At 37.6% G+C, this 144,179-nt stretch overlaps 1 protein-coding gene across 1 annotated transcript; it reads left to right on the top strand.

Moving 5' to 3' along the window:
* The first annotated feature begins 7,635 nt into the window (after positions 1–7,635).
* GABRA2 (gamma-aminobutyric acid type A receptor subunit alpha2) lies at positions 7,636–112,269 on the top strand. The gene is made up of 10 exons (XM_080642530.1): positions 7,636–7,821; positions 8,831–8,908; positions 11,512–11,627; positions 53,958–54,025; positions 68,712–68,932; positions 70,856–70,938; positions 75,576–75,719; positions 76,715–76,867; positions 98,994–99,196; positions 109,048–112,269. Exons 2-10 carry the CDS (start codon positions 8,838–8,840, stop codon positions 109,342–109,344), a joined length of 1,356 nt encoding a protein of 451 aa, XP_080498656.1. The 5' UTR covers positions 7,636–7,821; positions 8,831–8,837; the 3' UTR covers positions 109,345–112,269.
* Positions 112,270–144,179: the final 31,910 nt, after the last annotated feature.

Here is a 144,179-nt window from a genome sequence, read left to right on the forward strand (position 1 = left end):
GGTGTGAAAAGAGCAGAGCTGAGGTTGGAGATATAAACAGGGGTCACATATAAAATACAAAAGATGTTGCACCTTATACTTTTATCGAGAAGGATTTTAAATTTTCCAGTGACATTATCAAATTGGTTTGAAACATTCTTTGTTGGCCCTGGAGAAAAAAACAAACAAACCAGAAAAGGCTGAGATTGGAGTCAGAGAAACTAGTTAGTAGGCCACTTCGTATTGGTGCTGCAGTGGTTCAAGTGAAGACAGCTAAGGCTATGGAATTGCCAATGGGGAGAATGGATCAGATAATGGGGGGTAGGGAGGTATTTTCTCAGCAACAGCAAATTGTGTGTGTGTGCGCGCGCGCGCGCGCGCGTGTGTGTGTGTGTGTGTGTGTGTGTGTGTGTGTGTGTGTGTGTGTGGTGTGGTGTGAGTGTAGGAGGGCAGGGTATTTAGGAAAATATTTTAGAATGACTCCCAGTTTCAGGATTCTGGTGGGGGATGGTGATAAGATACAGAACACTAGCACAGATATCTTTTGAGGAAAGAAAGTGTCTAGGTGTACAGAACTGTTACAGACAGAGCTTGGAGTTACCAGTATATCATTGAGACGGCCCAAGGTCATGGCATTTTTGACTCTGGTATCAAGGCTCCCAATTTGTATTCCAAAGTGCTTAACTCTACAAAGAAACCTGCAATTATTTATTGTGAATCTATGAGCAAGTTACTCCGACAAATACTAGGAGGTCTCTAGCAAGGATACATGAGCTACATATTATTTGAAATCATTTGATATCGATACATAATTAATTTGCCATAATTGTTCACATTTTCTTAGAAATAATTGGTTTCTCTTTTCTCTTTCATGTCTCTCTGACTGCTCATGAAATACTCATAGCCTGATTACATTTTTCATCCATGTCATCACAATACACATACCCTGTCTTCCACGCAGGCTAGCAGAGCTTTGGTGCTAAAAATAATGCTCTTGGACTAATCCTTCAGTGGGAACCAATCTTATCCCCCCTGAGAAGTACATAAATGGGCCCAAATCAGATTCCGGACTCCCTCTATCTTCTGATTTTGTTACTATTATTGGATTCTTCTGCATGATTTTGTATGATGAAGTGTTATAATTTTAAAAATTATCCATACAATGTAGATTTTTTTTTCATTCTGAACATAACCATTTTCTGGTCCTAGGAGCTTAAGTGGCTCTTTGTGCCACAGAAACTACTTAATCATGTTCTTAATAATAAGCCACTTAGTGTTATATGGTAATAACTAGATTTGCAAATTATTAATTCAAGTAAAAGCTCCCTATATTGCTATTTTTTCCTTAACCTGCATGTTTCTACTTAGTAAAGGTAGTATTACGCTGAAACAACTTTTTAGAGCACATATAGGCCTTCATCTTCATTTGTTTGAAGTTAGCAATGTAGGTTATTTTATGCCTTTCCAAATTGCTGTAAGCTCTTTGAAGGTAGGGAATGTGCCATAATCATCATTATATCCAGAATGGCACCTAACAGGTTATCTATAAAAATAGTCAATAAGACTAGTTGAATGAATACACTGCTGTTACTAACAGATTCATACTATCCTGAAAACGCCGGCATTTTGTCCGGAACATCGATGGCGAGGCCGCACATAAGAAGCCAGGGTTTGGCTATCATGATACAGTATGTAGTTAAGCACAGGAAAACTGTGGAGTCATGCTGCTTGGGCTCTGCCCCTGGCTATCCCACTGGAAGACGGTGCACTTGATTAAGCTTTCCGTGCCTCAGGTTTCCCATCAGTGAAAGGGGAATACTAATCTAACTCTTACTTGTGAAATTGCAATGAATATACAAAAGGTATTTGGAATGGGATCTATGTTGCTGTACAAAAGAAGACTATAGGTTTACCTTTATTGTTTTCATTGCTGTAATTATTATTTAAGGTGCTTGCCTCACTGGTAAAAGAGCCACCAATCATGGAGAAGCTTATCCTTAAATGAAATTTATAGTACATTCTCCCATGAGAGAGCTTGTGGCTTCTATTATGGAAATTGTTATTGTTTTAGAAAGCAATTGAATAACCTGGAAATAAATTCTATCTATAATGTCAGAAAAGGGAGGCAAAAGCATTACCTCTGTATATGTGTTTGATGTAAGTAGTTAGATTTTAAAATCTTAGAAACCACCCAGATACCTTGAATGCATTATATATTGGATTTGCAAGTTGGACAAGGATTTGTAAAGTTACTTTATAAACAGAGTTACTTCATTTGAAGGATGTAATGTGCAGAGTTTATGTGAGCTTGGTATACATGATATATTTAGCTCTAATGAAATGTGACCTAGATACATTAATACAACAGAGCAGTTTTGGAATTATTTGCTTATAAGGCTAATTACTCCCACTTTCCAGCTGTTTCTTCTTTCAGAATCTTAGAGCCTAGTGGACATGTTAGAATCATCCATCTAAATTAACTTACAGGGAAATATGAAGCTTGATCAAGACATGTTTTAGATTTGAAAATTACAAAATGGATATTTGCTCCAGGTTTTTTTTTTTCTTTTTTAATGCTCTTTGGAGAGGGAGGGTTGAAGGGAAAAGAGGAGAGGAGAGAGAGAGAGAGAGAGAGAGAGAGAGAGAGAGAGAGAGAGAGAGAGAGAGGAGAGAGGAGAGAGGAGAGAGAGAGAGAGAGAGAGAGAGAGAGAGAGAGAGAGAGAGAAACATCAATGTGAGAGAGAATATCAATTGGTTGCCTTCTGTATATGCCCCAGTAGGGCAGAGAACCCACACTCTAGGTATGTGCCCAGACTGGGAATCAAATCCTCAACATTTCTGTATTTAGGATGGTGCTTCTACCAACTTAGCCACACTGGCTAGGGCCAGGACTTTGTTTGTTTGTTTGCTTGCTGTTGTTTTAATGATAATTGTGAATGTGTGAGAACAAACTTGCACGCCAAGCATATTTTGATATTAGAAAGCATTCGGAGTAAAAGTACAGGATAACACTTAATTCTGTGAAAAGAGGGTATTCTATGCTTTAGTTCCTAATTTTTCATTAGTTTATATTCTCACTTGAATGAATGACTCACATAGGAATGTATCTAAATGTATATAAGTTTATTATATGAAATACATGCTGATATTTCAAAATGTGCAAAGCAGTGAGATGCCATTCTTGTTAAAGTAGGTCTGCTACTTCAAAGTATATAAAAATCACTATGATCAAATTTTGTGGTATTGAGACTAAATGCATTTTGTAGAAATGTGTCCTATAAATGCTATTCTTATTTAAATCCCTATGCCTATTTCTATTAGTTCAGATATGTGACTATCTTTCTACAAATATCTGTATATTTGTGTTTGTGTGTATATAATATGCATGTATTACTAGTATATATACACTAGAGGCCCGGTACATGAAATTCATACATGAGGGGGGAAGGGGTGTCCTTCAGCCCAGCCTGCATCCTCTCTAATCTGGGACCCCTTGAGGGATGTCCGACTGCCCGTTTAGGCCTGATCCTACTGGAATCGGGCCTAAACGGGCAGTCGGACATCCCTCTCACAATCCAGGACTGCTGGCTCCCAACTGCTCACCTGCCTGCCTTCCTGATTGCCTCTAACCGCTTCTGCCTGCCCGATCATCCCCTAAACACTCCCCTGCCAGCTTGTTTGCCCCTAACTGCCCTCCCCTGCAGGCCTGGTCACCCCTAACTGCCCTCCCCTGCAGGCCTGGTCCCCTCCAACTGCCCTCCCCTGCAGGCCTGGTCACCCCTAACTGCCCTCCCCTGCAGGCCTAGTCACCCCCAACTGCCCTCTCTTGCAGGCCTGGTCCCTCTCAATTGCCCTCCCCTGATAGCCTGATCGCCCACAACTGCCCTCCCCTGCTGCCATCTTGTGGCAGCTATATTGTGTCCAAATGGGGGCAGCCATCTTTGACCACATGGGGGCAGCCATCTTGTGTGTTGGAGTGATGGTCAATTTGCATATTACTCTTTTATTAGATAGGATAGAGGCCTGGTGCACGGGTGGGGGCCAGCTGGTTTGCCCTGAAGGGTGTCCCGGATCAGGGTGGGGGATCCCTTGGGGCGTGGGGCAGCCTGGGTGAGGGGCCTGTGGTGGTTTGCAGGCTGGCCATGCCCCCTGGTGACCCAAGCTCAGGCCCTGGTATCTAGGATTTATTTATCTTCTAAAATTGAAACTTTGTAGCCTTGAGCAGAGGCCAAGGCAGACCAGGGCTGCTGAAGCTTGGCTTCCTCCATTGCCAGGGGCAACTCAAGCCTCCTGCTCTCTCCAGCTCCGTGGCTGCTGCCATTTTTGTTGGGACTTATTTATCTTCTATAATTGAAACTTTGTAGCCTTGAGTGGAGGCCTGGGCTGCCCAGGGTGTGCAGGAAGCTTGGCTTCCTCCATTGTCAGGGAAACCCAAGCCTCCTGCTCACTTCCTGGCTGCAGCCATCTTGGTTGGGTTAATTTGAATACTCGCTCCTGATTGGCTGGTGGGTGTGGCTTGTGGGTGTAGTAGTGGAGGTATGGTCAATTTGCATATTACTCTTTTATTAGATAGGATATACACATATTATCTTATAGAACTTAAAGATTCATGAAGTTTCCTTGGAGCATTAGTGCCAAGTCCCTATACAGCTGGGCCTGAAAAGGGGAAGCTCTACAAAATATCTGTTCAAAAACATGAATAGTTTTATAATGAATATTAAAAATGTACAACATTACAGGATGTCTGGAAATCGAAATCTGACAAAACCAAGATCCCTCAATTCTTCATATTTCTTTTTGTTTTTGATCCTCATGTGGAAATCTCCTTAGAGATTCAGGTGTTGGGGATAGGAAATATATGTGTAACTCCTCTCCCCCTCTCCCCCTCCCCCAATTTAATTCATGGGAGAATAATTCAAACAAGTTAAAACAGAAGGTTTTGCACTGCCCTAGCCTGGTCAGGAATGGATTTGTCTGCAGCCAATTAGTTGTCAATTCTTCTACAGAATTGGCTGCCTTAGGACATGCTCCAAAAAAAATGTGGGTAGGAAGAGCTTAGTCACGACCAACAGTCTGGCTTTCAAATCACAGGCAGTTCACTGCACTCCATCACAGAGAGGGGAGAAGAAAACGAGGCTGGATCTATCAGATGTCTGTGGAAGCTGGACACTCCGAGGAGAAATCTGCCTGGACTAGTGACACAGTAAAGTATCAGCATGGAAACAGCAATACGTAGATGTCCACTGCCTGCACTCGCTTTTCTGATTTCCATTCCCTTTAAATCACAGCTATCTGACATCAATAAAACTACAAAGTGTTTTGTGAGAAAAAACAAGGTCATGGTGTTGTAATGCACTGTTTTGCGAGTCTCTCTCAAATAGGGGCATATCCAAATATATAGACTGTTTAAACATACAGGTTAAAAAAAAAAGTAAAAATAATTGAAAACAGCTTGTGAAGTTACATGTAAGTGGATCATATGGCAACGGAACTGCGTATTTAATAAGGGTGCCAATTGGATAAGGCTAATTCTTTAGGTATGATTCATTCCAACAGATAAAAATTTTGAGATAAAGCAACTAAACTAAAATCCATAAATTGGCATTAGAATCCAGGGCAAAACTGTAGTGGTAAGTATGAGACTAATCTATGTTGATATTGACAAAAATTGTGACACTCATGAAAGATAAATTTTGTTGGCTCATAGCAATTCAAGTTGGGAAGGAACCATGCACTGCTTAACTTCCATTATCAAAATATAAACGACGTGGCAGTAACCTAAATGGTGAAGTGATAAAGATTTTAAGGAAGATTGACTCATAGAAATGGAAAACAGGAACTACAGTAGCAAGTGAAGTGATCACACCAAGGAGAAGAAGCTTAGATCCCCTGGTTGCAAGGGCATGCTTTTTATCTTTGTGAATTTCAATTACTCTCTGCAATGGGCATGCCGGGAAGGAAATGTTAGCAATGGAGGAGAAAGGTGGTGTTCCATTCTTTACAGAGCATGTACAGAGGAGAGTAAATGTTTGTTTAGGTTGTAGCGTATTAAATACGTATTTAGAATGTGGTGATTAATAGGTTAAAAAAGAACAGCTTGAAATATTTACAATGTAAAGGTCTTACCCTCCTCACCTAATCTTTAAAGGAAAGCTGAAATGTATGTGGAATAGCAGTGTCTGCTGTTATGAAAACTGTACCATCTAGGAAAAACATCAGAATTTTTGGTTCAAAACTAACAAAATGGAATAGTTTGGCACATATCGACTTTGAATGTAATATGACAGAAACATATCAGTATACTTATCTTTTTCTTTTTCCTTTGAAAGTGTCCAACGTTTGTAACTACTTCTCGAAGAGATAAACAACCGCTCTGCTTTGCCTCAGTAGGATGTGCATAACATTCTGTCTTATGTGCCCTATAAAGAGGAAAAAAGGAAAATCCCTCTCTCTCTCTCTCTCTCTCTCTCTCTCTCTCTCTCTCTCTCTCGTTCAAATTGCACGTTTGGATTTTATCGCCTCAGATTAAATAGAGGAGAAAAGAGACAGAACAAACACACAATGCTGAAAGTGTGCCATGGGGACTGGAATTACAACAGGTCCCCTTTATCCAGGGGGGAAAAAAAAAGCCCAGAGGGGAAAACTTCACACTCTGCTCTGTTCTGTTCCCCACCCCGAGGAGAAGAATCCAAGAACTGCAGAAGTAGTAGAAACACTGTTTGTCTAATTTTGCTCGGGGTCGGGGTGGGAGTGGGGGTGGGGGTGGGGGATGTAAACTTTTTAGAGCTGTTTATTGATTTTGATCACCAGATAGGGAGGGTGCCTGTGAAAAGAGATTGGGGAAAATAATTGCTGAGAGTGAACGGGAGGTTTCCCAAGGTGTATAATCTGCAAATGGACTTTCCTGACCACCTTGAGGGAAGTCTCCAACCCTCAGAGCTTTGAGGTGAAAGCTCTGATGGCAGGAGTGTGAAGGAATGAATGATGTATCTCGAGGGCTTAGGGAAATCAAAGAAACTTCCTGCTGTCTGATTCCACGAATATGCCTTGAACTTGGTCCTGCGTGGAAGCGCTGATGACTAAGTACAGGCGTGATTAGTCCCCTCGCCCTCCAGCGAGAGCGGTACCTCTTTACCTCTCCCCCGCAGCCACGTCGCCCCAGAGCCAAATGTTGGGGGGCTGGCGACAGGGCGCGGCTCCGGGGACCTAGGGACCCACAGACATTGCATTAGCGACTCCTCACCCATACCCACTGGCAGCACCCTAGGAACCTCGGGTCTTGGGGGAGCCCGGTGGGCCGCCGCGGGGAGCAGTCTGTGGTGGCCGTGGGCTCCGCTCCGCCCGCGCGGTGTGGACACCCGCGAGCAGCGCTCCAGGCGCACCGAGGCTCCCGCCGCCGCCCGGGGCTGTGCCGCTGCAGGTACCGGGGGAACCGTTACCCGGGATCGGGGTGAGGGTGGGGGTCCTCACTTGCCCTGATGTCCGTTAGCCCTCCTCCGGGGCCTGGCTCCTCCTCCTCCAGGCTGGGGCTCGCGCCCGCTGCTGCCAGCGCGCACCGCGCCGCCTCCGCTCGCGCGCCCCCCGCCCCGCCCGCTCCTGCCAACGCTTCCCCCTCCTCCCCGTCCTCCTCCTCCGCCCATCAGCGCCACTACGGACGCCTTCGCCGTCTACTCCTGCGCCGCCGCCGCCGCTCCTCGCGCTGCTCTGGCTCCCACCAGCCCTCCGCTCCAGCTCGCTGGGCTGCCGCAGCCAGCCTCTCGCGCTCTCTTCTCTCCCAAGTTTCCTCTCTGCTCAAGATCAGAGCAAAGGGAGGAAAACACGCAAGTCCGCTTGTGGTTTCAGGTAAGGTCGCACACGTTGATCCCAACAGGGACCCTTTCCCTGTGCCTTTGCCCCCTGTGCATGCCTCAGCTCCCGCACTCTCTCCTGCGCCCTGGGAACCGCGGAGGTTCGGGTCGCCCCCTCCTCCCGAGCCCATCTAAGAAACAATTTCGGAACCCATCTCCAGAAGCGTATTGGCAGGTACAATGCGGTCCGAGACGCCCGCACGGCTGCCCGTTAGCCTGGCTCTTTCACAGTCTTCAACTTTGCACGCCGTGTCGAGGAGCCTGCCAGCCGGGCTGGACCCGGGAGCCTGGCGCTCCTGCCCGCGCTGTGGTCCTGGGCTCCCCGAACAGCTGGCAAACGCGGCGTTTCTCAGCAGTTGAGCCTAACCCGGCTGCCTCCAAGACCTGGTCTTTGGCAACTGTGGATGGGCAGGGAGGGCGATTATGATATTTTATTTTAGAGGGAGTGAAGAAGTGAAGGTGCGAGGGCTGCAGCTCGCTGTAATGGAAAGAATAACAATCGGAAAAGTGGGCTGGCGGCCCCCCTGGCTTTCCTCGCCTTGATCGCGGGGGTGGTCTTGGTTAAGGGGATGGTGGCTTCAAGTGCCCATCTCTCCTCCCCCCTTTCATTCTCTCCTCCAGCCCATACATACTCTTCTCTAGCTTATATGTCAATTCAGGGTCCGGTGTGTTATTATTCAAATGTCTCTCTGTGTGAGCACAAAACAATGTTTGGTGAGGCTGGGCAAAGTGTGATTACTTGATCATCTGTCAAAAATAAATAAATAAATAAATAAATAAATAAATAAATAAATAAATGGGGGGGGGGGGAGAAGTAAGAAGAAAACACACAGAATACAACCCTCGCTCACCCAGTGATCGTACCATACACTCACTCCGCTGGAATAGCCTCCGTAGCTTTATATCCAGTTGCCACCTGAAATGACAGTCTTTGGGGGCTCTTTGGATGGTGGGGCTGAATTTAATTCTTAGTGTATTTTGGTTTCCTTTCATGGCTTTACAAGAGCTGCAATGAAGATGAAATTGAACATCGACAACATGCAGTTACTGCTTCTTGTTTTCTTGATGTGGGACCCAATCAGGTGAGACATTTATTACATTCGACTCTTTTATTTCAGGGTTAAGGTGTGTTTCTTGAATGGCATCGGGGTAGGGGTGGCTTTTGAGAAGCTGGAGTATTTTGCAGTATTATTTCTAATGAAAAAAGATTGTACCGAGAAACTGAACTAGGTAGTGGCAGAGATGATAAAAAGTTCACTGCTTCATGTTTTTAGCTATAAATACAAAAGTGAACAGAAGCATTGTCTTAAAAAAAATCATTGAAGGAAACAATACCCTTTGAATGGCATGTTCTTGCAAGGAATTGAAGAGATTCAGTTATATGCATATCATAACACCATCATTCATTGAAGAAGTCAACAGTTTTCCTTTAAGCCACACAAAATGCACAAACTAAAATGATTTGAGTGTTAACTGAATTTTTTCTTCTTTCCTTCTTTCTTACATTCTTTCTTTTCTTTCTGCTTCTCTCTCTCTCTTTTTGTTAATGGTCTCGGCTCTCTTAGTCAACACAGAAAACCTAAAATTTAGGTCCTAAATGATATGTGAGCCTTAAGCCTCTAGGTGGAGGTAGTATACAACTTCACAATCACAAATAAGATAAAAGCTTGATTTATTAATCAACTTTTTACATTATTCATTTGGATATCTTTTGTTCTTAAAATGGTTACTACCATAAAGAGTACTGATTTTAAACATGTAACTATTTTTTTGGCCTATGTTCTACAAACATGAAATAATTTTTATTGCTTTCAGTAACTTCATTTTAGCTGTAGTCTTTTCTGATTGTTTATCACCAATGGGCATCTTTTATTTATTGCCTTTAGTATGCTTTTAAAATAACAGGGGACTTAAAATATAAGATTCATAAAAATGTTCATGTAACCATTCCTTTTATTTTAGAAAAAAAAAGCCTTATTATATCTCTATTTCCCTTAAAATTTTTCATTTTCCTGTCCAAACAGTTGTCCAAGTATGAAAATATTTTCTAAAATTAAGAAAAAAAATCTCTTTACAAGGACTTACTTTAATTGTAGAATATCTCATTAACATCTTTATTTTAATTGGAGAATATCTCATTAACATCTTAATACAGGGTTTAGAAAGAAACTGTAACATGTGATTAAAAAACACGTTTGACTGAAAATCTCAGTGTGGAACTTTGTGACTATCTCAGTGATTGGTTTTAAAATTAGCTTAAGGCAATATAGAAGCTTGAGGCTGGAGGGTATGAACTAATTTGCTTACATAATTTTAAAATGTTTATCTTCATATCGGTGTTTTAATAGCTTTTCTGCTTTCAAGACAATATTTTAAGTTGGTTACCAATTTTTGATGTATTGTGACTATTTTTAACTATTAGCTGTATAATCATTTAAATGCAAATGGACTCTGTGAATGGTATTTTACACAATACACCTTGCTCAGCATGCAGATTACATAGAATCTTTTATTTTAAAGGAGTGAACAAAGGTGGTCAATTAATAATCTTTAAAAATCCTCAGCTTAACCATATTTCTCTCTATTGGCTTTCTGTTCTCTATTTAACCAGTAATGCTCATGCCATTATTTTATTCTATTATATAAAAGATTCTCTATTTATTTATTTATTTATTTATTTATTTATTTATTTATTTTTGACCAATAATTTAAATCTCTGATTCATTCTGGGAAAAACATCAGTGAAAAGGGACATTCTGTTTTATACATCCTTTGCTTCTGCACCAATCTGCTGGATGTCACAAAACCAGGTCTCTGGCTTTCTGATGGACAAATAATGGAGAAAAATCACTGTTTTTAACCCTCTTTCCTCTGATATTTCGAGACCACTTGTTCTTTCCACAAATTTACCACACACAGGCTTACAAAAGGAGCTGGACATTTGAATCTTTGGGGTACCCCTATTGCCGCCCCCGCTCCCCTCTCCCCCAAGTCCAGGCAGGAGGATCTCCTCTAAGGCTCTCTGCTGCTCTCTGTGTACTGTGATCCTTTCAGAGCCCACCTCCACCTCCTGGCTGCGCAGAGCCTGGAACCCAGCCAGCAGAGGTCCCCTGATGTCTGTATTGCACTTGGCCATTGGGTGGAGGTATACCCAAAGTAAGGCAATCATCTTGCTTTAAAAGAGAAAAAGACATAAAGAGCAAAAGGAAGACATTCATGAGGAAGACAGAGAAATTTAGTGCCTCGAAGGAAGCAATGTTTTTCTCAATTAATATTCGAATCACTGAAGAATGATTTCAGGAGACCCTTTGATTATTGTAGTTGGAATAACATTATTAATAGTGTCTGCATGTGATCATCTACAATTATAACGTATTCTAGAGAATGGATTTTAGGGGGAAAAAAGGGATAACCCACACACAATGCTGAGTAGTAGATATCTGGAAAAATTTTGACATCAAACATTCTAATAATCTGGTATTTAATAGTAGTACACATTTTCCACAGCATGTTTACCTTCCCCATAGACATATTGGCATTTATAGAAGTGAAAAGAAGAGGAAAATGGGTTGCACTAATAGGGATTCTTACAATTCAAATCAAGAAAGAAGAGCATGTTGGTATTTGTAGAAAACATATATGTATTTATATATCTATATATCAGTTTGTAAAATTATCTCTTTAGGTTGGTGCTGGCTAACATCCAAGAAGATGGGCCAGAAAACAACATCACCATTTTTACAAGAATTCTAGACAGACTCCTGGATGGTTATGATAATCGGCTTAGACCAGGACTCGGAGGTAAAAAGATTTTTACTTTCTTTTTAAACTCTCATGAAATAATGCCTTTAGAAGTTAAGGTCAGTATGTATATTTTGATACATTTTATGTATAAATGCATTTCATGTATTACAAAAAGATAGTTAATAGAAAGTAAGTCCTGTCCTTCGGCGTGAATAGCTTTTAAATTAGTTCCTTTACAATAGTTAAGTTTTGTAAACTTAAGAGTATGCTAAAGGGTAACATTATTGGGCAGAAATGCTTGTAACATCTTTGGTTTCCCTCACCACATTTTACAGATGCCTGTTTTAATATCAGTACAGATATGCAAAAATAAGTTGTATAAATAATAGAGTAGTCTGAGTTGTATTTCAACACATACTCTTTTTAGGATTCTCTGATGATATTTCTTATGCAGCATGTGGCATTTCTAAAACGCAGCACAGGTTTGGCATTCTTGAAACTTTCAAAGACATTTTCCATATATGTTAGCTGTAGGCCTACATTTATTGGGCTGTGGCACAGTTTGACTTGAAATGTAAACATTCATTTTTCACCTCAGAAAAACAATCTATTTTTATTCATGAAGGTAAAGAAAATTAGGCTCGGCTAATATGTTAAATTTTAATTATCTTTCAGCATAGCTGGATGATACTAAGGAGAAAAGGTGAGAGTAGGGATTCTGAGTCAAAATATTGTTATTCATCCCTTCTAACGTGAGATATATATGTCTGCCTGTACACATTTGCTGCGTGTTTGGTACTTATGAGGATGTTCAGTTTAACAATTAATTCAAAATTAAGACGAATTAGTTGAACACTTGATATTCATCAAAGATTTATATAGTTAGCCTGGTTATTACCAGGTTGGCAACTTAGCAATATTAAATCCCTTGAAAAGCAATCGACTAAGTGCCTGCATGTTTATGTAAATATTTTCTTTGAAAAAATGTAGGTGGTTGTTAATTTTATACATATTTAGCAACTGAATGGTTTTTAATTATCTAGGAATCAGAAAAAGCCAGAAAAGAAACAACTTGTTTTTAAACAAATGCCATTTAATTGCTATTTGTTTTTTATTTGAATCCTGAGAAGCACCTTGCATTTTAAGAGAGAAGTGTCATAACCAGAAATATGACACATTGTATCTCTCACAAATAATTCAGTTGACTAATCTACACTTAGTTTTCCAAAAGAAAAAGAAAAAAAAAAAAACAGAAAGGAACAGAATATTTCCTTAGTAATTAATATGTCTAATGTTCATGAATATAAGGTACTACTATCCATGTTAGCATACATGACCATGAGCTATTGCCAAACATATACAATAGAAATGTGCCTAGCATAAGGCTTTCACAATTCATGATAGACATTTGAGAGGTAGATTGCACTAAGGCAGATATTTTTCCTAAGCCATAGATTTTATTATTGTTAAGTAAATTATGTGTTATCAAAAATATTTGAGCTAGACCTTGGCTTTTGTCTCTGAGGCTCTAGGAGAAAGAATTACACAGTGGTTGTATGGTGGGTAGTAGAAACTACTTGTTGCAGGACATGGGTTTTGCCATTTATCTCTTTATATTTATTTTGTAATATCTCGTACATTCATTTTTACTGCTATTGTCAAGACTCAAATATAGATCCCTGTCACCATATTATTTGTGTTTATACAATGGATTAAATGGATCTCCTTACCTAGTGTTTTTGTTCCCTAAACTTTATCTGATATTATACATACTAGAAGCCGGATGCACCAAGATTGGTGCTAGAATGGGCTTTCCTTTCCCTGGCTGCCAGCACCGCCTTCCCACTCCGGCCCAGCCCCTTTCCCCTCAGGCCCTGGAGCCGCCTCTTTCTGCTCAGGCCCCGCCTCCCCATGCTACCCAGAGGCTCTGAGAGAGTGGGGTTGGGGCAGAATGCCTGCGTCCCGCCCCCCATCACTCAGTGCCTGTGTATGCAAATTAACTGCTATCTTTGTTGGGTTAATTTGCATATCACTCATGATTGGCAGGTGGCGTAGCGGAGGTACGGTCACTTTACATGTTTGTCTATTATTAGGTGTGATGGTAATATTATCTGTCTTCTTTTATTCTTACAATGCTTTTATATGTCACTCTATCCTCTTGGTCAGATACCTTGCTTGGCTCCCATTGCCTTCAGGAGATGGCGGTGAGGAGGAGTGGAAAGAATATGGGCCTTAGAGGCAGATAGATCTAGATGGAAGTTTTTGTTCCACCCACACCCAAAGTGAAGCCTTGGCCAGATAGTCTCTGCTTTATTTTATTTAAAGTAGCCACGCTATATGTCCCTTTCTACTTCATAGGTTTGATGATAGGATCACATAAACAAAAAGTATACATAAAGCTGGTGCCACACACTAGCAGTTCAACAAAGATCTATTCTGTCTCTCCTCCCTTAGATATCTAAGTTGCCAATCAAGGTTTTCTGCAGTCTGCTTCTCTGGTTTCATTTTTTGTTTCTCCTCTCATGTGTCCTGCACTTTAAACGCATCAATTCATTTTCCCTTGATAATCCATTGGAGTCTTCTCCCATGGCCTTTGGTCATATTATCCACCTCTCACTGAAATTATTTTTCCTCACCCTCTCTGATAATCTCAATTTTACCTTTCCTATAAAGACCACCTCAACACTAGTCCTCGTTAGTAAAGATTTTTCATACCTAAATTGAAGCACCCAGATTCAATTTTCTCTCTCTTGAAATTCTTTAGCAGTTGTTGGCTCTATATCTCATTTGGTACTTATTATGTGCTATCTTGGGATTATTTATTACCTCTTTATGTGTCTCTTGTTACTTTAACAAGATTGCAAGCTCATTGAGGCAAGATATTGTGTCATAAATCCTGTGTGCCTCAGCAACTAAATATTGATTTGCATATTGTGGCCGTAAAATAAATGTTGATGGCTTGATTAACTTTTCTGTGACCAGTTAATCATCTGTAAAATGGAGCTACTCATATATGGCTGACCATGTTGAAGTGATCTATTGAGCATCATGCTGCAGAATTGTGGTGTTGCTTAGTGAAGAGAACTTTAGACTGCGGGGATTCAGGAAAAATCCTGGTTCTGGTACTGAACAGTCCTATGACCTTTGAACACTGAGCCTCTCTGAGTCATATTTGTCCTGTATAGAAGAATATTACTAATAGTATTATTTACTATTCATCAAAACTCTTAAGAATATTACTATTAGTTTTGATGAATAGTAAATACAATGACATATGCAAAGAATTTAGCACAGTAACTAGAATATAGTAGAGAGTTAATAAATAATAATAACTAAAAGAATGTGAAAAACTTTCTAAATGTACTGTTGTAAATTTAAATTATTATTATGGTTACTTCTGCATCGCAGATTCTTAGCCTGAATGTTCATATGTCATTCCAAATAGAAAGTTCAGGGAAATTACTGTATCATTATGTCCCAGAAATTAATAAGGGAAAAATGGGCTTGATTCTATTTTAATATATCAAGCTGAGCATCTCTGTTGATGAATAATTTGGGTAATTAATCTCAATTATTATTTTCTTTCCTTTGTGAGTTTCATATAAATGAATACATAAGAAAGAGCAATCAGTTTTGGACCAGGAGTTAGAAAAATTATTCTTTTCACCTGGCTGTGCCACTTACTAGATCTTATCTCGACAAGATACGTAGACATTCTGAGCGCTGGTATTTTCTGTGGGAATGTGGACATAATTGTATTTTATTCTGAGAGAAGGAAGGGAAATTGGAATTCATATATATAACAAAGGTTTTGTAATATATTGAGTGATAAAATTTTAAGATATTTAACGGTTAATAATAGGTCTTCTTTAAAATTTAAGTCAGATCATGCCACTCAACTGCTCAAAACCCTACAATGGTTTCCACTTCATTCATAATTAAGCCGGGATTTCTTGTGCTGGCCTCCAAGGGCCCGCAGGATCTGCCTCTCTGTTCTTCCTCTGACCTCCCCTCACACAGCTTCTCCTTGCTGCTGCTGCTGCTGCTGCTGCAGTCACACTGGCTTCCTTTCTGTTCTTGAGTGCACCAGGACACTCCTGACAGCCTTTTCCCTACATAGCCTTTGATCTCACCTTCTCAATGAGACCTATCCTGACCAACCACATAAACACAAGATAATTTATATCTTTATTAATATTATGTCAATTGCTTATTTTTGTCTATTTTGCTAGAATATAGGCTCAAGAGGTCAGGGATTTTGGCCCACCTGTTGTTTGGTTCACAAGCATTGGTAAGCACTCAATTGAACAGATCTTGAATAAATATTAATTGTATTTATTTATTTAATTTTATTTTAGTATGCTACTGGGAAAAGAATCAACTATAGGACTTATTCTTAAAATAAATGGAGTGATTGTCATTCAATTACCACATTAGACTTTCACTCTTAATATCAGCATATTTAAGGCCGAATTCTTGGTGAATTGGAATCTTTGTTCCACCTAATTACTCAGACTCCTGATTTAATGTGAGATGTAATTCTGCCGTGAACAAGCTGTGATTTGGGATGATTCATTTATCGTAACTGTGACTTAATTTTCTCATCTGTAAAATGGAAAGAGAAGTTCTTACTCTGTGTATATCTCACAGGACTATATGGGGCTCAAGTAAATTAAAATTCTTAAGAAAGCATAATGTGACATACACTTGATAAGTATTATATTGTTAGGAATAGCAGAGTTCTTCAAGGAGATTATCATCTATCCTTTAAAATCCTGACCAGAAAATATTGGTATGTGTTGTGCATTTTTTGGTTTACTTCCTTGTGAGCCTGGAAACTTGAGATGGGTTTGCCTTTATATCTTATCTACCAAGACCACACATTCAGATTAGTTAGAGTGAATAACTGATTCCATTTTTTCCTTTTGTCTTCATTTTAGTCCTTGGAGCCAACAATTCATCATATGGCTCATCTATTTTTATTCCATAAAAGGCTTTCCAATTGTTAGCTGAATGAAAGGAGCAACATTTGTTTTTTTGGATGAATTTTATGGGGTCATTGGAAAAATAAATGTGTAGACAGACCTTGTATATTTTGACAGCTAACATCCACAATGCTAAACAGTGACAACTATTAGAAATGACAAGGCTTGGTATCTAAATTACAGATTCAGCCTGGAAAATCTGGATTGAGTACCATGCTTAATTGCATTTCAAAAGCTGTTTTGAGGAACCTTTTCTTCCCCCCACCCCTTTTCTCATTTTATATTCTGAAACCTTGAAGAATCTTTCAGCTTAAAGCCATGAAAACATAATGTACAATCATAAACTTAGTGGCTGAGGGTGAATTTTCAACTTCACTCTTGGATACTTATCCTCAGGCTATAGGGAGATGTGTGCTAACATGTTCTATGCATTTTACTACTCCCAAATTTATAAAAATAAAGTATAGGCTATTCAGTGGCAAAAATAATATAGAAAAATCTGATCTCTTTCAGAACGTAAGAGGAGTCTGACCTCAAAATAGCATCTTATTACTCTATAAATAATGGTTAAGATCAATGCCTCTGGATACCAACATCTTTGGGCTTCAATTGTGTTGCCACCATATATTAACTGCAAGACTTTTGCATGTTACTCAACCTCTCATTGCTTTTGCTTCTTTATTTGATGAGAGGAAATTATGTGACATTGGTTTTCTTGGATTTAATTTTTTAAAATCTAAATCCTTCATACAGTTTCTGACATGCAGACTAAAACCTCAATACATATTGATATTATCGCTGTTATTGTTGGTCCCATAACATTACTCCTTCAATGAATGCAATAGAGGGCATCACCCAATGTTTCACTTAATTTATAACAGCTGTGACTCCTAAAAAATGATAAAATTGTAGCTCATATAACCCACTTTTAAAGAAAGGAGATGTTTGTCTTTCTTATACAATTAGTTGCATTGGGCACACACACCTCTGTATATTTATGGAATCTCTGTAAACAAAACCAATTACAAAAGAGGTATGACATATTTAGTGCCTTTTATAATTATTATCGTGACATGTAACAATTTGGCATCATCAATTCATGATAATAAGTTTACCTGTAGGAGCAAAGTGATATTTACAGGAAAAAAAGCTCATGATAAGACATCAGTGGTGATTTTAGAGACATAAAACTCATATGATTCTGTCAAGTATCAGGTGTATGCCTGATACTTGACAGCATCATATGAGGTGAGGGGTGGTTGAGGCATCTGGAGGGATCTGCAATCTCTCTAAAGAATTGAGGAGGGAAAAGGGGAAAAGTGGGCTGCAGGATGAGCACAAAGGAGGAGATTGAACTGTCAAGAAGTTCTAATCTCAGATGGAGGGAATGTAAACTCCAGGTATTGGGTTCTCTGCTACTTTGAAAAGCTGTGATATTTGGGATTCACCTCATTCAGCAGCTGTGATTGGGGCTGATGCTCTCCAAGCGGCATGAGAAAGCTAGATTCTGGTCTATCTTCCCATCTGATTTAGATTTCTGTGATTCCTAGAAGTGTTCATGGGATGATAATTTTCAGAATAAGCCTTGGCATCAGAAAATTTCAGAGATATTTTTCACTCCCTACCACCAGATCTTCTCTACTCTCTTGAGTTTGCCTAAAGGTCATGGGAATGCCGCATTTGATTATTTGATGAGTGAGAAAATGGAAATGAGTTAGGGTGATTTCACACAAGGGTGTAAATAGCTTTCAGGAAATGTGTAAATGACTAATATCAAGTCATTTGTCATTTCCTATTTATTTAAAATTATTTTGTGAAAAGCATGAAACATAGAAAGCAGAAAGGTACTCGCTGCCTGAAGTGGGGTGCTCAGGGGGAGGCTGAAACTCTGGGCCTGCCTTCCAAAGTCAGTTCCTTCAGTTTTGTCGCCTGGCCTGCGGCTCTCCCTCTGGCACTGAAATGATATGGGCTTCATCACAGTGCATGTTAGGTCAAACACACACACACACACACACACACACACACACACACACACATACGCACACACACATACGCACACACACACATGCATTCACAACAACATGGGAATGTTATGCACATATATTTGGATCCTTTCTAATATTTCAAGGCAAGACTAAGGAACATGTTAGTGTTTCTGCACACCCTCACTAACGCTGTGTGTTGCTTGCCCACTCCTCATCAGAGAAGCTTATGAAGACAGACTTCTTCTGAAATGTTTAGAGTGAGGTAATTTTGCAGAACATTTTCTCAGTTTGTTGTTTTAACTAGATATGTAGCTTGCAATTATTTCACAGGAAAGGCAGAATGCGTACATGGAAGCAATACTATGCCTTAGATTGCTTGGTGGAATTTATATTCCCAAATAGCATCTCTCCAGCAAAATCCAAGTAACGCGATTGAAGTATGTGACCCAGAGAATACTACCTATGTTTTAATGATCTAACACTAAGGCTTTGTTTTTTCCTTGGAACATTTTTGTCTAATAGCAGTTTGTTCTCTCAACCATGGTCTCTAGAAAGGTGTTGCCCTCAGCCATAATTCTGAGGGGTTGTTGCTTTTGCTTTTTTAGGTACAACATGCCTCACCCACTGTATTGTTTGCCCTCTAGCATTTAAACTCAAGTGCAACCAAAGTATTTTTGTTTTTCCTACTCTTTAAACAGACAGTGGATAAACTGGACCATAAACATGACTGATCCATTTGTGTTAGTATTATTTTTTTTTATTGCTACAGCTCAATCATATTGTAGAAATCTATGTTAGTAGTGGGGATGGCCAAGTAAACAGCTTGGCCAGTCAGTAATTCATTACTCTTCAATGTATCAGCCCAGAAGGAGTCAAATGAAATTATTCTAGCATTCTGTTCCCTAACACATGTCTTTTGAGGACTTCCTAGGTTCTAGACATTTGTAGGATATAACAATGGAAACGTGTAGTGATGGCCTCCAGGGGATGACCTTCCTTGGAGGACAGATAAGGTAGATGCACTATAATTGTTAATACAACTTGAAACACTAGAGCACATTGTCCCATTATAAGAACATCCTATTGAAGTTTAGAAAAGTAAGAATTCACTTTTACTTGTGCCATATATAGTTCTGTTCCTATATGCAGTGTTCATTTATTCAACTGGTTCTTACTAAGGTCCAAAGATTGGCTGGGTCCTACTTTAAATACTATGATGAACAAGAACCAATCATTGCAGAAATTTATATCACACCAGATTTTGGCTCTTTCTGCCTTTTGAGTGTCCTAGACATTGGTTTCTTTTTTTCCCCTTCCTAATTAAGAATATTGTATAATCATCCCATATTTCTTTTATTGAACTGTAAGTTTTATCCCAGAAAGGGGGCGCGATTTCTGGTATATTTACTGCCAAGCTGAGAGTTATGCTCTCTATGGAACTAAACAGCAATCAGGGGTGCTGTAAGGGGTGATGGGAGTGTTTGTGTTGTGTGGCATTCCCAGAGGTAAGAAAGTAAGTGTTAAACCCAATGGAAACTTCTGGATACTACTCAGTTCTCTTTTTAAGGACAACTTATTTTCTGCCCTTCCTAATTGGTTTTCAGCTGCAGATGAGTTAAATAATAACTAGATATGTCCTATGCAATAAAGAAAATAAATGACATGAGGTGTAATATAATAAGTATTTGGATTTTTAATATTCCTGATAAAACAGAATTCTGAAAACTTGTTTTTAACTTGATATACTTCCATCCCTTAAGGTACATATTTTATCATTTAAGAGTAAGGAATGAAGAGAGAGAAATTAATGTTTAAATTCAAAAAGATTTCATATAGAAGCTCATCAAATTAGGGAAATCAACTTATAGTCCCTTAGAAATCCCCATTGGGTTTTCTAATTTTCAGTAACTTACCATAGGTAGCAGTTTTTAAATCTTTATTTTTATTATATGTTTTCAAAAATTAAAAAAAAACTAGCATGTAGGAAAGTATGAGTCCATATTTACCTTAATTTGACATAAGTTTTGTAAATTTTTATCTTTTTACATTTCTACTTGTTTTTTTTAATATTTAAAACATTAAAAACAAAAAAATGATTTCAGATAAAATGTTAAAATATAGTATTCTGTTATAAGAATATTCTTTTTATAAACAACTTTAATAACATTCAGGATGTTAGCTCCCTGTTAGGGAAACGAATGCAAAATGTAGCACAAAGATTGTTCCAGTCATGTGTATGTGGTCATTCTATCTGTATCAGAAGATATTATCAGTTAGCATATTATGAGTTCGATTTAAAGCATAATAAAAAGGTAAGGTTTTTCTTCTTCTGATTTAGTATTCACAGAAAAATATATGTCCAAATTAAGATACTGCTCTTTTCAATTATTTGATGGAGATGGTTAGTAAAGTCTACTAGATTTTAGAAATATTTCAGAAATATGATCTAATGAGTGGTACAGTGAATTTCTTCTATGAGTAGAGGAGTAGAGATATGTCATGAGGTTAAGAAGGTTGAAGAAAGGATAAGAACTATAAATGTCTCCTAATAGCATTCCCAAGTCCATTATCTATATTATGTTTTATAGCGGTACCAAAAGTATTTTAGTCAGTATTGGGGGAAGCCTTTGCCTTTCATTAAGAAAGTAAAAGGACCAGGTGCTTTTAGAATGGTGTGTGTTAAAAGCTTTTCAGGGCAAAGGCATCTCCAGGCCTGAATTGGAGGAGTGGTCGGAGGAAGGGAACAATGTCATGGGACACATTTAGAGAGACATGAAAGGTTTCCACTTGACTCCTAGGTACTCACAAGAAGGTTTTAGATTTGAAGCGAAAAGATGCTGAATTACTGCTCAGAAATTTGGGTTGGGGAGTCCAAAATTTTTCAATTATATGAATTTTTTAAAAGTTTTTACTATAGAATTAAGCAAATCTGCCATAGTCAGAGAATTGTGGTAAATGGAACAAATTAATTTTTGTTACCATGATTGCATGGAGCAGCTCTCCAATTTCTTAAGATAGAAAATAGTGAACTAAAATGCCAGGCAGATTTACAAGGAAGATTAAAATTTGGATACCAAGAGGGAAGAAGTCTTAATTAAAAGAAAATGGAATTGCGAGGCTGGTGTTCAGGTCAGGTAGAGGGGAATATAGGAGGGTAGATTTAATTAGTTATCTAGGGCATGTGAGAGAATCATCATCAAAGGAAAAAATGTGAGGCTGAAGACTGTGCTTTGTAGAATAGCAAAAGAATGGCCCAACACATACTAGAGGAGTTGGAGCTTTAGGATCTTAAGAGAGTAAATGGGGTAGTTTAGGTGGTGAAATGTTATAAAGGGTGAATGTAGAGCCATTTTAAAGGATGTTGTATTAGAACTTTACAGTAAATACCTAGATCACTAAAAACTAAAACTGAATATTCATTTAGCATTGTGAGTAGCTTTTGCCTGAATAACCATTACAGTTAGAAGATCAAAGATAACGAACAGGAAATAGTAAATAGAAACATATTACGAATAGTGTTTATAATAAAGTATGTCACCATTTAAAAGAGATTAAATATCAAACATGACTTGTTATTCTTAAAACGTATAAACCAGAATGACAGTGTCAGAAGTCTTAAAAGGAGAGTATCAGGAAGATGAAGTAGTAAGAATATTGCTGTAGAAGAATCCATTTCAACTTGCGTTCTTTGAAGCTTCTCAGATAATCTGAAGGGCTCTTGAAGGTGTTTTTGGCTGCCACCAAACTGGTCTTATGACTCTTAGCTTTAGCACGGAGGGTCATGTAGGCTTCCTTTTTTTGCTAATATATTTTTTTAAATTGATTTCAGAGAAGAAGGTAGAGGGAGAGAGAGATAGAAACATCAATGGGAGAGAATGCGTGTCCCCCACTGCAGATCGAGCAGGCAACCCGGGCATGTTCCCTGACCAGGAATTGAACCATTGAGCCACACTGGCTGGGCAAGAGTCATGTAGGCTTTCCAAGGGGACCCAGTCATTAACTCAGGACGGAGATATTTACATTTTGATGCAGTTCTGCTTGTTACACGGATTTTGCCAGGCTTTGTCACTCTCCTTTAGCTGCTGCCACACTCAATCTACTCTTTGCCCTTTTTGGTGACATCTTCTAATAGAGGCATGTCACACTCAGACATCTGACTGCCACCAGTCACAGGGGGCAGTTGCAGTTTCCGTCACTGTCCCTGCTGCCTCAGAACAGCTGGGAGATGAAGCAAAATCTATCAGCGGATGAGGAAAGTGGGCAAGTGCCTGTTTAAGTGAGAGGGTATGAGAGATAGTCAGGCGGAAGGCACATGTCTCTTCATCAGATCCTTTCCCTCTAGGGAACAGTTTTGTGACCTGTCATTTTCGTAATTTCCCCCACCACTCAGAGAGGGCAGTCTGACACTTCACATATTTCTGTCCGAAGACATTAAAAGAAGGCACAATAATCTCACTGACTTTTTTTTTAATATATTTTATTGATTTTTTACAGAGAGGAAAAGAGAGGGATAGAAAGTTAGAAACATCAATGAGAGAGAGACATCGATCAGCTGCCTCCTGCACGCCCCCTACTGGGGATGTGCCCGCAACCCAGGTACATGCCCTTGACCGGAATCGAACCTGGGACCCTTTAGTCCGCAGGCAGGCCGACGCTCTATCCACTGAGCCAAACCGGTTAGGGCCCCACTGACTTTTTATAGTGCACAGGGAAGCCAATGGGGAACAACGGAAGCCTTGCTCCCTAACATTGGGGTAGAATAGTAAATATCAGTAATAGGAGAATATCATTGTAGCCTTTATCAGTTAAGGATGTGTTTGAAAGAAACAGAAAAAAAAAATCTATCTACAGTGATTTCAGTGGGAATCAATTTTTCTCACAAACAAGAAGTCTAGAGGTAGGTGCTGTTAGTCCTGGCTGAATTCTAAAAGACAGCATCAAGAACCCAGACTCTATCTCTCTATGTCTTTTCCCTTCGTGTTTAGTTCTGGCTGCTGCAGCTCTAGCTGTCATCTCCATGACCCAGCCTGGAGTAAAAGGAAGAGAAGGCACCAGCTCCATTAGTTCATTTCATCAGAAAAATACCCCTTCCCAGAACTTGCAGCTGGTTTTCACCTCTATCTCATAGCTATTTCCTGCTAGGAGAGCATCTGAGAAAATAAGTGTTTTTCCTGGACTTGGGCACATTTCTGCCCTAAACAAAACTGGAGATTTCTTACAAGGAAGATTGGTTGGCTATTAAGTCAGTTACTTGCAAGCAATACCTACCAGATCTACTAATGCTGACAGAAAAGTTACTTAACCTCTCTGCGCCTCAATTTCCTGCTTTGGAACATAAAAAATATCAGTGACAATGATAACATGATACATCCAGAGTATTTAAAAGTTGAATTGCATATGATTGTTACAATGCAGATTTTGATTTGGTTTGTCCCTCTGGACCTTAAGAGTCTGCATGTCTAATAGGCCCCCAGATGCTGCTGATGCTGCTAGTCCTTGGGCCATACTGAGTAGCAAGGCAGTACTCAGCTAAGGCTACCAAGTACCAGCCCATGGTGCATTATAGAGAATGGAGTGGAATGCAGAGAAGAGGCCCTGTAAGTGCTCTGTTTGATGTCAGAGATCTAGCTCCTCTTGAAACTCACTTCCCTTCTCCTGATTCTCTGTCCCTTTACCATTCATCTGTTTCATTCTTCGGTTCCTGTGTATCTTCTCTCTTCTTATATGTGCTTCCTAAGCTTCTGTAGTTTTAACTCTTATTGCTTTTCACTTGAAGGATTTCCCTAGGCAAGTGAATAGAAAATAAGGTTCTTATTCATTCCTTAACCTCAAACATTAACCTATATGGGCATGATCTCTCGTCCTGATGCTGTTTTCTGATGCAAAGTTGCTCCTTATTGCCCAGATGAACACCCTTGTGTGACCACCCATCATTTTCAGGATCCGCTCCGGAGAATTTAATGTAGTGTATATAGGCTCTGGCCTCTGTTCACTTTTCTGACCTCATCTTTCACTACATATCACTATCTTACACCAAGGGGACTGAATTCACTGACCTTCTTTCAGTGTTTATCTTTTAATGCATCTGGCTTTCGCTAGGCTGTGGGCCTTTCGGCAGCCTATTGCTTCTGTTGGGAACACATTTTTCTTTCTTCTGGTTCTAGCTTAGATGTTATTACTTTCTAGCAGCCTTATATGACTAACATATGCACCCCCCCTCAACACACACACACACACACCACACTTCTATTGAACAAATCACCCATTACTACATTTGGCATCAAATCATTGTGCTCTTTTGTACCTCTGTGTTCCACTGATTGGACTCTAAGATCTCTAAAGGCAGACATTTATTACTCCTCGTGTGTTGCTCTAGCCCAGGAATGTGTAATGCTTCTAAGAGGTAGATAGTAATCATGATATTTGTCGAATAGATGAATAGACAAATGATAAACTATGTTTTTTCATACATGAAATTTATCAAACTTCTAGAAAGTAAATTTTGCCACCTAAAACTGCTTTTCATCCTGTAGTTCCCTTGCATGTTAGTGACATCCCTATTGGTCAAGTTACAAGAGTTAAAAATCCATCTGAGAATAACTTTGCCAATTATCTTCACTCCTTTCTAGTCTCCTGATTCTAGTTGTGCTATCCTCTTATGGACATCTATCTGATTGGCCAGCTTGTTTTTAAATAAGTAATTAACTTTAAAAATTTAGAAATGAGGATTTCTGTCTTCTAATAATCTGGTGACCCCAGGCTGAAATTCCTGATAGAAACAGAAAATGAAATTAAATTGATGACAGAATTTGAAACTAAGCAACAGTTTTCTTATTAAAGGGGTTGTGCCCTCTACATTTAGCTAGAAATCTCATTTAGTCCATGTCAAGTTATCTATCTGGCCATTAAATAATAGTAAAGACCTCCATACCCTTAAAAAAAACAAACCCATAAAACATTCGAGTACATAAATTTCACTCTATCCTATTTTCTATGTGACCAGATTTTTATTTTTTAATTACATTTGAGTAGGTAATTCTTTTGCTCAACATACTTCAATGACTTTCATTTTTCCAGAACATAATCTCCAGTATGTGTAACAATGTCTAGAAACCAGAATAAGGGGAACCAAACCCTTATGCTTCTTTTGGGCAGGACAGATAAAGGGATGCGTTGAGTTGACATTATAGAGACTGAAGAACTGGGGAGTGTGCCTTCATTTTTTGAAGGGAGCTGGGTTTTACCTGATGATTGGCTATAGGTGTTTGAGATTAGAGTTGCCAGATATTCCAATAATTTTTCAAAAGTCATTGGAAATATTGATTTTTTTTTTATGGGACGGTTCTTAATTTTTAAAGGCTAAACAATCCTAACCCAAATGAAAACAAACAAAATCTTATCTCAAACAAGACACACTTGAGCCTTATTACTTTGTAGCTTCTGGCCCTAAACCAATATTTCTCATGAAGGTCATGAAGGAATCATTTGCATAACATGTTAAATACAAGTTTAACAAATCCTCAAGTATTCCATCAGTTTGGGTTTGGGTTTAGGAATCTGCATTTCATCAAATATTCTTGATTTTGGTTCTGGTTGTTCAAACACTGGACTAAATCATCTGTCTCCAAGTTTCTGGATTGAAATGATGGTGCCTTCCTCCATTCTCTCATAGTACTCTACTTGTATCCATTTAATTCAACATGAAAAGGAAAGTGTATAATAAGATCAGTCTGTTACTAAGTCAATCTCACTAGCAATTTCCTGGATAACCTCAAAAAAAGGGCTTTTGCATCACTGTTCTGAGTTGGCTTTAATTTTTATAGTGTCAGAGACCTACTTTTGTTTACCAGGTATATTAATCTGAATGAACTGGCTTATGAAGCAGTAACTGCTCTTGGCTTACAACAGTCAAGTTTATCTCCCTCTCATTTATCTGGCTCATGACCCACACTGTCCACTGAGGTTGAATGTGTGGGGTTTGGGCTCTCCTACGCATCGTCTTCACGTGGAGTCTCAGGCTGATGGACATTCACGTCTAAAACATTGCTGGTGACTGTGGCAGGGAAAAGATGTGGCCATCTTATCACTCGAAGCTTCTTCCCAGATGTGACCTAACATCATTTCTGCTCACACTCTGTTGCTCAAAGGAAGCCATGTACACATGCTTAGCTTCAAGGGGCAGGGAAGTCAACTCTACTGTTTACTCAGAAGTAGAAGAACTGGAGATATTGGGCAACTTAGCAAACAGCACCTATCTCTCAGGGTGTAATGTATCTTCAATAGTGACAGATAATATACTAGAATGTTGGTGACCCTGGTCGAATCTGGTTCCAAAATATATGTAATTCAGCAACAGTGTTTTGTGTGTAACTTACATAGCGTGTTTCATGAAGTTGTTATGCTATTTTGACACAACTGATTTGATGTATCTTTAAAAGCTTCTTTCCCAGTTACCAGGAATAAAGAGCTTTGGCATGTGGGCTGGGAAGCCATAGCCTGAACTGCAGATATTTAAGAGGAGATAGTCTTTGAAGTGTTAGTCTGAAATCTCAGACCTCTGTGACAGTAATTGGTGGGGAGAGTGAAATTAAATGGCTGAGGTGCAGAAGCCATGTCTTTCTAGTTTGTTACTGTGTCTCCTCAGTGCCCGGCACAGTACCTAGAATTCACTACTTACCAATTGATTATGTATGTGAATCCAACAATCATATACTTAAAAATACATAGACACATCTGTACTTTGCATGCCTACTTATTTGGGGTGCTCAGTTTAGGCATTTAACAATCAGTTTTCTCTTTCAATTTTAGTGAATTGTACTTCTGGCATTCCTTACAATGAGTCATCCCTGTCAGAAACTGTGTTGATTGATATATGGTTTCAGTGGTCATGCTGAGCCTTAAATTCAGTACCACATAAAATTAGAACCATTAGGATGAGTTTGTAATTAATACAGTGAAATGGACTAATTCAGTAGCCCTCGCTGTTACTGAATTGGGGACTTTGTGAGTAATGGTTGTTGAACAAAAGAATGTTGTTTGTAGGGCATATGCCACTGCATTCTAATCTCAAAATGAAAGCTCTGGAAGAACCTCTACATGCACATGATAGAAACCAGTAGAAAAAACTACAAAAATGTATTTCAAAAGCCTGAGTAGCATAAGACTAAAGTGTTTTTCAATGTTGAGATCATGCAGAACTATTCATTTTATATGGACTCTTTAATTTTTTCAGTGGTCTTTCAGAGGTTATCAAATTGAATATCCTATATAATAATCCTATATAATAAAAGGATACTATGCAAATGGACTGAACAGTGGAACAACCAGTCACTATGATGCACACTGACCACCAGGGGGCCGATGCTCAACGCAGGAGCTGCCCCCAGCCTGCAGGCCCCAATCACTTGTCTCCCAACCTCTCAGTCTCCCCCACCCCCCCCCAGCTGGCAGGCTCCGATTGCCCGATGGCGAACGGGGAACCAGGGGTGGGAGTGGTGGGAGGTGGGGCCGGCTGCTAGCAGCCGGGGAAGATGGCCCTGATCTCAGGCCAGGCCTAGGGACCATACCTACATATGAATTTCATGCACTGGGCTGCTAGTTATAACATAAATTATAATAGTCATAATGAATTAACAATAATATCTAACATGGTTTGAGTGACAGGTATTGCACTAAGCATGCTACCTATCTATAATAATAAAAGCATAGTATGCTAATTAGACTAGACGTCCTTCCGGACGACCTTCCTGAAAAAACCGGGTCTGCAGGGGAAGCCTGGTCCTGGGTGTCAGAGGGAAGCCGGTGCCAGCAGCCAGGGGAAGAAAGGACTACTCTTGCATGAATTTCATGCATCGGGCCTCTAGTGATTTAATATTTATTAGTGGTCCTATGAAGTAGGTAATTCAATGATCCTCACTTTACTAGTAAGAAAATAAGAGCTCAAAACCAATGATTTGCCCATTGTTTCACAATTATTTTGTGATAGAGTGGGCATTCCAAGTGATGTATTTTTCTCTAGGACTTTTGTCTGATCAATCAGGAATTAAGGATCCCCAAATCCAACAAAAGTCCAGTATATTGCACTGTGCCTTTAAGGAAGAGAGATTATCCAGGTGGGGCTGACTGAATCATATGTGACCTTTAACTCTGGTTGTTGAGGTTAGAAATGAAGTCCTAGAGATTTGCAACAGAAAAGGATTTTGACATGAAGGAAAGTCTCCATGGCTGGAGGGGGCCATGTGGGAGGGAATGTGGACATCAGACATGAGCCATGAGAGGCAGCAAGGAAAAGGGGGACCTTAGCTTTACAAGGAACTCTGCAAGCCACTGAATTTGGCCAACAACCTGAATGAAGTTGGAAGCTGATGCTTCCCCTGAACCTCCAGAAACGAACACAGCCCAGCTGACTGCTTGATTTCGGCCGCAGATTCTGAGCAGAGAACCCAGCCAGGGCATGCTGGACTTCTGACCAACAGAACTATGCATTAGGAAGTGGGCATTGTTTCTAGCTGCTAAGTTTATAGTAATTTGTTACACAATATAAAGCTAACACAATTCCCATTGCTGGTAAAACATACACCCGTTTTTTAGTGTTTAACCTGTGCCAGGCACAGTATACTTTACAGACACCATTTCATTTATTTCTTATAAAAGCACTGTAAAGAATGGACATTATGAAGCCCATCTGTGAACAAATTGCAGCACATGCAATTTGAGTAATTTGCACAGCATCACAGAATTATTAGTGTATAACTCAGATGCAAACTTAGATTTCTCTGATTCCAAGTTATGGGATCTTACAAACCCCTTAATTGTATAGAAATGGACATTATGTTGAGGTGATAATATGCCATTTGTAGGATAAGATATGACAGGATGTGACACGTGAGCTACAAAATACCTTTTATGAGCCCTTAACAAGATATAAAGAAATTTCAATTTATTTTTATATGACAAGATTACCAGCTAGGGTAATAGTTTATATGCATTATATGTGAATTTATTTTCCTTTAAAGTTTTTATGGAAGAGTTTAAATGTATTCAACAATTTTTTACTTATCAGTTATGGTTTCAAATTGTCATTAATCTGAATTAAATTATATATTCAACAATGACTGACTTTTAAAGTGCATTACTGATACATTCATAATGTTTAATTTTATTTTTATCACCTTTGCCTACATTGAATAAATGGCTTTTAAAACCATTACAATATTGTTAATGTTCTTATATCTTTATTAAATACTTTAAAAATAGTCTCAGAATATTAACTTTATAGCTGAAAGGCTAAATTATTACACATTAGAAATGCTAGATAATAAAGTTTATTTTTTTCTTTAAGCCTTGTCTTGCTAAATTGTTCTTTAAATTAGTTATAAGTTATTACATAGTCTCACATAGGCCATTATCTTGTCATATTTTTTAGTTAGTAATAGAGTGTTTGTGACTTTTTTTCTCTCTCTGATGACCTCTTTCTCCTTCAATTCACGTAAATATTTATTGCTCCCATTTCATTCTTGATAGTGGTCTCATTCTTCTGTTCCCCAGGATTCAGATGACTTCCTGTGTGCATGTCTTCAAAGAATTTTCTCGGCTTTAATACCTCCCGCCTATTCTACTTCTGTAGTTGTAAACATCTGGTTCTATCCATTGATGCCTATCTATTAGCTGTGTGTGTGTTTTTTCACATTTTTTTTTCTGTATTGATTAAGGTATTAACATATGTGTCCTTATCCCCCCATCGCTCCCCCCACCCCACTCCCATTCATGCCCTCACCCCCCCTGGTTTCTGTGTCCATTGATTATGCTTATATGCATGCATACAAGTCCTTTGGTTGATCTCTCCCCCCTTACCCCTCTCTCCCCTACCTTCCCTCTGAGGTTTGAGCATCTGATCGATGTTTCCCTGTCTCTCCACTATTTCTTAACACTTCTTCTGGCACTTATGTCCTTGTGGGACTATGGAAATAATTTATTCTTTCATTCCCACGTTCACTCACTGTCCATCCCTTCTCATCTATCTTGTTAGGCTAGATGAGATGAGATAAGAAGAAAAATCAAGGTTGGCTTAGAGGTTTTTGACATAGGTAAATGGGTGGAAACTGCTGATATTAACCTGAATAGAAAAGATCTGCATTATTGTTACTTTTGTATATGCCTTAGCTTCTTGAGTAGGTAAGAATTTCTTGCCTATAGGAATTATCTTCTTGATTGTCTTTTCCCCACAACACTTAGCACAACATCCTGCAGTGAGTATCACTGAATAAATGTTTAATAATTGAATAAACCAGTTTAACTTTATCATCATTTGTCCTTTTGCCAACCATTGTTTTACTGAATATAAGTCTGTTAGACTTGAATTTCTCTCTTATTAATAATGACCAGCATCCATATAGCATATGCTTACAACCAGTGATGAAAAGTTTAAAGATAATCTCAAACCTTTTATTCAGTAGGTTTTTATGGTTCTGTTATCATTCCCAAAGAGCCAGAATGCATTTTACCTCATTTCATTGCTCCCAGAACTAGTAGGACAGTTCTAGTTGTTTTTTTCTCTCCACCTCCCCCTCATTTCAGGGATGTGAGTGGAGCTTCCCCTTCTCCTACAGTTCTTTTATGCTCTCTTTTATTATTTCATTGTAATGGGAAAGTAAATATCACTATATGAGTACTTCCAGATTGAAAGTAATTATTTTGAAAAAATAGAGTTCTGAAAAATGGAGAGCTCACCAAAAGTTGTTCAAATATTAGTTGCTTTATTAAGAAAATAGAAGCAGGCATTTGTAGATATGTTATTTTAGCAACACATTACCGAGAAAAGAAAGATATGACACTTGTCAATCATCTTATGTTTGGCTGGTTTAGAAAGACTGACAGTGCCCTTTTCCTGGGTCATACGGAGTTAACTATAATGAATATCATGAGTATCCACAACTGAAGGCAGGCGGTACAGTGTCAGAGAATGCTAGGTCCCATAGGGTTTTGCTTCAGAATAGCTCCTTAAAATCCAGTGAGTGATATTTATTAGGTTTGACAACATAAATGGACAGTCTTTGGTAAATGTCTGCAGATCATGTCTGTAGTTTGATAGACTTTGGGTCAGGAGGGAAATGTTTTGGTTAATGATCTACTAATTATTTTTAGGACCTCATGCACATTATGATGTTTAAGTTCACCCAGTTTTGATTTCCCATTTCAAAATGAAGATAAAATTGCAGATCCCAGTGTTTGATTAAAGTGCAGATGTGTTTTGATGATTGAATGAATGGATGGAGAAATGAGCTGTGTTTGATAGTTACCCATTACCTGTGAAAGCAATTAATCATTTCTTATGTATAGAAGGGGTCCTGACTTGGGTTAGTGAACAAACCATGCAGTGTACAGATGATGTGTTGTGGAACTGTGTACCTGAAACCTGCATAATTTTGTTATCCAGTGTCACCCCAATAAATTCAATAAAAAAGAACATCAATGCGCCTGAGATAAATGGATCCATTACAGATGGTTAGACAGGAATTCAAATGGACAGATTCTAACACATGACCAAGCTAGCACATCAGATCCTCATAACTGGTGTTGCATGTAGATAAAATAACTCTGATAGAAGAATGTGCAGAGAGTTTGGTCTGAGATGAAATCTAGATGAGCTGCATTGTAAACATTGGCTCTGTGTGGACCTGGAGTGTGCTAGTGAAACCATTTCTATACTAGTACCAACCCAGCAAACATGTGAGCCTGGAATCCCCAACTAGCCCAAAACTATAATGATGATTAAAATATTCTTTTTATTTTTTTATAGATTTCAGAGAGGAAGGCAGAAGGAGAGATAGAAACATTAATGATGAGAATCATTAATCAACTGCCTCCTGCATGCCCCCCACTAGAGATCAAGCCCACAACTCTGGCATGTGCCCTGACCAGGAATCGAACTGTGACCTCCTATTTCATAGTTTGATGCTCAACCACTGAGCCATACTGATTGGGTGTAAAATATTCTGAAATAAATGTCTAATCCGTTTAGCAACATCTTCATTGGCTTCATAGCTGTCTCCAACTGTTACAAAGAAGATTATGAGAAAATATATATTTTAATATTGCCTATCTTCATCTAATTAAAAGCACTATATGCAGAGCATGTTTTACCTAAATGTTGCAAAACCAAGCATACATACATATTGAAAGCTCTGTACTTTCAAAGTCAAAGACCAATTCCTCCTGAAACAGCATAACATATTAAATAACATTATCCCCTAAGGAGCTGAGTGTAGGGTTTGATAGTGGAGTTTGGAAATCAGAAGCTATAAAATATTTCACCAGAGAATCATCCTTGCATCATGGGACATCCTAAAGCTCAGAGACAATCACACAGAAAGAAGAACTGCTTTAATAGCAAGAATTATTCAGTTAGAGTTGCTATTGCTGCCCTAAATGAAGCCAAGATCATTATCATCATCAGTTATTGAGAGCTTACTATGCTCCAGGCACCATTTTAACTGCATCTCATATACTAACCCATTTAATCCTCCTACTGATCTTATGTTGTAGAACTATTTTACAGAATGAATGGTCCCTGAAGACAGACATTTCGGTCTGTTTTTTGTAGTGTTCTCAGACCCTAGAACAGTGCCTGGCACATAGTATGTGCTCATTAAATAGTAGTTCAATGCACAGTTGAGGAAACTTGAGGCACTAAGAGGTTAAATAACTCGCCTAATGTTATGCAGATAGTAAGTGACAGAATTCAGATTCAAATTGAGATCTTTAAACTCCACACATTCCAATCAAGTGCAAACTCACCATTGTGGGTAAAAAGCATGCATAATTATTTCTCTTTAGCTGTTGAGCATCTATGAAGCCAGTAATACAACCTCTTTATTCCTCTCTTAAATCCCTACTCACACAAAACTAGACATAGAAAGTTCACGTGTGGAGATCAGAATATCAGTTTCATTACTGACAATGTTAGGCTCGGTAAGATAATGTGGCTTAGATGTGTGCTTATAGTTAGGGCTCCAGAATTCTTCACCCCAGGGTGTCTTTGGGCGTGCAGATGGACACACATACCCTTGGTTACTTTTTTTCTACATTTATGTGTGTAGAACCCCAATAGTGTAGCCAGAAAGAGACACTCTCAGATTTGTCTCTAGGCGCCCGGCCTTTGCTCCATTGTGTGATCACAGGGAGCAAGAAGTGAAGGAGACACTGCTCTGCTGGGGACAGACAGACCACCCTTACACCAAAGAGAGCAGCAGCACTGCGCATGTTCAGTTCCTTCTCCCAGTTTTGTCACAAAAGTTACTTCTTTATCTGGGGAGGTATGACTAGGTGAAGAATGGGGCTGGAAGTGTTTCAATGTTGTTCCCTCTAGAGAGGGAAATCTATATGACAACGTGAGGACTTGGAATCAGGGCTCCTCCAACTTTATATCAAACCTCCACTGGGAGGAACAAGCAATTATGTCTTGTTCCTTTTCCCTTCCTAGGAAAATAGAAGATGCTCAATCTGAAACTGGTTTGTTCCTCATTGTCCTGTGACAACCTCTGCAGACCCAGGGTTCATGTGGATCTCAGAAGTGATTTTGATATGCAGACTCTCGGTTCCTCACAGGCATACTCATTCTAACACTGCTGCCAGAAACCCTGTTAATTGCTTGATAAACATCAGCGAGAGGAGCTGTTAGATACTATAAATTCTCAAAGTTGAAAAGCAGTGGTGCTTTCTGCTCAGTGAGTCTCCCGATAATTGCAGAGACGTTTGCTGCCTGGACATGGGTGTGAAGAGGCTGCAGCAAACAGGTTCTTGAAAGGGAAATATCAAGAAAGTCAGAAATCGAGAAATAGATTGGCTTGGCAAATCCGTGATGAGGGACTGGACAGGAGGACAAAATCAGAAGTCCTGGGCAAAGCGCTGACAAGCAGAGCCAGAGAAAGCTGATTCTGATTCTCAGAAAACTCCAGCATTATTAAAGTTTTCTGAGGAGCACAGTAGAGCAGTGGTTGGAAAAAATCGATTTCAGGAGTGTAAAGGGTGACTTTGGGAAGAAGTGGAATTCTTTCAGGAGGATTGCTGTGGGTGGGAGCACTGAGCACCCTGATCCAAATAGCAGTTTGTAGGGATATGAAGTTGGCACCTTAGCAAAGCAAGAAATGTCACATTTTAGCAGGTTCAATGAATATGGAGATGAGTGCGCATGACTCTTGAGATGAGTGCATCAGTGCCATTATGAAAATAATGGAAAGAAATGTAAACAAAACTTCTGTAACCACATTTAGTTCTAAATGGCAGAATAAGCTGATGGAGCATGCATTTAGAGCCTTAAAAGGTTTTACTATTGAACTGCCATTCTAATTGGCCTAGTCATATTTTAAAGTAATGCAGAAAATTATAAATAAATGAAAACAAGGCATAAAATGCATAGCGTATTAGACTATAATGTATTTTCTTGCAGGCGTGCTCTGGGAGTGCTGTGCCTGGCATAGACCTGATTATTTGAGGATTCTTATGCCCCGGGGAATCTTTGGCAATGGGAGAATCAGGAGTCCTACATGTAAAATGAGCTACTCGGCAGGAATTGCTTAAGTAAATGCTTTGTGCGCTTAAACATTCTTCTCTTGTTTTCTTTAATTTAATCATAATTTTGATTTAAAAAGAAATTTGAGAATACATTTAAGAAAAGTTATTTGCAGTGAAAGTATCTAAGGGTGTGGTGGTGGTGGTGGAGGGGGGGGGGGGCGGGGAGTGAGGGGAATTGAGCATACCCTGACCCAAAGGATATATTTTCTCTTCACTGTGCTTACAAAGGAAGGGACAACTGCTGTTTAAGGAAAGACCCTTTGGAAACACATTCTGTTGGAATACGTTTAAAACAGGATAGATGTTTAATCCTAAAAAATATTGTTTAGAGCATTTAAATGCCAGGAATATATTGACTGCTTTATACACTCTTCCACATTTAGACCTCAAGAAGTGAACAATTGCAGTTACAAGGACTATTTAGGTTAAAAAACTAGTGGCAAAAATAGCAAGAAACTGGCATTGAAGCATTTAATATAAATTGCCAGTACTGATATGACTCACTGGACAAATGAGAAAGTGAAGTGTTGGTGTGGGTGGGTGGAGCATGTCTTGGAAAAGAGTAGACAGAGATATTTTTATCACAATGTACATATTAAGAGTCTATTCAGTTCATGGCTGCCTGCAAAGTGTCTATAAAGTGAGTTAGTGTGTATAATTATATCCAGGCCTCTCTTCATCCTAAAGAATTTTGGAATCTAAATTCTAACATAGATGGGGCAAAGTGGATGACAAATTTACATTTGAAATAAGATAATATGCACACAGGTATACACTGGCCCCATGAGTGAGGGAAGTTAGAAGGTTCCTATGCTTCATCAAGGTGGGACTGAGTGATTTCATTCATGTGACCATAGCTGAATCCAAAATGAACCACTGAAAGCAGCTGAGGATCCTTTGGTGGGCTGGTTTACATTAAGTCCAAACTAGTAGTTTGAATGTGTTGTGTGTTTTTTTAAATCACTTAGCTGAATTTATAGTGCTGAAGTAACCAAATGGTTTGGGTCTTACAGTAATCGAAGATTCAAGAACAGATGATGAACATTAGAGAAATTTGGGAGTAATTCCCAGGAGATATTTGAGAACAGAATGTGATGAGATAAATTAAAAGGATAACAAATTAAAATTCACCCATGTTCCCTGTGTTGTTGTTTTTCTTTTTCTATGGAAATCATGAGCCAGTTTCTTGTTTTAAAAAAAGTTTCTAAATTATGTTTATCTTGAGACTTGCACTTTGCTTCCCAGTCCACAAGGTTAAATTCTTTCCTACACATTGTAGACTTTATGGTTATGCAGAGCTATGCTGTGAAACTTGCTAGAAGTCATTAGTTTCAACATGTTGCAGTGGCTAACATCTCAAGTCTTAGAGTCGGACGTGAGTTTCCATCTTGGCCCTGCCACTCACCTCCTGTGTAACCTTGGACAACTAACACACCTTTCAAAATTTCAGTTTCTGCATTTGCCAAAAGGAGGGGTGATACCTAGCTCACAGGGTTTTAAAAGTTTATATATGCAGAATACTTAGCAAAGCACTGGCACATAGTTTATGCATTCAGTAAAAGAGCTATTTTTTATTCATTCTTTCATACGTTTACCCGTTTATTTCATAAGTATTTACTAAATGCCAAGTACGTGTCTGCAATTGTTCTTATCCATTAGAATATATCAGTGAACAAAGAGATATCTGCCCCTAAGTTTACATCTGAGTGAATGAAGGAGAAATAAATCTAGTAAATAAGTACATTATATGGTATGGCCGTGAGTGGTGAATACTGTGGAAAAAATGAAAATAAATAAATGTAGAGAGGGGAAACAAGTAGTGGGGAAACTGGGAGTATGATGAGTATTTTCCAGTCAATATAGATTCATCAATATTGAGATGTTGACATTTCCATGAATATTTAAAGAAGGTTGAAGGACTTACCTACATGGATGGCTAGGAAAAGAGCATCTAGGTTGGGGAAGGGTGTATCCAGTTCAAAGGCTTTAAGGTGAGGGTGTGCCTAGAGCAAGGAGGCCAGGACCATACAAGGATAAATTAGTAGGGATGAAGTTATGTAATGGCCACAATAGGCCACATCACTTAGGGTATTATTGGCCACCCTGTGAGGTCAAGCTTTTACTTTGACTGAAATGGGGAATTGTTTTTAGAGTTCTGAGCAGAGGCATGGCATGATTCCATTTCCTTGTCCTATATCATAATCCTACATAATAAAAGGGTAATATGCAAATCGACCCTAACTGCGGAACTACTGGGGATGACTGGTCACTATGCCGTGCACTGACCACCAAGTGGTAGACACTCATTGCAGGAGCTGCCCCCTGGTGGTCAGTGTGCTCCCATAGGGGGAGTTCTGCTCAGCCATAAGCCAGGCTGATGGCTGCGAGTGCAGCAGCAGTGGCAGGAGCCTCTCCTGCCTCCTCGGCAGCGCTAAGGATGTCCGACTGAAGGTTTAACCCCCTTCTCGCCCCCACCAAGGCCCAAGCCATCAGTCAGACATCCCCCGAAGGCTCCCAGCCTGTCAGAAGGATGTCTGACCATCAGCTTAGGCCTGATCCCCCGGGGAGCAGGCCTGAGCTGGCAGGTGGACATCCCCCAAGGGGTCCCGGACTGTGAGAGGGTGCAGCCAGGCTGAGGGACAACCGCCGCAAGTGCACGAATTTTCATGCACCAGGCCTCCAGTTTTGCAATACTCACCTTTTGTACTGTGATGATAGTAGACTCTCCAAGGGTAAAGATGGCACCTGGGAGACCAGTTATCCATGTGAGAGCTGGTGACAGCTTGGACCAGGGTGGTGGAGGTAGAGATATTTATAGGTGGCAGGATTTGGAGTATCTTTTGATGACAGAGCTAACAGATTTCATGTTGGAATGGATGAGAGTGTGAAAGAGGAAAGTCAAGGATAATTACAAGGTTTTGGCCTAAGAATCAGTAAGGATTATAATAAATGTAATGGTTATTACTATTATTTTACAATTTGTAGCTTCTTATTTTGTACTCTCAAAAAAGAACAGCGGACTCACTTGTACTTCTTTGCATCCTCCACAGCAGAAAGCAAATGATATGCATACAGGAGGTGTGGAATAAATGATTGTTGAATCTTTGAGGGTACAGGAATAACTTTACTGCTCAGAGAAAACAGTAAGGCATTAAAAAATAATACGGCCTTGCAGAAAAAAAAAATATTGCTTTGCTGCTTAATCGAAGTTCAGCCCTTCTATTTATCCATCATCAAATGATCCAGGCACTTTGCTATATAGCTTTTCTCTAAAATCAATGTGGATGCCTACAGCCTTCTTGATTGCAGAAAACGGTCTCCTTGTTAAGAGCCTTAGTAGTGATCTGGCTTCATTGTTCTCTAGCCACATAGAGACAAGTACTGTGCAGTCAATAAAAATGGCAATGGGTGAAATTATCTGACTAAATGAGTCCTGAAAAGTCAGTCTAAAATTTCTCCTCCATGGAAAAAAAGAGATCAGTTCTTTTTATGTGGTGAATATCCTTAGGCAATTACTGAGAACCATCACAGTACTTTCTGGAAATTATGTGATTCGTTTCTGTATTGGATTTGTATTCTTGTGGACATTTACAGATGGCATACATAAAACCTTCCACACTGAGAGGAGAAACAAGCATTGTTATTTCTGGGAGGACCAAAGGAAAAATAAATTATGACGCTCACTCATTATGTCTGTTTTTGCTTTTTTTTTCCATTATAATTTGTGAGTCACAAATATAAGCAAAATGTCAAGCCCCAACAGCTGTAAATAGAGTGCAGAAGTGTTGTGTCGGTTCCAAACAGAAGAGCCACAGATGAAGAGTATCAGGGCACAAATGCAATCCTTGACTTAGCTATAGCTGTCCCCGTGGCTATGAACTGGGTGTGTTTTTATTGCATGAGGTGCAGTGTCTCATTTATCAGTGATTCCATGCCCTTACAGGGAAAGGCCGAGTCCCATGTTCTGAGCTGAGTGAAGGCAAACATGGGTGAATATGTCTTTGATCTGTTAGCGGAGGTTGTACCACAGCTACGTCGTAAAAATGCCCGGAGAGCTAAAACAGCCGTTTAAAAGACTACCAGCAATGTCAGGAACAAGTAAGGGTGGACAAGTGGTGATCATTTTCTTATAAAACCCCAAATGTATCAACTTACAGGTTTATATAACAATACATTGAGAGGAAGCACTGCTGGAAACGGAATTTAGGACAGCGAAGAGTAATCAACTGTTCATAAAAGTATATCAAAGCAAAGAAAGAAAGAGGGTAAAACTTAAATGCAAATCCAAAAGGAATAAAACAACCTGAATACGTATATTAAAATATGTTCTGTAAGAGATATGATCAGAGCTGAGAAATTTAAGGTATAGCATATGCTAATAAGAAGCAAATCCAATTTTTTATTTCAAATATGGTGGATAATCACTTTCCTTAAAAGGTCAGTTTTTCTTGTGTAAGCCTTGAATGTTATTACCTCTACATATCTTTTCAAATGTCCTGACTTTAAAATTTTGATTGTAAAATAATTTTTTGTATCTTTACTTGTTCTTTAATAGAAAATGTCTAAAATAAAAATTACTGTTCTAAAAAATATAAAGATATAAATAGGATTCAGAGACATATTTAGAACAAAGTAAAAAATGCAGTTTGAGAAATTGGACATTTAAAATGGACATTTCTTGACAAGATCTAAGTGTAGCTTCCAAAACAATATGCAAGACCACCAGAGAATTCTTCCATCATTTTAATCTCATAATTATCATTTTTTTATTCTTTTATTTCATTCCTGTGCAGAATGAAACATTTCTTGTAGTTTCTTCTACTACCGGTTTCTGAATTAACATCGAGGTCCTAGCCTGATGCTGTAATATACTTTCTTAGAATTTTCTTCTAAGTAATAATCTAGATCTTCTAAAATTTCTTCAAAGGGACTATCATAAGTATTTTTATTCATTAAAAATAATAGCTATAATTTGTTTTTAGGTTGCAAACACGAGGCCTGGATTAAATTGAGTTAAAGTGCTAGAAGGGAAAGGTTCTGAAAGTAGATAAAAAAATAAATTAAGAGAAGTGCATATTAAGATAGAAAGATGGCTTGGTCAGCCTTTCTCTGACTCCACAGCTTTGAATTCAGTGCCACCTCTCTCCTTACCATCACCCACCATCTACCTCCTCATACCACACCTCAGCATTTTCATTATTTTTGCCATTTAAGTACACTGCACAGGCAATAATATATTTACTTGTTGTTGTTTTTTCTCTATGAGACACGATGGTGACATATTACATGTTCTTCATCGTTTATCTAAGTATATTACTTAGTGTAAACACACTCAATATGTTTTTGTTTTGAAGGAGGAAAAACAGGAAAAAAGAAAGGAAATGTATTTATTCATTTTCAGTATCATCCTACATGTAGCCCTCTTCTGAAGTTCCAGATTTGTTAGAATAATATGTCTTTTGACTTAAATATAGGGCAGTGCAACACCAAAATTTCATATTGGTATGTATATATCCACACAGAAATATATTTATCTACACCAATAAAAGAGAAACATGCAAATTAACCATCACTCCGCTATGCTCACCAGCCAATCAGGAGGGAATATGCAAATTAGAAGGACAAAGATGGCAGCCGCCCAGCTGCTCCAGGCACAGAGTGGCCAGGCAGGGCAGGACGCCTACTATGAGAGGGAGGGCGGAAGGCAAAGGGATCTACAGGAGCAGCACTCCAGTGCAGCGAAGACAAAGACTGCAGACTCTGGAGTCTGCAGCGAAGACGAAGATGGCAGACTCCGGCCTGAGTCTGCAGCAAAGACGAAGATGGCAGACTCCAGCTGGAGTGAAGGCCTGGGTCCTGGGTGCCAGAGGAAAACCTGTGCTGGAAGCCACGGGAAGAAGGCCTATTGCACGAATCTCTTCTAGTACATATATATTTATACACACATATGTATATATCTGTGTGTATACACATATACATATATATATACATATAACATGTAAAACATATGTATTTATATAGTCTAATATATTTATTAAATACTGTATGTATATGTATGTATATATGTGTGTCACATTCTCAAACGTAAATGTTTTATCCTAAAATTGAAACAGCCTTATATTTTGCATAACTAGCAATGATTATTAAACTGAAATGTAAGTTTCTTTAGTATTACTCCATATTATTATCTCCCCAAATATATGACTTGAGGTTGGTACATGACAGGTATGTAATCAATCTATATGGTTGGATTTTACTGGCACTACTCAAGATAACCAACCAGTCTTTGTGTTTTGAATGCATTTTATTATTGAAATAGTTATGAGCATGGGGTTTTAAGTCAAAAATAATATTTCAATTCAGCTATATGTTTTATTAGCTGTTTAATTTGGATAAGGAGTACAATGAATATAATTACGCAGTTTATAGAGTGATCATGAAAATAAGTTTGGATCATATATGAACATTTAATCTACTAGACACATAGAATATAAGCTTAATAGGTAGTAAGTTCCTTGTAGTATCACACAATGGGAATTCAGCAGATAGGATAAGTACTTAAAGGTTGCTACATAAATTTCTAAAATTTCCTAATTGCATGTTAAGTGTAGAGAAATCATAACATTTTCCAATGTGCATACCCTCAGGAAATACCATCCAGTGATAGGTGATAAAGTTAATTACTTTAGGAGAGTTCTTTTTCCTTTTATGTTATTTTAAGCTAAATTTATTTTTAGGAAGAAAGTGATACTATCATCAAATTAGAATATCAACAAGATCCATGTGAGAAGAGAGTTTCTTTTTGAGACTGTTCCAAGAGATTCGGTGAGATAGCAAAATTTGTAATATTGCCAGCAAGGCTCTCCATGCTTTTAATCATGGAATGTTGTAGATGAAAAATGCTGGATTGTTGAATGTGAGAATTAAACTCTACTTGAAATAAAATCAGATGATCTTAAGTTCTTAGCATCAAAATCTAAAATTTTGCTTTAAAATTTTTTCCATGTATGATTAAGTTATTCAGTAATTTATCATCAACATAATTTGCCTAATTTAGTTCAGATTATTCATAGATGTCAAGATACTTTGATTTTTTTTTTCATATTTAAGTGTGACAGGATTGGCATGGCCTTACCCTTGTTCAGAGTCTGATACCCATTTAGAGTTGAACAAAAAGGAGCTTAAAATGAATTCCCAACTTAAAAGCCACATTCATAAAGAAAATATATGTGAACTACATCATAGACAATGATTGATGAAATTATTTTTAGGATGTGGCTTTGTATCATTCTATGATTATCTATGTTACTCACATAAAGCAAATTGCTAGGAGCTGTCTGTTGTATGGTGAATAGAGTGGGGGACACACAACCACTTAATAACCTCTCATGCTTTGAAAGTTACATAGTGTTGATTATTTCATTTGAAGAAGTAAATTTTTCTAAAACCACCAGGAAGACTAATTAAATACCCCAGGTATGGTAACTACCAGGAAGACTAATTAAGTACCCCAGAGAAGAAGTGTTATTTGAGTTTGTTTGTTTTTTAAGAGTGAGGATTAAACTAGAGGAAAGGGCAACTACAAAGAAAGGAAGGGTGAAGGAGAATGGCATGGAGTGTGATATGGCTAAGGTACACAACATAGAATGGCACCAGGAAGAAAACACAAAGATGATTATGAAGGGTCTCATATGCCATGCTGTGAACTTTTCACTTGATCTATAGGCAAAGGGGCAGCAGTGAGAACAATTTTGATCAGAAAAGCGACATCACACAATTTATAAGGAGAGAACACTTTAGCAGTATTAAGGAGGGTAGATAGGAGTTGGTAAAACTAGAAGCAGGAAGACTAAAAGAAGCCGTTCTAGAGGCTTTTGCCAGTGAGGATAGGGTGGAAAGGAATATTCAAAAAAATGTAGGAAACATAATCAACAGAACCCAGTGAAAAATTAAAATGTAGAAATGAGTAAGCGGTTCAGATTGAGTGTAAAATCTTGACAAGTGACAAGGTGTTGGTGCCTTTCACCAAGACCAGGCATAGAGAAGGCAAGACAAGAAATGTTGAATGATTAAAAGCCATGGCCTTATATGAGAGCTTTTGAAATTGTTTGGGGTGTATTTTAAAAGTTAATACTTTATTACATTTAAATAATTTTCTTCTACAAAATAGTAAAATGTAAAAAAAATTATTTTGCAACATCAACAGAAATATTATTGTCGATAGCAGTATTCTGCGATGATGGTAAAATGGTCATTAAAAAAAAGTCAGTTAATGTGCTTAACTTGTATACCATTTTTTAATATAGAAAATGAATACAGTAAGATTTTTTTCCATCCCTTGATATCGGTAATATATATGAATTACATATGAATTATATTTTAAGTGCATTAAGAATCCTCAATTTATATTGATCTATAACATAATTTTAATCTTAAAAGATAAAAGTTCATTTTTATTATATATTGGATATAAGAATCTTTTCTTATTAATATGTATTTAGGGAACAAAATGTAAATTTATATCAACATAGTTTTTATTTTTAAATTCTTATAACTTGCTAAACTAGTTTGAAGAACAGCATAGGATTTCTAGTTGGTGGCTGGTATGCTCCAAATTACCAACTAACCCAGGGATATTAGATCTATAATAGCTTGTGCCCAGACTGAACTTTGGACGCAGTGTTCTGACATCCCATGTGCTCTAGATGCCATCTTTAACAACTTGAAATGGGGTTGGGTCACTAGAATCTCCTCCAAGAGAATATAATTTGTATTAGCAGAAGTGGCCTCTTTGAGAACATCTTTACTCTTTCCCTTGTCAGAGTCCCAGACTGAACATGAAGCAACTGCTTGATGAAACATTACCTTGAGGGACATCAATTGATTCTGGTACCGCATACAGCTTCCCTTTGAGAGCATTCTCTCCCTTGTCTGTCAGTCTGGGAATGTCTCGGGACAGTACTTAGTAAGCCCTTAGTAGCTATTTGTTAATTGAGCCAGTGGTCCCACTAAATGGATGGGACTCAATGTGCACTCAGTCTTGTCTTCCCTTTCCCCACTGATTTCCTTTACTAGTACTTTGGGGAGAAGGTGTGTCCTCAGCTTCCTCACCAGAATAAGCTGGATCTTCAGGTATTGAAGGAACACATTCCAAAGAGAGAGAAGGCACTACAGATCTTCTACTACTGATGGTTCTAGAGGACAGAACAGTCTCAAAGCCTGTTGGGAATAGATAGACCTTGAAGTGACTTCAAAGTCAAATTCATTTGTAACCAATAACAGTTACTGTCATGATGGGAGTGTTTAGTTTCTCCTTTAAGAGTTTTTTGTATCCTGTCCAAAGCATGCAGGCATCTTAATTCTTGTTCAGGATTCTCAAATGGAATATACTATGAATATCAATGCATTTACATTAGTAGGAAAAAAACACAAAGTAAACAAGGAAAACTATAAGAACAAGCAGAATATCTAAAGATGCAAAAATTAAAAAAAATCAAAGACCAAAATTTAGAACTATAATGAAAAATGATTGTAACAAAACATAGTGCATAATGGTTTTATTATTTTTCTGAACTCTTCCTGTATAATGGACAATTTATTGACCATCCAAATGCAGAACGAATGGAAGTGTTGTTCAAGTCTTTCCTTTTTATCAAACATGTATTGAAGGGTTTACGGGAAGGAAGATACTGAGTGAGGTGCAGCAATTCCTTTGTGGTAGAATAGTGGCAAATATGTTATCAGATTCAAAGTTTTCAACTTTTAATAGGGAACACAAAGTGCCATATACACAGAAGTCACTTAATAAATATCGAATGACTTTTATGAAATAGACTGATGACAGTGGCACATATAAGTGTATGGGAATTAACCCAGGTGATTGACGTTTATAGTTGGTGTTTGGTTTCCCTCAGAAGGAGACTCTGTGATATGGATTATTTGGGATTACCAGGAGGCACTAGCAGAAGGGGTGGGAAAGTGACACAGGGAAGGGATGGGAGGCAGAGCAGTGTATACTAATGAGCAGGTTACTGACAAGGACAATTGAGGTTTAATCCCACTGAAGATCTCTCAGAAATGGTTCCTTATAATACCTTCAACTACCGTCAGTTATTGGTTGATTTTTTTTTTTCTATGAGCATAAACTTCTCTGCACTTCTGGTCTACCCTGCACAGCCAGGGAAAACCCTCAGGCAGAGAATCTCTAAGGGAAATATTACATAAATTCTGTAAGGGAACTCATTTGTATTATATTTGTATGACAATTATTATTTTTATTGATTTCAGAGAGAGGAAGGGAGAGGAAGAGAGAGATAGAACTGCCAATGATGAAAGAGAATAATTGACCAGCTGCCTCTTGCATGCCCCCTACTGGGGATCTAGCCCACAACCTGGGCATGTGCCCTGACCGGGAATTGAACAGTGACCTCCTGGTTCATGGGTCAATGCCCAACCACTGAGCTACACTGGCTATATGAAAATTATTAAATTACTTAGATGAAATGGACAAATTCCTAGGATAATGAAAAGTACTAAAACTAACTCAAAAAGAAATAGCAAACCTAAATAGACATACAAGGAAAGAGACTGAATTAGTAACAAAACAATTTCCCACAAAGCAAATTCCAGTTCCATATGGCATCACTGATGAATTTTGTCTAACATTTAAAAGAGAATTAACACCAATCCTTCACAAAATATCCTAAAAATAGAAGAAAAGAGAACATGCCTCAGCTCATTCTATTAGTCCAGTATCACACTGATACTAAACAAGACAAAGATAGTGCAAGAAAACTGTAGACCAATATGCCTTATGAATACAGACACACAAATGCTAACAAATCAAATCCAGCAACATATAAAAAATTACACACCAAAACCAAGTGAGATTTATCTTAGCATGCAATGTTGCTTTAACACATGAAAATAAATTGATGTAAAGTGTCACACTAATAGAATAAAGGGCAAATGCTTTATGATTTTCTGCATACATGCAAAAAAAGTATTTGACAAAATCCAACACCCATTTATGACTTAAAAAAACACCCTCCCTCTATAAAGTAGGCATAGAAGGGATTCAATTTTTATGAAATATCTAGAATAGGCAAATATATAGGAATAGAAACTGAATTAGTAGTTGCTAGAGCCTGGAAAGAGGAAGGACAGGGAATAACTGTGAATGGATTCAGGGTTTTTTTTCTGATTATAAATTTTTTCCTGAAGTTAGTGAGTAGTGATGTTGCACAATTCTATACTAAAAACACTGAATTGACACTTATAAATTATGTATTTTATATAATGTGAATTATGTCTCATGACAGCTTTTATAACAAAATAAGAGTCTATAAGGGTGAATCAGGGGAAATAGTATTTTTATGGAGAGATAAGGTTAACTTTAAGAATAGTAACAGCTTTAAAAGGAGATGAGAAGTGATAGAATTATAGATATTTTTTAGACTCAACCAGACTTACTGTTTAAAAGAAAAATGTTGTGGGTGAAACCAAGATTTGTGACCGAGGGTTAGAATAACAACAAAAATTATAGGGAAGTCTGCAAGTACAGTTGATTTTGGAAAGAAAAATAAATTTTGTTTGGAACATGATGAGTTTGAAAAAATTAATAGATAGTCAAGTGGAGATGTCAACTAGATAGTTGGATATAGGAGTCTAGATTTTAGAAGAATGCTCTGGACTGTAAATAAAAATTCAAGAGTCCATGACTACATGAAAGGAACCATCGAGTACTAAATAAAGAGACCCCCCAAATGAATGTTGGTACATTCCAATATTAATAGGTTGGTGGCATAGCAGTAAAGGATTCAGAGAAATGGGATTCAAATAAAATCAAGAAATTGTGGTGTTTCAGCGACCAAGTGAAGAAAGTATTTCCAGGAGAATTAATATTTTCTTGTTATATTCTTTCATAGCATATATAATTCTTGCAATTGTATACTTATTTGCTGTTTGCCTGATATCTCTCTTTACTAGGCTATGGAAAGCTGCATTGTAACAGAGGCCATGAATACTTTAAGTGACTCTGTGAGAAAGAATGAGAATTTACCTATTCAACAAAAAATCATTAAAAATATACATTATGTCAGGGGTTGTTCAGTGTTGGACTTTTATCTTTTTGAGCAAATAAAAATTCCTGTGTTCATGGAGCTTATCTGCTAGTGGGAGGATATAGACTAGTATTACCTTATAGAAATTTCTGTGACCATGAAATGTTCAACTGTGCTATCCAATATGGTAGCCAAAGTCATATGTGGAGAAAATGTGGTTAGTGTGACTGAGAAACTAAATGTTTAACTTTATTTCAATTAATTTAAATTTAAATAGCAATGTGTGGCTTGTGTCTATTATATTGGTAGCTATAGACAGCAAATAGTAAACATAATAAGTAAATGAACATATTAGAGTTAGGGGGAGACATGGAATGGTTGCAAATCTCGGTAGGATGGTGAGGTGGACCGCACTGAGGAGAAAACAGAAAGCCCACTGCTATGTTCAGTGGTGTTGAAATCTTTGTCCACTCATGAAGAGCCACTGGAAACAAGTGCCTATTTTCCAAAGTATGTCAATCATTCATAAAATGTTGTACAGAAAGACATGACTTAATTCCTGCTAAATGTTAGAAACTTTTGCTTGAAGGTTTGATTGCTAGTGTATTACATTACCCAGTACAGTTCAACTGTTTATGACTTCATCCAAGTATTTTTTGACAAGCATTTACAGAAAATATTTTCCACTTATTTTTTTCAGGTATGCACCATCCATTTACTTTCTAGTCTTCTTTCATTTGTTTTATGCAACTGCTTATTTCTAGGCTCTAAATATCCTCTTAATAGTAATACAACAGTAATTTAAAAATACCACTTTAGAAAAAAAAATCTATTCCCTTGATTTCTATGCTTTCCTGTTCTCACTGTCATTTTTTTTTTCCTTTTGTCTTAACTACTGCAACATCTTTCAAACTGGATATATTTTCTTTAATCTCCCCTGATTCAGTTTTCCCACTGTTATAAATGTTACATAACATTTCTAGTACAACAGCCCTGGACATAACATTCTCTATATCTAAGTTCTTCGGTGAATGCTCTGCTGCTATATAGGGAGAGAGTGAGAGAAAGGCAGCATTCTCATTGCAGGCCTTTTTCAATACAACCTCCGTCTGTCTTTATAGCCAAATACCCCACACTTCTGCACACATTAACCATGTTCATAAGCCAAACTTAACTATTTTAAAAAACTTGTGCAAAATATTTTTTAAAGTACATTTGATTGTTATTACCTAGTAAAGATTAATCTCCACGACTTAATTTAAACCTTCCTTGAAATTATTTATGGGTTCACTTTGAGTATGCTTCAGGGCCATTTACTTTTTTTGAAGTATTTCAAACATTCAGAAAAGTACAGAGAATAATATGATTGATTCTGTGATCAGCTTTATCTAATCTTAAAACCTTGACAGAATTAATTAATGTCAATTTTAGAAGGAAAATATTAGAAATATATTAGAATCTCCTTGGTACCTCTCGGCAGATTATTCCTCTTCCTCTCTCCCAGCTAGCTGTCACCCTGAATTTGATGATTGTTCTATGGACCACACATTCTTCTATGTTTATCACTTGCATTCCTTATTTATCCTTAAGTACTTGTTAATAAACTCATGGTATTTGGCCTTGGAAAAACTCTCTAGAACCGTGGTCGGCAAACTGCGACTCGCGACCCACCTGAGGCTCTTTGGCCCCTTGAGTGTGGCTCTTCCACAAAATACCACGGCCTGGGTGAGTCTATTTGAAGAAGTGGCGTTAGAAGAAGTTTAAGTTTAAAAAATTTGGCTCTCAAAAGAAATTTCAATTGTTGTACTGTTGATATTTGGCTCTGTTGACTGATGAGTTTGCTGACCACTGCTCTAGAAAATCTTCTTATTTTTGCATATAATGCTTTTGATATTTCTAAAGCCAAAAATTTAGCTGATAAGCAATTATTTTGAGGTAACGCATGGTGGATGTTTCCATTAAAATCCTGTTACTGTTCAGCAGTTACATTTTAGTTCCTACCGACAGGGCTTCTTTTAAATACATTTTCCCCTTTTCCTTGACTTTGTTTCTTCATTGAGAACCTATTTCCTAGGCTTTCAACCTCCCTCTGTCAATGGCAGTTTGGTCTCAGCCTTTACAAATGACAGTGCCCTTTCTTTACAAGCAGTGACAGCTATTCAGGGCCATTTTGTATGTTGATGGAATATTTTGGGGAGAGTTATATGTTCTGTATGAACTATAATTAGAAACAACTTGTTTTTTCAAATATAAAGCACCTGATATGTAGCAGGTGGGCTGGCACTGGTGACATAACAGAACAGAAAAGCCACAGCCTCTGCCTCTAGCACATTTAAATCCTAGTTGGGAAGACAGACAAAACACAAACAAAACAAACAAAATGAAGGCATACAAATAAGGTCAAGTTCTAAAACACCCTGTGAAGAAAACATTGTCAGGGAGAGAAAATGAGAGAAAAGGACTTACATTATACAGGAAAAGTAGCAAAGCCCTGCTCGGAGTGAACATTTAAACCAAGACCCAAAGGCAGAGCAGCAGTTATCTAAAATGAAAGCGAAGTAAACACCAATGTGAAAGCACCGAGGCAGGAGAGTGCTTGTTGACTCCACTAAAGTGATCAGGATTTGAGAGGGTCACTCCTGGTACCTAAAATGCTGAGACTGGAATGGCTCCAGAGTATCAGTGGTATTTGTTTACTTGTGACATACATCTATCGCATGGATCAGAGTATTGTAACAGGCATTAACAACACAACTCAACCCTGTCCTACATGCACATGTGTGAACAAAATAAAACCAGCAGATACTTGGACTTTGACAAAATCCAAAAATTACCTCTACCCTACTCATATAATCTCACCCCACTTCCCTGGCCTCCCCTTTGCTTCCCTTTCTTTCTCTTATGGAAAGCGAAATCATCATCCACGATTGCACTTCAAATGCAGAACCCTGGAAAGTTGTGTTAGATGTATCAGATATGTGCAGTCATCACACTGGAATATTTCACTAATGCCTATTAATTATTTACAGCTCTGGGCATCCATCTATATGGAAATCCTCGAAGTCTTATTACCAAGAATCATTTTTCCAATCTTGGGTACCTTTTGGGTATTTGTGGTCAGTGTGTGCTTAGCTGATTTTTCTTTTTCTGAACTTTCATAGCTGAAGAATATTCCTTCCAATGCATACATTCTTTAGTAAACCATGAAATCATTTCTTTAAGGTAACTTTGCATATTTATCTTCTTCCTCTTTAGGTTTTGCTCTTCTTAGAGCTTTAATGGTAAAATCTTATTTTTCACTCTTGCTATTAGCTGGCATTTCTCTACAGCCATTAGGTACTGATAATACTCTTCCTTACTCTTTACTTTCCATTTGGTATGTGGTGGATATTTTTCATATCCTTAAGCATAAATATATTCACACATTTTTGCCATCTCTCCTTTTAAGTTTACTCTTCCAGACTAAGGAAGACAATTGCATTTGCTTCTATTTGTGTGAAGACTACCTTAACATTTTAGTTTCTCTGCTCTGGAATATTTTAAATCAGTATCTATAATTACTAAAATTTTATTCTATTGTTTATTGAATAAATGTGATAGTATTATTGATTTTGTGCAAATAAAGGAAGGGGGAAACAAACTTGGGTCTCATTTCCTTCCTTCCTTCCTTCCTTCCTTCCTTCCTTCCTTCCTTCCTTCCTTCCTTCCTTCCTACCTTCCCTCCTTCCTTGCTTCTTTCCTTCCTTCCGCATATATAATTTAGGTCCAGCACAGGCCCAGTCCAAGATGAAAATACAGGGCCTTTAGTCAGAAAATGATTAAGAAATATAAAAATAGCCCAGAGGTGTTGCTCAGTAGGTTGGGTATCCTGTGCACCAAAAGGTTGCCGGTTCGATTTACAGTCAGGGCACATGCCTGGGTTGCAGGCTCGATCCCAGTAGGGGACATGCCAGAGGCAGCCAATCAATGTTTTTCTCTCTCTCTACCTCTCTCTAAAAAATCAATTTAAACAAACTTATTAAAAATTAATTTTAAAAATAGTAATAATAGAACATTAAACCGAGAATGGGGCTTTTCTGAGCACAGGGTTCTGTGCAGTTGCACAAGTTGCATATCCATGAAGCTGACCCTGTGCAGGTCTTTGGAGCAGGTGGCAGCTAAGAATCTCTATAATAAAGAGCCAGGGGGTAACAACCGAGGACCAAAGGCTGACCAACTGGAAGTTAGCGCTGGGTTGCCATGGCAATCCAGCGCTGACTATGGTGGCTGCAGGCCTGGTGACCCAGCAGTGACTGCTGAGGGGGCTGCGAATCAGGCCCGGAAAGAGACCTGAAGAAAGAAGCAGTGGCTGATCTGTAGCGTCTGTGGCAGCTTTTGACCAGCACTTGCCTCTCTCTTTCCCTCGGAGCCTGGCCAGCAGCTATGCCTCCATTTTTCTTCGAGCCTCCACTGGGGCTGCTGATCAGCCCTGCCTTTCTGATCAGGCCCTGTTGATAGGCCCAGAGACGCTGACTGGCATAGAAACTGGCCAATCAGAACCAAATCTGGGTCAACTGTGAGGAGCCAATAGCTGCCTAGGAGGTGGAGCTTTTGACACTGACTGGAATAGAAACTGACCATTTAGAACCAAATTGGCCAGCAGAGGAGGGCAGTTGGGGGCGAGATCAGGCTGGTAGGGGAGGGCAGTTGGGGGCAAGATCAGGCCAGCAGGGGAGGGCCATTGGGGGTAAGATCAGGCCGGCAGGAGAGGGTAGTTGGGGGCGAGATCAGGCCGGCAAGAGAGGGCAGTTAGGGGTGATCAGGCAGGCAGAGGCAGTTAGGGGCGATCAGGCAGACAGGCAGGTGAGCAGTTAGGAGCCAGTGATCACAGATTGTCTGACTACCGGTTTAGGCCCGATCCCAACATCCCCCAAGGGGTCCCCGATAGGAGAGGGTACAGGCTAGGCTGAGGGAACCACCCCCTCCGTACACGAATTTTGTGAACCAGGCCACTAGTTAACTTTATAAATATATTTAGGTTTCAAATCAGTTTTATAATAAAATTTCATAAATACAGTTTTTATAATAGAGTAATAGAATAGTATATACATATAATAAAGTTGAATGACTATATTTATTTGGAACACTATAACTATGTCTTGGCACAGAGTATTGTGGTGTATACAAATATGTAGTTAATGAGAACACACTTTTATTTCAAATTTACTGTGTATAATGCTTTGGTTTACCCTGAGGGTTCAGGACCCTGCTTGCCTGGGTTCCAAGTGTGGGTCATTGGGCACAATCCCTTACTTTTCTGTACATAAGTGTACACACACACATTAGGATAAGTGAACATCGATTTCATAGGTTTGTTATGCAGATTAGTATATGTAAAGCCTTTTGAAGAAGTCTACTCCGTTTTTTCATATTCTTTTTATTTTTTTGGTTTTGCCATAGTGGATTCAATATCCCAGACTTAGTTTCCTCTCTCTTTCATGATTATAAATGAATGTCCCATATAATATTAAAATATGTCATGGTAGTGTTTGTCTAGAATTAAAAATTTGATAGTTACTAGATAAGACATTCATTTCATGATGATAGAAATTTTTATTTTATGTTTTCCATCATCATTTATCCCCTGACTGTAAGATGGTAGAAATTAATGATGAATTTTTTTCTATAAGAACATTTAAAGTGTTTTTCTCTTAAAATCTTTCCTTTGAACTTTCCCCCCTCACCAGTTGCCTTACTTAAAATCACCTGGCTAACAGAGCAATCCAGTTAATTGTGTTACAGTCAATAAGGGACATAACTATAGACTTTAATTCAATCCAATTAAGATGAATGCTAAATAAGTCTTGGCAATTTTGGCATTCTTTTTAAAATTTTTTTCTTTATTGATTAAGATATTACACATGTGTCCTTACCCGCCCCCCCCCCCCCCCCATTCCCCTTACCTTACCTCATGCCCTCACCCCCCTGGTGTCTGTGTCCATTGGTTAGGCTTATATGCATGCATACAAGTCCTTTGGTTGATCTCTTCCCCCTTACCCCCACGCTAAGTACATTTAAAAGCAAGCTTGTTTGGAAATAATCTGTTATGACTAATGTATGTTATTTGCTTTTATTTTTATATCACTGAATAATAATTTTTATATTAATATGAATTATATTTATTTGTAATGATTAACAATCTGTTTTGTGCTTTATTCAGAAGATTCCTTAATTTACAACCTAAAAACTAAATCTCTAGCATCATTAAGTACCATCTGAATCATAATGTTAATGAATCGTAATGTAAATATCTGTTTTCCGATGGTCTTAGGCTCTACAGCAGCGGTTCTCAACCTGTGGGCCACGACCCACAGATTGAGAACCGCTAGCAGGGTCACCTAAGACCATCGGAAAACACAGATATTTACAATACGATTCATAACAGTACAAAATTACAGTTATGAAGTAGTAACAAAAATAATTTTGTGGTTGGGGGTCACCACAACATGAAGAACTGTATTAAAGGGTCGCAGCATTAGAAAGGTTGAGAACCACTGTTCTAGTCAGTTTTATTTTCCAAGTAAGAAGATCTTAAATCTTTTAGGAATTTTGCATTTAGGGTTGCTGGGACCTATGAAATAAGTAAGCAACATAGATATTTTTGTTGGTTCTGAAAGTTGAAAAGAAAGAGCAATATTCCTAAATATCACATGGTTTTCTAACCATCCCATGAACTTAACCCCTTCTGTCTCCAGTGCCTTTCATTACATAATATCTATATTCAATCTCTTTTTCTCATATCAGACAGTATTACTGAAGTCTTCACTAACATCTACGTGACCAGTTTTGGCCCTGTCTCAGATACAGATATGGTGAGTTTTTCATTAAATACTATTTTTACTTAATATATGCAAAGTTGGGAGGGATAAATTTTCTAGAAGAAAGGAGTATTTTTAGTGTTAAAAGATGATGTGATTGACTCATGCCTATTTATTCTAGCCAAATACATGACACTTAAGGATGTTAATCCTTTTGTACCTGTGGTACACCATTGTAGCTTGGGTGTTCCGATTAGTCCTTTTTATTTTATGTATTTTTTTTGTATCACAAAAAGACAAGAGTTAATAGTATTGGTGAGGTTGTGGATAAAATGGAACCTTTGTGCACTGTTTGTGGGGATGTAACATGGTACAACCACTGTGGAAAACACTATGGAGGTTCCTCAAAAATTAAAAAATATAATCCATAGGATCCAGCAATCCCACTTCTGAGTATCCATCCCAAGGAAATGAAAGCAGGATCGCAAAGAGGTATCTGCCTTCCCATGTTCATGATAGGCTAATTCACAACAACCAAGGTATAGAAACATGGTATATATGCACAGAGGAATATTATTTAGCCATGAGAAATAACAAAACCCTGCCATTTGCTACAAGATGGATTGATCTTGAGGGCATTATGCTAAGTGAATTAACAGAGAAAGACAAATGCCATGTGTATTACTTTTATGTCAAATGAAAAAAAAAAAAATAAGCTCATAGAAACCGAGAGTAAAAATGTGGCTGTCAGGGTCTGGGGGTGGGGATAGGGAGAGGTGGGTGTAAGAGTGCAAACTTTCAGCCATAAGATAAAAAAGGTCTGAGGGTCTAATATAAAACATGGTGACTATAGTTAATAATACTGTATTGTATAATTCAAATTTATAAAAGAGTAGAACTTAAAAAAATGTCACACACACAACGATAAATAGTTGAGGTGATGGATGTACTAATTAGCTAGATGGGGGGAATTCTTTCACAATGTATAGGTACATTAAATTGCTACAATGCACACTTTAAATAGCTTACAATTTTATTTGTCATTTATACTTCAATGAAGCTGAATTTTTTAAAAAGGGAAGGAAAAGAAACTGCAATTATTTAGCTAGTGTTTCCATGTATGACTTCCTTTCAGGGAAAGTTGGCAAATTTATATATGTCTACAAATCATGAGTTATGAGAAAAGTCAAGTAAGGAAAATAATGGTAAAAAGCATTATAAATCTGCAATTAAAATTAAAATTTAACAGTTAACATAAGGAATCTACTGATGCTAAGTTGAAATGAAGAACAGGGGATGCTGATGTGCAAAGTTAAGACTTGAAGTTTAAGGATAACATGTGTCGGAACTGGGACAGGACCATGTCCCAGTGAAGTAGTCATGATCAGCCAATCATGCTGTTGTGTGTCTGTGGTCCTGTCTGCTGCTGTCATTGTGTTTATGAAAGCTTCTTTGAAAAATTTAAAATCTATTCTATATTGCCATGAGCCTGTGTTCATTGTATTTTGCATATAAATGATGTATTTTTTTCTTGGTTGTCCCTATAAACAAAAAAGTAGTTTAATAAAACATTGAAATGAGAAAAATAAAATAAAATAAACATTAATGTTTATATGCAAATAAATAAATAAATAAAAATAAAAGGCTGGTAGCTAATATTAGGCATGTAGTCATTAGCAACAAAAAAAAAATTTAAACGTCTTCATTTTTGAATTGAAATCAAAATTTGGTCTCTTTTAAAAATATATAATTTATTGATTTCAGAGAGGAAGGGAGAGGGAGAGAGATTTAGGAACATCAATGATGACAGAGAATCATTGATTGGCTGCCTCCTGCATGCCCCACTCTTGGGATCAAGCCCACATCGCAGGCCTGTGCCTTGACCGGGAATCGAACAGTGACTTCTCAGATCATAGGTCAATGCTCAACCACTGAGCCACGCCAGCTGGGCAAAATCTGGTCTCTTCAGCTAACTTCACCCAAGAACTTTAAAAAATGTTAGCACACTCAAGATTTGATTTCTTATTTTGGAGGCCCCTATAACACTTTATATTAAACATTAAAATTGACTTACATTCCAAACTAAATATAATTGAGTTGAGTGGAATTGTGGTTGGCAACATTTAAAAAATCAGTTTGGTTTTTTAATTTTATTTTTCTGTTTTAGAATGTATATGTATGTGAGTGTGTGTATGTATGTGTGCACATGCACCTATATATTGAGATATTTTCCCAAATGAAATAAATATTTTACATCTCAGAGGCTCTTGAAAGCTTTGTGGGCCCTCGACAGTTTTCTAATGTTACATTTCCCTGAATACCCCAGCCTAACACAGTCCTATAGAATTCTCTTTGGTCATGTCCAATTTTCCACTTTATTTCCATCTTTATTCACCTGCTTACTCAGTCTTACCAGTAGTTTGCTTGGAGGAAGTCTGATTAATTGCAAGACTACCAAGTGAGCACCTATCATCAGAATCCAGTCAGAAGAAAGGATTCACAACAGTCATCTGAATAGGGAAAATCCAATACCATTAATTATGAACTGGTACAAGTGGTTAAATAATAAAACAGCGTAAAAGAACACCAATCAATGTAGAATTAGCAAACGCAGAAGGCAACGTCTACTTCTAGGAGTGAAGCATCATGAACAAGGGAGACAGTGAGGACTTGGCAGAGTGCCCTGCCCCTGGAGGCTGAGTCAGACCTCAGTGAAGAATAAGTTGGAGCTCCAGGAGCATGCCACTGTTGCTGGTGAAGAAACCTGTGAGGGTCTTTGCGGAAGCTGGTGTGTAAGACTATCCTGCCTGGTGGCTGAAAACTCCTCGCATACCAATCTTTTGAAGCAACACGAAGAATGACAAGGCATCTGAACCACCAAGAGAAGCACAGAGAGTAATCTGCTTTTGCTAGGACATCAAAAGATTCCTCCCATACCTTTTACTGACAAAGCCGAACATTGTGCCAGCTGGCAAAGGACCAGTGTTTACAGAGTCCTTCTGCAGTATCGCCGAGAAGGGGAAAGGAGGGTGCATTTGGAGCTGAGAGGCAATACACTGATAATTGGTATACATAATAATGTGTGGAATGGGGAGGATTTTGAATGAGCGCCAAGAGATGGTTTGATCACGCAACAGGTACTGTTTGTTATTTGTCCAAATCTAGAGAAGCATGATGAAGCTGGGGAAAATGAAAGCTGAATTATCTATATACAAATGTAACACAGATATATACAAATATACATACTTAGTCATATTGCACATCTACTAGTGAAGACAGCACTCCATTTAAAAGCATGTATGTATTTTGTGAAAAGAAATGATTTGGTCTTTTTGATGATCAAATGGAGTGATTTTCAACCTTGATATTATTTTTTTTTGCTGGAAAGTAAGATAATGAAGGAAAGTTTGAATTTATATTAGTATACAGAGCCCGATCAAGAAACCACACTTGGCTGTGACACTTTAAATAGAAAGTTATTGTAATGGTAAGGGAAAATATACCCATATAATTATCAGCCATATATAAAAATGGTTTGCAGAAGCAATTAGGCAATGGAAAAAAAGGATAAATTTAATTTTACTTTTATCAGCTTAGCAGATACACTCATTTCTATGCAGTGCACACACTGAATAGCAAGATCTAAACCCCCAAGTCTTCCTGTTCAGGTCAGTGATGTAGATATGCTGTGACATTAGCTTGAGAGGAAAAAGCAGCATAGCAGAACGTATTAAAAACCAAGAGAACAAACACACACACGCATATGTAAACTGTATCTCAGAATCATTAACCAGTGTAATTGTCCAGAGAAAGGTGAAGTTCTAAATTATAATTAAAGTTTCTAATTACAGTGTCTGCATTAAGTTTAATCTTTTTTTATTTCAACATTTAAACAATTCATGAGTGAGAAGGTAATTAAACTTTGGAATGTACTAGTAGCTGACAATTGACAAAGTTTTTAGTAGGCATGTGCATTTCAGAAATTTATAACTCACTCGTTGCTAATCTTTCTCATTGGTTTCTATATAGATGACTTTTCCCATATTAGTAAATGCTTTTTCTGTGTGTGCATATTTTTAAGGCATAATGGTACAGCCACCAATTACTGCACCAACAATTAGGCTAAGAACCTCAGCTCAAATGGTTATCTCTTGCAGTGCTAAGTATTAAGGTTAGAACTTGAACAATGGGAACTTTGAAGTCATCTCAACATTTCTGGTTCAGAGTTTACCATTAGGCTATTAAAAAGTAGCAAGGCAGGGTAAGTGCTGACCTGGGCTTCTAGACCTTACTTTTTATGTTACCAAAACACAGTGTTCAGTATCACTTAGATCCTCCAGGAGCTATTGGGATATTGTGCTGTTTGTTTAGTTAATATCATAGGAAGGTTTCAGAGAGTTGTTATATGTCAATATTTGGTCAAAACTTGATACTGGACTTAGATGCTAACCTTTATCAGAAGTTGTCATTTGTAAATGACTGCTGCAAATATGGCAAATATTGCATATCAAAAGTAAAGACATAATGTTTGTTCACTTTAAAGTTGGCATGTAGAAGTTGATTATTGGAAGGTCATTGATATTATGGAAGGACAGGGTTTAGACTTGGGGAACATTCATTCATTCAGCCAATATTTTTCAGCAACCTCCTATAGTTTTTAAAAATGTTTCTCAAAATGCATTGAGCATCTACCCCCTGGTGGTCAGTGTGCGTCATAGAGATCGGTCGTTCAGCTGTTTGGTTGATCTGCATATTAGCCTTTAATTAGATAGGATTAGATGCAACGATGTGCAATGATCAGTATATTTTTCACTTGCAGTCCTTAGGCAAGATAGGATATGATTTGTTCGGTAATGGGATGAACCCATAGGTATTGCCCACCGTAAAACCTCACCTAGAGAATGGGGTAACAATTTCACAGAAGAAGGCAAGTAAAGGTAGTTTGACTAGTTTGACTCCATCCTTTTTCATCCTGCAGGAGGGAGGGTGTGAGAACTAAGTACATCCAGTCATAGCTCTCTTGGCTTCTTCAGAAAATAGCACTCCCTATCACCCCTCACACTCAATTATTTTGTCTAAACTAAGTAACAAATAGCTATGATTTCTGAACCTGAGTGATTAAAAAAACCCAAAACATTGCAGTGGTTGCATGTTTTTCCCCAGGTTGCCAGGGTGGAATCTGTCTTCTTGGGAGAGCCGCACTGAACTTGTATGTCTTGATTAAGAATAATATGCTGTTATCCATTGGTGTTAGTCCCATACATTTTCCAGGAGACATCATTCCAGATCAATTCTTGGAAGAGACAGAAGGTATCAGGTCCCAGGATGAAGATTTTTCCCAAGGGTTTCCCACAACACCCGGAGAATGTGCTTTTCATGCCAATGCAGGGGGGTATTGACAAAGTAGAGAGATAACAACGGTGTTATATATTATAGTAAAGTCAAGAAAAGGATTCGAGTGTGTCATTAGATAAAGAACAAGGACATATTTGCTGATTGTGGTAACAGCAACCAGATTGCAGTGGGTTGAGCACGTGGGAGGTGAGGAAATGGATAAAGAGTGGTGGAGACATTTTTAAGCAGCGTGGTTGAGGCGAGGAGGCGAGACAGAGGGCAGTGGCTGTAAGGCTTTTATATTTAAAGATTGCATTGAACTTCTCACTGTTCTCCGAGCATGCCATTATCTTTAACAGCTCTCTGGCTTTGCGCATGTTTTCCCCTGTTTTTGTTATGCTTCGCTCCTCTGTTGCCAACTGGAGATCTTCCATTTACTCCAGGCCAAGCTCACATTTCATCTTCTCTGATGTTTCTCTGGACTACTCCAAGTAGAGTCAGCCCTTCTGGTCCTTGTGCTCCACCACATGGCATTAACACATTTCTTCTGACTTTTCACACTGGATACTAAAAACCTTCACATATCTTTCTTTTTACTACACGCTGAGCTACGAGAAGGCTTGAGTTGTGTTTGTTCACTTCAACAAGATTTGCTAAGAACATACTCTGTGTCTGTCACAGTGCCTAGAGCTGAAATACGTAGGTATAAGCAGTGCTGCCCTCAAGTTGTTCACAGTGTGTATGGGGGTTGTGGGACTAAGAAAAAATTATCATTTTAAAACAGTGTGATCATGTTTTTATTGAAGTGTTCGTGAATTAATAGGGCAGTAGAGGGGATGTGTGCTGAGGATAGCTACACCTGAGAAGGATTCTAGCAAAAGGAAAGAGCTAAGGAGGACAAACGGGTTGGTTGGCCAGCTATATAATGAGAAGAACGTTTTAGCAAAAATTAGAAGAGCTTGTTGAGTTTAGTGAAGTGTGAAAGGTCAGTATAATAGAAGCCTAGAATACTCATAGGGATATGAAAGGAGATGAGACTAGAACATAACTCTGAGCCACATCAAAAAAGGGACTTACAGCCAATTGCCTCCCCAAAGCCAAAGTATTCCTAAATAAAACTAAAACATAGTAGATCTCTGTTACCAGAGGACTTACTATGGCATGGCTTTATATATATATATATATATATATATATATATATATATATATATATATATATATCTCAAGATTCTCTAAAATATTACTATTATATACAATAAATACCCACTGTGATTAGCTTAATATAGTTATTCAAATACACACATGCCAACATTCTCACCTGCAAATTTAAGAATTAGGGTATTGCATACTGATGACTCTTTGCTGTAAGATACCTGAAAGTTTTTCTTCTATCTGTCTCTGATGATGCCTTTCTCCTTATGTGCCATTTGTGCTGTTGTTCCCAGAATCCTTGTTGCAATATTTAATTTCCAATGAGTCCTCTCATTCATTCATTCATTCATAGACTAATTATTATTTATTTCCTATGCATGCAAGAAGGTGGTTATGACCCTTGTTCTCAAAGTGAAGTGCTTTTGGCCAAATGTAGGGGTCGATATGGAAGAGATACTGCAGCAGAGATCAATGAGTTTGGATTCTGAGATTGAGCATGAGGCATTAGAGGCCCTGCAATATCAGTATTGCTGCAGGAGAGTGTATGATGGGAGAGAATTGCTGAACACCAGGCGCTAGGGAGGTAAGGGAGAGGGAGGTTATACAAGAAACACACTCTGTCTGTGTCCATGAGTGTGGTGATTGTGGTGGGAGGCGGGGCAGGTGGTGGTGGAGGAGAATATAGAGGAATAAATGGTGATGCCTAAAAAAATAAAAGATAAATAAATAAAAATGAATAAAATAATAAAAAAGAAACACTGATTGGAATTTACTCAGAGGAGACTATCCTTTATTAGCCAAAAGGGTATAATGAAATAAACTTTGGTACTTTAAAATATACTCAGTAGATCAAAGTAAATGGGAAATTACTCCAAGAACAGCCCTGCCATTTGGACATAATTCATCAGAAACAGTCTACAAGCATGACTTATAATTAATGTACCCAGGCACTAAAAATATGCTGTCTTCACTAAGTCAATGTGTCCTTGAAATTATGATTATGCAATAAACTATGCAATAGTGATTTTCTTGTTTGCAGTATTGGACTGGAAATTGGATCCCTTTCTTAGTTTTTGCCCCTAACAAGCTTGGACACAGGAAATTCACTGAATTTATCTATAACCCCATCTTTCAAAAGATTACATTTCTGGTAAATTATTTTTGAAATATGGAACCATGTGAATTCTTTCATTTCATTTTTACCCAATAATTAGTCTCACTTCTCCAGTACATTGGCCATAGGGTAGCTGCATGCTGGTATGTCCTTGTGAATTTTTTGGTGTTTCCTAAATTTGCTTCTTACTTTGTGTATTCTTTTGTTATTACTGATTTCTTTTATAATCTCAGTTCATGGGTCCAGGTCTTAAATTTGTATGAAGAGGTTGCATTGTTCTGTATTCCTCTAACAATATTCTATAACATACAAATCAAACTATTACTATAACAGTATACCAATGGTGAAATCTAAGTTTATTTTAAGAAATTTTTCTATACTTTTCAAATACTGAGAGTGTGTATTTTATATGAGTCTGAGCCAATCACATGTAAATAATTTGTTTGGAAATCCTGTTACTCTTAGTAGATATCCATTAAATATTATTTGGTTGTCTACTTACTCTGCCTTTTAAATATAGAAAGCAAACCCACAAAAACTAGTGGATCAGCTGCATATATATATATATATATATATATATATATATATATACACACACACACACTTTTGTACTAATATATTAAAATATAAAATAAGCACCAAGGCAGAAATTGGAATGAGAGAAAGTTAAATTACTTATTGTTCAGGAATAAGTGTTATATTTATTAATAAAATATACTTGTTTTTGCTACCATTTAAGATTGCTGTTCATGATGATATTTTAGCAATTAATATGTGCTTTATTACAATAAAAGGTCTGACTCTAATTCATATTTTAATGTTTGTTTTGATGGTTGTAGTTTAAAAAGGTATATAAATTCAAATTTAGAAGTGCATTATTGGCAATTGGTTACTAAACCATCACACTAATTTTTAAAATGCAACAACCAATTTTAGATATTTGTCTTCATGTTCTGAATGTTTAGTTTTCAAACAACTCATTATTTGCAATGGCCTTATGCTATCATTAACCAGTATTTCAAGATAAAAGTCATCATTAAAACAGTGAGTCTAAACCCATATTTTAAATAGCTTTAGCATACTTACAAATTTGCTTTTGCAGATTTTATTTTAGAGTTGATTAGCTCATCGTTTTTAATGTGGCTAATGAAAAGCTCATAGAATAGATATGCTGTTTCTTGTTGTCCACTTGTGCTTACCCAATTATTAGTGTGTTTTTCAACCCATGGTGTCATTCAGTAATAACCTCTTGAAGCCATTTGTCTATTTTCATTAGAGGGGGTTTAATCAGAACTAGATGTGATCACTTGCAAATTTAATTATGTATAAATCACAGTACACTGAGAACAAATGAATGAGGCATCACTGAGCGTGCCCTGTTGGAGGATCCTTTTCTTCCCATAAGATGTCTTACATGCATGACCTTCATCCGCTTATGGACATGGTGAGAATGCCAATATCATTCCAGGCACTGTGTACTAGCAAAGCTTTCTTTACTTTCTATGTTTAGATAATTCCTTATCCATCCAAAGATGGATGTACACACCCAACTTTGTAAACCATTGCTCTAAGCTGATAATCACGCTTCAGCTCACAGGTTTTCTTTTCATTTAGGTACAATACAGTTGGTTACAGTTATTTTTACTAAGTTATAACCAACCTGCCTCCCTTGTATTAGATCACTGAGTCTTTCATTGGAGTCACATGAGGAAGTGAAGTTTTAGATGCTCTCAAACTCTTTATTCATTCACAAAAATATTTATTTTTCTCTCACAAAGGGTTAGTGTGATAGGTTGCAATGATTTGCAATGATGGTTCCTAGTCCCTTCTTTGTATATCTTCTCTATTTCTGCATCCCTTTGTAATGCCCTTCCACTAAGCATAGGGTGACATATTATAATACTTGTCACTCACTTCAACCATGTGACTTGTTTTGGCCAATGGCTTGTTAAAAAACATTACACACAAGCAGTGAGTTGAAATCAGCTTGGTTTCTTATTTTGTACTATGCCATTGTCATGAGAAAGATAAGCTCTAGGTAGCCCAGTGGTCCCTGACAGAGGACAAGACACTTGGAACAGAGCTGAGTTGTCCCAGGGGCCCTACAAGGATGTGAGCCCAGATCAGCCAATGGCCAGGTAATCCTCAGATGCATGAGTAAGAACATCTGAGATCAACTGAGTCAGGTGAGATCCACTGATCCCTAGTCTCATACTTCTGAGCTAATAATAACTGATTGCTATTTTAAGCTCTTGCATTTTAGGTGTTTTTTTGCTTGGAAGTAGCTAAATGATATTAGGTAATCTCTAGATATTACAAGTGAAACATTGATTTTCCATAATGGCATTTACAAACTCGGGATTGGGTGAGAGTACTTTTTCCCCATTATACCCTCTGTCCACTCCTCAACCCACTGTATTCTAGCTTTTAAATTCTTTTCTTTCTACTAAACTTTCAAGATATTTCAGCACTATTTGACACGGTTGATCTCTATATGCTTCTTAAATTTTCTTTTCTCTCCCTCTTTTCCGTGTGTGTGTGTGTGTGTGTGTGTGTGTGTGTGTGTGTGTGTGTTATAGTTCCTCCTCCTCAATTTTCTAGAGTTTTTTTCTGGTTTATTTTCATCAGTTAATCATGAAACATGTATATAAATTATTCCTTGTATCTTCACTATTTTAATTGCCCCTGATAAAAATGATATAATGTGAACATATGTTCAATATATTAGTAATCACATTAAGTATAAATAGACTGAATTACCATTAAAGGATGGAGGTGGTCAGATTCAACAAAAAAATCTCAAGATATTAAAAAAAACTCTGGAATGAATTGGTATCTTCAGAGCATAGTTCCTTATTACAAATGCAATAAAATTAAACATCATTGACAGAAATATAATTAAGTAAAGCAATACATTTGGAAATATAAAAACACACTTTATAATATTTCCTACATAAAGAAAATAAAAAGTCATAATGGAAATTATAAAATGTCTTTAATTAAACTATAATTAAAAATATTATTAATTATAATTATGATATAGTGACAGTAATCAAGATTTTGGAACCAATGCAGAGATAAACAAATGATAGGGGAAAAAAAAGATTCATACCTATATTGACACTAGAATACATGAGATCTGTGGGGAAAGATGGATGGCTTAATAGAAAATTGTTTTTCCCACTAGAAAAAAAAAGGTTGGATCTTTATTTCATGTGATGCAGAATAATCCCAGGACCTAAATATTAAAAGCAGAACTTTTACATTTTTATAAGAAACATACAGGGATTTAAGGGATTGGCAAAAGTAGGTTTATAGTTATGAATACTTACAGCACAGTTTATTCTTGTATTATTATTTTATTATTTACTTGTCTTATTATTATTATTATTGTTAATATTTTGTATTCTTACTTAAGATTTATCTTTTAGGTAATGATGGCAGGCAATTTAACTGACTTTTACTCACTGCTGTATTTATGATATATTGTATAGCTTATGATCTTTATTAGCATTCTTATTGAGTCTGTGTTTAAAAAAATACTCCTATATAGAAAATATAAAGAATTTCTGTAACTCAATAAGAAGAAGGCAACCTTAAGAAAACTGAGTAAATGAAATGAACAAAAAATCCATAAGAGAAAACTAAAAATTTAATAAACATAAAAATGTGTTAAATTTCACTAGTTAACAGGGAAATCCAAATGGTAGCACTATGAAATGTTTCACACCAACCATCATGGCTAAAATGAATTATTCTCTTTTTCCCAAGTTGTAAAGAAACAAGAAAGTTTATACATTGCTAGTGGGGATATACATGTGTACACTTCTTAGGATTTAAATTTGACAATATCTTGTTATTTTGAAGATGCACATGGAATACATCCCAGTAACCCAACTTATAATTTACTCTAGAGCAGAAATGGGCATACTCTGGCCCATGGGCCAAATCCTGTCAGCTGCCTATTCTTGCGAACAAAGATGTGTGGGAACATACCACTCTCACCCATTTATGCGTTCCCTGTGGGGACTTTCACACAATAGCAGAATTGAATAGTTGTGAAACTGACCATATGGCTGCAAAGCCTAAAATGTTTACTATCTGTTCCATTCTTGAAAAAGTTTGCTGACCTCTGCTCTAGACTGTTACACTTTTGTACTAAAATCATGGTGTAACAATTTTTATAGCAGTATTGCTTATAATAGTGACAAACTGGAAATAGAAAAATAATTAAGAGCAAGGAGAAAAATGAATATTGTGAAATATTCTTACAAGGTAAAGCTATGTAGCAGTGAAAATGAAAGTATGATGAGATGTATTGGCATGAATAAATCTCCACTATGTAACTGAAAAAAGCGAGTGTCAGAAAAATATACATAGTATGGTCCCATTTCTGTAAACGTTAAAAATGTGACACACGATACATAGATTTGCATGGTAAATGGGTAAGTACATGTATGGGTGCGATACACCCCAAATTCAAGGAAATGATTTCCTCAGAGAGTAAGGGAGTGCGATTGAGAGGAAATAAACAGGAGAGGGAAGGCTTCAATAACATCTGTGATGACATTTCTGCTGCTGATGGTTAAAAGGTATTTGTAATATTCTTTATACTCTCTTGTATGTCGGAAGACAAAGTAAAATAATATACAAATGAAAGCCACAGTCCCTTTCTTGACAATTTGCAAACCAGTTGGGAGGCAGAGGAACAACTGTATAATTGAAATGTATGATCTTGCCGTAATGAAATGCTTGATGAGTAATAAAGTTAGCTAGAGACCTGACCATGAATTTCCAGACATTCAAGGGACTGGGAGTGTGATTGTGAGTAAGCTCTTGGTTCAGGAGGATAGGAATTTGCTCTATTTGAGGAATGGTAAAGTGTGAGGATCATTAGAATTATCTAGAGAATAGCATGAATGTGGCTGGTGAAAGTGGCAGAAAAAGGCTCAGAGCATACTGGATATGTTGGCATGGTTCAACTTCATTCACTGTGAATGCTCAGAAACAAATGGTGTTACCTGGCTGGCATGTCTCAGTGGTTGAGCGTCAACCTGTGAACCAGGAGGTCAAGGTTTGATTCCCAGTCAGGACACATGCCTGGGAATGACCGGGTTATGGGCTGGATCCCCAGAGGCAGCATATTAATGATTCTCTTTCATCATTGATGTTTCTATCTCTCTCTCCCTCTCCTTTCCTCTCTGAAATCAGTAAAAAATATAAAAACAAAACAACAAAATAGGAAAACAAATGGTGATCTTGAATTTTTTTTAAAAAAAGATCACCTAAAATTTACTGTTTGGCAAACTTATGTGTTTCTTATGCGGTATGTCTGTAGGAAATGATTGCCATAGCAGTGGATTCTAAAAACAATAAAACATACCATCATTTTACAGAAATGGAAAACGGAATTGGAAATTTTATAAAAAGGTGTTAAATACATTATTTGCCTGGAAAAGTAAATGTCATAAGGATTCACATTCACTTTGAATTTTAGGGAACCACAGTTGGAAAGAAACACCTGTGTAAAAACTTACTATATCCAAGGACTCATTTCTTAATCCAGTTTTTTGTTGTTGCTAATTGAACTCCATCTAACGGAATTAAACCTTTATAACAATGACTAAACCATGGAGAGTGAGGGTGGTTCCATTATGAAGTTTCCTCCTAAGGATTAGGAGCACAGCCCAGAGCCACTCCCATGACCTATTCATATGTCCTTACCCATGGCTCATACTTATCATCTCCATCATTCCATTTTTTGAGGGATCACTGAGAATCATTTCCTTTCATTTGCTTGATTAAGTTGTGTACAAAAGATTTGATATTTTCACAAGTATTGGACCTTTTTAATCTGCCCTTTTTAAACTGTGTTTTTATTGAGCCTCCCAAACACACCCTGATGGGTGACTGAGCCTACAACTGGGTATGTGCCCTGACCAGGAATCATACTATGCCCTCTCATTGCACAGGACAACCAGCAATCAACTGAGCCACACTGGCCATGGCTAATCTGCCCTCTTTTTACACACACAGTCGTAGTTGAGTGAAATTGCAATTGCCGAAGCATTTATTTTCTTCCATGTGATAACTGTGACATTGTGGTCAAAGGACAGTTCCTGAATTTCCAATCTCAAATGTGTAATTGAAAATTTTAATTATTTATCATGTGAGTATTTGCAAAAATATAAATGGACAGAAATGTGAACATCCAATAGATTGTCAGTATTAATCACAATTGTGTATCTCATCTAAAATGTGTACATTCTATTACGCTGAGAAGGACAGAGATAGTAAGTGAAAGGAAGGAAGGAAAGGAGGAAGAGGGAGAGAAGGCAATAAGAGAGAGAGAGAGGGAGAGAGAGAAAAAGAGAGAGTTTCAGCTTAAAAAAAATGCTGGAGAATGATAATAAAGGAATGGATCATAAACTGATCTGTATGAATAATTAATGTAAAATTTCAACCTGAAGGAGTTTATTTGTAAATTATTTTTATTTGCACACAAATACAGTAACTTATGAAATATAATAACTAATAACTTGTCAAAGTCTTTTTAATACAACTAATTTCATAAATAAACTTTGTTAAAATTGTTATCCCCTAATGCATTCTTGCTAACAATATGATATCTTACCATTTATTTTAGTATTTTATAAAATAAGATATTCTACCGTTTCTTTGGCAACAGAGATGATGACTCATACAGATCTGACAGTGTGTTTAATACTTGTTTCTTTTTTTGCTGCGGAGAAGGCTCCCTGCTATTTCTTCCTTAAGATAAATGACAAAGCAATCCACCCAAACCCTGCCCTAAGCATGCCCCCTCTCCAAGTAGTTCTAAATTACTGTGAAGTAAAGCAGTTTGAACTGAGACCTTGTTCAACTGAAAAGACCAGATGAAGTATATTTATTTATTATCTCCATAATAAAATGTAGTAATTGTGTAAGTACAAATACTTTATCCCACTGTCAGTGGCAACATTTATTGATAAGAGAAAGGAATGATCTTTCTGATTCAAAATTTACTTCTATCAAGATAGCTTTCTCTCTTTTGAAACTACTATATTATTTGTTGGAGTTTTGTAGTCCTTGTATCTACAACATTTATTGTTTCCCTAAGAATGTTATTTTATTTTTCAGGAGTATACAATAGATGTGTTCTTTCGACAAAAGTGGAAAGATGAAAGGTTAAAATTTAAAGGTCCTATGAATATCCTTCGACTTAACAATTTAATGGCTAGCAAAATCTGGACTCCAGACACCTTCTTTCACAATGGGAAAAAATCGGTAGCTCATAACATGACAATGCCCAATAAACTTCTCAGAATCCAGGACGATGGGACACTGCTCTACACAATGAGGTATGTTGTAGGTTTGCTGTGATGCCTTTAAATACTGAGTAATTCATGTATTAAAAAACTGGCTAACCTGGTTATCAAGTTCAACATTAGCACAAGGTGAACATTGTCATAACAGATTATTGTAGTACTTATAATATACTTTGTAAATGCATGGACATTAAAAAATAAACATGGGATGGTAGTTATGAGTTTGATTCTCATTTTAGTGTGTAAAATTTTAAGAATTGCCTTTACTATTAAGGATTAAGTTTTGGCTATTTATCTTTCACACTTCATTTTAATTAAGTACAGTTTAATAGCATGACTTCAATTTTTCCTTATACCATCATGTAATTTTATTTTTAATATCTCATTAGATAGCCCATCATAAAAGTTAAGTAATTTTTTTAAGCAAGCTTTTACTTCATTTAATATTGTGTTTCTCCTTATGACGTTATTTTAAAGAAAACATATTTTTAAACTCAGTTTTTATTTACCAAAGCTTAAAAGTAAATTGGATACCTTAAGCATATGTCTTAGATGGAACTACATGAAATTGCCATTTTGTAAATCAGTAAGTGTCATGTAACATCAATTTCAATGATTCAACCTTTAAAAAATTAGCTAAAGAAATATATAGGTGTTGACACCATTATTCCATTTTAACTATTCCCATGAATTCATCTTTTAAAATGTTTTGGTATTATGCAAAAAAAGAAAATCATCACAAATCTAATAAAATGATATATATTCTAAAATTAAATGTTTAATAAAGTCTCTGAAGCATGGATAATATTCATCAGCATTACTCATAGACAGATGTGTCTTACAGGCATTTGATGTATATATTATTTCATATGAAATATTAAGTGGTAGATGGCAATTGTGAAAAATTATTTAAGAAGGGGTGTTCATGTGGTCCTGATCTTTAAAAGAAAAGCTTCCGGCTCATTACTAAATGACCATTACCTAAAGTGAAAATGTTTTCTACTGTTTCTGCCTTTTTCTCTAAAATCTTGCAAAACAGAGGCAGTACTCCTGAGATTTTACACACTTTGATCATTCCTATGCATCAAATAATAATTGGAAATCTGGGGTTTAAACAAAATATAGACAGAGAACACACATAGTTTTGGAAATATTGCCTGGGGTTATTCTTAAATACTCTCTTAGAATTATATAATCTATAATTAATTTGTTGATCACATTTGTTTTGCTCATTATAAGAGATTTTTCTGTATGTTTGATTTAGTTCCTGTTTTATTTACTTTACCTTTGTGTGACATGGAATACTGAATAACTTATTATAAATTTGCTGATTACTCTTTATTATGGTGATGAAGATACAGAAAAAATTATATATAACATGCATAATTTAGCCAACAGTCTAGTCTGAGCAAGGTATTTTTAGGAGATCCATCTATATGTGGATCTATACCTATTTCTATATTTATATTCATGAGTCTAAATATAATAGTGATTCAAAGTTTATGTAATCTTGAAGGAAGCTCCTATGAGCCAATATTGAATTCTTATATCAATTTTATTATATGGTTGTTGATGAAATGATGGGGAAAAAAATGACATTGTTTTCATTATAGATATTTTTTCTCTAATATTTCAAATAGGAATAGTGAGGCTAATGGGAAAATAGCCCTTCAAAATGCATATATAACTTTTTCACTTTTTAACAAACCACAGAGTAAAAAATGGTTAAGTATATTTGTAAATAAATATTGTTACTTGAGCTCAGATTTTGTATATGCTAATGTCTTCTGAGGGATCATCTAAATGTGATAGAACAGAATCAGGTTTAAATGTTAATTAACCAAAGATGCTATAATGAAAGTCCTACCTCATCATTACTTTTATTGACAACAGTAAGGAGTGATTTATCCTGACTTGCCAATTTATTTAAACGAAGAGTGGGATTTTGACTTTTAGGCTTACAGTTCAAGCTGAATGTCCAATGCATTTGGAGGATTTTCCAATGGATGCTCATTCATGCCCTCTGAAATTTGGCAGCTGTAAGTATGGGAATGGAGTTATATGTTTTGGGTAAAAAAATATCAAGGAGAGTCAGCAACACTACTTAATGTTATAGTTTCTTCTCATATTATGCAATGCTTAATACTTGCCAGGTAGGATGCAGAATTAAAAGACATGCTGATTTCCATCTTTGAATTGGCTAACCCTATTGTACTCCCAAATATCATTATATTTGAATCATGGTATTTCATTATCACTTACATCATTGCTAATAAAAAACATTATATGTTTGTCTAAGTGTGTAAGCTAGGTTAGGAGCTCCTTGAAGATCAGGACTGTGTCACTTATCTTATTTGCCTAATTCTAGCACATTAAAAATGCAGCATCATTATAAAAAGCTTCTGCACAGTAAAAGAAACCATCAACAAAATGAAAAGGGAGCCTACTGTATGGGAGAACATATTTGCCAATGATACTCTGATAAGGGGTTCATTTCCAAAATGTATAAGGAACTCATACAACTTAACAAAAGGAAGACAAACAATCCAATCAAAAAATGGGCAAAGGACGTAAATAGACACTTGTCCAAAATGGACAAAAAGAAGGCCAAGAGACATGAAAAAATGCTCAAAGTCCTTGAAAATGCAAACTGAATGTTTCATTTTTGTCAACTAAGAATGAATTCTAAAGGATAGATTCTATTGTTTATTAAAGTAGTTATCAGCCTGTTGCAAATGGCAGGCACAGATGTTGGATCTATGCAATTATCTTTCTGCTTTCTAGCTAATGGAAAGTGTTTTTTTTTTTTTTCTTATTTTCTTAAAATAAATTTGAAGGAGATGCTGTCGCTGGATTGCTACATGCAGGCTCCTTCTGTGTACATAGAATATTTCAGAAACGGCTCTGTGCATTTGACCTTCTTTAGGTCACTGAGGTTATATCTTGTATGTCAAGCAGAAGCATTTGCTCTCCCGGAATAACTGAAAAGGGGGAAGGTCAAGTCATCTCCCTAGGCCCACGAGGCATTCAGGGCAGGTTCAGGATCAATTCACGGACACTACTAAAAAGCTTCTCTCTTGTGTGAACGTGTCCCATTGCCTGACCTTTTCAGAAATTTTGCTCTTTCTGGCACCCCTATCTTTGCCAATCCGGGTTAGATTTTGACTTTTCCTTCTTGTGAATAGAAATGCAGTTCTCTAACATGATTAAAAATATTTCTGACTGAGTAGTTGCCTTCTCCCCACAGACAGTACCAAGAAAAGGGAAGAATGATAGCATGTAGGAATGACAAAGCCTCTAATTATTTTGATGACCATAGTTTTGTGGAATAAGTTCAATTTTGTTTTTTTCTGTCCATTCCTACAAAAAAGTGTTAGTTCTCAATTTTCTTTGAGAATCTCTTCTTTGTTTAACTACAAAGCCTTCTTTTATTGTCATGGAAACCACCACTTCAATCCTGGCATTTCTCCCAAAATTATTTAAGATAGTCAATCATGTTACACAACGTAAATATGATGTCAAAAAAACTCAGCAGATGTGGCAGAGGGAAACTCATTTGCATTGCATAAGTGGCATTAAAGAGAACATTTTAAAAAGCCTTGATACCAAAGAAAGGGTTTAGTCACGATGCAGTAATGCTGTAAGAAGGAAAGGCATTTTCAGTGGACAAGTAAGCGCTAGTAAGACACCAAATATAACTGAGGTGATGTTACCATTCTGAATATGAAATAAATACACCTGAAATTATTTTAAGTGAAAATAACAAACTCTTAGTAGTGTTTCCACAGAGTAGTGGAATAGTGCATGCTTGAGAATATGGTTGTCTGTATCTAGAAGTGATATGGGCAAAACATAAAGTTTGTTGTTAGGCATTCTCTGTATAATGGTTCTTAAGTAGTTTTCTTCACGTTTATTTTTGACACAGTAAATAAACAGTCTTTTGTTTATCCCTGCCAATGGTAGGCCCTTGATGCATAAGTGTTAAAGGAATGAACACCAGAATGTAGACATAGACTCATAGGCCAACCCGAACCTTAAGATGTTGGCACAACAAATATGGCAGAAGCAAGTCATGCCCTTTGCCTGCCTTGTTCCAAAGCCTCTTTGTTTTCCCCCAAATTATGGAATTTCTGGAACTTTATCATTATTCTGAAGTAAAAGAAGCATCTTCTCTATACTTTTGAATTCAATTTTTCTCCCTATTGCTTCATATTGTTATATATGCCCTCCCTGAATGGGCATCTCAGTGTATTCAGTGCATTAACCCAAAATAAATGGAAAGTTGTCTTTTTGCATAAAAATTAATTAAAGACTGTCTTGGGATTTTGTTGGTTACCAACTATTAAGAGTTAGTATGCATTTGATGTTAGATATACAGTAGCACTAAAAATGTGTTATTGAAGAGAATTAAAGAACATTAAAGAAAATTTAGAGAAGGAATTTATAATGAAATCTGAAATATAAATTGTCTTTATCTCCTTTAATAGTTTACAGAGAAACACTGCTGTGGCCTCCTGGTTTAAATGTGTGTTAATATACCAGGGAGTGCCTCTATTCCTCACTGCACAACTTTCTGCTATTATCTTCTGTCTCCAGACCCCAAATTAAAAACAAAAACAAAGATACCCACATATTCCTATACCACTAATGAAATAATTTCTTTTGTATAGAAGATTCAGTCATTTTCTTTAACAGATTATTGTGTTCCTATCCAGGTTTTTATATTTAACAATAAATAACAATCAAAATATTATGAGTATATTCATTAATCGGGCAAGAATGAATTGAAAACTTTGTGTGTGTGTCAGGCATGGTACCAAGTGCTGAAAGTATACATGTGAATCAGAGTCCCTGCCCATCTATGTCTCACTAGGGTTTCCTTTGGTAGGGTTTCGTTTCCTCTTATTTATATTTAACAGTAGCATCAGTCTCAAAAGCGAAGTTGCAATTACTTTTAAAAAAGTTTATAATTTATTAAGAATCACAACTATTTGAGTATTGTAAGGCTTTCTGACATTAAGTAGCATATGTGATATGTCTTTGATTTATTAAATTATGTGCGTTTGAATTTTATTGAAAACGGGGCCATGATATGTATTCATGAGAGAGCAAAACAAGCTACTTGATAATTTGCAAATGAATCTCTAGTTATCCACATTACTGATGTTACTTATCTAATCTTAGCAGTCATCAATGGTGAAATATTTAAAATTAAAAAAAATTTGAACCTTAAGTAGAATTTATTCATATGTAAACTCTATAAGTATATCTCTACTATTAAATATACATATACATAAAGATATATATATAGATATATAAAATCCTATTTCAAAAATTATGTAATATGATATACTTGTGAATGTAGATGAATATATGTACAATGAAATCAGTGTTTTATAGATATTAACATTTAGTAGTGACATTCAGAAGACTATCAAAAGACCACAGAGAGAGAAAGACACAAACTTATATTCTTTTTACTGTTTACTGAAGTTTAAATGCAAATCGATTTATAATCCCAAACTTTGGATCAAGGTGAGGACCACCACGTCCTGGATAGTTAGAGAAGAGATGTTGGCAGGAACAGCTGGTCCTTTCCCTTCATTGAGAATGTGAGCAGAGTGGTGAGTTTTGCTCCAGGACTAGAAGCAACTGAAACAGCTGGTCCTTTCTCTCTTTTAATTGAGAATGTGACCATGGTACTGAGTTTTGCTCAAAGACCAGAAGTGACTAATATTGCAAAACATTCTCATGAGCAAAAGGGCATTAAGTTTTTTTCACAAGGTCAGTAGAGTAGCAAGAGTTATCTGTTTATTCATTTGTGGAGAGACTCAGCTGCTCCCCCACCAGGACATACAGGTGCAAAGAAATGCCAGGGTCATGGGAAGCTAAGATAAGGCATGCTGCCTGCCCTCTGGTCCTAGAGTCATCTCACTTGTGCTAAATTCTCCTTCCTTGGCCAAATAAAACAGGAAATGATACCTGGTTTGTATGTCTTTGTCTTTTCTTCCCAATCCATAACGTACCTGGAAGGCAATGATAGTAGAGTCCAGTGAGATCAGGGTGTATAAATTAATTTTAAAATGAAAATGTTTTAAAAAGTATTTACAACTTGAGAAAATTATATCATTCTTATTTATTTTACATGGTTTGCAATAATCAGTCCTCATATTTCTAATGAAATGCATTGTATCATGTATGATAGCTGTAATTTAATTCTTAATGCAATTAATTTATGTGTAGAAAGCATTATTATTTTGGATTATGATTGTCATTTCATGAGTGAGTGTTATTTCTAAACTAATTACCTGAGCTATGGCATTCATAATCTGTTTACCACAGTGACTTCTACCACCTTGAGTCTATGGGGAATGTTCTTATTATCTCAAGGACCACTGATTTTTGCAGACTCTAAAGATAAATGTGTTCTTTACCTCTTAAAGTGGATGCAAAGAAAATAGTCTCATGATCTTGTTTGTCTCTCTTTGTTTCACACCCTTCATATTAAAGCTATAAATTTCAAAGACACGTTTTACCCTAAAAAACATGATCTGTAAATATCAATGATTTATTTTAATCAACAATTATTCTATGAAATATAAAACTTTTGATGTTGGACTTTACTGATGGTTCTTACTAAAATAATAAAACAAATATTTTTTCTGATTTCCTACAGATGCATATACAACCTCAGAGGTCACTTATATTTGGACTTACAATGCATCTGATTCAGTACAAGTTGCTCCTGATGGCTCCAGGTTAAATCAGTATGACCTGTTGGGCCAATCAATTGGGAAGGAGACAATTAAATCCAGTACAGGTTAGTAAAATGAGTCTAAAAAAAGTTAGTTAAGAAAATTAATGGGTTAAAGTTATTGGAAGTGACTCAGTTTGATTAAAATCTTTTGTTCGTGAGGTCTAAGAGCTAGCATTATAGATTGTGCGTGGGTTATTTCTAGAAATTCAGGACCTCAGCCTTGACCCCTTATAAATTTAGGATCTGTATTTTAACAAGATTCCAAGGAGATTCCTTAGGTGTGCATTAAAGTTTGAGAAACACTAGTCTAAAATATATTTAATATTAAAGAAGTGTGTATCTTCTCAGAGAAGTCAATTTTACCTTCAAATAGCATTACCATTCCCTTAGTATTCCAAGTCCTTTCCCCTTATTTTAGATATTTCAACTCTTGGTTACAGATCATTACTATTAGCCTATGTGAGGAACCTGGTGTCCTTTTTAAAGGTCACTATCCTCTAAGAAAAGGCAGCTGTGTGTATTAATGCACTTACATCCAGCAGATGTAAAGCCAGGGAGCAGGAAGGAAGGCAGTGAGGATGGGATAGAACTGACTGTAGAGAATGAGAGCAGAGATACAACATTGAGAAAATCAGAATTGGTGACAGGGTCAGCAGTGGGAAATCTGGGCCAGAAGATCAGCCTTGGAGATGTGGCTAGCGATCCATCTTTTAAAAAACCAGAGAGACCTGAACTTGAGGTTGGTACCAGTGGGGATGAGGGGCCTGAGAGTATTTATTAACCCTGTACTTCTTTGGTCAATAAGTATGACCTAGAGACAAAAACAAATGCCATACCACAGAAATGCTGAGCAAGTTTCTTGGTAACATTAAAATACTGTTTTAAATACTCTTGCTGAGCTAAGGAGGCATTTAAAAATTATAAACTTCTCATGTCATATATGTGATAAAGGCTTTTTTTCAAATCAGAGACTGTTCTTTCTCTAATCTGCTCCATTTCCAAAATGTGCGAACTATTGGCTATTACAGTTCCTTAAACTTCTTACCTTATTTTTCTAGGTGAATATACCGTAATGACAGCTCATTTCCACTTGAAAAGAAAAATTGGGTATTTTGTGATTCAAACATACCTGCCTTGCATCATGACTGTCATTCTCTCCCAAGTGTCATTCTGGCTTAACAGAGAATCTGTGCCTGCAAGGACAGTATTTGGTGAGTGAATAACTACAAGCTTTGCTGTACAGCACATTATGTTTCATTGCATACTTTCAAAAGCATTCTCTCTCTTGATACTCACACCAATAGTTTGTAGTGTGTGGAGCAGGGGGTTTTTGCTTCATGGTACAGATGAGGAAACTGAGGCTCAGATAGGTAAATTACACAGTCCTTGGTGCTCATCTATTATAATAAAAGTGTAATATGCTAATTAGACCAGATGTCCTTCCATACGTCCTTCCAGACGACCTTCTGGATGAAGCCGGGGCTGGGAGGGAATCCTGGACCCCAGAGGGAAGCCGGTACCAGCAACTGGAGGAAGGAAGGCCTACTCTTGTACGAATTTTGTGCATCGGGCCTCTAGTAAGGAAAATGAACAGTACTCATTCTGGAAGTACATTCATTCCACTTTCTGTTGAATCATTTTGCTTCTCAACATTTGTCTCTATATTAGTATAAAGAGAATATTGTTAGAAGTTTTAACTTAGAGAATAACAGTACCACATTTATAGACTTTCTGTGTTTATTTTGTTTTGTTTTTAGATTAATAAAGATCTTAGGACTTTAAGTTAGAGAGTGAAAGAGAGAAAAACACTCATCTCATATACTACATTAGTGTGTTTACTTGCATATTTAATTCTCTTCCTTTTAAAAATTTTATATATGTTTATATTTAGTCCACACCATATTTCCAAAAAGATGTGAGATACCTTAAAAATGTATAAACAAGAGATTGTAAATACTGTTTTTACATAATGCAAAGAAAACTAAAGGCCTAAAAGTAAAATAAAAGTAGAGTTAGGTTATGTTGCCTGAAAGATTAGGCATAAATAACCAATATTACAGATGAGGAAACTGATGAGGAGAGCTTAAATGACCTTTCCAAGTAAGGTTAGGCTGGGACCCAGATCTAAATTTCCTAACTTCTAGCCTAGCACTCCCTTTCTGCTGCACTAGATGCCAGTGCAGGAGAGACCCAGGGAAAGCAGGGATGGTCCACTGCATGCTTTTTGTCATCCCCTGCCCCACCTCATCCTCACCTCATTCCCACTGAGTCTCATTAAGACCCGCTTGTTAAATAGCATAGTCATTCTATGTATTCATCATGAAAATCACCCAATTGGGTTTCTAGGTCTTTCAGGGACTGATTCTTGGCCAACTAAGGACCCGCTGAGACAAATCATGGACCGAAGGTCATAATTTTAGGGAATAATGTTCTGGCCTCAATAAAATAAAGACCCTTTAATAACAGGCCTGTCTCTACCCAGAGTGGGCTGGGCATGTGAGGGGCGGCACAGGTGGGTAGCAGGCTGCCATCTCTGTAGCAGTTCCCATACAGGTTTGTTTGTTTTTAAAATACATTTTTTTTATTATTTCAGAGAGGAAGGGAGAGGGAGATAGAGACATCAGTGATGAGAGAGCATCATTGATTGGCTCTCTCCTGCAAATCCCACACTGAGAACCAGGAATAGAACTGTAATCTCCTGGTTCATAGGTAGATGCTCAACCTCCCACTCTGGCCCCATACAAGTTTGGTGCCCACTTGTCAGGGACAGGCTGGCCAGGGGTCTTCTTGGCCTCTACTGGTTGGATCAGATGTCTCTGATCTGCTTCCAACACCTCCCAATTTTAGGGCGACTTTTTTATTGGCGTTTTCTCACAGACTTTTACTATGCATAAATATAACATAAATAAATACATATTAGCTTAAAACCCAATTAGGTACGTTTACACAATGGACAACAACTCAGGGGTAAAGAAAGAAAGAAATCCCACCACCTACAACAACATGGATAGGTCTGGAGAGCACACGAGCCAGAGAAAGACAAGCCCCCCATGACCCCACTCATGCATGAGGTCTAATGAACAAAACAAACAATAAACTCATTAAGGCTCTTTCCATTCCAGACCATAAAGTATTTTCCCTCTTATTATACATATCACAGAAATGGCCATGTAGATGCCTATGGCAGTCCAGCCACTGTAGCTGCCTCTCCAATAGTTCCCAGCTGAGTAGTTGCCTCTGGAGATAGTAGCTCCTCTAGAGGCAGAGCCGGGCTGCGGTGCTGCCAGTCATGATAGAGGCTACCTCTACCCACAGTAGCTGCCTGTCAAAATAGTGTCTTCCTCTTGTGATGCTGGCTGCCTGTTATGATAGTGGCTGCCTCTCACGTGGATACCTCTGATGATAGCTCATTGGTAGAGCATTTGGCTGCAGATCAAGAGAGCTCTGGTTCAAATTTAATTTTCTTCATTTAAACCAGGCAGGAAAATTTGATGACTGCTCTTTGGATATATGAGGTAGGCTGAGCACATTTTGTGATAGGATAAATTACTTTTCTGTATTTGGATCACTCAGTCATTTACAAAAGTTTCACTGAGAATCTACTGTGCCAGATACTTCACCAGGCCCTAGAATGGAGGGCAACAAAATAAGATAATAGCATGGCAAGGTGAAGGCACTATAAAAGAGACATGTGCAAATTGTTACAGAAAACAGCAGCATACATCTAGGAGTATTGATTAAATAGCTGAGCTAACATTTGAGCTAAATCTTGAAGGAAGAGTAGGAGATTCCCAGACAGATGAGCTGGAGCAAGAATCCTAGCCAAAAATGATAGATTGTGTAATGAAATGACATCAAGGGGTGAAAGAACATAGTGTGTTTGGTGACGGTGAATTGTTTCAGTGTCCATGGAGGTACATACAGATAGAAGTGTATAAAGAAGACCTTGTAAGCCATGTCAGCACAATTTATCTTTATTTTGTAAGCTATAGGAAACCACCATAGTTAGTGTTTTGAGAACATAGACATGTATAAAACTCTTAGAACAATCTTGGTATTTAATACATTCTATATACCTGTAAGCTCTTATTATATATGCAAAAAATCAGTTTGATTCTCAACATCAGCAATGAATAATTCAAAAGGAAATTAAGAAAATAACTCGATTTATAATAGCATCCAAAATAATAAAATACCTAGGAATAAATTTAACCAAGTAGCTGAAAGACCTGTTCACTTAAAACTATAAAACTTCGCAGAAAGAAATTAAAGACCTAGTTAAAGGAAATATATCTCATGGTCATGGATTTGTAGACAATACTGTTAATATGAGAATAGATCTCAAAGTGATATATAAATTCAATTCAATAACTATCAAAAGTCAAAAATGACCTTTTTTACGTAAGGGGCAAAAGCTGATCCTCAAATTCATATCCAACTGCAAGGGGGTTCTAAATAACCAAAACAACATGTTTTTTAATTTATTTAATTTTAATTTTTTTTATTGTTGACACTATTTCAGATGCCTCCATTCATCCCCCTCTTGACAATATTAATAAATTAAAGTTGGTGGACTTACCATTTTCAAAACTTAGTATGAATCTACCTTAATGAACAGTGTGATAGTGGCATAGTCATGGGCATAGAGACCAATGGGATAAAACCAAAAGTCCAGTAACAAACTCAAATATATATGGCAAATTGATTTTCAACAAGGGTGCCATGAACATTCTGTGGATATGTAGAGGTCTCTTAATCAAATATTGCTGGGACAGTTGGAAGACCATAAAATGCAAAGTAATGAAGTTGGAGCCCTACCCCACTCCAGATACAACAATACACTCCAATGGATACAAAACTTTCATGTAAAATCTAAAACTATAAAACTATTAGAAGAAAACATAGGATAGTTCTTTATGACCTTGAATCTAGCAATGGTTTCTTAGATTTGACGCAAGAAGCATGAGTAGCAAAGAAACAATAGATACATTTAATTAAATTAAAAGATTTTTACCTCAAAGAACATTATAAACAGTGTGAAGAGACAACTTAAATATGGTTGAAAATGTTTTGCAAATCATATATCTGACAAGGATTTGATATCCTGAATAAATAAAGAACTCTCACAATAACAACAAAAAGTCCAAAAACTAGATTTCAAAAATAGACAAAGAATTTGAATGGACTTTTTACAAAGGAAAGTATATGAATGGCAAACCAGCACATGCATGGTGTTCATCCTCACTGGACATTCAGGCAATGCATATCAAAACCATAATAAAATCTATTTTACACACACCAGGATGTCTATCATAATAATAAAAAAAGAAAATAAGTGTTGGCAACAATGTGGAGAAATATAAGCCCTCATATATTGCTGGTGGAAATGCAAATTGATGAAGCATCTGTGGACAACAGTTCAGCAGTTCCTAAAATAAAGAAACATAGAAATAATGTATGCCCACCAATTTCACCTCTAGGTAGATACCCAAGATGAATGAAAACATATGTTCACATGAAAACTTGTGCGCAGATGTTTATAGCAGTATCATTCCTAAGAATTAAAAGGTGGAAGGAACCCATATTTTCATCAGCCAATGAATGAAAAACCAAAATGTGGTATATACTTATAATGGAATACTATTCATCCATAAAAAGGATTAAGTACTTATGCATGCTACAACATGATGAATCCCAAAACCATGTTAAGTAAAAGAAGCCAGACTCAACAGGTCACATATTGTATGATTCCTTTCATATGAATTATCCAGACTAGATAAAATCTCTAAAAACAAGACTTAGTTTTGTAGATGGAGGCAGAGGGGAAGTGATTACTTAATAAGAACAGGGTGTTCTAGAGTGATGAACAAGTTTTGAAACTAAAGAGAGGTAAGGATTGCTAAACATTGTCTGCTGGGGTTCTTGTACCAGCATTACAAAGGAGTTCAGCAATCTGGAGAAAGGCTGTGCATAGATTAAGTAGGAATCCAATGACGAAAGATAGTTTTGGAAGGCATTGGGGGTCAGAGGAGCTTCAGCTAAAGGAGCTAAAGACTCTCCCCTTGACTCAGGACCCTTCTTTTTACTAACACAATTTGTCCTAAGGCTGTAGTCGGCAAACTGGCTCACAAGCCACATTCGGCTCTTTGGCCCCTTGAGTGTGGTTCTTCCACAAAATACCATGGCCTGGGCAAGTCTATTTTGAAGAAGTGGCTTTAGAAGAAGTTTAAGTTTAAAAAATTTGGCTCTCAAAAGAAATTTCAATCGTTGCACTGTTGATATTTGGCTCTGTTGACTAATGAGTTTGCCGACCACTGTCCTAAGGCAAAGTGGAGATAATACACTTCAAAGGGTAAGGTTTCAAAGGGTAGGGTTTACAGAAGCATTGTCAGATTGGGGAATAGCCTAGAGCTGTTCAGGTGTTTGGACAACAGGAGGCAATCACATGTAGATTAAGATGCCCTGAGCTGTCTGGCAGCAAACGATTATCCTATTCAGGTTTGGGGGAGATGCTTTTTTCCGTTCCAACAGGTGATTACAATGTGGCTCAGCCCTTGTTGAGCTCCCAAGCTTCATCAACCTCTTGATGAAACTCTTGTAATTATGACATGCTGGAATTGGCTCCCGGCAATTGTCAATGCATAAATGCCACTGAATTGTACACTTTAAAATGGTGAGTTGTATATTATGTGAATTTCACCTCAGTAAAATAATTTAGAAATGGCATAAAGTGAAAAACACAGCATTGGATATACACAATAAGGTATCCCAGGATTTAGGCTCAGAGAAATGTTCTCAGATACCTATTTCAAAACTTCCAAATTATTGAATCAAAGACAAACTAGATTGATTTGGGTCCAAAATAATAAAATTTTTATTCTGATGGCTTGAAAAATAAGGTTACATGGTTTTCAGAGCACAAGTAATACAGAGATAAGTGTTTAAGAGAAGAGTAACAATAATTAAAAACAGAGAGGAAAAGAATAGGACAGAACTGATATTCTAGAAAGACCCAAATATATATGTAGATGCATGACAAGTCAGACAAAATAAAATAATAAGGTATTTGTTTGATAAATGTGAGGAAAATAAAATAAAATTCCATTGAGGTAAATAAAGAGAGATTTTGTAGCGTGAAGCACATAGATGAATATGTTAAAAGGAGCAAGTAGAGGACTCTACCTGTCTGTAGAGGAGGTAAATAGAAGAATAAGTATTTAACTTTGAATCAGCAGAATGTGTTAGCGTCAAGGCTGCTAGGTTTATCTATAACAAATGTGCAAAAGTTTTAAAGATTGGTTATGGATATAAAATTAAAAATCCAAGCTATATTCAAATGTGTAAATTTTTATATGAATTATTTATAAGTTGAAGGGTCAAAAAGTCATATTTTCATGCAAATATAGACTGTTAGATGGCAAAATTATCCTTAGTATTTTCTCTGCAAGTTATTCTGTGTAAAGCTTGTCCTAAACATAATTCCAACGATAAACACAAATTTTATGTTCTGTTTAGAATGGGACTTGAAAGATGCTTGGCTGAGCTCCCTTTTTCTACAACTGTATTCCATTCTTCATTGTTTTCTTCCTCCTTTTGAGTTTGAATATCATCATCTGACTGATAGATAGCTGTTACCTAAGCAACATTTCTACTGTCTCCACGATTCTCTTTCTAATTTCCCAGTCATGTTTACAAGCTCAGGAGCGATCACTGACTCACCTGCCCTCCTCCTGCCTCCAAGGCTTTCTGTGATGAGTAACCCACCCCAGGAAAAAAACTATTACAGTTAAGAAATTAATATGCTCTGGGAGACAGATGTCAAATTTCTCAACCTTTGAGGTCTGGCTTCATGCTGTGAATAGAATAAGAAAATAGAGCAAACAAGACAGTAAGCCGAGGAGTTGAAATTAGAATGTGTGCCCCTTGGTATTAGAGATTTTCCTCCATTGTGTTGGGTTTTATCTTTTCTTTTTTCGTATATTGCATTCATTTTATGGTTGTAGATCCAGCTTGATATATTTTAAGAGTATTTCTTCAAAGGAGCTGTCCATGTATCTTGCAATGATGAAAGCCTTTGACTTCTGAGTGTTCACGCTCAATTCATTCAGCATTAACAAATACTTATTGAATGGCTATTTTTATCAGCACTGTTCTAGATGCTTGGGATACATCCTTGAGCAAAAACCAAAAGCCACTTCCTTCATTATAAAGTAGCTGCTCTCTGTTGCCAGTAACATAAGAAATTACTTGGGAAACTTTTAACTTAGTATTTTAGGTTTTGTGCTTTAAAGGCTCCCGTGAATGAGCAGAACATTGACAATATACAAACCTCCCTTCGTGTTTACATAAACATATCGATTATTTTGTGAAATTGTGGCTGCTGTTTCTTTCAGTTGTATAACATCCTTCAGAACTTTATTTAAATAAGTAATAATCATAAGGAATTTACCAATTATATTTTAAGCCAAACACTTTTTCAAACTTATAGAAAAGTTAGTACATGAATAAGAGACTGTCAGCTTATATTGGAACATATGAATATAGTATGTGAGTAAATTTATATATGATAAACATTTCCTGTTATTTTTGTATTAATATTATGGAACAGAGATGTTTTCTATTAAAAACTAAAATCAAATAACCAACATCTCTTAGGGTGTAGCTTTGGTAGGCGAGGACAGGGAGATCAAATGCTTTATATTGCCTCGTGAGTTCCTGGCTGTGAAAGGGCCTAGATGCCTGTCTTATATAAATTTTGAAATAATCAAAACTCCAAAAGGGATATTTTTGGATTATTTATCGTTCTTGTTAGTTCCATGGTTAAATATGACTATTTATACCATGGATTCCAAAATATAGTGGCTTGAATATATAAGGGTGCTTTTTTTGTTTTTGTTTTTTTTGTTTGTTTTTTCATGTAAAAGAGGTCCACAAGTAGATAGTCCAAGACAGGAAATACCTGGGGCATAGGACCCTGTCTCTTTCTTTCTCCTTTGATATCCTTAGCATGGCGTTTTGTTTCATGGGCCAAAAAGACTGTTGCTTTCCAACTGTCACATTCATACCCTCAAAACAGGAAGGGATGACCAAAAGGGCAAAAGACCTCTTCCAGCTCTCTGTTCAACATAAAAGAGCTTTCCTAGAAGTCCCACCGCCCCCCCCCCCGAGAATTTCTAATTACATAGCATTAGGTGAACTTGATTTCATAACCAGAACTTCTAAGAAATTGCCATCCTGAATAAATTCAGTGTTCTAATATTATGGATTGACTAAATATTGGATTGTTAGCTAGTGGTTTCTATTACAATAAGAAAACGACTTCTTTGCTACAAGACCTTACATGATTAAAAGCACATATTTTGGAACCAGAGTATTTGGCTCTACTGCTATTAAATTACATCATTTCTGACAGGTTTCTTAACCTCTCTGCACCATAGTTTTACCCCTCAGTAGAACTATGACTATAATATCTACTTTGTGAGGTGGTTCAAGAAATAAACACATACACGCATTCATACACAAATGGAAAATTTAAAATATTCTGTCACATAGTTAATGCTGTGTAATTATTGGCTATTATTATTAGTGTTTATTATCTAATATTTAATTCTCTCTTTCATATCAAGAAATATGTAAAGGATGGTTAGATCTCTTTTAGTTTGAATAGCAGTAATCACTTTCCAGGAGCAATGAAGGCTATTGAACTATAGGGAAGATATCACTGGGCAGAAATCTAGCTTCTTTGACATCATATCACTGGTGTTTGGTTTGTTTGAGGGAATTTTAGAATCTTTGACATTTCTTTAAAAGTAAATTGAGGCTTACTGGTTGGTCAAGAGTCATTTCTCACCCCTGATACAATCATCATGGCCAGGTACACACTTTTTAGCAAGTCTTGGGTTACAGGACCACTCTGAGTCAGTAGGTATTGTCAGATGCATTCTGAAAGTGGAAGATGAGTAGTTCCTGAAGGAAAGGAGAATTGAGGACTTATTAAATGGGAGTAACTTCTCATATATCCTCATTCTGATCTTGTATATCATTTATATTTCACTTAGCTCTGTTATAACCTTGATTTCTACTTCATTGTGAAAATTGAAGCAACTAGAAAGAAATTCTCTAGAATCCCACAACTTCATATACCCAAGCTTCCATACCCACAAATTCTGCTTGACTGTGTTTCTACGTAATGCCGACATTAGAACATTTATCTTCTCACCTGCTGTGTCTTTGACCCTTACTTAATCATCCTTAACAGAAATACAAATATGGTATTATTTACCAAATTCTCAAGCCAGATTCCCTTAACTCTACTAATTCCTTGGCTTCCATTTAGTTTCTTCACTCTCTTTTTAAGCAGGTTTATTTGAAAGAATTTACTATACCAAGTTTACCCCCTTCTATAACCTTTTAAAACCATTCTAATCAGGCTTCTATCTTCCTGACTCCACCAAAACTATTTCTGTTGAGATCCTCTGCATTGCTAAGTCTAATTGCCAATTCTCAGATTAATTTACTTGGCCTATCAGCAGCCTTTGATAGAGCACTCCCTTTCCACTAACTGAAAATTTCTTGGAATGTATATTATTTGGTTTCCATGAAAGCCACACACTTTTGATTTTTCTCTTCCTTCTCATGCTTACTCAGTCTCCTTTGTAGGTTCCTACTCTTTCCCAGACTTCTTAAATACCAGAGGGCTCCAGAGCTCAATATATAGTGTACTCTGGACTCTTCTCTGTACTCTATACTTTGTGGACTTCATCATTTATCATAGCTTACTACAATTTTCACGTGATAATTGCCAAATTTATAGTTTCTGTCCAGACCTCTTCCTTCAACTCCATACACATATATCTAACTGTCCTTCCTTACATCTTCACTTGGAATCTAGTAGGCATTCAAATTCAACATGCACAAACCAAACTTTAAATCTTCTTCTCCTCGAAATCTAGTCCACTTGTAACCTTGCTTATACCCTAGACTGAACCCTATCATCTCTTTTCATGAGTATTGCATGTCTTAGTCTGTGTGGGCTGGCCATAACAAACACCACAGACTCCATGGCTTAAATAACATACTTTCCCCCCCTCACAGTTCTGGAGGCAAATAATCCATAGTCAAATAAACCAATCCATCAGGATCCATTTCTGATGAGAGCTCTCTTGCTGGTTTGCAGGTGCTTACCTTCTCATCATGTCCTCACATGGCCTTTCCTGGGTGTGTTGTGTGTGCACCCTCAGTGGTGTCTATTATTATAAGGACACTAATCCTATTTAATCCTATTGAATCAGGGCCCCTACCTTATGACCTGGATTAACTTTAATTATTTCCTTAGGGCCCCCATCCTCAAATACAACCACACTGGGTGTTAGGGCCTCAACATGTGAATTTTGGAGGGACATAAACATTCACTTCATAGCACTGCACTAGACTCTAAACCAGGGGTGGGCAAACTTTTTGACTCGAGGGCCACAATGGGTTCTTAAACTGGACCGGAGGGCTGGAACAAAAGCATGGATGGAGTGTTTGTGTGAACTAATATAAATTCAAAGTAAAGGAGCGGAGGGGAGAGCAAGAGAACCCTCCGCTCTTTCGGCTCCGCGGGCCGGATAGAACAGCCGAACGGGCCGGATCCAGCCCGCGGGCCGTAGTTTGCCCACAGCTGCTCTAAACTGTCTTGCCTCCATCCTTGTGCTAGTTTGTTTTCAACATGGTAGCCATAGTGATCCTTTCAAAATATAAGTCAGGTAATATCACAGGCATGCTCCAAACCATTGGCTCACCAATATACCCATAGTAAAAACAAAGTTTCTTCAGAAGTCAGTAAGTTCTATGCCATATGAACTCCCTTCCTCTCCAAGCCCAACTTCTGCCATGCTTTCTATCCTTCACCCTTCCCCTAACATCCACACTGACCTCCTCCTTATTTCATGAACATGCAAGGCATTCACCTACCACCTTTATCTGTTTCCTCTGCCTGAACTTTTCTTTCCCCAGAAATCCGTGTGGATCATTTTGTTACTCCCTTAGGCTCTCTTGATTATTATCTTTTCAAAGGGGCCTACCTGACTAACTTAAAATGCAAACTGCTACCCAGTCCCACTTCTTTTGCTCCCCCTGGTCCTACTCTGTTTATCTTCATTGTCTATATGATCTTCTAATATTTTATAGGAAAATATATTTTTGTTTAATTTCTGTCTCCCTCATTAGAATTTAAATTCCAAAAAGTCAGTTATGTTTACCTTTCTTTGAAAATGAGGGACAATGACTCTAAAGACCAAGTAGCAGATCAATTTACTTGACCTAATACTGAGACAATAAGTAAGTAAAGAGAAGATGACTTTATATAGGCAGATTCATACATGCATAGATAGATAGATGATAGATAGATAGATAGATAGATAGATAGATAGATAGATAGATAATAGAAAGAAATTGATAAACGCATACATTTGTGAGTTCAACTAGATTTAGGTTAGCAAATCTAAAACCATATAGACTAACAATGTAGACAAATTAATTTCCTTAATTAATTGTGATATCAGAGTGCGATTTTCCAAAGAAAGTTTAATAGATATTAGGCAAAAAATAAACAAAAATAGTCCATTGCAATAGGTTAGCCAACTTTGAAGTTTAGAGGGAACATAATGCAGAGGGCTGCAGTGGTATTGACACCAGCTATAAATTCAGGGGGTTCCCAGAACGATTCTAAGGTTGATAATACTCTATAAGCACTCACAGAATACACGGAAATCTGTTACAGGCACAGTTACAGTTTATTTCAAAGAGAAGAAAGAGATTAAAATCAGCCGAGGGAAGCAGCACATAGAGTACACTCCAGGCAGAGATCCAAATGCAGAGCTTCCATTGTCTTCTCCCCATGGAGGCAGCGTCAGTATCACTTTCCTGGCATTGCTGTATGAAAACACATACAGAATATGCCCACCAGGAAAGCTCATCTGCACCTTGCTGTCCAGAGTTTGTCATGGACTCTGTTGTTTAGGCACTATTGACTGGTCTTATAGATGACCTCAGCCCCTCAGGAGGTCAAGCTGATATGTATGATCTAAAAACTCCACACTAAATCCAGTTGTTGCTACCTGGCTGGCCCAAAACTCCCAGGCCAACAAAGCTGTAATAGAATTAATGTGTATAAAGTGATGAATTCATATACATCATGAAAAAATTCCCACCGTAGAGTTGATTAGCACATCCATCACTTCACATATTTACCTTGCTTTATTTTTTTCATGAAAACACTTAAGTTCTATTCTCTAGAAAATTTCTGTTACACAGTATTATCAACTATAGTCACCATGTGATATATTAGATCCTCAGACATTATTCATCTTATAATTGAAAATTTGTACCCTTTTTCTCTCATCCCCATTTTACTCTCTGTTTTTATAAGTTTGTCAATTATACCTCAACAAAGCTGCAATAATTGAGAGAGAGAGAGAGAATCGGAAAGTAACCTGGGTGCAGCTTTAGCCTGCCCAGGATGAAGAGTGGGGGCAGCCTTCCAAGGAGACACACAGGGTTTGAACTGGAAAGTAGAGAGAAGGTGGCCGCGGGAGCAGGATGCCTGGCTGGTAGCAGGATATGAAACCAATGAACAGAAAGCCAGTGCAGGGCAGACACAGTCTCTGCAAAACTCTTCCAGTTCCCTGTCTTCCAGCAGACCTGGCTGCGGAGTGCTAACAGGCGGCACACCTGGCATCCCAGAATTGACGTTGGCACTCAGCAGCACATGCTGACTGGCAAGCTCCAGCCCACCAGCTTGCCAGCCCCCCCCCTCCTCCCTGCTGTCAGACTCTCATCCTAGCCAGTCCCTGGCAATTAGGAAAGTGACTGAAGCAAAATCCTATCTAATAAAAGAGTAATATGCAGATTGACCATCACTCCAACACACAAGATGGCTGCCCCCATGTGGTCAAAGATGGCTGCCCCCATGTGGACACCAGATGGCCGCCACAAGATGGCCAGCAGGGGAGGGCAGTTGGGAGGGACCAGTCCTGCAAGGGAGGGCAGTTGGGGGCGATCAAGCCTGCAGGGGAGGGCAGTTAGGGGTGACCCGGCTGGCAGAGGAGGGAAGTTGGGGGTGACTGGGTCTGTAGGGAAGGGCAGTTAGGGGGGACCCAGGCCTGCAGGGGAGGGCAGTTAGGGGTGACCGGGCCTGCAGGGGAGGGCAGTTAGGGGCAAACAGGCTGGCAGGGGAGCAGTTAGGCATCAATCAGGCTGGCAGGAGAGTGGTTAGGGGATGATCAGGCTGGCAGGCAGAAGCAGTTAGGGGCAATCAGGAAGGCAGGCAGGCGAGCAGTTGGGAGCCAGCAGTCCTGGATTGTGAGAGGGTTGTCCGACTGCTTAAACGGCATCTGTTTAGGCAGTTGGACATCCCTCAAGGGGTCCCAGATTGGAGAGGGTGCAGGCTGGGGTGAGGGACACCCCCCCCCCCATGCACGAATTTCGTGCACTGGGCCTCTAGTATATAATAAGCTATGGCAAGGAAAATTAGTAAGGCTTGGGAGGTCTAGTCTAGAGGCAGGCTTAAAAGTTGTTTCAGGAAGCTAGGTAGCCTGGTTGAGCTTGATTGATGAGAATGAATTATTAGCCATAAAAGTATGGCTAGAGAATTAAAAATATATGCTATGGATCTGTCCTTGAGTTTTCTATTGTTATACTTTTCTAGAATGTGCAAAGATTACTTCAGTACAGTTATGACCACTTAAGTCATGGGGACAGTTGAACCAATCTCATTTCCTACACTGACATCTACATAGTTATAGTGATGAGAAAAACTATTCAAATAGTCTTTGTTTGAGCACTTTCTATGCATCATATACTGCGTAGGCACCTCAAATTTACTCATTGTTAAATTCCAAGAAAAGAAATATCCAGTTAGCACAGTAAGTACCTCCCCTTTTCAGACAAGAACATTAAAACCCAGAACCGTTGAGAGTCTGTTCAGTCAAAAGAAAGAACTTGACCTTTCAACTCTCCAACTCTACTTGTTTCACTTTTAATACTGTACCATTATGCCATCAAATGACTGTTTCCTTTTTTTTGAGACTGAAATCAGGAATATTCTGGGTAATTTCTGTTTGAGAGTCAGGCTGACCAAACATAGACCAGCACCAGAACTTGAGGTGAACGTTCAGATTTGAATTCTAGTTAACTATTTGTTCCAGCAGTTACTGATTGAAGTATTTTGAATTCCTTGCTCAATTCCTTGTCCAAAAATTGGTACTATCAGATTATGGTAGGGCAAGGAATCCATTAACTGGCCTTTCAAAGTTCAGTCCTGCATGGGTGTCATATGTCACATTTTTAGCGGAATTAATCCAGGTCTTTAAAAAAGCATAACAACTTATAATAGGATGACCTTAGTCATTAAAAACTTCAGTTTAATCTGAGATGAGGTACTTGATTACTAGCATTGCTGTATAATATAGTTTGTCCTGAAACTCATCTGTGAAATCTTGATAACCTTATAGAATATATGAGGGAGATTCCGTGTTTCAACAGGAGGGCTTTCATTTTTAATATATTTTTTGTTTTATTAACCTTTGTATATAGTGAAAATATGACTCTTCAACTATAACTACATTACTATTTATACAGATTTGAGCCATTAAATATTTAATTTCACTATAACCAAATTTTGAGTGCATACTTATTCTTAGTTTCTTTCAAAAAAAGAACAAAAGCTATTATTTATTTTCAAATATGTACTAGTCTTTCAAGAAAATTTTCTCTATTTGGGTGACTTTATGTGAATAAAAATATTTAATAATGCATTATTTGTCATAAATAACATAATATCTCCCCACTTAAATAACTCAGGGTGCTATAAAAAAATCACCAAGACTATTAGCCTTTGAACTGTCACCCTGAAATTTATGGCAATGCAATTATAAGATTGAAATATAAAAGGGTTTGGAAACAATGAGGAATTTACACAGCACATGTTTTCTATTGTCTTCTGTTCATTTATTATCTTATTGTCATCAGGCTGAATATATTATTTTCTTTTAAACTCATGAAATCAGAATATTACTGCTTCAGTTCATTTTTTTCCAGTTAATTATTTTATTTATTTTTTAATTTCTTTATTGATTAAGTTATTACATATGTGTCCTTATCTCCCCATTATCCCCCCATCCACCCCCCACTCATGTCCTCACCCCCCTGTTGTCTGTGTCCATTGGTTAGGCTTATATGCATGCATATAAGTCCTTTGGTTGATTTCTCCCCCTTACCCCCACCCCGCCCCCCGCAATAGACTGGTCTGTTATAGACAACGGAGTTTATTTCTCACAGTTCTGGAGGCTGTAAGTTCAAGATCAGGCTGCCAGCCTGCTGGGGTTGGGTGGGGTTCTGGTGAGAGCCCTCTTTCAGTTTGTAGCCTGCTGATTTCCCATCATTTCATCACAAGGAGGAAAAACAGTGAACTGGCTCTCTGGCTTCTTATTATAAGGGCACAAATCCCCTGAAGGATTCACCCTCATGACCAAATCACCTCTCCAAAGTCCCACTCCCAAATACCATCACATCAGGAATGAGATTTCAACATAAGTTTTTGGGAAAGGCAGATATGCAATCCATAACAACTACTGTAGTTACCTCATGTTGTACATTTTTTGGGTAATGGAGTATTGGTGCAGGGGTCCCCTAGTGATGGCCCTGGCAGACCATATTTAACCATTTTTAGATCCAACCTCACCTTAATGGAGAACTTCCACTCATTTCTGATTTCACTTAGGATTAGATGTGAATCTTACAAGAATTTTGGAAGTCACTTCTCAAATGTAATAAATGATGACTTGGGTATTTCTTACAGAAGATTGGTCTTAAGAAATAATGATACAGATGAATCCATCTTATAGCACTAGGCTCTCAAATTATGCCTGCTTTAAAGAGTTGAATTGTATCCTTTTAAAATTCCCGGAACAGAGTAGTTCAGACTGGGCAAAATGAAATGAAAATGATGGGTTTAATAAGACCAGAAATGCAAGTACACACTCTGAAAAGATTTCAGACTTTCTTGGAACAATGGAAGAATACAGGGAATCTGGTTCAGAGCTTTCTTTTCTCTTTCCTTGTGAGGCAAGTCAATTATTTCTGAAGGGGAAAATTAACAACTAAAATAAAATAGCCCAAGTCTTTCTAGGTAGCCATTTAAGCAGTACAATCCCGTGTCCTTTGATTTTTCTTAAACCACCACTAGATGGGACACTTGCATCCTTGGTTTGGATTCTTAGCTTTTTTATTCTCACTTTGGGGGCCTAATGTGCTTAGAAATACCAAGGGAGCCAGTGATCTTTATTTGACAGGTTCTAAATAGGTCAATAACAGATATTATTTAGTGTTCCCATTTTAGAGATGAAGTTGCCGAGGCTCAGAGAGAGAGTGGGAGAGAAGGGAAAATTTAACATTTGCTGAGCAGTTCTATATAAGAAGCATATGTGCTCATACTTTATCCTCCCAACAACCTGAAGAAATGTTATTTCCATTTTGAGGATGAGGAGCTCAGCAAGATCAGGAAGCTGCTGTGTCAGAAGCAGAATCCAAATCCTTGCCTGATTTTAGTGCACATTTGTCACTATGCACAGCCACTTCTCAAGCAATTTAAATCCTTTAATGCATGATATAAACTTGAAATTACGAAGATAGTAGGGGCCCCAGAAGGAAAATGCAAAGGTTAGATTCAGGGCACTGAAAAATGCATGATATGGACATACAATTGGCATTGAAAGGGAATACTGTTTGTAGATTAGGCACTATACTAGTAATTTGGAGAAGAATGAGGGCTTTTGAGGCAGACTGAGTGGGTGTCTATCCCACCTCTTTTGTTTGAGAACAGTGTGATCTTTAGTCAGGTACTCAAAATCACTTAGCCTCAGCTTCCTTGTTGTAAATAGGATGATAATAATACCTAACTCAGAGGGTTGTTATATGAAATAAGCACTTTAATATGCAAAGAATTCTTATAGGTGCACAAAATTCTTGCAAGAGTAGGCCTTACTTCCCCCAGCTGCCAACACCGGCTTCCCTCTGGCACCCGGGACCTGGGCTTCCCTCACAGCCCCTGCTTCATCCGGAGGTCATCTGGAAGGACATCCGGAATGATGTCAGGTCTAATTAGCATATTATACTTTTATTATTATAGCTATGGCATATAGTAGATGCTCCTTAGTGGTACTTTCTATTATTATATCAGGAGTAATGTAAGAATATGAGATTAATGTATAGAAGGCATCAATTTCCAGGGGTCCTCAAACTTTTTAAACCGGGGGCCAGTTCACTGTCCCTCAGACCATTGGAGGGCCGGACTATAGTTTAAAAAACAAAACAAAACTATGAACAAATTCCTATGCCCATAGTGGGCCCGGGACGAGTCGGCTGCTAAGCAGGACAGGCAGCGGCACCTGGCGGGCCAGATAAATGTCCTCGGCGGGCCGCATAAATGTCCTCAGCGGGCTGCATGAGGCCCGCGAGCCGTAGTTTGAGGACGCCTGATTTATACTCTTTACATCACGTTTACATTGTGATGTGATTAAACCTGTTTCATTCTAAAGCTCACTAGATTCTTAACTTGTACATTCCTTTTTATAGAATCTGTAAATATGATCCATCCGTGTTACTTTTCAGTTTTTTAAATTAATCCATTCACTTGGTGAACCAACAGGTAATGAGTGTTTGCTGTTGCCAGAATATGAGTTAGGTGGCAGCATTTAAAAAGGTCTGATGAGCCATATGCCCACAAGCTGCTCAGTGTGGAGGAGTGAGACAGATGTGTAAATAAATAAACAAAGTGAAGGATCATAGATCCCTGGAGAGAAATATTCCAAAATAAGCTAAGGACAAAAGAAAAAAGCAGTTATATCTGAGGAAGTCAGAAAAGCCCAAAGGTAAGAAGCATCAAGTCAAGCCTAGCAAATTAGCATAATGTTCTAAGCAGAAGACACAAAATTATCAAAAGCAACGTGGAGCATATGGAGAACAACAAATCACGGACTGGTGAATATCAGGCACGGGGATCATTTGTATGTAAGGGTGGCCGGATAGACAGGGGCCAGGTCATGTACAGGTTTACATCCTATGCCAAAACCATGGAAACTGCTTGCAGGGTGTTTTAGCAAGAGGGTAAATGGATGCATTGAGTTTAGGGAAAACTATTATGGAGAATATTGTGAAAATAAATTGAAATGGTATGAGTGATGCAGAGTTAAGCGGTAATTGGTATCATCCAGGTAAGAAATCATGAATATCATATTCAAAATGCAGTAAAGCAAAAGCAAAAAGAAAATGTTAGAAAAACAAGAGAAGAAAAACGACAACACATCACCTTAACAACAGAGGAAGAACAGCCAAAGTAATCTTTTAAACAAGAAACTCTGAATATGTCACTACCCTGTTTGAAATGAACTCTGTATGTAATGGTTTCCCTCTGCTCTTGAAAACAAATGATCTCACCTCGATACCGTGTAACAGGCTCTTAGAGTCTGGTTCCGGCCTCACCTTTGGCCTCATCTTCCATGAAACCCTTATCTGCTACCTTCCTACCTTGCAAGCCTCTTTCTGCTCCTCTGAAATGCCACATTCCCCATGTCCCTGGGCTTCCATGCATGTTCTTTTCTAAGTCTAGTTATTTCCTCCTGTCTGGTGACCCCTCGGAAGAACTCTCCCCTTATTTCCTGAGGGAAGCCTAACCCAACATGGAAGTCTAGTTAGCTCACCTGATTACGGTTCACCATCAACACTACCCGGTTGTGATGTTAGTTTACATTGTGCGTTTTTTGTTTTTCAAGCATATGTCTTAGCTTACTTGGTTTTACTCACTTTTCCACTCATAGTTCTACAGAGTCCAGCACAGATTAGGGACAGAATAATGCACGCTCGCTTTATAAATGAAGGAGAATTCTTGCAATTATCCTACTATGTCAGTGGTTACCAATTACGCTGGGAGAGTAATTCCAGTATATATTTCATAATTGATTTAAAACCTTTCCAATGGCATTTAACCTGCTACTATGGTTCTTTTGTAATTTGGGGAGAAGAAGGCACTGAGGCTATAATCCACATCGTTGATGGGAGTATACAGTTATGCAACCCAACAGAAAATTCAAAATGGACATGATTTCCCTTGACGGGTGTGTTCGGTGGTTAGAGCATAAGGCCCACACACCAAAGCAGCCGTGGGCAAACTACGGCCCGTGGGCCAGATCTGGCCCGTTCGGCTGTTCTATCCGGCCCGCGGAGCCGAAAGAGCGGAGGGTTCTCTTGCTCTCCCCTCCGCTCCTTTACTTTGAATTTATATTAGTTCACACAAACACTCCATCCATGCTTTTGTTCCAGCCCTCCGGTCCAGTTTAAGAACCCATTGTGGCCCTCGAGTCAAAAAGTTTGCCCACCCCTGCACCAAAGGGTCTCGGGGTTCAATTCCTTGTCAAAGACATGTACAGGGTTGCAGGTCCATCTCTGGCCCCAGCCGGGGCACATGTGGGAGGCAACCAATGGATGTGTCTCTCTAACATCAATGTTTCTCTCTCTCCCTTCCACCCCCTCTAAATATCAATGGGGAAAATATCCTTGGGTGAGGATTAACAGCAACAACAACAAAATGGACATGATCTGATAGTGGTATGCACAAGGCCAGGTCACAGGAGCCTTTAGGGTAGACATCCCGCAGAAGGAACAAACTGAGCTGTGCGTGTACCACAGCATTAGCAGACTGTGCACCACTTTGGTGCAGGGATCTTAACTGTTTTGCTCGCTGGTGTGTTCCCAGTGCCTAGAATGCCCCTGGCCTCTGGTAGGTACCCAGTAATTTATTTAGAGGGGGAATTGAAGTTAGCTAAATAAAAAGGGGGAAGGAGTGACAAGGAAAAGATTCTAGGTAGAGGAAACAGACAGATAAGTAACACATGTCACGCAACCTCAGCCTGGAGAATGAAAATGGCTTCATTTAGATTGCAGGGGCTTTTCTCTGGGAAAAGGACTTCAGGAAGAACATAATTTGGGGAAAGGGGTATGCATTTTGAATTTATTAAAATCCCTGACATATTCAGGTAAAGCAAACAGAAAAAAAAAGTGTAATCCCGCATAGTATGATCCACACTATAATTACCCTTTCAAACATTTTCTTCTAGATCATATAGGCTGTTTCTAAAGTCTCACACATTTTAAATGAGTGAAGTTTGAGTTCATTAGGTCTTATGACAAAGATATGTTATCCAAGTTCTAGTTTCTGTCTCTAACACAAGTTCTAGTTTCTGTCTCTTCACCATTTTTACCATTCAGATGTAGTACAGTTATGAATTAACATCACACCCTTAAAAATAAAGTAAAAAAAAAATGCAGCGTTTCATAGTGCATCTATACTGTATTTGTAAATGTTATTTTATCGTTGTTGTTGTTATTATTATTTAGAAGGGAGGTTTTGTTTCTTTGTTCATTAGGCTAAAGGGAGAAAACCCCCACATGTTATTAGCATGCCTGCTGTTTCTGCCATTTCCAGCAGTAACCAGCAGGTGGTAGCCAACAATTTCACATTTCTGTTCTGTTGCATTTTTTGTGCCTAAGACTTCTTCCTAACTTGCACCCCATACTCCAGCTACCAATACTCCCACACAAGCATTCTATGGGGATAAAGAACTGAAGGAGGATTTCATTTTAATTTTTGACTTAAATCTGTTTTGACATTGCTTTCAGGGTGATTTTTATTTTGACACATGCACTGAGGTTTCTTTTTAAAATAGAGACGCTGCTTTATATGCAGTAGCTCATCGTTGCTCTAACAACACTAAGGGAAACACTATTCGTAACCCCCACTTTACAAAGAGGCTAGGGCATCTCCCCAAGGTCACAAAATGAGAAGTTGGGTATCTGGCCGTGGCATCCACAGTGTCCGTCTCTATGCTGAAATCACTGCCCCTGGTTTGATTTTCTCCTTTAAGTGCAGGTCTGCACCTAATATCTGTCATTCCTTTAGTTTGACACTATTTGCTCAGCTACCATGAGTTGCGGTTTTTGACACCTACACCTTGAAATAAGAAATACTACAGAATAACAACAGAATATTTAAAAAGCTTGATGTTAGATATTGCCTGTGTACGGGGAACGGTTATACATTGTTCACATATATGCATTGAATTTTAGTGCTGAAAGCACCTTTAGATACTTGCCTTTTATTTTACTGAAAAAGAGACTTAAACATCTTCGAAAGCATTGCCTTATAGCAGTCACACAGAAGTGATAAGGGAAGAAACAGTCTGTTAAAGAAATGTTTGGGGAACATACATTTATGAAGGCCTTCAGGTATAGGAAAATGTCCATTGTTGGGAGACAGGCATGTGGAGGTTTGTGCATGTCCCAGGTAAGTGTACCCCTTTATTTAACGCCCAGCTCTGTCCGCAGTGCAGTGGGGCCAGGCTGAGCTGAGCTAGCAGTCAGAGATGCTGGCTTCTGAGAATCTTACCATTCCAGTGAAAAGAGAAAAAGGAAGGGAGGGAGGGAGGGAGGAAAAAACTTACATCAGTGTTAGCAATTCCATTGTCAAGTTTCCAACATCAGGTGAAAAATACATATACAATTCCGAGATGGGGAAGATTTGAATATGGTGAAACACTGCAGATTCATCCTGAATTCCTGTGGTGTGTTATTGGCTTAAAATGACCACCGACAGTGCACAAGGGGAACAAGGTTATTATCTAAACAAAAAGAAATGTAAAGTATTTTTTAAGAGTAGTAGTTTACATTTTACAAGGTTTTGGTTTAGTTGCTTGTTTTATTTTCGATAGATCTTAAACTTCATTATGAAAGAAGTTATGTCCTTCCGATGCCATGCCAATCTAGAATTAACTTCATACATAGGCAGCCATACTTAGAAGGAAGAACTTCCTCGCAGTTCCATTGTAATCATCGGTGAGGAGGGTTGGTCCCCTGCCTAGCATAGTTCAAATAAAGGATGAACAAATCAATTTGAGACTTGATGTGGGATTTAAAAAAAAAATTAACATTAATGGATAGTAGGTCAATTTAAAGTGGTGACTTTTCCTCATAGGAAATGCTACTGCAGACTCACCAGTCCTTTCACCCTCAGCTGTACTGAAGAAGAGAACAAGGGACAGAGACAACCAAAAATGAACAAAGCATTTCAGGGTCATCGCTTCCAGTGGTTTTTTTTTGTTGTTGTTGTCCTTGTTTGTTTGTTTCATTTTTTTTTTACAGTGAAAAAATGTGGCCCTGAAAGTTGCTTTGGAAAACAAAAACTAATTATAATGCTTCCCAGCTAGAATCTGTTGATGTTTCTGGTTTCTATTTTTCCTTCTGCAGGTGTAACAACTGTTCTAACAATGACAACTTTAAGCATCAGTGCTCGGAATTCTCTCCCCAAAGTGGCTTATGCTACTGCCATGGACTGGTTTATTGCTGTTTGCTATGCATTTGTGTTCTCTGCCCTAATTGAATTTGCAACTGTTAATTACTTCACCAAAAGAGGATGGGCTTGGGATGGGAAGAGTGTAGTAAATGACAAGGTAAGTGAGAACTTCCTTCTCACCATGATTAAGAGAATACCTGGCAGATATAGCTTATAAATATACCATATATATATATGTCATACAGACTTATTTAAAGTGTGCTCTTGCCTGAAATCCTTTATGAGTGCTTATAGTAGTAATACTTCTGATAGAGCCTCTCCCTAGCATCTGGTTAGCTCTGACTCTGTATCAGGAACTTGTGCTGGTTTTCTACATAAGCTCTATCGTATAATCTTCACATCAACTGTATAACTAGAGTCTCTTTTTAATTAACATTTTTTTCCTCTGATAAAGAAGCCGAGGTTTAATGAAGTTACTTACTTTCCAGAGCTCACACAAGTAGTGAAAAAGAATACTTGAACCCAAATCTGTCTGATTGTTAAGTTGACTCTCTTGACACCACAGTGATTCATAATAAAGAGATTTGGGAAGAAAAATGGGTATTACCTTGAGCTACTATAGGATTTCAGGCCCTATCAGTGGATTGAGTTACTACTCTGCACCTACCCGCATTTCTGTTGCTTGCATTATTGTTCCCTCTCCCATGTTGCCTGAAATAAGTGGGTAGGTGCTGGAATGTCTAGAAATTTTAAGTTGCTCATGTAGTCTATAAGAGAAAGTTACTTCTTTTAAAGATTAACTTCTTTGAGGATTGTTTGTTTCCAGTATGGAAGCTAGTGGGGGCTTTGTACATTGATATACCAGCTGTTTTGTTTTTTTTTTCTTATTCTATGGATAATTATTCATCTGCCTTAATAGCAGTCTTCGGATATACCACAGAGATACAAAGTTTTCTTAATAAGAGTAAAAAGTTCTAGTTGGAGGATTTCTTGTAGTAACATATCTACTTAAGTGCTCTTCCATTACATTTGAAATAACATAATTGCTAATTTTTTTCCAGTTATTTCAATATAAATAGTTTTCCTAATTTCTATGACCATATTATTCCATGTTATTTCAGCATTTCCATTACATTTTATTGTTGATTTATGTTTTCATTCCCCATGTAGTATACTGCTTTTTCATTGTTATCTGTGAAATTACATCTTTTTAGTTATATTAGTTATATATGCACTTTCATACTAGCATAATTTTGAAGATAAAATGTTAGTTATTTGGGAGTGTGTCACAAATGATAAACAGTGGTTTGTGGTATAAATATCCTATACAGAAATTTATTGATATATTATATTTTAATGCTATGAGGGCGCCAATCAAGTTGACATTGTGATTTAGCATATCAAATAATATGCTTTCTAAACCCCTGAACTTGGAAACTAGAAGTACTTATTAATTCAAAAGAACACATTCTTAATAATGCATTTTAAATGCAATAACCTATGAGTTTTGAATACTGGATTTAAGTATACATACCCACATATCAGATCACCCATAGTGAAGACAAATCTAGGTCCAAATAATTGATATTACGACCTAGTATGCAGTAAAACAACTAATAAAGTTTCTATTATTTCAGTTCTCAGAGGTTCAGGATTAGAGGTTAATTCAGTGGGAACATTACATCAGGCACATTGCTGGTTTTTATTTCTCATTCACAGCTAGAGTGCCAAGCACAGTGCAGGTACTTCAGAAATTTCTGTTGAATAAAAATACATGAGTTTCTGATTTTAAATCTGGCAATGCAATATCAATGAGAAGAATGCTTTCCTTTCATGGAAAAGTTTCAAAACTTTACATTGGTGAATTTACCAAAGGGTACTCAATCCAATTTCATGGTCCAAATGAATTTTGGGAGGTATTTCCTAAACCTACATTGGAAATAACCATGTCCTTAGATCTGGAGGGAAATGAAGTAGAGTAGCCTACCATCTGCCTGAAAAAAAAAGTGCAGTCTACCTCTGCTTTAGCTTTCTTTAGATTTAATTTTTAAGTAAAAAAGAAAAAATTTCTGGAAATAGTATTAAGCTACAGATCATATTGGTGTCCTTTTATTCTAATCAGACTGGCAGAAGTTCTCTGCTTCAGTAATCATGAACAAATACCGTTAAAGTACTTGTCAAAGTATATGAAAACTTCTTGAAATTTGTTAGCTGGCAAGTATTAATTTGCCTCATGAAAACAATCACTGAGACACACATATATATATAAATGTTATGTGTTTAAAAATAAGAAATGTGTATTTAATATAGTGTACATGTAGATTGTGCTCTGATGATCTTTAAAGTTAAATAAATCTCAATTCCTATTCAAATTACATTGAGTGCTTTTATTAGAAGACAAAACATACCTTGTTTTGTGATCTTGATTTTACATCACTTTTAGCCTCAGGTGTGAAATTAGACAACAAAACCTTGTCATCTAAATGTATTGCGGGATCAAATGATCCAACTCCAAATTTTTATATCCTTCCATTTATAAAAGTACCTATTATGCAAGTCTCTGAGTTCTTCTGGAGCCTTCCCTTATGTCCAATGCTCTTCCACTGGCCTGAGACCAGTTATTGCACTCCAGTGCTTATCCCCTTTACTTGCTGCTCCTTTCTCAACATTGATCCATGGTTATTATTTTCTTTTCTTATTTGTTCAAAGCCATATTTTCTTTTTTAAATGCCTCTTTCCTTTCTGTTTGTGAAGATGCTTGCTATGCTTAATTTACCGTAAAAACAGAAATAAAACTCCAGAGCCTGGGTCACCCATTCCCCTATCCTCAGATTCTTCCCTCTTTTTCTCCCTTTGAGCTTTTGGAAAGCATTGCTTGCAGTGCTATGTTCTCACTTTCAATTTAATTTTCAACCTACTGCAACCTGATTCCCTTTCTATTTATTGTCCTGTAACTAAAGGGGACCAATAACCTTCACGTTTTCAGATCAGGTAATAGTTTTCCGTTTTTCTCAATGGATCCCCATTGGGGAACCCATTGAATACTGTTATACTCCAGAACTCCATTCCAGGCTCCAGTCAACAACATTTCATTTTCTTTTCCTCTTTAAAAAGAGTTTTGGAGCTCTAGCCAGTTTGGCTCAGTGGATAGAGGGTCGGCCTGTGGACTGAAGGGACCCGGGTTCGATTCCGCTCAAGTGCACATGCCCGGGTTGCAGGCTCGATCCCCAGTAGGAGGTGTGCAGGAGGCAGCTGATCAATGATTCTCTTATCAGTGATGTTTCTCTCTCTCTCCCCCTCTCCATTCCTCTCTGAAATCAATGAAAAATATATTTTTTATAAAAGAGTCTTGGAATATAAACTTCCTTTCCTCAAAATCTGGCTGCCACCACTATTCATTCTAGTCTTTGAGATTCTGTGCCTGAGTTCAGCATGGATCCAGGCTCCCTAGCATCTGCTCTTGTATATCCCCAGACATCATTTGGCTTTATGTCATGTTGTTTTAGTTTTTACTGTTTACTATGTGTTCTCACTTCAAGGGTTTTACTGACAATATTTGTAGGAACATGTGCCACGCTAAGCACACTGTCCAGCTATCTGCTGTCCCCAAATAGACAATCCTTATTCATCCTCAGAACAAATGACAGTCCTCAGGAAGTCCCTGATTTCTTGCTCCCCCTTCAAATAATTAGATCCCTTTGTAAGTGTGTCTAGTACCCTCTTCTTTTGCATTAGAGTATCACAATTTGTAATTGCATATTCATGTCTCAGTTCCTTCATGATAACAATGACTATGCTTATTTTAATAAATGATTTATTCCTGTCTCTTTGCACAGGGCTTTGTATATATTTGTTGCTCAATAAATATGGTATGGATTAGCAAATCAAATTGACAACCACACCTTTATCTTACTTCCCACAGTAATTATCTATAAGTGTAGTCTATGCCTCTCCTTTAGCTTTGAGGATCACATACCTAACCTGTTTGCTTGAACTTGAATAGAACATCTCAATCTTTACATGTCTTTTATAAATGAAAGAAACAACAAACAAAAATAAATCTCCTAAATTGATTTGTATATCTTTCCCCTGCCCATGTCTATTTTGCATGTATGCCTCATTTCATGGCAAAACTTAGTAACACATACCAACAACTTGGAAGTTTCCCTTAACATCTAACCAATGATTAAATGGTGTCAATTCTCCAAACTATATGTCATAGACTATGCCCTTGCCATCTCTCTTTTGTTTGAGTCTCTTTATTCCTTATTACCTTTAATCATATCTCCTTCAAATCCACCCTCTAAATTAGTTCCAGAATTATCTTTCTAACCCAGAAATCAAATTGTTTAATTTTTCATTTTTTAATGAATTGTTGAAGGCAATTCTTCAAACATCCGAGCTAATATGGTCCAAGTATATAGTTTTCTCATCTATTTATATGCATGATCAATAATAAGAAAATTAATGTTTGTTCGTAATTGGGCACTTACTACCATGTGCCTGGGAATATCTTCATTTTGGAAATGAGAACATATAGGACTAGCCAAATAAAGTTACTTGCAGAGGATCACATATCTAACAAATGGTGGACTCAATATTAAACACAAATCTAAAGTCCATGCTCATATTCTTCCTCCAACCATTATACATCTCAGGCATCATGCTTCTACACATCTCCAGGACATTAGATGTGCTGATCTCCTTGGCTAAAATGCCCTTGCCTCCCTTCCCTAACCAATGAACTCTAACTTATTTCATAAGATCCATCTGATTTTACTTAAATCTTGAAACTGTCCAAACAAATCTAATTGCCATAATGTTTCTGCAGACCTGTACAAATTCTTTTATGTAACCTCATCAAATTATAGATTTGTTGTAAATAAATCTGTTTCTGAAAGCAGGTTACATGCTCTAAGAGTTTTGTTTTATTCATCATTTTCTTTGCCATTTCCTAGCAAACTGTTTAGCACATAATTTATTTGAGATAACATTTTTAAATAATTAACTTTAACCTGTTGAGATGGTTTCTATTTCTAAACCTTAACCAGTGGTTCTATGCTGTCCAAGCAAAGCATATTCTCTGGAAATAAACTAGATATTAAATTATTAAAGCAGAGACATAGCAATGTAATACCCAAGCTAATATGAGGCGTGTCATTATTTTGCAATTCACTTCATGCAACTCATGGAAAACATCACTTTTCAAGTCTTTTTATTGTTTTATTTCTTATTTTTTTAAAAAATCCTGCCTTGTTCCAAAAGCATTTCAGGCAGTTTACCAGAAAAATGTATGTACTTAAATTATTATAAAATCACATATAACTAGAAGCAGGACATCAGAATGAAGGAAAATAGACTATCAATTTGTCCACCATTTGGGCCAAAACATTAACTGTAGTTCATAGGTAGAGTAACTAAGTTTCAAATTCTGAGTTTCTTGGCTACCACAGTAAACCATGAGGCGGGGTGGGTAGTTATATTTCTTTCCATCAAAAAATGGAAGCATCAATTCCCTCAGAAAAATAAAGATTATCCTACACTGAATTCTCTTTTTAAAACAACATAATATGGGTTTTATATCAGGGGAAACTGGGTACTGTTGCAAGTAGTAATGTCAACATTTTTCCAATAAACGCAGTAATTAATTTCATATTGATGTTTCTTGTAGTCCCCTTCAATAAAAACTGAAGGCATTACATTAACATACAACTCAGTGAAGGCAATTCTTCAAGGATCTAAGCTAATATGGTCCAAATATATAGCTTTCTCATGGCCCAATTTAATCCAAGGAAAGACTTTAGAGTACTTAGAGAAGTGGATGGACTGTATAATCTTCAAAGGATTTTCTGTAAGTATCACTTTTCTTAGTCAGGAGGGTTAGCAGGTAGTTAATACCATTGTCTGGCCAGGGAGCATGTTGTTATTTTACAAGTAATGGGCTCTCTAGTCACCACAATGACTGTAAAGAAGCCACATGGTATGTAGAAAGAGCATAGAGTTACCACTATGGAGACCTGGTGTTTTCTCCAAAGTCTATTATATGTAGTGTTATATTTACAAAAGCTCCTTGTTCTAAGGGACACATCTGTGATTCTTTCCAACTCTAAAACTATGTGGTGGTTCTTTTTATTTATGTGTCAGACCAGTAGGTGTCTATATTTTAGCTAGAGCAATTGCTGAAGCTATTAACACATTATTTTACCTAGTACTATAAGGAAGCCAAGCTTGGTTAGCCACTCTGGTGTAAGACATTTAGATTTCTGTAATCAGAAAATTTCTAGACTTGAGTTTTTAAATATATATTCAGAACTCCAGTAAAGTAATAAGCTCAGAATATTCTGAATTCTATAAAACATCATTTTAAAAACAGAATTTAATTAATTTTGGTTATATTTCATTTTCATTCCACTTTAATAGCAACATCAACTTTTATAGTGACATAATTTACATTGTCCCCAACTAGTGTAAATAAATACATCATTTACTGATTTTGTTCATAAGCCATATTATCCCCCTTCTCCCTTATATGAGTTTCAATCGCCAGTAAAACAACTTCCACAAACATTGTTTTACAGTTGAGCTTATTTCTTGATTTCCCAGTCTCCTACATCTATAGATGATGAAATTGAGAAATTTCAGGAGAATTACATAATAGAATTATAGAATAAACTATTGAAATCTGTTTCTATTAATCTAATGAAATGATTATATTCTACAAAAACCTAATGTTTGTACATATTCTATGCATATGTATGTACATAAAATCAGAGTAATCATTCTAGTACCTGGCACTCATTTACCATTAAGCAAACATTTTTGGAGCCTGCTAGGAGCTCTGCATTGCAGTCTACCAGGGGTCCTCAGACTTTTTAAACAGGGGGCCAGTTCACTGTCCCTCAGACCGTTGGAAGGCCGGACTATAGTTTAAAAAAAACAACTATGAACAAATTCCTATGCGCACTGCGGGCCTGGGACGAGTCGGCTGCTAAGCAGGACAGGCAGCGGCACCCGGCGGGCCGGATAAATGTCCTCGGCGGGCTGCATGTGGCCTGCGGGCCGTAGTTTGAGGACGCCTGGACTATGCCTTCAAGGAGCTTGCAGTCAAGTGGAAGGAGAAAAAGAAGATGTGACAAATACATGCCATATAGAGACAAGCATGAGGGTAAAGTGGAAGCACATTTAAAGGGGACTAATTCGTGTTTTAACAGATGTGATTCTGAGCTGAGTCTGGGTAAAATGTACTTGACATAGGGGACCCATGTGGGCTGATTACTCTTCCTGTCTTTCTTGAGGTGTTATTCGCAGGTTAGGGAATACAGAAGGGTATATAGATTTAGCTTGGCAATGAAAGTAACCTTAATTCATTTCCGGATATTTCATGTTTTAAAAACTTGTGGGCTATGTAGGCGGAGAGGGCTAGTGAAACAATGAGTAAGGATTCTGAGGTTCTGATTTGTTAGTGCCTCTGCTCCAGAGTTTGTTACATATTTTCAGTATCACCTGTGCGGTTACTTACAACTGAAGTGGGGCAGAGAGGGTGCTGGTAAGAGTTAGTATAGAGTTCTGTCTGTAGCTCCCCTTGTAGCAGACAACATTAATCTGTTATGTTTCTTTGTCTAAAGTCTAAACCGTACACCGTAATTCCTAGCCCAACTTAAATGTCCCCCTTCCACCAAACCTTCCTTGAGCTCCTTTGTACAGTGCTTATGTTTTTCTCCAGAAATATAAAGTACATTTTCTATACATCTTACATGCCAGTAATTATTATCTAGCTTGTAATTGAATTCTGACTCTCACTACTCCCCACTAAATACGATGTATTTCACTGTGATTCAAATACTTATATTAGTTCATTTGATTCTCACAACAGTTCAATATGGATTTGGTATAATTACCTCCATTTTAATCAAACTAGAAGCTGAAGAAGGGAGATGTTAAGAAATATTCTCAAGGCCCCAATTCTCTATAAGTGAAATGTGATATCATTTTAAATGATGCTTAGGTAGAGTTGAAATAATATAACCACTATATGTTACATACTTTGTGGGTTAAGAGTCCTTTTAAGAAAATTGACCCAGTAACATAAATTGGACTATTTTAGTAACAAGTACTCCCAAGTTTCAGACACCTTCCTCAGAATGAAACTCACATTGCATAGTGTTTAAATCAGAGGTTAGAAGTCACACACATCTAAGTTTGTGTGCTTTTTCATCCATTTAATAAACGCGAGACCTGGTTGTGTCACGAAACCTCTCTGAATTTATAACATGGGGTTAATAGCAGAAGTTACTTCTTACCCAGTAGTGAAGTTTGTCACCGATGACACCTAGGCTTATCATTCAACCTGACACATCATAGCGCTGGAAAAGTGTTAGCTATCAACTCACCGTCACTGTCCCTTTGTAACACGGTAACAACAAGTGTCACTACTGAAGAAAGGCTATCTTCTCACTGCGTATAAAGATACAAAGAGTAATCCCTCACCCCATTTTCTGTCCTACTCCAGCCTGTCCTGGAAGGATGTCTCATCAGGGGAAAAGGAGAGGGAAAAGCCGGGTGCCAGTGAAGGACAGAAAGTCCAATCCTGTTTTCAGAACCTCCTGGCTTTTCAGTGGCTTTTTCCGATCTTATTTTACGCAAATATTTTGAGAATTTTTAATTCAAATGAACTGATCCTGTTCTAGGCCAGTTGGTCCTCTAAGTCTGTTGATTTACACTATTCACTATTTTGTATAATTCATTGCTCCATTTTATTTGCATGTTAATAACTAATAGTACATTTATATTAATATAAAAGTGCTGGTAAACACTTTTGATATTTTTCTGGCTTCATTAATTCAGCTACATATTATGTGCCAATAAAATAATCGCACGACTAAAGAAGGAATTTACACGTTTTGAAAAATACCATGATGGGGATAAAATAAGCTGAGTGTGATGAAAGAGCTTACCTGGGAACAAGGACTCCGTTAGACAGAGTAGTTAAGGAATGCCTTTCTGAGGAAATGACATTTCAGCCAAGATCCACGTTGGAGAGGGAATGGATCATGTGAAAATCAGGATGAATGGAAGGAATTCCAGGCTGCGGAAGTAGCAGGGCCAGAGGCACCAAACAAGGAAATATTCTGAAAACTGAAGCTATTTTAGTGGGGTGGTATATAACAAGCAAAAGAAAGAAGCCTTGGTAAGAAGTGTTGATTTTACTCCAAGTTCCAAGATATAATACCAAAGGGATTTAAGCAGAAGAGTGACATGATCCAAAGTATGTCTTTTAAAAAAATCCCTGTGGCTAGAGTGTGTCTAATGGTTGGACAAGGTCAAGCCGGGCTGGGAGAGCACACGGGAATGTCCACTCACCCAGGCAGGGGATAACAGTGACCCCGACTAGAGTTATGAGAGCTGAACTGGGGATTATAAGGAGAAGCAGGTTGTGGATAAGCTGGCAAAAATAAAATAAAAAGTGTGTATTTCATCTTCCTCCTTATGTTTTTAGTGTTTATTACACTGCCATCTGTATATGGTTAAAATTTTTTGCCATCCGAGTAAAGCATTGCTGTTTGAGTGTGACATGAAGGGAGGAAATCCTGCTATCAAGTTAAAGAAATTAAATTTCTTTATTCAGAATCTGAAATCATTCATTACAGATTATCACTCCCCTCGTTAAAATATTTTTGCATTTCACTTATTCACTCACTCACTCATTCAACAAATATTTGAGTTCCTTATAATAGTCAAAAGTGTTGTGTCACGTATTACAGTTGTATTTTATTGTTTCCACGGGAGCAAAAAATGGCTCTTCAGGAAAATGGTACCACTGATCTTATTGTGAGGGTATCCTCACCATCATGGTTTTAGGACTTTATAAACTTCTTTTATTTCCATAAATTCTTTATTTCTGGTGGATAATGATGTGTATCAAAATACTTCACAATCTGAACTGAAGTTTGGAACGTGTTAAGAAGCAGACTCATCCCACATTCTGTTAATTCTTGTGTTTTTCAATAGAAAAAAGAGAAAGCCTCGGTCATGATACAGAACAACGCCTACGCAGTGGCTGTTGCCAATTACGCCCCGAACCTTTCAAAAGACCCAGTTCTCTCCACCATCTCCAAGAGCGCCGCCACGCCAGAACCCAACAAGAAGCCGGAAAACAAGCCAGCTGAAGCCAAGAAAACCTTCAACAGTGTTAGCAAAATTGACAGAATGTCTAGAATAGTTTTCCCCGTTTTGTTTGGCACATTTAATTTGGTTTACTGGGCTACCTATTTAAACAGGGAACCTGTCTTAGGGGTCCGTCCTTGAATGGAGGCACAGGTTAACTTTGGGATGCATAGCACCATTAAGCTCGGTTTGTTTTGCTCTGTACAGTCTGACTAATAACTGCTAATTGGTGAACCAACATGTACAGTATGTATATAGCGATATAGCTTAACAGTACACCTTTGAAAGGAGGCACGGATTTGCTAATGCGTAGGCAGAAAGTACCTCATGCCCAAATCATGACTTACCCTAGGATATGGCTTAAGGTGGATTTCAGACAACCTGATTTATTTCCTCTTGTAACAGCGATGGAACTGGAGACCCTCTACCACACTTTATGAACTTTTTTTTTTTTTTTTTTTTTTGTCTTGGGTCTTATATAGGAGTGTTTTTCTACTGTTGCCTAACTCTAGTGTAGGATAACATTGTAATTCCAGGATCAATTCTTCTGAATAACAGAACCTCCTATCAGCAACTTCAGTCCCTTCCTGGGTGGTCAAAATCCCTCCTAGCATAATTGGAAGCTTAGTACACATTAGAAGGAACACTAGAGATTTGACATCAGCTTCTAATTGCTCTCCATAGTATCTATAGCCATGTACATACTATTGCATGACACGCCCAAATAACTACGAGTAACACCTATCTGGATGTCAGTTATGCCTAGAATTTAGTGACTATCAGAATGCCAGGGTCATTACATTTTTAGCATCAGTGTTTATTTGAAAGTAATAATTGAAATCCGTATGGTCATTTTAATCATTGGAATCTATCTTAAATTGTTTGAAAAAAGTAAAAGGAAATGTGTCTTACTCTTTCCAGGTATGTGTTGTATTGAAATTGATCAGCTCAATTTTCTTGGTGCTGGAGACTGGAAAAAGCACCCAGTTTGGCTGCTGTGGGAGCAACTTTCATTTTGGAGTAGAAAATTGTGCCCAAAACTCCCACCACTGAGAACTCTTAGGTGTCACGGAATATAGATATGTAGGTGAACACGTATGTGATTCTCTTCTTTCCTGTTTACTGCAAATTCTGCCTTAAGGCTTCTTTTCATCAGGACTCAGAAGCCACTAATTACAATGGAAAGGGCAGTGAGTTGGCACATTTTTCTGTCTTGAAAGCAGCACTTTCAGATAAGAATTAACGTAAATCTGCTTTTGTAAATTGCAACTTTAAATTTCACTGACTCAAATTTACAACAGCTTTGTATACCAGGAGAGGTTTTGGTAAGAGTTGAACATTTTTAAACTGCAACTTCAAAGCATCACCAAGATTGCAAATTAATTCGTATGCACAAACATCACACACACACAATTAGCTAACTTAGAACACATACACAAACAAGTAACTAAATTAAAAACTAAAATTTTCTACTTTATAGAATTCTTTATGGATGAATTTTATTTTTCTTCTAATATTTAAAAATGCTCTTTATGCCCCTCAAAAATGTTAGTAGAAGGTAACAATTGTGTCTTATGCCTGGATTCAATGTTTTTGGCAAACTTAAAATCCTTTTGATTCACATATACATTAGCAGTTATTAGTTGACTTTTACTAGTAGATATGATGGTGTTTTTATAGCAACATCAGTAGTCAAATAGTGGCATTTCTTGCAATTTTGTACAGTATTTCAGAATAGTGCATAAATAGGTACATTCATAAAATCAATAAAATGATTATCTTATTGAAGTAAGCAAAGTCACAAAAATTGCTATTCCTTTACCTAGTCTAAAATGTTTTTTATTTTCTTTGTTTTAGTGTGATTTTTCTTATGTGCTTTGCATGGTTATCTTATTACCAAGGTCACAAATAAATCTTTTTAACAGAATTCACCCTGAAGACAGCCTTGACAGTAAAAATTCACTCACAAAAAATAATCTATCATCTATAATAATAAAAGCATTATATGCTAATTAGACTGGACATCCTTCTGGACGACCTTCTGGATGAAGCCGGGGCTGCAAGGGAAGCCGGGGTCCTGGGTGCCAGAGGGGGGAAGCTGGTGCTGGCAGCCGGAGGAAGGAAGGCCTACTCTTGCATAAATTTCATGCATTGGGCCTCTAGTCGTTAATAAAATTATTAGATGAGTCAATAAATGTAGTTCTTTAATCCCATTTCAGTAACAACTTATTTTTTATCTAAATAGTTTTAAAATGTGCACTTTATGTATACATTGAAATGAAAGATATTCTGTTTTCTTCCACATTTAAATATAGCATAACTCTTCTATGTAGTTTAGGGAAGTGTGCAATAGTCCAAGAATGTCCACAGTGTTGAAAGCAAGCAATAAAAATGCTTTGTATGATATGCCAATATTGTCCTTATAAGTTCTGCATTGGCCCTTTAATGTCTGACTATAAATCACAAATTTAAAAATATGTAGATATGTAAATAGCAGTTTCTGTAGGATGAAAGAAAAGACTCGTCTACACCTTCAGCAAAGGATTGAGAGTACATTTGATGGCACCCCTTTTATTAAAATTAATTGTAGATTGACCAGAAAAGTTATAATTATTATTTGATTTTTAGTTTTAATTGTTAAAATCTTATTTGAGCCGGATGACATACTGGCAGTTTAAATTTTATGGTCAGGAATTCCTATTATTTCTCTAACTTCAGTGAATTTTTCATAAATTCCATAATCTTTCAAAGTTTAGATAAACCAAAGAGGGCCTTTGATCTTGCTGGAGAGAAGGAGGTTGCTCCATGGAAAAAGGACTTTAAATTGTAAAACCATAGTCTTCACAGTTATTCTGTCTTCCATAAACCACTTTAAAATACAAATTAGAAGTGACATATTAAAATGACTATTTGGGGGGGAAACATTTTATATATAGTATGTGTTCTCTTTGGTTCATAATATTACGCTTATTTTATGTAGTTGTACGTTTATGTAAAGGGTTATAGAATGTACAAAATGTAGGCAAATACATGTACATGTATAGAAATAAAATCTCATTTTTGTATAGCTACTGCTCTGATTCAGCTAATTGCTCAACAAATACTTTTTACCTCCTACTATGTGTTATGCAGTGGGAAAGCTGTTACTACCACTCACATCACATCCACAGAACTGAGTTAAAAAGTAAACTGCATCTCATTCTTATAAAGACTTAAAATAAACGACTAAATGAAACATAGAAATCAATTTAGCACTGAGAGTTGCTTAATTGCCTATGAGATCACTGGTGTGCTAAGATGGTAACAGTTTTTCTCTTTTCTCCTTTCCATGCTCTTATGTTTTTTAAATATAAAAATGGAATTAATATAACCATTTAATGTTTTTTTAACCTTCAGTGATTTTTAAGTGGCAATCAATATTTAGTAGTCTTTTCAGGGATCTCTGTATTTTGAATTTATCTCAGGTTTGGATAACTGATCCCCTTGAGCCACATTTGCTTAAATGGTTCATATTTTACTTAAAAAGAACACAAGAAGCCCTTCTTTCACTCATATTTTTTACATGTTTATGATGTGGCTCTTTTTATATTCCTGGCCAAGGGAACAGAATTCTGCTCTGATATCATAGATTCCAATGGACACCCAAGCTCTGTGGATTCAGTGGAGAGTGGACTTCGGCATGGTCTCTCATCATTCTAGTGGGAGGACAAGGGGAGTAGCTTAGGTCACCTCCTGCAAAGTCATGGTTCTTCAGGTATCTATTAAGAATTTTTTTCAACTAGTGCCTGTGAATCACTAAAATGTTTATTGCTTAATTTAAAATCTGAGGTCATATTGGTAGGTTTGTTACGCAGGTTGCTTCTGGTAATAGCCTTCTGGCATTTCTACATTTATCAGCATATTTTGAAGCAATTGCCTGATTTTTTTTCCATATAAAAATATTCAGAATTTCAAAGGAACCATGAGCTGACCCATTGCTACCCTCCATTGCATTTATTTTCCTTTTAATTGAGGTTGCATAGGCACCTTGGGCTTCCCTTTTATTAATCTAAAATATACATAATCATAAAAATTAAATTGCAAATGATGCAGTTTTGACCATCTGCTTAGGAATCCAAGGCATTGTATCCAAATCACTAATAATGACATGGAAAAGACAAATTATGGTATTTGCTTCTTCTATGCATGCTTTAAAAAATTAAATTCACTATTTAATAAATATTTTTAATATTTATAATCTTGTTTTATCAACATTGTATAAAATACTAATATTTTCCATTTAAGCACACATAGTTTTATCAAAGAAAATTTAGGGTCTCTAAAACAAGAAGAGAGAAAGCTGCCAGAATAATGAGTTGTTACTAATTAAACTATATGAAGCATTTTCTCTTTTTAACTTCCTCATAAAGAGGAGAAATCATACATACATAAGTATATATTGAAATACCTAACAGTCATGATTGTATCAAGGTATGCACCATGATTAAAACACTGAAATAAATCAAGTTCATGGAAAAGGCATTTGGGGAAGGTGACATTCAATAAATTATTCAATAACTACTTCTTATAAGAATTTTATATCATGTTATTTCTTTAAAATTCTTAACTTTCCAACTTATTTAGACCACTGTTCTCAATTTTATTTAGTTGAAATAATCTATTTTTGTTTTATATAGAGAGCATTTTTTATATACCTAATTATATACCCCACTTCAGATCATTCCCTCTATGTTGTATTTAATACATTACATCAATTAATATTGCCAGTAAATATGAACAACAGATTTATGTTTCAGTTTAGAGCAGTAGCCCAAAAAAACATTTAGGTCTTAACTTTGATTATAAGTATGTGTGTGCGTGTGCATGTGTGTGTATGTGTGTGCATGTATTTCCCAGTTATAAAATATTTTGAGAAGTTTAGTCAAACCTATGAAATATAAACAATTTATTTTATTAATGAATCCAATCACAAATGTAGCTCTAATTAAACTATCAGTTCACTTAGCCAATAGATTAGCTTTTTAAATAGATCTGTAACAAACATTAATTGGAATTTAGTCGAGCTATAGAAATGGCTAGAAATATCCTTCTTATAAAAGAATATCCTTTTTTTCTGATATACTTCTATTTGGTTCTTTTGAGCCATTAAATTAACCATGATATCACAATTCTGCTTATAAATTATAATAGAAAAAATCTTTTAACTCTAAGTTTCTCAGCGGAGGTTTCCATTAAGTTAAACATCTGGTTGTTCATTTGCAAATAGCAAGTCATCTACATGCACTACTGGTTAGTTGCACACCTTTTTAAATTGAAACAGTTCTAAGCATATTATTATAGAGAGTTTATCTAAAGGCATATGCTATCATTGCATGCTAGCCAAAGTTCCGGACCTTTTACATACATTACTCATCCAGTCCTCACAACTACCGTAATCCCTGTGATTCTTAAAGGTGTGGAAACTTAAACTGTCTGTATAGTACACCAACATGCCACTCTAACACATATTTCAGGCAAAGTAAAAAAAGCTGTATTTTTCTTTGCTTCAACTCAATGTTATATTCATATATTTTGGGGAGCATCAATCCAAAAGGAAGGCCACTATCTGCTTTCTACACAGTAAAATCAAGCAAAACTAAAACTGAACTGCACAGCAACCAAGAATCTACTTTTGTGAGAATAGCTGTTTACTAACATCGGTTACAGTTTAGAGTTTGGGAATACACTGCATTTTTCTGTTTTGATCCATATGTACTTATAATGTATAACAAGATGCTTAAAGTTGATTAAGCACACAAAAGAAACACTTCTTTATGTTCTTCTCTTTTCTGCCAGTTTTGCAAGGGGTTGGCGTGGTTTTTATTTATCATATTGAGGGTTTCATGACATTTAAATTCACAGGACTTCAAATATTACGTGTTGATTTCATCAAACAATTTCTTGCAAATTACTATAAATAGAAGGAAGCCTAAACTGACCAAAAATAAATACCAGTGCAGGGAATCTAAGTGTTGGATTCGCTTAGTTGGTGTGAAAATTGGAGTTTTTCATGCTTTGTTTCAGAAGACTAACTTTACCACAACATGCTGCCTGGATAAATGAGTACCTCCAACAAAGTGTATTTGTGCAAACGATTGGTCCTGGAAAGCAAAACAAAGTAGTTAAATAGAATTACTAGTACTTTAGGGATAATGCCTCATGGATTTATTCACAATTAATTTATATTTAAAATACTGAACACAGTAGTGGAAGCACTTGTGTTTTATACCCAGCATAATGTGTAAAGAAGTTTAATGTGTGATTAGAAAGGTCTAAGGGAAATTGAACTTTGAGCTACAATATTCATGAATTAAACTTTACCATCTATGAGTAAGTCTTTGTTTGTTGATCTTGGGTGCCTGCTCCAGAGTTGATTTCAAGTTTGTTGGTATCCAAATTTTTTCAAGATTTTTTTGAACAGCTATAATCTGGTTTGGTGTGCTCCAAACTGAGGAATGTGACTATTAGGAAATATTTTTCTTAGAGGTGGCATACATGGAAACTATAAAAAGCTTCATATTTGTTGCTAAATTTGAAAAACAAAGCAAAACAAAAAAGACTAAAATATTTTTTCCTTGCTACAAGTTGATAAAAAAATTATATGCATAAAGAATGCATGATAAAGTTCAAATTGTAAACATTAAATATTCACATTAGGTAAAACTTGAAAATTTTAGGGTAACAGTATCCTTGTATGTTAGGTTTTCTGGATTGAGGAAATCATTTAGGAGCTAATAATATTTGTAATTTGTGACCTTGTTGTAATTGAGAAAAGTCACTACTTTTTATGTATGTAAGATAATTTGACCTTTATTGAATGTGTCATTATGCTTGCTGTTTAAAAATTCCTGATTAATCACATGCAAATTAATGCTAAACATTATCTTTTTGTACTTATTAAAATTAATTTAAATATATTTGATCTGAAAATTGTTTTTTTGTACTTTAATCATTGCATGTTTGCTTACAAGACTTGAATTTACTATAAATGTGACTTTTGATTTAAAATGTTGTTAGTTTCTTAACTTTTTTTAAAATATATTTTATTGATTTTTTTACAGAGAGGAAGGGAGAGAGATAGAGAGTCAGAAATATTGATGAGAGAGAAACATCGATCAGCCGCCTCCTGCACACCCCCTACTGGGGATGTGCTCGCAACCAAAGTACATGCCCTTGACCGGAATTGAACCCGGGACCCTTCAGTCTGCAGGCCAACACTCTATCCACTGAGCAAAACTGGTTAGGGCTCTTAAATTTTTTTAAATATATACTTTTATTGACTTCAGAGAAGAAGGGAGTGGGAGGGAGAGATAGAAACAACTATGATGAGAGAGAATCATTGATTGGATGCCTCGATCCCACACTGGGGATCGAGCCTGCAACCCAGGCATGTGCCCTGACCGGGAATCAAACCCGAGACCTCCTGGTTCACAGGTCGACGCTCAACCACTGAGCCATGCTGGCTGGGAAAACTTCTTTTTAAAATAAAAAATTATATGAGGTGACAGGAGAAACATAAACTTACCCTGAAATTTTAGAGAGAATCATGAATTGCCAATGTTTCTCTCTTTAACACTTTAAGAAAATGATGCTATGGAAAAATAAAAATTCACACAGAAATTGTTTATATTCTATCATGAAAGTGTCACACTTACATGGAAATATTAAAATACGCAAGATTTTCTTTATTTTAGGTAGACTCAGTTCATCACTCTATTTGTAAACTAGAGATATTACAGTTTTCTAGTTAGATGCATTCTCTTAATATAGCTTTATTTACTAGTAAATGAGCTCCTCTTGATTATTGTTATTATTACTAAATATCACTGAAATTACTTTTTTTTTTTTTAATTGAGAGGGGAAAGGAGAGAGAGAGAGAAACATCGACATGAGAGAGAAACATAGATTGGTTGCCTCCTGTGTGTACCCTGACCAAAGATCAAACCCCCAACCCCGGTATGTGCCCTGATCAGGAATTGAACCCACACCCTATTGGTGTACAGGACGATTCTCCAACTAATTGAGCTGCACCCAACCAGGGCGAAATTAATTACTTTTTCATGTTAAAATGGTATAATACCAGAACAATTTTTATTAATATGGTAAATCCTCACATTTATCAACAATAGGCACATTTAAAATCGCCTGAGGAGTTTTAAGAAGACATTTGTCCTACCCTAGACCAAATATATCAGAATTTTCAGAGGAAAATATGAGCAAAATTTAAAACTCCCCAAGTAATTCTACTCTAAAGCTATGTGCATAAATGTTTTTATTTTATAAGCCTAATTATGATTTTTTTTCTGATTTCTCGTTCTTTTTTGGAGACCTCTACTTGCTTTTCTATTACTTTTAGTTTAGTATATATTAGTAAAGAAAAATAAAGAACAATCACAAAATTACATGAATATTACTAGTTAATTTTGCACATAGTATAGTGAATTTAAGTGACAATATCAAATCTTGTGAAATAAGGTATTCATTCTTGAAGTTTTACTATCTAATCAGTTAATTAAAATTATTACTACTTTTAATTTATACCCTCTAGGCCTATAGCTAATTATTAAAAACTAGAGGCCCAGTGCACGAAATTCATGCATGGGGTGGGGGGTTTCCCTCAGCTGGCCTGCACCCTCTTGCAATTTGGGACCCATCAGACATCCCTCTCACAATCCAGGACTGCTGGCTCCTAACTGCTCACTTGCCTGCCTGCCTGATCGCCCCTAACCACTCTGCCCCCACTGTCGCAGCTTCGTCCGGAAGGACATCCAGAATGACGTCCAGAAGGTTGTTCGGCTGTCTGGTCTAATTAGTATAATAACTTTTATTATTATAGATTTGAGTAGATACAGTATTTTAATTTTCAGCCTGTCCTTTTTAATCATATATTTAAAAAACTTTATTAAGACAATTACTATTTGCCTGGGGGAAATCCTGCTCAATTCAAATAATAAGTAAGTATTTACAGTTCCAAATTCAAATCTCAGTAAAATTATAGCCAGGAAAAACTGCACTTTTCAATAGCATTTAGCTAGTTTCCCCAATATCAATTTATAGTGCAGGCTTTGTCAAATTCAGTAAATGAAAATATGCTATAAATGGAAGCATTTATTTCATCTTTGCTCTGAAGGATTCATAAAGGGATGAACTAATATTTCAAAGAGGTTTCCATGGAGTTAGATGTTTTATCTCACCATTATTCTCTATATTTTTGTATCTTTTTGTTGTTGTTTTTTTAATCCTCATCCAAGGACATGCTTAGAGAGAGGAAGAGAAAGAGGGAGGGATAGAGAGAGAAACATTGATGTGAGAGAGAAATATTGATCCAAGAGAGAAACATAGATTAGTTCCCTTCCTTACTTGTCATGACGGAGGATTGAACCTGCAACCCAGGTATGTACCCTGACTGGAAATTGAACTGGCCCCCTTTAAGTGCACAGGATAACACTCAACCAACTGAGCCACTCCAGCGTGGCTCCCTCGCCTTTAGAATGTAAAGTCAATGAAACTGCAGTGAAAGTGTTACTGGTCGTAACCAGCTGGCTAATGTTGATAATAGGAAAGGAGCAAAGGGGAGGCCAGACATTGTAAGCATGGGCATCTGGGCAGCTTCAGCTGGAAGCTGCAACTTCTCCCTCCCCAGGGACACCATTCCCCACAGATCACTGGGAAAGGGGTCTACCAAAGGGGAAAACAAGTGCATGTGCAAAGAAGTTGGAAAGGTGCTTGCCTATCAGAAAAATGACAATTGGCTGAAGGGAGTGGATCCCAATGCATGCCCGTAAAATTTGGGACTACATAATCACCAGACAAAGGAATTCTTTTTCTCTCATTCTCCCCATGCTCCTGTTTCTCGCTTGCTCAGTGACCCACACTCATGGCTTCCCTCCATAGCCATGTGGCACAAGATGCTGCATGTAGACCCTGCATGCAATGGACTGCAGCTGGAACACAAGCTAAGTTAGCCAGATGCTGAACTGGGCTGTGCAAATATGGAAGAGAGGCTCTGGGGATGGCTTTGATCTTAGCCTTGCTGAAGATAAAATGAGACTTTTCCCATGGCTGGACAGAGGGAAACAGGATGTTGGAAACCCAGGGGTTTAATTGCACGGAAATAAAGCTTTCTACACTAACTCATCCTCCCGTGGGGACCTCAGGAAATTCCCATTCCTACAGCAAATCAAGAAACCACTTCCACCAGTAACGGGTGGGGACACAGAGGATATCCCACTGATAACAAAAGCATAACAATCACATAATAGTAGTCGTTGAAGACTGCTGCCCTGTCAAATGAAAAGGTCTTACATTCTAAGGCCTGTGATCAATATTAAATCCTGGAGATTTTTAGATGCAGCTAGAAAAGAAAACAACATGATGAAATAGTAAAAATAGCACTGATTCCTTCAATTGCCCTTTGAGAAAACATTGAATTTTGATCTGGGTTTAAGCAATGTGGAAAACGGGTATTTTTAAATAATTTTAACCTTTCTTTATCAATAACTTTGTAAGCAAATCTGGATTCTGCTGCCTGCTGCAATGAAAACCAAACTCATGAGACAGGTGCTGGTAAAAGGAAACTGGTTTATCTGAGTGCTTGCACCCTGGGAAGATAGGGAGATTTTTCCTAGTCCTCACAAACCCATCTGACCCTCTCAGTGCAGGCCAGGGATTTTTATCAAGGAGGTGAGTGAAAACAGAACAAAATGACCAGGGGAAGGGGTGTGGGCAATGCATCTCTCCTGGGTGTAGAGAGAAGGCTGAGGGAGTGTTGTTTCCCAAAGTGTCCTCTCCCTTTTCAGCATTATCTCTCTGAATTTGTAGTTTTATGGGGGACAACTGTGGATTTTCTGGGCTGGCACCAGGCATACCTTTCTCCCTTGAAACAGTCTTCTTTTAAGCTGGAGGAAGAGGCTAGATAAGAAAGAAACACACGGGGTTTTATTTATACACTCGTAAGATCCTGGAAGGTTGGCTGCAACCTTAAAACAAAAGGTATGCATAACCTTTTTTATAGCTTAATTGAATGTTAATTTCACAATTTCAGTGAACATGTTGGAGCTTAATTTCTTGATGATCATTTACCTGAGAACATTTATTTTTGTGGAACACCTTGTTCCTTTTAATGTCTTGAAATTATATAATGTTCATTCCATGAATCAATAAAATAATCTATGGAGAATTCCTAAATTATGTCTTGAGATGTAGAATAATAAAAAGATGTTAACTAATAATGGAAGCATATTAGCTTTTAATTGCTCTTGCTTTCCTTCCAAACTAAAATACACATAAAATGGCAAAAAAATAAAAATGTGAAAGAATTTATCCATATTTAAAAGTCATAATGTCTGCCCCTTAAATGAGCTTACAAGGAGATTTCAATGGTTATGTACTGGGACACCCTAAGGCTCATCTGAAGTCAAATCCATTCCAGATGACTGAGTCTGTACCGGAGGAGAAAATATTTCTAATTCTCTAATTCTTCTTTTTTTTTTTAATTTTTACTTTATGTAATTACACTCCTCTTTTTGATATTCTGGTATCCTATCTAGTAATTTAGCTCTTCTGGGTAACTTTAGGTAGTGTTGAAATTAAGGCAGAGTATTATGCTGAAACTTGTATTTGACTTACAAAAAGTCAATGTCTTTGCCTTGACCCCTTTTATTAAGAGTAAGAGCAATTTCTAGATAATGTGAGCATCAAAGGAACTCAAGGAAAGGATATAACATGTCTCATACTGAAAGGAGTTTTAGGGATAAAATAGGCAGGTTTAGGAAGTCTTAGGAACAAAGAGGACCCATGGGGGAGGAAAGAGGGCTTGGAGCTGCCAGAAGGCATACATTCACAGAGAGTAAAAAGGTACCACACGATAAGGGGAGAGGAAGACATACATTCATAGAAGATAAGGAAACATCACAGAGTATGGGGAAAAGGAAACCTACTTTCACAGAGGATAGAGAAATGCCAACAAATGGCAGAAAGAGGGAAACAGGTTTTCACAGGAGTTAAGAGAAATGTTACAAGGTAAGGGGGAGAGAAAGAGGGAGGCACCACGTGGGTTTTGGGCTTTGAAGCTGATATTCTGCAAAAAGTGTGACCAATTAGAAGAGATAGGATCATAAAGTGGGGAAGGGGTCCAATTAGAAGGGAGCATGAAGAGAGCATTAAAGAACCACAGCATTTATAAGCCTTAGAAAAAGGGGGCTTTGTGGGTTACCTCTTTGGGACCCCCTACCTACAAGGGAGAGTGTACTTGCTTCCAATAAATTTCCACCCTTTTCACCTACCACCTTTTGTCTATGGCTTCATGCTTCAAATCTATCTGGACAAGGACCCAGGAAAGAAATCACCTTTGCATCCTGTTCAGGAAAACAACCCGAATCAATACTAAACATTAAAACACCAGAACTCAGGGAAGGTAGGACAGGGTTGCAGACTTTAGTGATGTTAGAATAACAAGACTTACTTTGGTTTTCAGTTAAATAAAAATAGCAGCAATTTGGTCCAATCAGCTGTAGTATCTATAGTAAAAATGATAAGCACAGTTGCTGGCCCACCCCTCTGCAGGGAGAGAGTCAGTGTCCATTGAAGGATGGCCAAGGTTCAGCATATACATCAAAACATTGACTACTAGAGTCAAATAAGATTTTTTTTTTTTACTTTGAAAAACTCCAAAACTGAAAATAAAATTTAAAAATATTTTTAAAGGGGAAAATAAAAAGACTTGCTCTCAATATTCATATTAATTATTGCATTTTCCAATTGATACAACTTAACTAGTTAAGGATGAGATAATTTATAATTGAACTGTTAATAGTTATGTCTGTATAATGTGTAAAACATAAAAATACAACTAATTAACATGCAGGAGAACAAAGAACACAGGTATTTTATAGATTTTGCTATATACATCTCTTATTAAAGTTACTCATGTGTAGTTTACATTGGGATGACGGGCCATCTGCTTTACTATGCTAACAATTGCCCCTATTAGCACAGTCCCTCAATAAGTGGAAGGGATTGGTGGCTCAGGTAACTGAGTCATGATTAAGATGTGGGGTTCTCTTAGAATTCAAATTTTTTTATCACTAAAGAAATGTATCAGAGATTATATTCTATTAGACAATAGTATACTTTATTGGAAGAACGTAAATGGATGATGTTTCCATTGCAACATATGGGAAATATATATTCTATTGGCGTCCATTTTTAAAAACTGGAAAAATATATATAACATAAAATTTATTGTCTTAAACATTTTTAAGGGTACAGTTCAGTGGTATTAAGTACATTCACATTGTTGTGCAACCATCACCAACACCAATCCGAGAACTCTCTTCATTTTGCAAAACTGAACTGTATATTCACTAATCTTATATAATAAAAGCCTAATATGCAAATTGTCCCCTCCACCGGGAATCTGACTATTTGCTATGACATGCACTGACCACCAGGGCGCAGCACAGAACATGGTGGGCATTGGTGATGCAGTGCTGACAGCAGGCAGCAGTGGAGGCACTGCAGGCCCCGATGGGCCCCAATGAGAGTGGGACCACGGTGGTTTGGTGGAGCAGGTGAGCCGGCAGTGCCAGGCCAAGGCAGGCACAAGCAGAGGCCCAGTCGCCTTGCTGATTGCCCTCAGACAGCAAATAGTGGGGCAGCGGGGGGGTGGGGTTGCTGCCCGGCTCCCAAGTGCTGAGAGGGAGCCGGGTGGGAGGCTCTGCCCCCATCAATTGCCCAGCAGGCAGGATGGTGGAGCAGGTGAGGGGGCAGTGCCAGTCCAAGGCGGGGTGCCAGGCGGAGCGACAGGGCTGTGAGGCTGGGGACTCAAGCTGGGGCTTCAAGCCTGGGGGCGCGAGCTGGGGCCCAATCCCCACAGGCCACACTGAGAGACCCCACCCATGCACGGATTTTTGCACCGGGGCCTCTAGTGAACAATAATTCCCCATGACCCCTCAGCCTCTCCCACCAGCCCCTGGCAACCGCCACTTTATTTTTTCATCTTCCTTTTCTTACCATAGCCTAGCTTCTAGTAAATCCAATTTTACTCTGTTACTGGAAAGAGACTAAAGCTTAATGTCAAACATAAATTATTCTGGCAAGAAATATATTCTAGGGCAAGGACAATCAACACATTCAAACTGCAAGAACAAGGCCAAAACAAGAGGGTGAAGAGGTGAGGAGAACTGGAATGGAATTGAAGCACATGTTGTAAATGAAGGAGGTAGAGTCCCTATTGATGATCAACAATGGAACTACAGCTTCCTCACCTTCATTACCTATTATGCTCACAATACATGCTGGGACACACTAATGTGAGATAAAATAAATAAAATGAAATAAAGTGATGAGAAGTAAATAGAATATTATTTTTGTCATGGAGTTGCAGCAGACAATAGCAGAAGACTAAAATAATCAGTCTTTGAATTTGCGTATCACGAACCTGCAATCAAGATTGAAACTTGCCCTGGCTGGTGTGGCTCAGTTGGTTGGATGCCCTTGCACTATAAATGATGCCATTTGATTCCTGGTTAGGCATATGCCCAAGTTGTGGCCCCATCCCCAGTAGGGGGCATGCTGGAGGTTGCTGATAGATGCTTTGTTCTCACATCCATGTTTCTCTCTCTCTCGCTTTCTCTTAAAAATCATTAAAATGTTTTTAAAAAAGATTTGAACACTTGATCTTCCATATTTTCAAAAACTATAATGTTATTGCCATTAATATTAATTTAAATAACTAAATGTGCATTTGTTATATTGCTGCTTTTTATTCATAGGTTATAATTAGGGTACTTTTTATATCATAGGAATAGTAGTCACATCTAACATATTTAATATAAACTTTACTTATTTGATTAGCATATTTCAAGGTAGTACAGTACTAATTTCTGAAAGCAGTATTTTATAATGTCTCTAGTTGCTCAGAAGAATGAAGTTCTATTTATACAAGATGTCACCATCAATGACTCATTTTAAGCATTTATTATTATAATTTCTGTAATATTGAACATCAATTAGTACTTCAAATTTTATGTAGCTATAGCTTATATTTTTATAATAATAGAACTGAAACACTTGATAATAACTTATAGTTTATTATTTGATTTGAGTATACCATAGATGAACTCTCATAAAACTCTGTAAACTTACATAGGGCAACATTGGGTTCCACATAATTTCTTGCTTGCCGTTCTCAGGTAATCCCACTAACAGGCATTGTATTATAGGGGAGAAGTCCTGTTGCATCGCTGGCCTGTTTATACAGGGAAGCTAGTGCCCTTTCCATAGCCCTCCCCTAACCTAGGCTGTGTATGTAGTTCCAAGTCACCCTGGTGGAAAACTTGGTTGCATGTTCCTGTGTTGATCATTGGGCTCCTATGCTGCCCACACTTACTCAACATTTGTTTACCCCATTAGTCTATAGTATTTCAATGCAAGGCATTATGCCCCTCTTTTACAAAGCTTTTGATTGAAATTCAGTGAGAATACTTTAATTTGTGGATTGTTTTTGGTATGGAAAATTCTCAGTCATCATATCTATATACTAGAGGCCCGATGCATGAAATTCGAGCAAGAGTAGGCCTTCCTTCCCCCTGCTGCCAGCACTGGCTTCCCTCTGGCACCTGGGACCCGGGCTTCCCTCTGGCCACCAGCAGGCACCTGGGACCTGGGCTTCCCTCACAGCCCCGGTTCATCCGGAAGATTGTCTGGTCTAATTAGCATATTACGCTTTTATTATTATAGATATAAAAGCCTAAGCGACTGGCCAACTGGCCGACCAGCCCACCAACTGGTAGCTATGATGCACACTGACTATCAGGGGGCAGACGCTCAATGCAGGAGTAGAAACCACAGGCATGGAAACATGTAACAGACTGATGAATCTCAGAGGGAAGGGGGAGTGGGAGGGGGGAAGAGATTAACCAAAGATCTTATATGCATAAGAGATGCCCAGTGCATGGATTCATGCACCAGTGAGGTCCCTTGGCTTGGCCTGTGGGGATCGGGCCAAAACTGGCTCCCCGACATCCCCCAAAGGGTCCCAGATTGCGAGAGGCCACAGGCCAGACTGAGGGACCCCACCAGCGCATGGATCCATGCACCAGGCCTCTAGTCTTTCAATAACATTCTTTCTGCTCTATCCTGTCTCTTCTCTTGTTCCTGAATGCCCATTAAATATATTTTAGATCTTCTTACTTTATCCCCCATGTTCCTTAATGTTTCTTGTTTTCAACATGTAACTGTCTGTATCTACTTCTGGAAAATTTCTTTTGAACTAAGGCTAATTAACTTGCCTGATAACACAGTTTCATTATTTTGAATTTCAAATTCCATGGTATTTCCATTATATTACACAGAGATTCTACAATTCTCTTGCCCTGAATTTATATTAATATAAATTGCTTTCATGTTTAAAAATCAGGGTGAAACTGTGATCTGTGGCAGAGCACTAGGGAAGGTACCCAGGGAAAGTGAGTCAAGTGGTTGCCCTTAGATTCCATCTCTTAGGGTTTTGTTTGCTTAATTTTCTTGATGTAATTTCAGTCATATAAAACATCTTGGGCAAATAAGTGTCACCATTTCACAAAATGTTGCATTAATTGATTTTCCTATGCTCTATCGCATAGGAACTGAAGTCCTCTACTTATACTAAACTAGAGGCCCGATGCACAAAAATTCGTGCAAGAGTAGGCTTTCATCCCCCCAGCTGCCGGTATCAGCTTCCCTCTGGCATCCAGGACCCAGGCTGCCAACACTGGCTTCCCTCCAGCATCTGGGACCCAGGCTTCCCTCCTCCGGCTGCTGCAGGCACCCGGGGCCTGGCTGGCTTCCCCCCAGCCCTGGCTTCATCAGGAAGGACATCTGAAATGATGTCCAGGCTAATTAGTATGTTACCCTTCTATTATTATAGATGATCAATAAATGGTAACATTTCCTGAGTCGAAATAAGTCCCTAAAAAGTAATCTTGGCAATTGACTTCAGCCAGATTGTACTTGAAAACTCAAAAGCTTGATGATACCAAAACATTCCATCTATCATCATTGTCTATAAGAGTTGTACCTTCTATTACTCAATTGAATAACAAAACAGAATCATCTTATTAAAGAGACTAGTGGCCTGGTGCATGAAATTTGTGCATAGGGATAGGGGGTCCCTCAGCCTGGTTTGCACCCTCTCAAGTCTGGGATCCCTCTCAACCACTGGCTCCTAAGCGCTCACCTGCCTGCCTGCCTGATACCCCTAACTGCTCCCCTGCCAGCCTGATGGCCCTAACTGCTCTCCCCTCCTGGCCTAAACTCCTAACTGCCTATGTGCTCTCCCTTCCTATCCGCGCCTTCAGATCCTGGCACAGGAGTGCTGAGAGCTCTCCACCGAGGCCCCATCCCCATCCTGATGCCCCCCTCTGGGCCCAGCAGCACCGTGGGCCTGTGCACGCCTCCACCGGGGACCAGGAGGGTGATGGGGGGCGGCCCCCGGTGGCAGCCTCATGTCCTGGTGGAGTAACTCCCTATCCCCGTCCCAGCCCAGCAGCTCCTGCCTGCACGTGCCTTCATCAGGAGCAGCCTCCACCTCCAAGTCAGTGTGACATTAGTGCTGGGCAGGCCTGTGTGCACCTGTGCTGGGGGCAAAAGTCCCCACCCCCGTCCCCACCCACCAGCTCCTGCCTGTTGACCGATCCTGACTGGGCCACTGTTAGGACCAATTAGCATATTACCTCTTTATGTATATAGATGAGTGCCTAGAAAACGTCTTCAGATTGCATATAGTAGGATGCATCTGAGGCTATCATGTTAGTATTTGGTATTAACACACACACACTTCATTTGTAATTAACTATTCATGGAAAACCTGCAACTATCTCTTTAAACATTGTGCTCATTTCTAAAATACTTAAAAAGTCAATGCCTGAAGAAGACAATTACTCAAAGCAGTAAAATTTAAATAAATTGATTTTGATTTTAGCTTTGAAAAAATTAGAATTACTGCAGACATATTTAGAAGAAAATATGCAGGAATGTGAAGGGCATTCATCTTATATGAGCTGTGCCAATAGTATATAGGGCATTCAAGTTTCCTATGTCATAAATAAAATTATAAATAATTATTTTTATAGAGCAAACCTTTGGTACTATGTTAATCAGAATTAAGTTGAAGAAAACAGTTCATTGTAGGTGTCTTAAGCACAAAATAATTTTTAAAGAGTTTTTAAAGGAACATACAGATTGTTAGAAAGGTTACTAAATTAGAATATTGGGTAACTTTTCAAGAAAATTTTAGTATCTCCATTATAGGACCAGGGCAAAAAGGATGTTATCACTTCTATGATTCAAAAATCAATCATTGGTGCCTTGGCTATGGCCCAGTTGGTTGGAGCATCATCCCATATACCCAAGGGTTGCAGGTTTGATTCCAAGCTAGGGCACATATCTAGGTTATGGTTTTGGTCCCCAGTCAGGGCATGTATAGGAGACATCCGATCAATGTTTCTCTCTTCTCTCATCTGTTCCCCCACCTCTCTTTCTCCCTCTCTCCCTTCCTCACTCTCTAAAATTAATAAAAACATATCCTTAGGTGAAGATTGAAAAAAAATCAGTGGTCCAAAATCTATACCATCACTGCTTCAATAAGAAAGACCCCTAGTTAGGATTCCAGTATGATATTGCTTGGTCCAAAACCACATTGTGTTTCAAACTTCCAAAACATAAGAAGTCACCTTAATGACAGTTAACTACATTTACCACAGTTTACTCATTTGGCTACTCTGTTTCCACAAATACCCTTCTTCCAATACCTAAATTTGCACACTCGCACACACACACACACACACACACAACAAAAAGGTCATATCAAGCCTAATAGAGCCATCACTGAACAACAAATACACATTCAATAACTCTTAAAAAAGAAAAAAGAAATAAATTTAGGCAGTCATTGCATATTTTTTGGGAGGTGTTCAGTCTCAATCCACTAACACAATCACAATTATGTGTTGACATTTCATAATTATATAAAGTCTATCTCCACAACCATGGGCTATGAAAAAATGTAAAATATGGGCAAAAGAAAGAGAGAAAAAGAAAAATATATATACAAATACATACAGCGCAAGAGAGAGATTATGAGTGAATACTTCTGTCCATTGTTTTACAACTGATGATAGGGCTATGTTTCATAATTATAACCTTCCTCTTCCTATGACCATTTTATGTTTATTTTATTCTCAGCTTCACTGGAAGTACTGCCAACCTGTGCCCCTGAACTTATATAGGACCCAGTTGTAGGGCCTAGACCAGTGGTTGGCAAACTCATTAGTCAACGGAGCCAAATATCAACAGTACAACGATTGAAATTTTTTTTGAGAGCCAAATTTTTTAAACTTAAACTTTTTCTAATGCCACTTCTTCAAAATAGACTTGCCCAGGCCATGGTATTTTGTGGAAGAGCCACACTCAAGGGGCCAAAGAGCCGCATGTGGCTCACGAGCTGCAGTTTGCCGACCACTGGCTTAGATAATTGCAAATAACACCTTTTCCCCAAGGGAACCGTGTGTGCTTCAAAACTATAATTCTTGTGTAGCAACCAGGCACTAACTTGCATTCCCCAATAAAACATGGTGAATTGTACTTTAGAGACCTTCAAGTATTTAAGGAAACATTGCCAGTAGATCATTTAGCCCTCGGACTACAGAGCTCTTTTCAAAATAAGGTTATCCTTGATGGTTCAGGAGAGCTTCTTAGAGAGATCACTGTCTCGTTATTTATATGCATCTTGAGGGCAGTTTATCCCTGCAATGGGAGTCATCCAGTTAGAAAAGGTGGTAGAAAATTTGTTTCCTGACTTTACCTGAAACAATCAATGACACCACCTTGACACATAAAGATATTCAGGTCATCCTCAATTCACTGGCCAGGGTTGTTAGGGATGATAGAATAGTCCTAGACTTTCTCCTTGAGGGCCAGGGCTGAGTCTGTGCAATTGTTAATACATTCTGTTTTGCATAGATTAATGCTTCAAGATAAGTAGAAAGGGTATTACAAAAACTTACAGGAAAAATGTCCCGGCCTCTAAACTAGACCCTGATGATTTATGGGATTTGGGTTTGAGCATATGGAAGACCACTGTTGTGGTCAGTACGGCAGGTTTGCTTAGTCCTTCTTCTTGGAGTAGAGTTGATAGTAGCCATGGTTAAATGCTGTATGACATACAATGAATAGATATAATCTAAGCCTCTGTCAATTAGATTTATCAGAGGAATCAATAAAGTGGCATATACTCATGAAAAAATTCACCAGAAGCCAAGACAGTGTAGAAACAAGGGGCAGATCTTTTTGAAACATTTCTCCATGATCCTCTAATATTTGTACACACATTGTCAAGAAAGACACTGCCTGCCTTTGTCCCAGACTATATTTTCAAGTATGTTTGTTTAGCAAATAGTCTTGGAAGATAAGATAGTAGAAAAGTCAAGTTGTCTACAGTCCATTATGATACAAATAATGTCTCTGTCTGGGACAAAAGCCAGACAAGTTTATTGCTCATTACAAAAGATTCAAGTTCCCTAGCTTGAAATTCCTCTCTTATAATGTAACCTATTCTAGGATGTAACCCATCACTTATTGTTGTTCTGCAGGAACTGAGGCTCAGGAAATGGATGCCAATATGATGTGCTGTATTGCTATTGCTTTGAGTAAAAAACTGTCTTTTGTCTCTGACCCAAGAATCTCCTATCTTTCTACCAGTATTCAGAAAAGTCCGGCTGGCTAACTTGTTAGCTTGCATGTAGGATAGAATCTTGACAAATAACAACTACAACAACAATAGTAGTAACAAATATAATGATGATACAAATAAAAGAAAACCACTTTCTGTTAGACATCTTTCGAGGTACTTTATATATATTATTTTTATTATTTTCATAACAGAGCTATAAGTTAGTACTATTATATAGATAAGGAGCTTGAAACAGATAAAGTAAATAACATGCCAAAGATCACACAGTGAGTATATGGTAGAACCTGATTGAAACACAGTCACAAATCTCCAAATCTACTACTTCAACCCATATCATGTACTAACTCTCATAATTTAAGTAACACTTTTAACATTGCATGCCATGGACTATCCATGTCCTATCTCATGTTAGTAGGAAAACTGCCAACTTAAAACTCATCTAGTTCACTTAATCAACTCAAAATTATCATTTTGTTAAGAATGACACTCCTGTCAGCAGTTATTTTATCAATAATTTTTAATATGCAGACAAAAAACCAAGAATGCATTTAATATAGGATATGAACTATATAAAGCCCATTGGAAGATTATGAAAAGAAGTTCTGGGTTTGGATTCTCTCAGATGTACTACAGACTAGCTACCTAGTCTGATACCTCTTCTCTAACCAGGAGACCACAGGTGGCAAAACTAATACCATGTCACAATCAAGCATCATAACCAAGTAACTGCCATTACGTCTAGATGCAGGACAATACTGTGATCCACAATCAAAATCAGGAAAATGCCTGTGCCCTGTTTTCAAGTCCTTTGGAGCTAAAAGACTAAAATTACTGCTATTATTGTAGAAAAACACACACACACACAAATCTCTTAGTATATGCTACAAAAATAGCAGAAGCAAGATATGTCCTTCATTTTTTGGGCTTTCATTTGTCAAATATTGTGTGAGTTTACTGGCTTAGTGGAATCTAAATAAAATCCATAGCTTAAGCTGAGCAGGAATCTGAAAAATGAAGATACTAACCTGGCTCCTGCAGAGTATGGTGCAGTAGATGTTGAGAATCATGCCACCAAATTCTTCATAAGACATTGATTTCTAATGTATTATAAATAAAATCTACTCTAAATAAACTACATATTAAAAATGATAATTATATGCAAATTCATCTTTGAAAATTAGCAAGTAAAGCAGAAAATAATTTCACTCAGATCTCTACCCATTTTCTGATGCCTTCTTGCCCCTCCTAATGCAGGTAAGTGGGTTTGGAGCTACTTTTTAATATCATGGATATACACTTGTATGAAAAAGACAGTGATTTGAGATAATTAATGCAAATTCTTTAGAGAAGGGATAAAAATATCTTCCATGTTGCAGAAAGACTAAGAAAGAAAGGATAATTATGGGAAATGGTATCTATTTGGTAAGAAACATATGAATGTGATATTGAAATATAATGTCAGGAATCAATGGTATTTCTTTTTAAAAAAAAATATTTTTTATTGATTTCAGAAAGGAAGGGAGAGGGAGAGAGAGATAGAAACATCAATGATGAGAGAGAAACATTGATCAGCTGCCTCCTTCATGCCCCACACTGGGGATGGAGCATGCAACCCAGGCATATGCCCTGACCAGGAATCGAACCGTGACCTCCTGGTTCATAGGTCAACGCTCAATCCTTAAGCCAAACTGGCTGGGCAGGAATCAATGGCATTTCAAATTGGTTTGGTTCATGAGAAGTTATATAGATCTAAAATAAAGAAGGAATCGAGAAATCTGGCCAGAGTTTTTAAAAAACATGTAAATTATCTATAGACAAGGAACAATTTATCCCTATAAGGGTCTTGAAATTATAAAAAAATTGCATAGGACCATATGATAAAAATGATTTAGAAAGGAAACTGGGCAAATGTGGCAGAAAAAGACCCCAGAATTAATAGTATTCCTTAAGCTAAAAAAGACATCAGCAATAAAATGCTGTACTCAATAAATTTCCAGCACTATTATGTGATGATTTTGTGGGTTGTGAAGGGGGAGATTAAGGTCATGGTACAATCTGTCCAGAAGATGCATTGTGAAGTGCTTTCATGAGAATGAAAAGGGAATAATTGAATGCATGAGAAGAAAGCGATTTGTGGGCCAAAATATCGATGAATAAAGAAGGGACAACTCTTGGTAAAGGAACAAAGCCATGGAAGACAGGTGCTTTTTAAACCTCAAGTTCAGTGTCTTATTGAAATTTAGAAGAGAATGAATATGCGGCAACTCTGAAATTATAATTAGAGGGGAATGTATAGCAATCACTTTTGCAAACACTTCTGAAGGTGACAGTGGGGAAGATTTTTAAACAATTTTCAGGCTTATTGGAAAGATAATGGAGTGTGCAGTTCTCTCCTGGCATAGACAACAGCTCACTCTGTCCATAAAATTATAGGGCAAGCGACTCAGGGCACACGGGCTTCATTAGGAAGACTGCAGCGCTCTGCCAACTGGGAAACAGGAGCTAACGGCTGAGAAAGCCAGGAAAGGCATCTACATCTTTCCTAATTGCCATTTCATTCAAATATTGTTGTAGATGTTTTAAATTTTCCCCTCATTTTATTCTCTGTCGAAGAAAAAGAGAGTTCTGTTCTTTTAATAAATCCAGCTGTTCACGAAAGTTAAGAGTAATGGGATGAGCGGGCATGCATATTTAAAGCTAATGTACAAAGAGAAGTTATTTATGGTATAACAACTGCAGATTGAAAGTCAAGAAAAATGAAATTTGTCTTGCTGAGCATCTGAGCAAGTGGATCACAGCTGGAAGTGTTTTCACTTTTTATGCAATTCCAATTATTATTCTTCCACTCGTCTTAAGAATTACATAGTGAATTCACATATGGCATGCTGGATTTCTCCGTTGAAAGGCATTTTACTAATCAGATAATTGACAATATTATATTGTAGGTCCAGAATATTTTACCTCACGTCAAAAATTTAGGTTCAGCCGAGACCGGTTTGGCTCAGTGGATAGAGCGTCGGCCTGCGGACTGAAGGGTCCCGGGTTCGATTCCGGTCAAGGGCATGTACCTTGGTTGCGGGCACATCCCCAGTGGGAGGTGTGCAGGAGGCAGCTGATCGATGTTTCTCTCTCATCGATGTTTCTAGCTTTCTATCCCTCTCCTTTCCTCTCTGTAAAATATCAATAAAATATATTTAAAAAAAAAAATTTAGGTTCAATTAGGTATTTACCCTTACTTCTCAAAATACTATAAATCAAAGAACTAAATGTGTTCTCTGAGACTTAAAACCTAAAGTCAGAAAGAGAAGCTTTAAATTCATATTTAAGTGGCAAAATATCTTCCAGGATTTATGGGCTAAAAATATAACCTGATTATAAGTTTTGACATTTCAAAATAGAAAATTGGAATTGGAATTGTTGTTGTCAGCCACAGAAGGATAACAAAAGTAGATCCTTAGAAGCAAACATTTTCAGTGCCCATCCATGCTCTACCCCAAAAGAGGGAGACTTAGCAATCACATCAGATATCCTGTTTCTTTACCATGGGTAAGATATTGCCAGATGAGTGCATCAGGCAAAGTAAGTCTATTTTATTTTAATATTCAATTTTATATTCCTTTGTTCTGATTGCTTCCACACTGAGCTAAGTCTTCATCAGTATTTGTACACTCATTTACGTCTGCCTATCATGAAATAATGTGCCAGATATATGGGCTAGAAATGTTTTTGCCTTTATAATAATTCTTTGTTATTACAGATTAGCATTGTGGTAGTTCTGATTGTATACATCTCTTTCACATTTTAATTACTCTGAGTCTGTCACCAAGAGAGGAACTACCAGTGATCTGTTGGCACTATCTTATTTCTGAATCATATATTGGATATTGATTAATTATAAAAGATGCAGGTGGAATTTTGAGAGTCCTTTATAGAGGAAAAACTGCTGTAGTAAGAAGAGAGATGTCATACATTTATTTTTCTCAGATCATAACTTATTGCTTCAATTAACCACAATAGTTACGTACCTTTTATATTTCTTTGTTGCATTTAATGCAATTTATATTCATTATCATATACTTCCTGAATTAAATAACATACAGTGTTCATTATGTATTGATTGCTCAACAAATGTTACAAATCATTGTCATTCTTGTGGTTATCATTATTATTATTATTTTAAATCCAATCACCAGAAGACACTGTTTCTCTCTTCATCCATAGCACTTAAGTTCTAGGAATTAAACTGTTTACAGGGTGCAATGGCAAGTATCATTGCCATTTCCCAGTTCCCAATCAACTTTCTGGTGAGTTGCTATACAGAGGTGATAATATTAGTATAAACTTTCTGTTTATAATTTAGAAAAAATATCTGGTGGTACAAGAAAGAATGGTCTTGCTACTATTTTTTTTTTTTTTTTTGGTGGTAGACTTCCATAAATGGTCCATATTTTATCCTATCTAATAAAGAGGTAATATGCAAATTGACCATCAGTCCAACACACAAGATGGCTACCCCCATGTGGTCAAAGATGGCTGCCACAAGATGGCCAGCAGGGGAGGGTAGTTGTGGGTGATCAGGCCAGCAGAGGAGGGCAGTCGAAAGGGACCAGGCCTGCAAGGGAAAGCAGTTGGGGGTGATCAGGCCTGCAGGGGAGGGCAGTTAGGGGTGACCGGACTGGCAGGAGAGGGCAGTTGGGGAGGACCAGGCCTGCAGGGGAAGGCAGTTGTGGGGGGCAGGCCTGCCGGGGAGGGCAGTTAAGGGTGACCGGGCCAGCAGGGGAGGGCAGTTAAGGGTGACCGGGCCAGCAGGGAAGCAGTTAGGCGTTGATCAGGCTGGCAGGGGAGTGGTTAGAGGCTGATCAGGCTGGCACACAGAAGCAGTTAGGGGCAATCAGGTAGGCAGGCAGGCGAGTGGTTGGGAGGCAGCAGTCCTGGATGGTGAGGGGGATGTCAGACTGCCCATTTAGGCCCGATCCTATGTTCTGTGTAACTTATGTGACCTATCCCAATCACCAGGATCGGGCCTAAATGGGCAGTCGGACATCCCCCGAGGGGTCCCAGATTGGAGGGGGTGCAGGATGCACTGAGGCACACCTTCCCCCCCCCCCTCAGTGCACAAATTTCATGCCCCAGGCCTCTAGTTTTTATATAAAGTTCCATCATTCTTGTAATTACCAAAAGTACCTTATAGGACAAGCAATAAGTTAACTGCTAAACCTTTTCTAATGTGATAGTTTGACATGTCTTCCTTTTTAAATGTGTGTAAATGTGTTGGCATTTAAATTAAAAAGCAGATAAGTGTGTCCAACCCTGCCATCAGAACCATGTGTAACAGAGGTAATGTGTTTACTGCTGACCTTGCTCAGAGGAAAATCTCTATCTACTCATTTCCAGTCCCACCTTGATCACAGGGTGAAGCTGACCTAATGTGCCGTGGTCCTCTACCAGGTGGCTGTATCACCATGTTCAGACGTGTTTGGGAAAATATTTCATCATTGATTAGCAAACATTAGGTCCTGTCCAAAAAAATCCATGGAAACATTTGGGCCACATCAAAAGGTCCTTGAAATGTGGTTCTGTACAAAACACTCATGAGCATACTTGACCCATACCAAATCACCCTTGATATTTGGTCCTGTCAAAACATTCACACTTAGAAAATATCCCTGGGTTTAGATAGCCCACAAAGTTTATGTCTATTTTTTGTTTACAGGATTGACACATAAAAGTACTATCATGTTTTACTGGCACAATAATTATGCTGAGGCTGTATTGCCAATAGTAAGCCTTTGTATTTCAGAAGCCTTCTGTCATGGACCAAATGTGTCTGTGGACATTTTGGATAGGACCAAGTATCAAAAACCAGTATCAAGGACCTTTTGACATAAAGCAAATGCCTCTGTGAACATTTTGACCAGGACCAAATGTCCAGTAAGGCCATTAACAAATGGTTAACTATCAACAGGCTGTGATATCCAGACTCTGGTTTGGGAATGAATTCATCAAGCAATTTGGCCCTAAGTCAGTTTCCCATTCTGCTCTCAGGTCCCCTTAATGGGGAGGTCTTCACTCTCATCCTCTCTATTCCATCTACAAGGATTCAGACTTATCCATTTCTTTATTTGCTTTTTAAGATATTCAATTTTCTCTTCCTTTCTCTACAGTTCAATTCTTATCAATAATAGCTAACGTCTATTAAGCTAGATTAATTTTGCATGTACCACACAAATAATTTTTTAATGAACCCACTCATTTAATTATCATAGAAAATATGAGGCAGTTACTAATATTATGCCCATTTTAGCAGTGGGAAGTCTGTGGCACATTGGAGTTAAGTACCTTGCCCAGTGTCACACAACCAAGACGAGGTAAAGAAAGGGACATGAGCCCTAACCGGTTTGGCTCAGTGGATAGGGCATTGGCCTGAGGACTGAAGGGTCCCAGGTTTGATTCCAGTCAAGGGCATGTACCTTGGTTGCGGGCACATCCCCAGTAAGGGGTGTGCAGGAGGCAGCTGATCAATGTTTCTCTCTCATCTGATGTTTCTAACTCTCTATCCCTCCCCCTTCCTCTCTGTAAAAAAATCAATAAAATATATTTTTTTAAAAAAAGAAAGGGACATGAGCACCAATTTACCATTATGCAGCACTGACATTTCTTGAAGGTGAAAAATGTTGCTTCTTTGCATGTATGATAATATTTCTGTCATGTATAGTCTTTGTGATTGCTTATGAAGTGAATATCTAAAGCCCAGTAATATGTAAATGAAAGAAGGTAAAAGTGCCTGAGAGGAGGGATATGCAGAAAACCCCTGGATAAATACTGTAAGTTAAAATTCAATCACACTTATTATACTAGATTCTTACAACCACAAATTATACTAGTTATTTATTGAATAGTTTTGACATATAAAATATCCTCAATTTATTGATTTGTTCAAGTCCTGAGTAAAATAGAGTCTTTGCAGCATCTTCAGATTTGATAAAAGTTGGAAACATTATCATGTTCAAAAGGACTAAATGATTTAGATGCACATTGGAAGCTGTTTTTAAACATAGTGATAATATTAAAATGCTTTTCCTCTTAAAACTATCTTTTTAGTAGATTATAAAGATTTAATTGCATAAATATATAGCAGTCAAGAAGACCTGGGAACAAATGCAAATTGATGATCTAATTTTGTGTTTTATATTGATTAATGTCATCTTACAGGATAAAGAGGGGAAAATTTACAGTACACTATAAAAATAATTCTTAAACTACAGAGACCGATTACTTACAAAAATAAATGACTTTCATAATAAGATAAGGACGTCTGTCATTCACCCATTAAACATCTCCTTCCCAAAGGCTATTGGAACAACTCTGTAGCACTCTCATTTTGGTAATTTCCAGAGTTCCCGCGATGGATGAAAATCATAACATGATGAATTAATGTGTGGTTTTGTGTAGATGGTGGCAATAATGGTTCTGTTATCTCTATTTCAGATTAATAAACTTTGACATGAGGCTCCTTGTTTATAAGTCAGTCAAAATATGCCCATTTCCAAGGCAGTCATGAGTAAAGTTCAGTTAATAATGTAGGACTCAGCAAAGACAAAGGTTTCAAAGGGCCGCTGGTTCTTTCACAGGGCTTTGTACCATGGTAGCCTCTGAAAGATGTGTTCTGTGTCACTTATGTGACCTATCCCCAGCATTTTATATCCAGTGAGTGTCTTAGATATATTTTATGTTAATAAATAATAATGGTAGAATTTAGGGGAAAATCATATTGAAGAGCTTTAGGTTTACTATACAATGTCTTAATTTCACAAAATGAATTGTCCTTGCAGCAAAGGATTGACTGCCAGGGGTCTTCAGTAAATGTGAAGTGATTTCGCATTCACCTTATCCTCCCACTTAACTTTATTGTTCTGTTGTTTTTTTTTTTTGTTTTTTTTTTGCTGTTAAGGAGCCATTTCAAAGAGGATGACATCTGAAAGCTGCTGTGGGAACATATATTAACACCTTCACATGCATGAGGATTATCATCCTCACCACCATACAAATTCCTGAGTGGCAGAATCACCCACTCAGAAAGGTATCTGAGGTACTGGCCATCGAGGTGGCCACACCCCCACAATTAGTCAAAAGAGAATGTCTACAGTCACCGTTGTCTCTATTTTTTTTCCAGTCTTGTTTTCACTCCTGCATCAATTTTGTAAAGAACAAATACCCTGTGTCCAGCTGGAAAAAAAGTGTTGCTCTTTTCTTGGAAGTGTCCCTTGGAGCCTTCCCTTTTCTTCACTCCTAATACCACTGCTTTCACATGGCGTCTGTCTCTTTCCCTCAGCATCTCGAAAGACCTCCTCACCTTGTCTCTTTCCATTCTTATCACCCTTCATTCTCTCAAGCAGTGGTTTCTTTCTAAAAGCAAAGGCTGATCATGTCAGGGTGCTGTTTAATAGATAACCATCTCACGAAGATAAAATTCAAACTAAACATAGGAGCCCTTCATAAAATGACCATATTCTAAATTATAGACCCTATTACATTGCCATTTTCCTTTGCCCTTTCCTTCAAGCACTTACTTCATCCTCTCTGGGAAGTGGGGTATTTCCTATCTCTACATAGCTTGTATGTATTCCTTCTGTGTGGCTTTGTGTGTTTCCCATTTCCCTGGCATGCACCCTACGTTCCTGCCACCTTTGCTTGCTGAAAACCCTTTCAGCCTTCAAGACACAGCTTCACCTGTAACTTCTCCTGTGAATTATTTTTCATTTTTTCTCAGAGTTCATTTTTGTCTTTCTGCCTCATTAGAACTTTAAATTAAATAAGTTTTTATGTTCAAAGAACATAGAATGATTCTGCTGAAGTGGAGTATATTCATTTTCTATCTAACTACAGTCTATCTTTGAGGCTCTGTCCAATGTGTCTGAAGCTAATGGCCTATGGATGGCTGTGATTTCTGCAGGACCTTTTAAATCATGCCTTTAATAAATTCTCAAAGCCCATAATTCTTCAGGATCTATACATTATACTGATGTGGCATTTTTTCAACTCCTCTCCTTAATGGAAATAACAAGAAGGTTAACATGTACATCTGTTGCAAGAATCCTAATCCCCCTGGGAATGAAATTAACTTCCACAATCATATATTACAATTTATGATCTTCCTTTGTCTGCCGACTTTCAACCATGTGAAATTATGCTCATAACCTATCCAATTTAAATCACTTGGCAATACTAATGAACACCACCTGTGAAATACAAAAGAGATGTAGACACCCATTAATAGTAGCAATCTCAGCCCAGCCTGGGCACCTCTGCACATTAAACTCCGCTCTTTGAAAATGACTTCTGACATATGCAGCTGTTTGAAATCTTATAAGCCATTTTACATGAAAAAATGTCAGGAACATAGATTGTCTATGTATTTTTTTTTGAGTTTTTGGCAAGATTTCCTTTTTAAAAATAGTCAAATGAAGAATCAAAGTAAAATGGCTTAAAAATTTCTGAGGAGATAGAAAAATCTTAAGACCAAATCTAAGCAGGATACCACTGAATAAGAGAGACAGATTCAATGGAGATGTGAATAAAAAATGTGAACAGTGCTAAAATGTTTTACTAAGCTTTATTAATAACTAGAGGCCCGGTGCACGAAATTCATGCACGGGGGTGTGTGACCCTCAGCCCAGCCTGCATCCCTCTCACAATCCAGGACTGCTGGCTCCCAACTGCTTGCCTGCCTGCCTTCCTGATTGCCCCTAACCGCTTCTGCCTGCCAGCCTGATCACCCCCTAACCACTCCCCTGCCAGCCTGATTGATGCCTAACTGCTCCCCTGCCAGCCTGTTTTCCCCTAACTGCCCTCCCCTGTAGGCCTGGTCACCCCTAACTGCCTCCCCTGCAGGCCTGGTCACCCCTACCTGCCCTCCCCTGCAGGCCTTGTCCCCCCCAATTGCCCTCCCTTACGGGCCTGGGTCCCCCCCTACTGCCCTCCCCTGCAGGCCTGGTCACCCTTAATGCCCTCCCCTGCAGGTCTGGTCCCCCGCCAACTGCCTTTCCCTACAGGCCTGGTTGCCCCCAACTTCCCTCTTCTGCCGGCTTGGTCACCCCTAACTGCCTTACCCTGCAGGTTTGATCGTCCCCAACTGCCCTCCCTTGCAGGCCTGGTCCCTCCCAACTGCCCTCCCCTGCTGGCCATCTTGTGGTGGCCATCTTGTATCCACATGGGGGCAGGATCTTTGACCACATGGGGGCAGCCATCTTGTGTGTTGGAGTGATGGTCAATCTGCATATTACTCTTTTATTAGATAGGATAGAGGCCTGGTGCATGGGTGGGGGCCAGCTGGTTTGCCCTGAAGGGTGTCCCGGATCAGGGTGGGGGTTCCCTTGGGGTGTGGGGTGGCCTGGGCAAGGGGCCTGTGGTGGTTTGCAGACCGGCCATGCCCCCCGGTGACCCAAGCGGAGGCCCTGGTATCTGGGGTTTATTTATCTTCTATCATTGAAACTTTGTAGCCTTGAGTGGAGGCCTAGGCCGGCAAGGGCAGGTGGAAAGCTTGGCTTCCTCCATTGCCGGGGAAACCCAAGCCTCCCTCCTGCTCTCTGTGGCCGGAGCCATCTTGGTTGGGTGTATTTGCATATTCGCTCCTGATTGGCTGGTGGGTGTGGCTTGTGGGCGTGGCTTGTGGGTGTAGTGGAGTGATGGTTAATTTGCATATTACTCTTTTATTAGATAGGATACTATAGGCCCGATGCACGAAATTCATGCAAGGGGCTCAGCCCTCACAGGTGTGGTGACTTGCCCGGCCCTTGCAGTCCCGGTTTCATCCAGAAGGTTGTCCAGAAGAATGTCTGGTCTAATTAGCATGTTACACTTTTATTATTATAGATAGTTCAAAATGTTTAAATAAAACACTATTTAAATTGAAGATTGAAAGAAAAAATATAATATATTCACTTACTACATAGATATATTGAACTTATAAAAAAAAGAGTCCTGAGAGTAAGAATTTATATAATAAGGAATACAGTTTCCTTCACAAGAATCTAAAAAGAAAATATATTCAATTCTATTTGGTTTGCAAGTGCACATAATGAGAGTTTGGATAATAAGGGATGCCTATGTTTGTATCAGCATTGTATATGTTTATAATAATTACTAACATGATTCTTTGTGCAAGAGTGATTCTATATCTCAAGAAGACCTTACGTATAACCACTGAGTACATGTTTTTAAAGACCATTTTATTTATTTTTTTAAAGGTTTAGAATTTTCTCATTATACAGTATTGGTTTTATTTGTGTATTAGAGGCCTGGTGCATGAAAACTCGTGCACTCAGAGGGCTCCCTCAGCCTGGCCTGTGCCCTCTCGCAGTCCAGGACCCCTTGGGGGATGCCCACCTGCTGGCTTAGGCTGGATCCCCCAGTAAGCTGGCAGTCAGACATCCCTCTCACAGTCCAGGAGCCCTTGGGGGATGTCCGACTAACAGCTTAGGCCCACGGGGAGCGGGCCTAAGCTGTTAGTCGGACATTCTTAGCGCTGCCATGGAGATAGGAGAGGTTCCTACCACCACCGCTGCGCTGGCCAGCCATAAGCCAGCTTCTGGCTGAGTGGCGCTCCCCCTGTGGAAGCACACTGACCACCGGTGGGCAGCTCCTGCATTGAGCATCTGCCCCTTGGTGGTCAATGCGCATCCTAGCGACTGGTCATTCCCAGTCATTCCGTTGTTAGGGTCAGTTTGCATATTACCCTTTTATTATATAGGATGCATAAGGCAGTTGTGCCAACATTTTGTCCAATCCTGCTTTTACCAAGGGCAGGAAGGAAAATAAAAGTCGTGGAGAGAAGTTAGAAAATCTTAAATTTGATTATTCCAATTTCAGACAAAAATTTTCAATTCTCCATGTCCCTTCCTGAGTTTCTGTAAAATTTAAAACTTCATTAAAACCTACAGCTACTGACCTCATCATTTATCTTTCCTTTTGGACTAATCTAGGTCCTCTGCTCCATTTATTATAATAAATCTCTGGCGACACCCTCAATTTCTGCTATACTTTGTCTCCTTCATAGTCTCTTGGTAAAACCCATAGCTGGTTGTTTCTAACTTATTTTCCTTCTCTGCACTTCAATCCAGACATCTGAACCATGATGGAGAAAAGTTACACTACTGTTAAACTAGTACAATCTTAAATCACTGTCACTACTGCCAAAGAGAATTAGAATTACCTATCAAAACTATCTGGTTCCCTAATCTTCTTACTTTCTGAAGAGATCATTTCATTTCTTTTCTCTATTCAAAACTTCAACTTCATCTCACCCCTATAATTAATTCTCAATTGATGAGTCACCTTATTTATAATTAAAGAAATAGAAGGTATCTCTTGTGAGAGTCTTTTCCTCCCACAAATATCTATCTCTATCAATTAGAAGTAATTTTGGATTTAAGTAAGCAGTGACTAAAAATAACAGTGGGCTTAAGTCAGACGGAAATACATAGATTTACTTTTGTTTATGTCTGAAGGCAGGCAGTCATGGCTTTGCTCCAGGTTTACTGGAATTCATCTTGCTCCAGCCTGTTGTTCACTCTTTCCTTGCCTCCACTCCCTAAAGCACTTCGTGGATTAAAATGGTTCTTTTATCCTCAGCCATCATATTTCTATTCAGCCAAAAGGAAGGCATAAAGGACAAAGAAAAAGGGACATGTGGCATGTGCCAGCTGTCTTATAAGGAAGAGTCTGCTTTCATCTTATTGCTCAGAACTTAATCAAAGTTGAATAAAACTAGCTGCCAGAGAGGCTGAAAAAATGTAGCAATTTCTCTGGGCAACCCAGTGCCTAGCCAATAACAGGGATTCTACTGAGACAGAATTCTAACTGAAAGTTTACTAATTTTATTAACATATCGTAAGAACAAATACCTTTTGGCTTTAATGATTTTTTAAATATATTTCTTTGGTGATTCAGTATTTCTAGAAATAAAAACTACTTAATGAGAGTTGGCCTCATGTATAATATTAAAGGCTCACTGTGAAGGAGATCACTGATATAATAGTTCATTTTGCTGAATTTATAAAGTTTATTGAATGTTCTAAATTACTCTTATTTACATAAGTTTACTTTTCTAAAACCACTACCAATATTACTACTTCTAATAATACTTATTGGATGAATACTATGTATCTGACACTGTAATATGAATTGTTTTTTGTGTATTAATTCATTTAATTATCACAACAGCCCTATGAGATAGGCAATATTTTATCATTGGTTTTTTTTTTTTTTTTCCCAAGCAGACACTAAAATTCAAACAATTTACTGTAAGTTACTTTCCACATTCATAGAACTAGTAAATATTGAAGTGGGAATTTAAAGCCTGCTAAATATTTGTTTACATGTATTTTTTCCCTTTCCTCCTCCATTCAGTCTCAGGGATATTTGATTCACTTTAAATAATCATAAGAGCACTATTATGTGATGTGTTAGAAAACTGGCAAATTCTGTTTATTAAAATCCTATGATAAATAAAAATTAAAGTTGCAGAGAATTTTTCTTTTCTTCAGCTATATTAAATTAACAGTACATTTAGCCACTCATTTTAATCACTTTTTCATTGTAATAGCCCTGTAGGCAGATTATGTATTGAATTTAGCCACTCTGCCTTCCTCACACGGATTTTGGGGTGTATGGCTGAGAACAATGTTCGGGAAAGAGTCCAAGAGACAACGACATCTAGGCTAAGAACTGAATAGTAAGTAGGAGTTACACAGGGAGGAAGAGGATGTTTCAGAAAGATGGCTTGTAAAGCGTATGGATTTAAAGGAAAAAATGGAGTACCATGTAACGAATATAAACTGATGAAGTGAAGGGATTTTATGAAGAGGTAAGGAAACATCAAGTTACAAAGGGTCTTGGAAGTTAATTTATTCTAAATGTGGGCTTTATTCTATGTACTTTGGAGAGACATCAAAGGTTTATGCATGGAAATATGTCAACATTTTCATTTTAGAATCATTCTGGCTATACTGGGGATAATGGGAAAAAGTGGGGTGGGGGGCTGAACACATAAATATCACTTAGGAGATTGTTGCAGTGATTCCAGGAAGAAATGATATTTCTTCACATAAATGATGGAAATACGGGCATATGTAGATTAGAGAGCCAATTACAGGGTTGAATAAATTGATCTCAGTGACTGATTAGACATCCTATCTAATAAAGAGGG

Source organism: Plecotus auritus (assembly GCF_963455305.1).
Source record: "Plecotus auritus genome assembly, chromosome: 1".
Taxonomy (NCBI): Eukaryota; Metazoa; Chordata; class Mammalia; order Chiroptera; family Vespertilionidae; genus Plecotus; species Plecotus auritus.

What these genes read in the sequence shown, in the direction of transcription:
- GABRA2 (XM_080642530.1), top strand. Translation starts at nt 8,838, where the DNA reads ATGAAGATGAAATTGAACATCGACAACATGCAGTTACTGCTTCTTGTT. An exon ending in GCTTAGACCAGGACTCGGAG is followed by an intron (nt 11,628 to 53,957) that starts GTAAAAAGATTT and finishes TTCTCATATCAG; the next exon opens with ACAGTATTACTGAAGTCTTC. An exon ending in GACAATTAAATCCAGTACAG is followed by an intron (nt 75,720 to 76,714) that starts GTTAGTAAAATG and finishes TTATTTTTCTAG; the next exon opens with GTGAATATACCGTAATGACA.